Genomic DNA, 144,179 nt, shown 5'->3' with positions numbered 1-144,179 from the left:
CACCTAGTTAGACTTCTCCCCGTCGTTCGTACCCCTAGGTACTATTGTCAGGGTCATTCCCACGACACGGGGCGCTAGGGGCATAAGAGTTCATCCCCTAGGAGATCGACAAGAGGCGTGCACCATGCAAGGTGAGCATGTCCTGGAGCGCTTCATGAGCAGGATCATCACTCCCGAGAGGACCATTGAGATGCGCAAGTGCACTAACGCGGCGGGCCTCAATGGGATTGCCTTTCAAAGATCCTTCTGGTCCACGTGCATGGGACTAGGCCGAGGAGACGCCGACGACCATGTTCCCATGCCCTCCTTCCCGGAGAACACCGGTGCTACCTTGCAAAGGTTGGCATGGCTTGCACTGGCACCTCGCATGACACCGGGACCATGCGAGCCCTCAGGACTACCGGAGGCAGCTGACCCATGAGGGACCGGCCTTCGGGATGCGCTTCGTCAAGCCAGGTGGAGCTCATAGACAACACAATCACCAGGTGAAGTTTTGTTTCATTCGAGTTCGAGGGCACTCTTTAGGCAGCGTTATCCTCAAGAGTGAGGACCCGCGTAGAATTCTTGCTTTTTGGTTGTGTGGTAAACCCTGATATTTCCCTTCAAAACTTATATTGTTCATTTGAAATACATCATTGCTGGTTTGGCTCTTCATTGCCTCAGGCGCTATGCAGCGGGTGATTTTCGCTTGGTCATTCCATGAAGGAACCTGGCACGATGTCTGTGCTCGGGTTCGTCCCTACAATATCGCTAAATCTGAGTTATTGAGCTGTGTCTGAAGGGATTACCCCCTTATACATCACCTCCTGGGGTCCTTGGTGCTAAACATCTTTTTGTAGTGGCCTCGCGACGATCACCCGCCTTGTATCGGCCCCGTGTCATAGGTCCTCTAAGCGCATTGATGTGCAAAGGATGAGGCGCAACCTGCGTGAAGACTGAGACTAGGAGCTCCTAAGCGTTGTGCCTGGGTTATCCGACACCTTTGTAATCACTGCTCGTGACACTTTCACGTAATAATGAGTGGAAGCCAACGACGAGCCGCGTCGTGGTCTCGGTTGAGGGCTCCCGCCCATGCCCAAGTAGAAGTCCTCATGCTCCGTGCTGGTGGAATTAGTGTCAAATCGTGACTATACCCACGCCCAAGTGGAAGATCCATGCATCGCGCTTGGGACGATCGTCAGAGCTCCACGCTTGCCAGCTTGCCCTTGTACCTCGCATGGATGGGGGCTAGGACACGGTGCGTGTGCTCGGGTTAGTCCATGCAATGCTGACAAATCCAAGCGATCAAGCTTTGTACCACGGGCTTACCCCCATGCACGTCACCTCCTCGGGTCCTTGGAGACTACTTCCCCGCGTGACACCCAAGCATAAGAAGGAGGGCGCATGACGCTCTGACCAATTCGTCCGTATGAGAGCTGATTGCGCATCAATGGGGGATCCTAAGCATCGCCTCTCTTGAACCTTCACTCGTGTTGTAGCCTCACACCCCTAGCGTTCAAGTGGCGGTTGAGAAATGCGTAGGGCTGGGCTCTACCGGTGCAGAGTATAAAGGCTCTTGTCTCGGAATGCAAGCTGCTCGTGCGTCAAGGGGGAATCCTGAGCATCGCGTCTCAAGAACCTTCACTAGTCGTGTAGCCTCTTGCCCCGTGGGATTCTACTAGCGGTTCATATACGCGCAAGGTTGAGCCCTGCCGACTCAGAGCGCAAGGCTCCCAACTGTGAGTATTAAGGCCCTCGAGGGAGCTTCTTGCGCGTCATGGGGGGATCCTAAGAATCGCATCTCAGGAACCTTCACTGGTCATGTAGCCTCTCACCCCCTGGCATTCCAGTGGCGATTGAGATACGCACAGGGCTGGACCCTGCCAACGCATGGCGTGAAAGCTCCCGATAGTGAATGCAAAGGCTCTCAAGCGAGTCGCTTGCGCCATAATGGGGATCCTGAGGATCGCGTCTCAGGAACCTTCACTAGTCCTGTAGCCTCTCATCTCCTCGTGCTCTAGTGGGAGCTGAGATACGCACAGGGCTAGGCCCTGCCAACGTACATCACAAAGGCAACCAAGCGTGGGAAAAGAATTATGGATAACAAATAGTTATTACGTAATTCAAATTGTTTCATACAATAAAGTTGTCGTCTCACGCTTCCTCCAGGGTGGAGTAATATATTTCACGACAGGGACAAGGGGCTCCTCGTCGGGCTCCTCACCATAATTGTAGAAGAACTCCCCCAATAGCTTGTTCATGTGGCCCTCCACAACGGTTGCCAAGTCGCCACGGGATTACTCGAGCATGGGGCCAATCACCTCCTCAAACTCTAAGGGGGATCACGAAGGAGGAGATTTTTGAAGAGATGGGTTGCCGCCATGGAAAAAAAGGTCGTGGCGCTCCTCCTCCAGGATGTCGTCCACCTTCTTGGGCATGCCCTCGATCTTATTCACAAGCTCGGACAAAAACTCAGTGTAGCTGGCGTCCTGAGGGACGAAGCTAGACTCGAGCTCTAGCTTGCAAATGAATCTTCGGGCCTGGCGGGACCTGAATTCCAAAGAGGTGAGCACGACACGGTATGTTGCCGCGTTCGCTTCGGTAGCAGCCTGGATATCCTCCTTCCGGGCGGCCAGCTGATGTTGGCCTCGGAGACTTCACGTTGGCGTCTTGGGCTCGGCCTTGCGCTATAGCGCCTCTAGGCACCCGCGCTCCGCAGCCTGATTGGCCGCCACCTTCGCTAGCTCGGAGTCACGCTGTGCAAGCTTCACCTCGCAGGACTTGATGGCCTCGTGAAGCGCCTTCAAGCTAGCCTTTGCTTCTTCGTAGCACTGCTTCCCGAGCGCCTCCTTTTTGGCAAAAGCAATTGCATGCGCAGCCTTCGCCTCGACGTCCTCCCGCCGGCCCTCCACATAAACGGCCTCGGCCTTGCCTTGGGCCTGCTTGGTGGAGGCCTCAAGTTGGCGCCACCCCGCATTCAACCTCAGGTTCCCGGTAATCCACCTTGAGCTAGGCGAGCACGTCTAGGGCATTGGTCAAGGCCCCATGCGTGAGAAACGCGTCGTGACCCACTAGGGCAAGGGCCTTCCGAGGTGCCTGATGTCTACTACGCAACCTTCTCCTTGTAGACGTTGCTGGGCCTCCAAGTGCAGAGGTTTGTAGGACAGTAGCAATTTTCCCTCAAGTGGGTGACCTAAGGTTTATCAATCCGCGGGAGGCGTAGGATGAAGATGGTCTCTCTCAAGCAACCCTGCAACCAAATAACTAAGAGTCTCTTGTATCCCCAACACACCTAATACAATGGTAAGTTGTTTAGGTGCACTAGTTCGGCGAAGAGATGGTGATACAAGTGCAATATGGATGGTAGATATAGGTTTTTGTAATCTGAAATTACAAAAACAGCAAGGTAACAAATGGTAAAAGTGAGCACGAATGGTATTGTAATGCGTAGAAACAAGGCCTAGGGTTCATACTTTCACTAGTGAAGTTCTCTCAACAATGATAACATAATTGGATCATATAACTAGCCCTCAACATGCAACAAAGAGTCACTCCAAAGTCACTAATAGCGGGGAACAAACGAAGAGATTATTGTCGGGTACGAAACCACCACAAAGTTAGTCTTTCTGATCGATCTATCATAGAGTTCGTACTAGAATAACACCTTAAGATACATATCAACCAAGACACTAATGTCACCTAGATACTCCATTGTCACCTCAAGCATCCATGGGCATGATTATACGATATGCCTCACACAATCTCAGAATCATCTATTCAACCAACACATAGAACTTCAAAGAGTGCCCCAAAGTTTCTACCAGAGAGTCAAAACGTGTGCCAACACCTCTGAATAGGTTCACAATGTCACGAACCCGCAAGTTGATCACCAAAACATACATCAAGTACTCACATGAATCCACGTGTGCCAACCCATATGCATAGGTTCCCAATTGTCACAAACCCGCAAGTTGATCACAGCAGATAGACACGTGCAAGACATACATCTAGTGTTCTCAAAGACTCAATCCGATAAGATAACTCCAAAGGGGAAACTCAATTCATTACAAGACGGAGACGGGGAAGAACATCATAAGATCCAACTATAGTAGCAAAGCCCATGGTACATCGAGATCAAGACATCTCAAGAACACGAGAGAGAGAGATCAAACACATAGCTCCTGGTACATACCCTCAGGCCCGAGGGAGAACTACTCCCTCCTCGTCATGGAGATCGCCGGGATGATGAAGATGGCCACTGGAAATGGATTCCCCCTCCAGCAGGGTGCTGGAACGGGCTCCAGATTCGTTTTTGGTGGCTATAGAGGCTTGCGGCGGCCGAACTCCCGATCTAGGTTTCTTTCTGGGGTTTCTGAATTTATAGGAATTTATGGCGGTGGAATTGCGTCAGTTGGGCCCACGAGGAAGTCACAAGCCTGCGCGCCACCACGGGGGGCGGGGGGGGGGGGTGGTGGCGGCGTGAAGGCTTGTGAACCCCTCGTGGCCCATCTGGCCTTCTGCCAAAGCTTCGGGGGTCTCTTTTGGTCCAAAAAAATCATCGTAAAGTTTCATTCCATTTGGACTCCGTCTGAAAATGGGCCAAAAACACGAAAAAACAGAAACCGTCACTTGGCACTGAGTTAATAGGTTAGTCCCAAAAAAGATATAAAATAGCATATTTATGCATATAAAACATCCAAAGTTGACAAGATAATAGCATGGAACCATAAAAACTTATAGATACGTTGGAGACGTATCAGTGCCCCCGTCCCGGTGCTACCCGCTACGGTGACCAGAGCGGTCCCTATGCTCTCCTCTTGAGGCACAGGGGGGTTTGGGTTCTCCCCCACATCTGGCATCCATGGTGCACTCATGGATGCTGTCGCATCAACCTCCAGGGCCCCGGGGGTGGTCGCGGCCTCGACTGTTGGCATCGAGGGCTGGATCACCGCGGCCTTGGCTGGTCGCGCTGGCGGCTCGGCCATCGCGAATTCGACGTTCACGCCCCTCGCTGCATGAAGGGATGCTTGGAGTGGCGCTTGGCCGGCCCTAGCATCCTTCACGCCTGCTGAGACCCCAACCAAGGGACGACGGCGCCTTTGAGACTTGTGTCACCTTCGCCCCAATGACGACCTTCTTCTTCTTCTCCTCAGCGTCGATAGGGCACTTGCGTCGAAGAAGGGCATGCCTGAGTAAATCGATCGCGGGTGAACATCATGAGGATGGGATAAGGTACTTACTCGTCCCCTATGGCTCACTTCCTCTTCTTCTCGTAGGCGGGCGACGTTCCCTCGACACCTTCGCGACGCGGTCCCCGACATGCTCGCCCTAGCCTCCCTCCTCTCATCGGGCCTTAGGGCCCCCCGGAGAGGTACACCCGTCACTGAGAGAGGCACCAGACCATCATCACAGGCTCCCGTCCTTGGCACATCGACTGTAACAGGGCCTGACCCTACTCCTTCTCTTGAGGCCACGGGCTTGGGGGGAATCGCCTCGCACTGCTCATCCGCTGCAACGTCATCCCCGAGGTTGCGCAAGGACGGAAGGAGGTTGCGCGGTGGAATCCGGATGGCGTCCTCCTCCCCTTCCATTGCCTCCGAGTCCTGGTCACTGCCGTCATCGCCCGAGGACGACACCGCGGTGGGGAGCCCTTGTGCGACCCGATGAGCCCCCACTCGTCGAAGATGTGCATCATCACGACCGGTCCCTCCATGTCGTCACACGCATACAATGGTAGCATAGCCTACGGAAGGTCCTCGGGGTTGGGGCCTTGGAGAGCCCCCAAGTTTCTGTCCATCTCATCATCCGTCAAGCTGCTGACGTGTAGGCGCATTGGGTCCCTCCCATCGGTGAACACCCAAAAGGGGCGCGAGTGCACGTGAAGCGGCGCGATGCAATGCCCCAAGAACTCCTTGATGATCATCACCCCCATCAGGCGGGCCTCTGCAAGGGAGGCCATCCGCTCCAAAACAGGCCACGCCCTCGGGTCAGTCAGCTTCTTGTGGCTCCACCTGGAGGATAGCTCAGGTGGACCCAAGGGAGTCGCGAGGAGCGGGCTCTCTCGACGCGCGTCCATGAAGACCCGATGGTGCCGGTAGCCTTCCACCTTCTTCCCGTCTTTCAGGTGGCTGCCTGCACATGCGGCATCAACAAAGGAGATGCATGTGGAGCACTGGCCCTGGGTGGTGAACCACAAGCTGAAGAAGTGGCGGAAGAGTGCCATGGAGGGCCTGACACGCACGAAGGCATCACAGTAAAAGGCGAAGATGGCGAGGAGGAGGATGGAGTTGGGCTGAAGGTGTAGGGATTGGATCGGATAATGGGAAAAAATGGCATAGAAGAAATCGGAGAACGGCGGGACCAGCCCAGCTTAAATGTTGTGGAGGAAGAAGGGGAAGGCGGTCTTCACGAGGCTGCTCGGCGCTACCGAGCCCGGCTAGACGTTGGTCTCGCCCCCTCGTTCGTTTCTCGGGCCACCAGAGGGAGCACCAAGCCCAAGTCCTCGAAGAAGCGGGAGGTCATGAGAGCAGGACCAGTGGTAGCATGGTTCGCGGCGAAAGCCACGAAGTGGTCAAGTCCCTCATACTCAAATCTCACCACAACAACAAAAATTATGGAGAAATATGAGAGGAAGAACAAGGAGCTCACAAAGAACTCCAAGATCAAGATCTAAGGGGTTCCCCTCACATAGAGGAGAAAGTGATTGGTGGAGATGTGGATCTAGATCTCCTCTCTCGTTTCCCTCAAGAACTAGCAAGAATCATTGGAGAGATTGAGAGTTAGCAAGCTCTAAGAAGGTCAACAATGGGGGAAGAACACGAGCTCAATGGATAGATCCGGTCCAATGGGGAAGTAGACCTCCTTTTTATATGGGGAAGTAGAACACGAGCCAACCGTTACCCCCACTCACAACCCGGACGGAGCAGTACTACCGCTGCCAGAACGTCCAAGGGAGCAGTAGTAAAAAACTACTACCGCTCCATGAGCGGTACTACCGCTGGATACTGAAACTGCCATAACTTTTGCATACGAACTCCGAATCGAGATAACTCAAGCTTGTTGAATTCGTGAGGACAAGAGCTATCCAACAGAGAACATGCAGCTACGAGAATGCCAATTATATAGAGATGTGAGACCTCTATGAATGAAGAACCGACAAAAACTTTCGACATTGAAAACATCATCGAAGATGCATATGGCCTCCGTTTTTGATGAACTTGAGCTTGTCACAAAGATGACCATAAGCTCGAAAACTCACAAGGAGAAACACCACACAAGAACCAAGCTATGATGCAAGGATGCAAATGGTTTGAGATCTCAACGAATGATATGATCAAGCTACTCACTTGAGAGCCCCCTTGACAGTATGGCAAGCTACCCTACAATAGAAAAACCTATAAGGGCAACCTATACCTTGCACCTAGTCTTCTTGAGCTAGATGATGATGATCTTGGCTTCCTCGAGATGGACTACCTTTCTTGATTGTTTGGATCCCAAATAGGAAGGCGCTCTCATCAAATTCCTCCATGAGAATCGGGACATCTTTGCATGGAAACCTTCCGACATGCGGGGAGTACCGAGAGAATTCGCTAAGCACCACCTCAATGTAGATCCCAAGACGAAGCCGGTTCGACAGTACCTCCATCGTTTCAACACGGAGAGGCATAAAGCAATTGGGGAAGAAGTCGCCCGACTCTTTGCCGCTGGGTTCATCATAGAACGGCTGGCTAACCTGGTCTTACTTCTCAAGAAGAATGACACTTTTCGCATGTGCATTGATTATACAGACCTCAACAAAGCACGACCGAATGATCCCTTTGCCCTTTCCCGTATTGATCAAATCATTGACTCTAGGGCGGGTTGCAAGCATTTGTGCTTTCTGGATACATACTCTGGTTATCGCCATATTAAGATGGCTAAGGAGGATCAGGAGAAGATAGCCTTTATAACTCCTTTTGGTGCTTTCTGCTATGTTTCTATGCCCTTCAGGTTTAAGAGTGCGGGGGCGAGTTATCAAGGTTGTATTCAGAACTGTTTGCATAGTCAGATTGGGTGTAATGTTCATGCTTACATCGATGATATCATGATGAAATCACGGAAGAAGGATACGCTTTTAGGTGATCTCAAGGACACATTTGACATCCTTCGAGCATATCAGATGAAGCTTAACCCGACCAACTATGTTTTTGGGGTTCCTGTAGGCAAGTTGTTGGGTTTCCTGGTGTTAGAACATGGCATGGAAGCTATCCCGGACAAAATCAATGCGATAACCTTGCTTGCTAAGCCGGCTAACATTAACCAGGTCCAACGCATGGCGGGTCGAATTGCAGCACTGAGTCATTTCATAAGTCGCCTTGGTGAGAAGGCTATCCCCCTTTATCAGTTTCTCAAGAAAACAAATCATTTTGTTTGGACCGATGCAGCCAATGATGCTTTTTAAGCCCTTAAAAAGAAACTTGCTGAGCCGCCCATGTTAGCTGCCCCGACTGATAAGGAATCAATGCTCGTGTACATTGCTGCTAACTCTAAAGCAGTAAGTGTGGCGGTGGTTGTTGAACGCAAGGAAGAAGGCAACGAATATACAGTTCATCGGCGAGTATATTTTTTTAGTGAGGTATTGACCTTGTCCAAACAACAATACCAACATTGGCAGAAGCTGGTCTTTGGGATTTTTATGGCAAGCCGGAAATTGAAGTATTACTTCCAGGAGCATCCAATCACCATGGTAAGTTCGGTGCCAATTGGGGACATTATACAGAACCGTGAAGCCACTGGGCGGATTGCTAAATGGGATATTGAGCTTGGTCCACACCATGTGAAGTATATGCCTCTTACGGCCGTCAAGTCAGAAGCTCTGGTGGATTTCATCAACGGTTGGACTGAATTGTAGATTCTGGAAGATCGGCCTCATAACACATACTGGACTATTCACTTTGATGGTTCTAGGCAGTTGGAGGGATCAGGAGTTTGTCGGGACCCCGATCCTAAGCCATAGGAATCCAGCCTGTAACACATCGCATCGCTTTGTGGTCTCACGCACGGTTAACTCCACGGCTGCAGCCTTACCTTAGCCGGGACCGTTTGCGTCTTTTGACTCACGTATGCGATAGTGTGCTAGCAATCCAATGTCAAAGAACCCGGATCGACATGTCTAGTCATAAACCAAAGTGGCAGTACCGCACAAGGACAGGCATACATGACCCAACAAAGCAGGTGTCGGTCATCAGCGAATGTAGACGAGTCGTAGCAAGCTACAAGGACTCCATTACATCGCGTGACATTTCTCCAAAGGGGACAGACATAGCATCTAAGAAGGACACATGCCGGTCAACCAATGTGTCCGGAGCAGTAGCGAACTACCAAGGCTCGTTGGATCACAAAGGGGCATTTCCTTGTAAGGAGTGCTACTAAAGTTCACGACTAGGTAACCGAACCCCATACATATCAAGTACGACACACGTACGCATGGCATACCGATATATATAGATACATCGATGGCATCACAACATAACCATAAACATACAAACGTTATTTAAGAGGCTCGGAAGAGCCACACACATAATATTACACATCAAGGGTCTCACGACCCATGATAGCAGTCATTCGATTACAAGCCAGCGGAAGAGTTATAAACTGTCTCAGTAAAGACAGGGCAACTAGAAGGCACATGGCCTGACTATACTACAGAGCCGACGTAGGGCCAGATCGTAGCTGGGACACTAGCTACTCGTCGTCGTCGATGTCTACGAAGAACCCTACATTAGGGTCATTAGCAACCTCTACAACATTTATTAAGAAAACATGAGTACGAAGGTACTCAGCAAGACTTTAGGAGAACTAACAACTCATGCAAGGTATCAAAAGGTATTGTGGGGTTTCATGGGGAAAAGCCAGCATTTGACTCGTGGCTAGACAACTTGCATTTTGAAATTAGTTTTGACAACTAGATTTCTCGCACACGAGTCCACTGACACCACAACAATACACTGTCGTGGAATCATTCCGTCTCCATACGGAAATGCCGTCCACGACACTCACGCTTATCTTGACAATTTTATGAGTAGCCATTGAAGTTATCTATGAACAACATATGTCTCCAAGTAGTCCATATCCGCGGACGCGGCTATTCGAATAGATCATAACCCTGCAGGGGTGTACTTCGTCACACACGCTTTCACCACTTATCGCCATGTGCATGTCATGCACCTCGGCAACCTTCAAGCGGAAGCCCAGCGAGGGAGTCGGCCACGACCGTTAACCACACTAGTACCTAGTCCAGGTTTATCGCCTATCTGAGAGTAACCCGTACGGAAGTCCGGCCGAGGTTTCCGCCACGGCCTCAAACGATGTGTGCAGGGTTCCCAAGCCCACCATCCGGGTGCCACTTGGTACACCATGCCACTGCCTACCGCATCACGGTCCACCTCTCAGGTCAGCACCATGCACGGCCTCCAGCATTTCTATAAACACCAGAAACTACTTGCAACTCCTGGACCGAGTACTACGCGATTAATAGGCCGAGCGGGGTCATATTTCAGGGCCCAGCATGTGGTAGTATCTAGTCTTGGATTACATACACGGAACTCAGTTCCTATGGACGGTTCCAATGAAACAACCCGCCATGTACTCCTACACAGCCTTTCACCGGTACCTTTACCAAATCAAGTTCAACACACAACCTTTGCTCACCGAACACATTCCACATTTCTGTTCATCTCCCAGATGACAGACCATACACAACTCTAAGCATAGCATGCATAGCAGGATAAGGCACATCATAGCTCAGGCAACTACCAGGTATGCTAGGTTGCAAGGTTCGGCTATTTACTGTGACAAGGTTAAGTCATGCAAAGGAAGTGGGTTCAACTATCGTGGCAAAAGCAGTTGAAGCATTTGATCCTAATGCAATAAATAGGTGCAGGAGCAAGAACATAGGAGTTATCGGGATGATCAAAAGGGTTGCTTGCCTTGTTGCTCAGAGGAGGAACGATATCCGTCAGACGGATATTCGATGGAGTCCGGGGTTGCGAAGCCTACCGAAATGAATGGCAACATTCAATAACAATCATATGCGATCAAAATGATGCATGAGCATGGCATGAGAATGCAAGGTGATAAGTTATTATTTTCAACATGTATTAGGTTTAGAGTTGATTTGAATCACATTCGAATAGCAATTCAAACGGGGTATTCTCGGATACCGTTGTAATTGATTCGACCTGATGCTCAGATCAACTTGATGTTAGCATGCATGAAATGTCATGTTATGGTACTGATTTGTAACTAGGACAGTGTGTGATCATTGTAATCATAATGAAATTTGAATAATTTTCCAAATTCCACTTAAAGAGTAATTATAAGAATTGAATTATTCCTTATTCCACAATTTAGGGTTCTGTAACCTTTTCAAACATAGTTGAAAATAGCATAATCAGAATCCTTGAATTTTTCTGATACTTTTTCATATATAAATTATTTTCATTGGAGTTACAGATTAATTTCTATGATTTTTACAATTTTTAGCAATTTCCTGAATTAGTTTTATACTAGAAATTTTAATTATTGCATCAGACTGACGTCAGCAGGTCAGCCGACCTGTTCAGGTCAAACCTGACAGGGGGGCCCCACTGGTCAGCCTCTCTGGGACTAATCTCGCGCTGACCAGCCCTAACTGAGGTTTGACTTGGCCTTGGGCCCACTTGTCAGCGAGTGATTAGGTCACTAAGCTGCTGGGTTAGCTTGCCACGTCGACCCCCACCGGAGGGTGGTCGCCGGCGACCAGGCCCGCGGCGGAGGGCTCGCCGGAGGCGACCTAGACGGCCCTGCACAGCACCAAAACGCACGCGGTTTGCAGCTACAACATGCTCGCGAAGTGGCCGATCTGGCAGGACCATCTGGGAGGCTAGGGTCGCCGGAAGAGGCGTCGGCGACGAGCCGGAGCGGCGGCCGAAGCTCTGCCTTCTATGAGGGCCGGTTCTAGGGCACGGGGAGGGCAGCTGGAGGGCTCGACACGCTCCTGGAGGGCTCGACACGCTCCTGGAGGCTCCAGGAGCTCGAATCCTAGCTCGGGCGCGTGGATCGGTCATCATAGCGATGACAGCGACATGGCCGGCGGCGAGAAGCTCTCGGCCTTGGTGGGGAACTAGGATACGATCTACGGGAGAGCGTGGGGCGAGAGGGAAAACGACGACGAGCTCATGACGGTTCCTATGGCGCTGAAGAGGGGCTCGGGGATGCGCCGGAGGAAGCGAATCGACGGGAGAGGTCCGGCGGCCGGAGGTGGAAGACGACGGCGTTGCGGGCGTTGCAAGGCTCGAGGAAGCTTCGGCTTCTGCAGAGATGACCAGGGCGACGAGGCGGAGCTAATGGCGTGCTCTGGGAGGGAATCCTATGGCCAGGGGCACGGGCAGCTCGAGCTCGAGCTCGGCTCTAATGGCGGCAGGAAGGAGGAGGAGGAGATCCGGAAGGAGGAAGAGAACCGAGGCGGGGAATGGATAGGGGAGGCTCTGGGGAGCTTATCCCCGTCGTCGCCAGCGCGAGGCGGCGGTCAGGCAGGCACGCAGGTGCGTGGCCGTGCCGGAGGGGGCGGCGGCCACCTCCTGCTGCCTACTGGCGCGAGGGAGGGGACGAGCCAGGGATGGGCCGGGCCAGGCTTAGGCGATAGGTAAGGTTTTTTTCCATTTTTTTCTGTTTTTGTTTTTCTGTTTTGCTAATTATTGTTTTGCTAATTAATTCAGCTCCAAAACAAAAAGTAAAAACTATTTTAGACCTCCTGAAATATTTGTTATAATATCCCCAACCATTTCCAAGCTTTTCAACATTTTTGGAAATTTATAGTTTCTGATTTCAAATTTAAAATTTGAAACCAGTAGCCTTTTTCATTTATTCAAAAAGCTTAAGGTGTCAAGAAAATAGTTTTCTCCAATGCTCATCTACTTTCATGATTTATCAGAAAGTTTGAACATTTGTTGAGGCCATTTTGGGTTCATTGATTTTGAACTAGTTTGAGATTTCCTTTAATTGAAATGGTGACTAGGGTTTTGAGTTTTTCCTTTGCCACTTTGTTGCTTTTATTGAAACTTCTTAGATGCAAATGCAAAGAAGACATGAGCACAATGCTATCTTGCTTAAGGGTTAGGGATGTGACAGAGCTGGAGTGGTGTTATATTCCCCATGAGGCCACACATTCTGCTATGTTTTGCATCTCATGTTTCCTTGCACCAATAGTGTGGCTGAGTATGAGACGTTGCTCCATGGGCTTAGGATAGCTAAGGAAATGAACCTCAATCAGGTCAGATGCTTGGGCGATTCATATTTGGTAGCTCAACGAGTATCTCGAACTTGGGACTCCATAGACCCACTGATGATGGGTTATAGGTGTGCGGTAACCAAGGTGGCAGGTCATTTTAATGGCTACCAGCTTGATCATATTGATCGTCAACAGAATGAGGCGACTGATGCCTTATCACGACTTGGATCACAACGCAGGCATGTTCCCCCAATGTGTTCCTGGATGTCTTGCATAAACCTTCTGTGAAGTTGTTTTCGGAAGAAGACATAGTAGTTCCTGACCCGGAATCACAACTGGTGGCGGCTCTCCATGCGATTCCTGACTGAACAGTTGCTTACATGGCTTATCTGGCCCGAGGTAAGTTGCCAGTTGATGAAATTTTTGCTCGACAGATCGTACGACGGTTTAAGTCCATGGTTATCCATAAGGGCGAGTTAGACAAATGGAGCACATGTGGGGTTTTTCAACATTGTGTTTCCCCAGAGGAAGGACGAGATATTCTCAATGAGATACATGTTGGCGACTGTGGGCATCACGCCGGGTCATGGTCCTTAGTGTCAAAGGCTTTTCGCCATGGGTTCAACTGGTTGACGTCTCATGCCGATGCACAAGATATAGTGCGCCGGTGTGATGGGTGTCAGAATTTTGGCTACAAAGTGCACGTATGGGCTCAGTAATTGCGCATGATCCCAATCACATGGCCTTCTACGGTCTGGGGGCTTGATATCGTCAGCCCATTCAAGATGTCTTCCGAAAAAGACTCATTTGTTGGTGGCGGTTGACAAGTTTACCAACTGGGTTGAAACAGAGCCGGTCAGCAATTGTGAGGCAGAGACAACAATCAAGTTCCTCAAGAAGCTGATTTTTCATTTTGGTTATCCACACAACATCATTACTGATAATGGTACCAATTTTTCTAAAGGCGCAATGAAGGAGTTTTGTCACTGGGAGCACATCCGGCTTGACGTATCCGCGGTGGCTCATCTATAGTCCAATGGCCAAGCTAAGCGAGCTAACCAGGAGATCTTGCATGGGATCAAGCCCCGACTCATGTTTCCTTTGCAGCACACTCCGGGTTGTTGGGTCAAAGAACTCCCTCGGTACTTTGGAGCACCAGGACCACACAACTACTTCTCAAACAAGAGCGCTAGAAATTAACACGTTGACGGAGACTTGCTTGCGTTGGTTTTTCCCTTGAAGAGGAAAGGGTGATGCAACACAGGAGTAGTAAGTATTTTCCTCAGTTTGAGAACCAAGGTATCAATCCAGTAGGAGAATCTCATCAAGTCCAGTGTACCTGCGCAAACATAAAAGAGCTTGCACCCAACGCTTTAAAGGGGTTGTCAATCCCATCAAGATTGATTGCAAAGTGAGATCTGAAGGCAGAAAGTGCAATGAAGTAAAAAGAGTAAGGCTGAAAATATGGTGTGGTGTAGACCCGGGAGCCATAGTGTTCACTAGAGGCTTCTCTCAAAATAGAAAATATCACGGTTGGTGAACAAATTACTATCGAGCAATTGATAGAACCGCGCAAAGTCATGACGATATCTAAGGCAGTGACCATACATATAGGCATCACATCCGAGACAAGTAGACTAATACTTTCTGCATCTACTACTATTACTCCACACATTGACTTCTATCCAGCATGCATCTAGTGTATTGAGTTCATGACGAACAGAGTAACGCCTTAAGCAAGATGACATGATGTAGAGGGATAAACTCAAACCAATGATGAAAACCCCATCTTTTTACCCTTGATGGCAACAACACGATGCGTGCCTCGCTATCCCTTCTGTCACTGGGTGAGGTCACCGCACGGTATGAACCCAAAACCAAGCACTTCTCCCATCGCAAGAATCATAGATCTAGTTGGCCAGAAAAAACTCAAAGAGAATTACAAGGATATGAAATCATGCATAAGAGAGATCAGAAGAAACTGAAATAAGATTCATAGATAATCTGATCATAAATCCACAATTCATCGGATCTCGACAAACACACCGCAAAAGAAGATTACATCGGATAGATCTCCATGAAGATCATGGAGAATTTTGTATTGAAGATCCAAGAGAGAGAAGAAGCCATCTAGTTACTAGCTATGGACCCGTAGGTCTATGGTGAACTACTCACGCATCATCGGAGAGGTCATGGTGTTGATGAAGAAGCCCTACGTAGCCGAATACCCCCTCCGGCAGGGCACCAGAACGTGCCCCAGATGAGACCTTGCGGAGACAAAAGCTTGCGGCGCCGGAAAAGTACATTCGATGATCTCCTGATTTTTTGCTTGAGGTGCAAAACCTAGGGCAACGGAGCCTCAAGGATCCCACAAGCCAGGGGGCCGCGGCCCCCCTGGCCGCGCCATGAGGGCTAGTGGGGTCCCTAGTGCCCCCCTGCCCTGATTCTCCAGCTCCCCGATCTTTTTCTGTTCTGGAAAAAATCTTTTTGGCAGTTTCATTCCGTTTGGACTCCGTTCAAAATCCTCCACTGAAAGGGGTCAAAAACATGGAAAAAACAGGAACTGGCACTTGGCACTGAGTTAATAAGTTAGTCCCAGAAAATATAAAAAAGGCATGCAAAACATCCAAAGTTTGACAAGATAATAGCATGAAACCATCAAAAATTATAGATACGTTGGAGACGTATCACACACCAAATAGATCCACTGGTTACACTCCCTTTTTCTTCGTCTATGGGGTCGAGGCGGTTCTTCCAAGTGATATAAGGCACGATTCTCCAAGAGTCGCCGCATACGTTGAAGCAGATAATTATCAAGCGCGTCGGGATTCCTTGGATGCTCTAGAGGAAGAGCGTGATTTGGCTACAGCACGAGCGGCTACCTACCAACAAGACATGTGTCGCTATCACAGTCGACGGGTCAGGAGACGGATATTCTAGGAGGGTGATTTAGTGCTTCGACTGATTGAAGATCACACAGACATGCACAAGCTATCACCTCCATGGGAAGGACCTTTCATCGTTAGCAAAAGCATTCATAATGACTCCTACTACTTGATCGGTCTTCGCCCAGATAAGCCAACCTCGGAGGAAGAGACGTCCCTCCCATGGAACATTGCTCACCATCGGCCTTACTACACATAGAGCCATAGGATCTTTATTCATGTACATAGTTTAGTCTTTTTGTACTATCTATATCACAACAATAAAGCCAGTGCCCATGAAATTCGAGGTCTTTGCCGTTTCAGCCTATATATTGAGCATGAGTCCTTATTGTTTACATAAGCCGCCGCAAAGGATGAGTCACCGCCAAGGAAGTCATTCAAATATGGACGAGCTACCCTGTTGCGATCGTTCAAATCTAGATACTAATAAGCCAAAGAGGACCAATGGCCATGATGCATCGTTCAAACATAGGCGCCAATTTATGATCATGAAAGATAAAACCCGGCTTACTTGGGGGCTACTAGTCCCCAGGTTGTTTAGTAGTAATAGCATTGTCTTCTACAATCCTATGCTCATTTTTCTTTTGATCATAGGTTACTTGGGGGCTTCTAACTCATAGAGTTCCGCCTTAATACGGCGAGAATTGCGCGGCACTAGAGAGGCTAACAATGGTGAAAGGTGAAAGTGCATCTATACCATGGACTCACATTAGTCATGAAGAACTCACATACTTGTTGCGAAAATTTTTATTAGTAATCGAAACAAAGTGCTAAACGCATACTCCTAGGGGAAGGGGTGGTAGGTGTTAACCATCGCGTGATCTTGACCTCAACACAAAGGATGACAATCAATAGATCAATTATGCTCCGACTTCCTAACATAGCGGTTCACCATACGTGCATGCTACGAGAATCACTAACTTCAACAAAAGTATTTCTAGATTCCAAACACCCTACTAACATAGCTCTTAATATTACCGAATCGACGTCTCAAAACTAATTGAGAGGAATCAAGACTTCTATTTCTACTCAATGCACATGAAGATGGAGGTTTTTGTATCCTCTTTGGGTACCTATCACCTTTGGGACTACTTTCATAGCATAATCCAACTACCAAGTCACGCACCGCCGTGCTCTAAAAGATATAAGTGAAGCACATAGAGCAAAAGTATCTAGCTCAAAAGATATAAGTGAAGCACTATGAGAATTCTAGCAAAATCACGATAAGTGCATGTCTCTCTCTCTCAAAAAGGTGTACAACCAGGATGACTGTGACACAACAAAAATAAAAGAATCCTATGATACAAGACACTCCAAGAAAAACACATATCATGTGGTGAATAAAATTATAGCTCCAAGTAATGTTACCGATGGATTGAAGACGAAAGAGGGAATACCTCCCCGGGGCATCCCCAAGCTTAGGCTTTTTGGTGTCCTTGAATTTGGCTTGGGATGCCTTGGGCATCCCGAAGCTTGAGCTCTTTCCACTCTTTATCTCATCCTCCATGAGAACATCACCGAAAACTTGAAAACTTCACAACACAAAACTTAAATAGAAACTCGTGATATCATTAGCACGAGAAAACGAACTACCACCTCTTTTGGTACTGTAGCAAACTTGAATTCTATCTATATTGGTGTTGGGCTACTGTATTCTCACTTTTCCATGGCTAGTACCCCCCGATACTAACCATAGTTTCATCAAAACAAGCAACCAACTCAACAAAAACAGAATCTGTCAAAAACAGACCATTCTGTAGCAATCTGTATACTTTGTATACTTCTGGTACCTCACAAATTCTGAAAAATTACAACTGCTTGGACCAAAGGCATATCAACCAGCAGGAAAAAGAATTAACTCAAAAGCTCTTTCTGAATAAAAATGAAAAATCATCTCGTGAGCAAAAAGTTTCTGTCTTTTTCCAGCAGGATCAAACAACCATCACCGAGACTAGTCATAAAGGTTTTGCTTGGCTCAAACACAAAAACACAATCACAACAGAATTATGATGGTGCGGACGCAACAAAACAAAAAGAAAAAGACAAATTCATTGGGTTGCCTCCCAACAAGCGCTATTGTTTAACGCCCTTAGCTAGGCATAAAAGCGATAGAATCACGTATCGTCGTCCTTTGTGCTCAAACCATAAGTGGCCCTCATCATGGATTCATAAGGCAATCTTATTTTCTTTCTAGGGAAGTGTTCCATGCCCTTCCTTAAAGGAAATTGAAATCTAATATTCCCTTCCTTCATATCGATGATAGCACCGATAGTCCTTAGGAAAGGTCTACCAAGAATAATAGGGCATGTAGGATTGCAATCAATGTCAAGCACAATGAAATCCACGGGTACATAGTTCCTATTTGCAATAATAAGAACATCATTGATCCTTCCCATGGGTTTCTTGACAGTAGAATCAGCAAGATGCAAATTAACAGAACACTCTTCAATCTCATTAAAACCCAGAACATCACATAAAGACTTTGGAGTCGCGGAAACACTAGCACCCAAATCACACAAAGCATTGCATTCATAGTTTTTGATTTTTATTTTGATGGTAGGTTCCCACTCATCATGAACATTTCTAGGGATAGAGACTTCCAATTCATGTTTCTCTTCAAGAGATTTTATCATAGCTTCGATGATATGATCGGTAATGGCCTTGTTTTGGCTATAAGCGTGTGGAGAGTTTAAGATGGATTGCATCAAGGAAATGTATTCAATCAAGGAGAAACTATCATAATTGAATTCCTTGAAATCCATAGTAGTAATTTCATTACTACTCAAAGTTTTAATATCTTACACTCTACTTTTAATGCTTTTAGCATCAAGATAGATGGACTCCGAATCATTTGGGCACTTTTCAACCAAAGTGGATTCATATCCAGCCCCATAATCATTAGGTTTGAAACAAGAAAACAAAGATTCAATGGGAGTCACACCAAGCACTTTAAGATCTTCGTGATTCTTATCACGAGAACACGCCTTTTTAAGCCATTCATGTCTAGCACGAATTTGGGCTGTTCTTTCTTTGCTCTCAATCTTGGAAACACGCATAGCTTTCAAAGTTTCATCCATATTGATCTTGGGAGGAGCACATATAACTTTCAAAGCATCAACATCACTAGACATTCTATCAACGCTTTTAGCCAAATCGTCAATTTTGAGTAGCTTTTCCTCTATGGATGCATTGAAAATCTTTTGAGAGTTGATGAACTCTTTGATATTACTCTCTAGATGAGAGGGTAATCTATTGTAATTTCCATGAGTATTATTGTAGGAGTTGCCAAAGTTATTAGAGGAGTTACTAGGAAAAGGCCTAGGAACATAGTTTCCTCTAAAAGCATTGTTCTTGCCAAAGTTATTCCTACCAACAAAATTAACGTTCAAGCTAGCGTTGCTACTCTCAATCAAAGAAGACAAGGGCATATCAATAGGATCTAAAGGAGCACTTCTAGTAGCAACCAAGTTCATTAACTCATCCATCTTAGCACTCAACGAGTTAATTTCTTCTATAGCATGTACCTTCTTACTAGTAGGTGACCTTTCAGTGTGCCACTGAGACTAGTTCGTCATGATGTTGTCTAGCAGCTTTGTGTCTTCCCCTAACACGATTTCCATGAACGTTCCACCTGAGGCGGAGTCCAAGATATTTCTAGAAGCGAAATTCAAGCCAGCGTAAAAGATTTGTATAATCATCCAAAGACTCAAGCCATGAGCGGGACAATTTTTAATCATCAATTTCATTCTCTCCCAAGATTGTGCAACACGTTCATGATCAAGTTGCTTGAAATTCATGATATCATTACGGAGAGAGAAGATCTTAGCCGGCAGAAAATACTTGGATATATAAGCATCTTTGGACTTATCCTAAGAATCGATACTATTTTTGGGCAAAGAATAAAACCAAGTTTTTGCGCGATCTCGCAACGAGAAAGGAAAAAAGCTTCAATTTAATCACATCATTATCCACATCTCTCTTCTTTTGCATATTGCAAAGCTCAATGAAGGTATTGAGATGGGATGCGGCATCTTGAAAGTGCGTTATATCGACTAGAGGGGGGGTGAATATGATATTTTTAGAATTTCATCACCGAGGATTAACTAATGTGAAGAATTTGGGGTTGAGGAAATTTAGAGAAAAAGTCTTCAGCAAATTCTTCAAACAGTCACAGTGAAAGTCATCAACACATAATACAGGGAAAGTAAAGAGTTGAGGAATTAGAACCCGTTTCTTAGTGAAGACAGTCGTTGATGACCCAGTTCCAACTACTGTGACAGTCGAACATCTCGTTCGAAACCAAAGGACACCCAGTCCCGGGACACACAGTCCCTACCGTATTCTCCTTGAGCTAAGGACACACAGTCCTCGCCCAACACTCGTGGTAAGTCTTCAGGGCAGACTTCCAAACCCTCACAAACTTGGTCACCCGCCGATCCACAATTGACTGCTGGATTGCTCTAGACCATGACGCCTAACCGTCTGGAGGATGCATAGTCCTCAAAGATAAAAGGCTTCAGTCCCACACAGGAACAACTTCTTGAGTGATGCTCAATCACTAGGTTTGGTTTGTGGTTTCGGTGGGTGGTGTATTTCCTCACTAATGAATTACTCTCGAAGACTCTGAGGAATTTGGGTTGCTCTTATGACAAGTGTTAGTTTCTAACGGAGCAGCCAACCAGCTAGTGGTTGTGGGGAGTGGCTATTTGTAGCCTGGGAGCATCCCGACATGATTTGACACTAATGCCCTTAAGTAATATGACCGTTGGAGTGGATAAGACCAGTGACTTGGCGTGGTTATCGAAACGGTCAGAACCCTCAACTGTGAGAGTCCTCATGTCACCTATATTCCTCACTTGAGGCTTTTGGTAGGATTAGGCTTGGGTTGAGCATCATGAGGAAATTCATTCCATAGTGTAACCTCGACCCCCTTTAACAGTACGGTGTTCCTATTACTCAAATGCGAAGAAAGTAAAACAGAAAGTGTAAATCTTCATGCTTCAAATTCTTCAGAATGAATTTCTTCAGGAACCACCGAACTTCTCAATATCAGTATCTTCATGAGGAATATCAATTTCATCGCAGATTCCTCGCGATTCATATCTTCAGCTTCAGATAAATTTCTTCAACTGAAGACATATATTTTTAGGGGTCGATATTCTTCAAATATCTCAAACTCCTCAATGACTTATAGATCCTGTGTACACTTACAAACACATTAGATACTTAACCTATAAGTCTTCAAACCACCAAAATCACTAAGGGGCACTAGATGCACTTACAATATCCCCCTTTTTGGTGGTTGATGACAATTAGGTTAAGTCTTCAACAGGGATCAAAAATTTGAAGTGTAAATACTCATTTGAGGAATTTTAAAACAAGATTCAGAGAGATTCCCCCTGAAGATGTGCATACTTTGAGGATTTTGCTTTTCACAGCAAATGCACATTGATGATTTATATCATGGAGATCTCCCCCTGAGTCTTGTAAATCATGCATACATATAACATATCATATGAAGAAAATGAAGATGCATGATGGCAAATGGTATATGACGAATTCCAGCATGCGTGTATTAAAACTTGAGGAATAAGCATGCGAAGAAAAACGTTCAAAGGCGTCAGAGTACCATCGGGCTTAAGATACAACTCATTACATAAAAACTTCAGAAGAGCGAAGAGTTTGTAACTTAAATATAGTTTACAGGCCCCAAAAATATCCCGTTTGAAGACTAACTCTCGAGTTTCTCCCCCTTTGTCATCAAGTGACAAAAAGGGACAAACTGAAGACTAACGGCCGTGAAGACTTCATTTCTTGGCGGTCGAGGAAGAGCCGTGATGCTTCTTGGGAGTAGTCTTCTTCCTTGGGCCGGTTGAAGTGTCGAGCTGTTCTTCATCAGATTCAGCAGTGCGGAATGAAGAAAAGGAGCTACCTTCAAGGTCTGGCACTGGAATGAGCCTGAACTTCTTCTAGGGAGGCCACGAACAGTCAAAGTCTCGCTCAAAGTCCATTTCTTCAAGCTCAGTCTGAGTCTTCAGATGTGCAAGGTAGCCCAGGTGCGATCGAAAACTTCATGCAGATAGTGATGGTTAATCTTCACAGAGTTTTGTGTTTCAGTGAGGGTTTTCACAATGGCACCAAACTGTTTGACCCATTTGTGGTTGCGATCCACCATCTGGTGAAGACTCAGGAGGAGCTCTCTAGTATTCAGCACGCGAGGAGGAACGGGGCTTGCTGGACGAGTCTCAGTATCATCCCATGAAGAATATGCTTCTGGCTCTTTGAACTGGCCATCAAGGGGCCTGCTGCCTTCTTCAATCACAGATTTTCCTTTTCCTTCAATGGGCTCGAAAGTCTTCTTGTTGACCCGGATAGGAGGCATATAACCCATGTGGTTTTGGAAATCAGCGTGGCAGTTGATGGCTGTCCATGTCCTGATGAATCTCATAATCCACGGGGCATATATCTTGTGATCAAAGGGGCACATGGCATTGTCGGACAAAGTCCTCAAGAAGAAATCATGGATATTGATAGGAATACCGTGAATGATGTTGAAGAGGATATTCTTCATGAGGCCTACAACATCTTCTTCATCGTCATGGACTTTGATCGGCGCGAGCACACTGCGGAGGATTCTTTAGACAGACCGGTGTGTGTACTTGAGCTCGTGGACGAGGAAGGTTGTTCTTGAGGATTTGCCTGCAGCCAAAGGCTTCATGAGGACTTCCATCATTCCATTTGGCAGCTCACGCTCACCATAAAGCTTCACAGCCCCATCTGAGGGAATTGGTACGGGCAGTCTCTGAGGAGTTCAGAAGCAGGAGCCTTGTAGTGAGTGTTTTGTGACATCCAGTCAAACACCCAAGTGTTGATGTCTTCAGCGTTGCCAGAAATGTGAAGAGTGGCATGGAACTGAAGAATAAGCTCGTTGTTCCAGTCTGATATGTGTGAGCACATTGGGAGCAAACCTGCATCGTGGAGTACAATGAGGACTGGCTCCAGGCAAGGTATTGCTTCAAGCTCAACATGAGGAATATGCCTGTGCTGGAATATCTTGTTGCGTCCACAGAGCACAGAGGCATAGTAGTTCATCTGAGTCCTTGTCCAAAACATCAGATGCCTCATTTGAGGCTTGTCATAAGGGTTCTCTCCGATGAAGTACATGCGTTCTTCAAAGAAATTTTCTTTCTGAAACTTTGGACACTTGGAGAATGGTTGACGCTGAACTGGCTGAAGATTTTGCTGAGGAATAGGGGAGAAGAAAACAATAGCAGTCTCTTGGTTGAGCACAATGAATGCATTGTCTTGGGCGGGTACATTTTCTTCAGCATTTTCCTCAGGGTGAGGAATTTCAGCAGTTGGTACTTCATGCTGAGGAGATGATGCTTGCTCTGGCAGAGCATCAGGCTGAGGAATTTCTGCTTCTTTCTCAGTTGGAGGAGTTGGGTCAGCCTGTTCCTCATCTTGAGGAGTCTTCTCAGAGTGTTGAATTTCGTTAGTATGAGGATTTTCAGCTTGTTTTTCCTCAGCTGGCTTTGTGGCAGAAGCAGTTTCAGTAGCTGGTGCAGCTGATGCTTGGGCAGTTTCTATCTGAGGAATAAGAGGTTGAGGACTGTCGTCAATCTGAATTTCCTCATCAGTGTGTTCCTCAGGGGCGACATCCTTCATTTCCTCATCTTCCTTCGTAGTTGGGTCATCAATGACGACCATCTCATAGGAATGGGCGACATTGAGAGGCACCGGGTCCAGAGGAGCAGTTTCTTCAATTTCTTTGAGGCGCTTTGCCTCTGTTTCTTCTACTGCTGAGGAGGCTTTTCTCTTCTTGGCTTCCTTTTCAGCAGCCCTTGTTTTCGTCACGTCTGATGCAGACGGAATTATCTTCTTCACCTTTGAAGCTTTTGGTGAAGGTGTTCTCTCTTCAGTTTCTTCAGCTGGTATTGAGGAACCAGCTGGAACAGAGTCATCAGCCTGCTGTGATGAAGCAGCTGGATCAGGAGCAGTCTCATCAGCAGCAGCAATTTCATCAGTTGGAGTTTTCGTGATGATTTCTTCAATGGCCGGTTCATCAACACGGCTCTCTTGGTGTACTTCCTCAGCCTGAGGAGTTTCCTCCTCCTGAGGAGATTCATCTGCTGGCTCCTCAACCAAGGGATGAGGAGTTGGTGCTCGGGGTGTGGTTCTCTTATTGTAGTCATCAACAACACTAGTGGCCAGCTTGATGAAATTCCTCTTGAGGCTTTTGCGATCTGACAGCTTGGCGTACTTGTCAGTCAATTTCTGCAGCTCTGCTTGTGTTGTCACCAGTGCATCAGGAGTCAGTTTGAGGAGATTCTGCCTGAGGAATTTCTCCTTTTTGATCTTTGCAACCTTTGCCTGCCTGGCCTGCTGTTCTTTCCACTTGGCTTCATTTATGAAGGTGGCCACCATGTGGCCGATGCCAGGGGGAAGCTTAAAATCATCAATAGGAGTGTTTGGGTCCTCATACCAGATATTGATGTAGTCAAGGAGGACCTTGGGGTCCATGGACAGAGGAATAGCACTGCCTGATGCTTGAGCTACTCTTTCTTGCTTGTTTCTGATGATGGCTTGCAGGGTTTCATCATCATATTCATCACTTCCCTCTGATGCAGACGGGACTGTGATGATTTTGCTGGGGCGGGGCAGAGGTGCACGTTCAGCAGTTGCCAAATTCTTCACAGGAGGTGTTGAAGACTTTGTCTCTGAGCTGGTTGGAGCTCGGAGTGAGGAGCTTGAGCTGGCGGTCGTAGGCTTCATGACATGCTTCTGTACTGGTCTCTCTTCAGGCTTTGGAGGTGGGGCTGAGGATTTTGATGCTGAGGAGATTGGTACTAAGGGTTTTGGTGCTGAGGGTTTTGTGACAGAAGCCTGAGCAGACTTCTCTTGAGGCTTGGGAGCCGTTGGCTTTGACGGCACAGACTGCATTTGAGGTTTTTCTGAGCCTGAGGTTTCTGCAGCTGAGGAATTAGCAACACCGGAGGCAGCAGCCGAGGATTCATTAAATTTTCTCTCTGGAGCTTCTGCCTGCTTCTTGAGCTTGGCCAGATGCTTTTCTTTCTCATCTGGATAGTCATCAATTGTCATGAGGCTTGAGGGTTGTGCTACTTGATGATCCTCAAGTGGGGCCCTTCTGCCAGGAGGCTTCAAAGCGAATTTTTCGCATATTTGGGAGTCACAAACCTGTACTCCTTCCTTTCCTTCGCCCATCGGTGTTCAATCTTTTGCAGCTGTATCTTTCTCTTGGCCATTGTCTCATTTTCATCAGGCGTACAACAGTCCAACTAAATGTCCTCACGGATATCAGCAGCTGTGTTTTGCTCAAGTTTCTTTCCTCCCTTCTGTTTTCTGTCTTCCTCCATTTTCCTCAGTTGAGGATTTTGCTGATGATTTTGAACTCTTGAGGATTCTGATGAGCCTTGAAGAGTTTCTTCCAGAAACGCTGCAAATGAGTTAATGTGATGAGAACATAGAGATTCATCAGCCGACATGTGTGTACCTGTGAACAGATTATAGTTGCGAGGAATTTGGAGAGGTCATATGGGTTCTCAGATTTGAAGAAAATGAAAAAGTTTGATAGTTTGAGGAATATAACTAGTGGTTGAGGAATTTGCCTAAGCATACTGTTCTTGGGTTCCAGAGTTGTACAGATCCGAAAATTCGCACAATTGAGGAATCTCGTGAAAATCTTAGATGCTTTGCATAGTTCATCAATGATTGTGGTGATAGGTAGTGTTTGAGGAATCAAGTGTGCATCGTATCTTGAGGAATAACAGATTTCACATAGAAGATGTAAAATTTTAGATCTAATCTTGTTGTAAAAATGGGATATATTTACCCTGGAAGGTGCGCACGAAGAACACAGAAAGTTGTGTGTTGGAGAGGCTCTTCGTTCGAGTGTCCAATGCACCCTAACTCGGCGACAGAGGACGTCTACGGCGGCGGCAGACGAAGATGGTCCGACTCTAGCATGGTTCCGGCGACGGAGAAGTCGAGGCAGTGAAGCTCTTCCTCACCGGCGACGAGACTACCAGCAGTGACGCTAGGGTTCGGTGGAGTGTGCTATGGCAGGAGAGCGATGAGACGAAGAAGAGGATGCCGAGGGGGATAAGGACATATTTATAGCCAAAAGTTACTGTTGGCGCGAGAATGTCGGACCAAATAGCCCCTGCCTCTACGTCTCCGCAGGACACGTGTAGCTCCCGTACGATGCGGTGGAGATAGCGGAGGTCGTGGTTATCCGATCGTGGGAAGTGGGGGTTCAGTTACTATGTCTTTAAAGAAACAATTTTTGAAGATTTGAGGATTTTTGTTACAAAATCATCAGCTGACAAGGATGCAGTGAGGATTTTGAACAACGTTTCAAGTAGAACGCATATGAAGAATTGAATAGACTCGATGAGTATAGCATAGAGGGAAAGTAGGGTCCGATCACATTCACTTAGCAGAAACATCAACTTGAAGGAATAGCAATAAGTGAATGTTGTTGAGGACTAGAAATCACAGTCTATCTAGTCAAATGAAAGTCATCAAGTCTTTTTGAGGATTTTTGTAATAAATCATCACAATGAAGAACATCTGTTTTGAAGAAAAACGCATTGTGAGGAAATTGACCATTTGAAGAAAATCAACTTGAGGAATTTCACATTGGGCGGTGGCGTGACCCACCATATAAGAATGTTGATTACAGACGCCGCGCACAATTGTCGTAGGGCCCTGAGAATCAATTTCTTCGTTAATTTCTTCACATTCAGAGTGACATTCTTCATCAGTTGAAGAAAATCGTTTCATCAGGTGTTGCAGATCTAAGTCATCAACTTTGCATAAGTGTTAGGATGTGTGCATGTTTTTACAAAACATTTGAAGACTCTAAGATATTTAGCTCACACCGCAACTTGCAAAACCTTTTCTCATCCAAGGGCTTAGTGAAGATATCTGCCAGTTGATCATCAGTCTTCACATGGTCGATGAGGATATTGCCCTTGAGGACATGGTCCCGAAGAAAATGATGACGAATCTGGATGTGCTTGGTCTTCGAGTGTTGTACTGGGTTGTATCCAATCTTGATGGCACTCTCATTGTCACAGTAGAGAGGTACATTCTTCATGTTGATGTCGTAGTCCTTGAGGGTTTGTTTCATCCATAGCAATTGAGCACAACAAGAACCAGCAGCAATGTACTCAGCTTCGGCAGTGGAGAGTGATACGCAGTTCTGCTTCTTTGAGGACCAACAAACTAGTGATCTTCCGAGGAAATGGCATGTGCCAGAAGTTGACTTGCGATCCACACGGTCACCAGCATAGTCTGAATCAGAATACCCTACCAGATGAAGATTAGAGCCCTTGGGATACCATAATCCTAGTGTTGGTGTGTGAGCTAAGTATCGAAGAATATGTTTCACAGCCTTATGGTGTGATTCCTTCGGTTTTGCTTGAAAACGTGCACACATGCAAACACTAAGCATTATATCTGGCCTAGATGCACACAGATACAATAAGGAGCCAATCATAGAATGGTATACCTGCTGATCGAAATCTTTACCATTTTCATCAGTGTCGAGGTGGCCGTTGGTAGGCATCGGAGTCTTGGCACCTTTGCATTCGTGCATGTCGAATTTCCTCAGAACATCCTTGAGATATTTCTCCTCTGATATGAAGATTCCATTGCTTTGTTGACGAATTTGAAGACCTAAGAAGAATTTCAGCTCCCCCATCATGGACATCTGATATTCTTCACTCATCAGGTAGGCAAATTCATCACTGTATCTTTTGTCAGTACAGCCAAATATGATATCATCAACATATATTTCACATACAAACAGCTCATTATCATAGGATTTTTTGAAAAGAGTTGGATCGAGTGAACCACGTTTGAAGCCTTTCTTCATGAGGAATTCCTTCAATGTATCATACCATGCCTGAGGGGCTTGCTTGAGGCCATACAGAGCCTTTTTGAGTCTGAAGACTTTGTCTGGATTCATTGGATCCTCAAAACCTGGAGGCTGAGCAACATATACTTCTTCCTCAAGCTTACCATTGAGGAATGCACTTTTCACATCCATTTGATATAAGGTGATGTTATGATGATTATCATAAGCAAGTAATATACGAATAGCTTCAAGTCGAGCAACAGGTGCAAAAGTTTCATCGAAATCTATTCCTTCAACCTGGGTGTAGCCTTAGGCTACAACTCGTGCCTTGTTCCTCACCACTTGACCGTCCTCATCTTGCTTGTTTCGAAAAATCCACTTAGTTCCAATGATGTTGTGCTTGCGAGGATCTGGTCGTTTGACGAGCTCCCATACGTCATTCAGTTTAAATTGAAGAAGTTCGTCTTGCATAGCTTGGATCCACTCCGGTTCCAGAAAAGCCTCAGCAACTTTTGAGGGTTCTGTGATGGATACAAAGGAAAAGTGTCCACAAAACTTAACTAAGTGTGAAGCTTTTGAGCGAGTGAGAGGACCTGGCGCGTTGATGTCGTTGAGGATTTTGTCAAGTTCTACTTCCTTTGCAATCCTCGGATGAGCTGGTTGAGGATTTTGTCTGGGCTGAGGAAGTGGTGCTGCTGCAATTTCCTCAGGAGCATCTTCTTGGTTTTTATCAGTGATGGGGATCGTTTCTTCACCAATTTCCTCAGTGGGGACAATGTCTTCAGTAGGCTTACGCTTTATTGCTTCCTTAGGGGACAACTTATCTGGATCAGAAGGCAATTGCTCTCTTTGCGAGCCATTAGTTTCATCGAACTGCACATCTACAGTCTCAACAACTTTGTTGTGATAGTTGTTGAAGAGATACCCTGTTGATGATATGGCATGCAGTGTTGATTGCTTCAGGCCAAAAGCGACGAGGAGTCTGATATTCTTCAAGCATAGTTCTTTCCATTTCAACCAGAGTCATGTTCTTCCTTTCGACGACACCATTCTGCTGAGGAGTATAAGGAGCAGACAATTCGTGAGTAATACCAAGTTCATCAAGATAATCATCAAGACCAGTGTTTTTAACTCGGTTCCATTATCACTCCTGATGTGTTTGATCTTGATGCGATAGTTCGTCGAGGCCCTTGAAAAAAATCGTTTGAAGATTTCCTGCACTTCAGTTTTATACACTAGGATATGCACCCAAGTGTATCTAGAATAATCATCAACTATGACGAAGCCATATAAAGATGCTGCATTGGTTAGTGTGGCATAGTGAGTAGGTCCAAATAAATCCATATGAAGCAATTCGAATGGACGTGCAGTGGTCATGATGGTTTTAGAGGGATGCTTGGATCTGGTCATTTTCCCAGATTCACAAGCACCGCAGAGATGATCCTTGAGGAATTTGACTGATTCGATGCCGATGACATGCAAATTCCTCATGCCTGCATGACCTAGTCTTCGGTGCCACAGTCATCCTTCTGAGGTTTTTGCTAGTAAGCAAGTGGCTGGTTGAGGACCTGTAGAGAAATCAACAATGTACAAATCCCCTCTTCTTACACCTTCGAAGACTTTGGATCTGTCAGATTCCATGATGACTACACATCTATATCTACCAAAGATAACAATCATATCAAGATCACAAAGCATCGAGACTGACATAAGGTTAAAACCAAGGGATTCAACAAGAATTACTTTGTCCATATGCCTATCCTTGGAAATAGCTACTTTGTCAAGTCCCAATACCTTGCATTTACCTTTGTCAGCATATGTGATTTGCTTCAGAGGTGATGGAGTTAGTGCCATATTCATCAGTAAGCTTTTATCACCAGTCATGTGATGTGTGCAGCCACTATCAAGAACCCACTCAGTATTCTTGGGTTTGTCATCCTACAGATGAATTAGTACGACTTACCATCTCATATGCTTCATATTTGAAGAATATGATACTAATTTCATCAGATCAGTAATTTCATCATAACAGAAATGTAAGGACGTGTGAAATATTTCTATTTCATCAATCATTAGCTTGCATCCTATCAAGCATTTCCTCAGGTCTCCAGCAAATTCTTCAGATGATGATTTTCATCTGGAGACCTGACCTGCAGAAGTGATTACTTCGATTTCTTCACCACCGACATCTGAAGGGGTGGCAAAGCGTTCATCACCCTGCGAGCACCATATGAGAAAGGTGGCATTGAATTCAATGCACTTCTCTTAACACTAGGGGGATTAAAGTACTCATATGAATATGCAGAGAACTGGTTTGAGGATTTATGAACATAATGATTTGAGGAGTAACGCTCATATTCATATTCCTTGTAGTTTCCCTGCATGTTAGAAGCATAAGCACGGGTACGAGCATAGTTTTGACAAGTTGAGGATTTTGATCCTCTTGAAGACTTTGGTCCTCCTGAGGAATTTGATGTGGGGTTCAGATTCTTCGGTGGTGGTGTCATGAGGACATTCACCTAAAGATTTTCAAGACAGCTTTTGGGAACCCAGATTTTCCTCAGAGGAGGGCCATTCCTGCAGTCAGTTCCAACATATCGAGCAAATACTTCACCAGATTGATTTTTGAACAGTTAATAGTTGGGAACAAATGACTCATCCGAGGAATAGGATAATTCACATGAAAAACCAGTTAGATTAGATGGATCAAAAGGAGGCCCAGTAGCAGCAACCCATGAGGTTTTGGTATACTGCTCAGGTTTCCAATAAGATCCATCAGCATTTAATTTCCTCTCAAAGGCAATTCCTTCTTTCCTCGGGTTCCTGTTCAAGATCTGCTTTTTAAGCACATCACAAAGGGTTTGATGTCCTTTGAGGCTTTTGTACATTCCTGTCACGTACAATCCTTCAACCCTGCATTTTCATCAGTAACATTTGTGTTTTCCTCAAGTGAGGAAATAGACACAACAGGTGCAGTTGAAGAATTTGTAGCAAAGGTAGCATTTGATGATTCTAGTGAGGAATTAGCAGTTTCACGTTCAATGCATTTAAGACATGGAGGAATAAATTCAACTTGACTAGCGTTGATCTGTTGAGCTAGTAATGAATCATTTTCCATACGAAGATCATCATGAGACATCCTCAGCTTCTCAAGATCAAGCTTCCTTCGAAGAAATTCATAGGAAAGCTTCTCATGATCAGTGAGGAGTGTATCATAATGATCCTTAAGATTATCAAATCTAGACTGAAGACTTTTCATGTCATCAGTGAGGATTTGGGTAAGGTTCATTTCATCATTCAACAGATCATCACTTTTGTCTAGCAGTTTCTGAAGCTTTTCCACAGCAGTTTGTTGTTTAGTGGCAATGATAGCAAGTTTACTGTAACTGGGTTTCTTATAATCATTAGGTTCACAGTCACTTGAATCAGAGGAGGAGGCATTATTTGATACCTTTGAACCTTTTGCCATGAAGCAATAGGTTGGAGCGAAGTCATCAGCATAGTCATCAGTATGGATGGTGCAATCATTTTCTTCAAGATTGAAGATTGACTTGCTGACGAAAGTGGTTGCTAGTGCAAGACTAGCCTGTCCAGATTCTGAGTCTTCTCCTGAACCCTCTTCTTCATCACATTGCTCTGATTCTGCATTGGAGTCCATTTCCTTGCCAATAAGTACCCGAGCCTTTCTGAAACTAGTCTTCTTGTGTGATGAGGGCTTTGAAGATGAGGATTTTGAAGATTTCTTCTTCTTCTTCGAGTCATCAGAACTGTCATCCTTCTATTTCTTCTTCTTTGATTCCTTTCCCCAACGGGGACAATCAGCAATGTAATGACCTGATTTCTTGCACTTGTGACAGGTTCGTTTCTTGTAGTCCTCAGATGAAGATTCTGATTTCCTCATGTCTCTTCTTGAAGATTTACCGAACTGACCACGTCGTGTAAATCTCTGGAATTTCCTCACGAGCATTGCAAGCTCCTGTCCAAATTCTTCATGGTCACAAATGTTGTCATCTGTGTCTTCTTCTTCAGATGAGGAAATTGCTCTAGCCTTCAGTGCACGTGGTCTGGAATAGCTTTGTCCATATAGATGTCTCTTTTCTTCTAGCTGGAATTCATGAGTATTTAGCCTTTCAAGTATATCAGCTGGATCCAACATCTTGTAGTCTGGTCTTTCTTGAATCATCAGAACTAAAGTATCAAATGAAGAATCCAAAGATCTCAGCAGTTTCTTCACAACTTCGTGATCAGTGATGTCTCGAGCTCCCAGTGCTTGGAGTTCATTTGATATGTCAGTGAGGCGATCAAAGGTGTCTTGGCAGCTTTCATTGTCATGTCTCTTGAAGCGATTGAAGAGATTGCGAAGAATATCAACACGAGAGTCACTCTGGGTTGATACTCCTTCATTTACCTTGCACAGTCTCTCCCAGATCAGTGTTGCAGAGCCCAAAGCACTTACTCTTCCAAACTTGCCAGGGCTCAGATGACCACAGATGATGTTCTTCGCTTGAGAATCGAGTTGCTTGAATTTGTTCACATCAGCCGCAGTGACACTGGAAGAGATGATGGGGACGCCATTTTCCACAATATACCAGAGATCATTATCAATAGCTTGTAGATGCATTTGCATTTTGTTCTTCCAGAAGGGAAAGTTCTTTCCTTCGTAGGTAGGACATGCTGCAGTCACCTTAAACATGCCTGCAGTCGACATAACTAAAACTCCAGGTGGTTAAACCAAAATCACACAGAACAAGGGAGTACCTTGCTCTGATACCAATTGAAAGTGCGTTATATCGACTAGAGGGGGGTGAGTAGGAGATTTTTAGAATTTCATCACTGAGGAAATTCCTTTTGAGGAAATTCCTCACTGATGACTAACTTACAGCGGAGACAGTAAAGGATCAGACGTGCAAACGTTCACAACCGCAGTATTTCAGAGTGAAGAATGTGCAAACAGATTGCACAGTAAGCAGGCACGCAGAATACAGATGAGGATTAACTAATGTGAAGAATTCGGGGTTGAGGAAATTTAGAGAAAAAGTCTTCAGCAAATTCTTCAAACAGTCACAGTGAAAGTCATCAACACATAATACAGGGAAAGTAAAGAGTTGAGGAATTAGGACCCGTTTCTTAGTGAAGACAGTCGTTGATGACCCAGTTCCAACTACTGTGACAGTCGTACATCTGGTTCGGAGCGGCTTGGTATTGAAACCAAAGGACACCCAGTCCCAGGACACACAGTCCCTACCGTATTCTCCTTGAGCTAAGGACACACAGTCCTCGCCCAACACTCGTGGTAAGTCTTCAGGGCAGACTTCCAAACCCTCACAAACTTGGTCACCCGGCGATCCACAATTGACTGCTGGATTGCTCTAGACCATGACGCTGAACCGTCTGGAGGATGCACAGTCCTCAAAGGTAAAAGGCTTCAGTCCCACACAGGAACAACTTCTTCAGTGATGCTCAATCACTAGGTTTGGTTTGTGATTTCGGTGGGTGGTGTATTTCCTCACTTATGAATTACTCTTGAAGACTTTGAGGAATTTGGGTTGCTCTTATGACAAGTGTCAGTTTCTAACAGAGCAGCCAACCAGCTAGTGGTTGTGGGGAGTGGATATTTATAGCCTGGGAGCATCCCGACATGATTTGACACTAATGCCCTTAAATAATATGACCGTTGGAGTGGATAAGACCAGTGACTTGGCGTGGTTATCGAAACGGTCAGAACCCTCAACTATGAGAGTCCTCATGTCACTCATATTCCTCACTTGAGGCTTTTGGTAGGATTAGGCTTGGGTTGAGCATCATGAGGAAATTCATTCCATAGTGTAACCTCGACCCCCTTTAATAGTACGGTGTTCCTATTACTCAAATGCGAAGAAAGTAAAACAGAAAGTGTAAATCTTCATGCTTCAAATTCTTCAGAATGGTTTTCTTCAGGAACCACCAGACTTCTCAATATCAGTATCTTCATGAGGAATATCAATTTCATCGCAGATTCCTTGCGATTCCTTTCTTCAGCTTCAGATCAATTTCTTCAACTGAAGACATATATTTTCAGGGGTCGATATTCTTCAAATATCTCAAACTCCTCAATGACTTATAGATCCTGTGTACACTTACAAACACATTAGATTCTTAACATATAAGTCTTCAAACCACCAAAATCACTAAGGGGCACTACATGCACTTACACATCTTCAATAGGAAGGCCGGAGAATTGCACTTTCATAACAAGATTCAGCAAAGCGGCATTGATTTCGTATGACTCCGCACTAGTGGCGAGAGCAATCGGAGTACTAATAAAATCATTATTATTAGTAATTGAGAAGTCACAAAGTTTGGTGTTTTCATTCATGGTGACTTCATCAAGCAAGCAAGCACACGAGCGAACAAAGAGCAAGCGAGAAAAAGGGCGAACAAAAAGGCAAACGGAAAAAGGCAAACGAAAAAGGCAAATTGTGAAGTGGGGGAGAGGAAAAGAGAGGCAACTGACAAACAAAGTAAATGCAAGAGATGAGTTTGCGGCACCTACTTGGTTGAGTTCTTGACTTGATCCTCCCCGGCAACAGCGACAGAAATCCTTCTGCTACTTCTCAAACAACAGCGCCAGAAATTGAAACGTTGACGGAGACTTGCTTGCGCTGGTTTTTCCCTTGAAGAGGAAAGGGTGATGCAACACAGGAGGAGTAAGTATTTCCCTCAGTTTGAGAACCAAGGTATCAATCCAGTAGGAGAATCTCGTCAAGTCCAGAGTACCTGCGCAAACACAAAAGAGCTTGCACCCAACGCTTTAAAGGGGTTGTCAATCCCTTCAAAATTGAATGCAAAGTGAGATCTGAAGGCGGAAAGTGCAACAAAGTAAAAAGAGTAAGGCTGAAAATATGGTGTGGAGTAGACCCGGGGGCCATAGTGTTCACTAGAGGCTTCTCTCAAAATAGCAAATATCACGGTGGGTGAACAAATTACTGTCGAACAATTGATAGAACCACGCAAAATTCATGACGATATCTAAGGCAATGATCATACATATAGGCATCACGTCCGAGACAAGTAGACCAATACTTTCTGTATCTACTACTATTACTCGACACATCGACCGCTATCCAGCATGCATCTAGTGTATTGAGTTCATGACGAACAGAGTAACGCCTTAAGCAAGATGACATGATGTAGAGGGATAAACTCGAACCAATGATGAAAACCCCATCTTTTTACCCTTCATGGCAACAACACGATGCGTGCCTCGCTACCCTTTCTGTCACTTGGTGAGGTCACCGCACAGTATGAACCCAAAACCAAGCACTTCTCCCATTGTAAGAATTATAGATCTAGTTGGCCAAACAAAACCCACAACTCGAAGAGAATTACCAGGATATGAAATCATGCATAAGAGAGATCAGAAGAAACTCAAATAAGATTCATAGATAATCTGATCATAAATCCAGAGTTCATCGGATCTGGAAAAATACAACAAAAAAGTAGATTACTTCGGATAGATCTCCATGAAGATCATGGAGAACTTTGTATTGAAGATCCAAGAGAGAGAAGAAGTCATCTAGTTACCAGCTATGAACCCGTAGGTCTATGGTGAACTACTCACGCATCCTCGGAGAGGTCATGGTGTTGATGAAGAAGCCCTCCGTATCCGAATCCCCCTCCGGCAGGGCACCAGAACGTGCCCCGGATGGGATCTTGCGGAGACAGAAGCTTGCGGCGGCGGAAAAGTACCTTCGATGATCTCCTGATTTGTTTTTGGATTTTTAGGGAATATATAGGCGCAAAACCTAGGGCAATGGAGCCTCAGGGAGCCTACAAGACACGGTGCCACGGGCCCCCCTGGCCGCGCCATGAGGGCTTGTGGGGTCCCTGGTGGCCCCCTGCCCTGATTCTCCGACTCCCCGATCTTTTTCTATTCCGGAAAAAATCTTTTTGGAAGTTTCATTCCGTTTGGACTCCATTCAAAATCCTCCTCTGAAAGGGGTCAAAAACATGAAAAAAAACAGGAACTAGCACTTGGCACTGAGTTAATAAGTTAGTCCAAGAAAATGTATTAAAGGCATCGAAAACATCCAAAGTTTGACAAGATAATAGCATGAAACCATAAAAAATTATAGATACGTTGGAGACGTATCACACACCAAACAGATCCACTAGTTACACTCCATTTTTCTTCGTCTATGGGGTCGAGGCGGTTCTTCCAAGTGATATAAGGCACGATTCTCCAAGAGTCGCAAGGGATTCCTTGGATGCTCTAGGGGAAGAGCGTGATTTGGCTACAGCACGAGCGGCTACCTACCAACAAGACATGTGTCGCTATCACAGTCGACGGGTCAGGAGACAGATCTTCCAGGAGCGCGATTTAGTGCTTCGACTGATTCAAGATCACACAAACATGCACAAGCTACCACCTCCATGGGAAGGACCTTTCATCGTTTGCAAAAGCCGTCATAATGACTCCTACTACTTGATCGGTCTTCGCCCAGATAAGCCAACCTCGGAGGAAGAGACGTCCCGCCAATGGAACATTGCTCACCTTCGGCCTTACTACACTTAGAGCCATAGGCTCCTTATTCACGTACGTAGTTTAGTCTTTTTGTACTATCTATATCACAACAATAAAGCCGGCGCCCACAAAATTTGAGTTCTTTGTCGTTTCATCCTATATCTTGAGCATGAGTCTTTATTGTTTACATAAGCCGCCGCAAAGGATGAGTCACCGCCAAGGAAGTCATTCAAACATGGACGAGCCGCCCTGTTTCGATCGTTCAAATCTAGATACTAATAAGCCAAAGAGGACCAATGGCCATGATGCATCGTTCAAACATAGGCGCCAATTTATGATCATGAAAGATAAAAACCGGCTTACTTGGGGGCTACTAGTCCCCAGGTTGTTTAGCAGTAATAGCATTGTCTTCTGCAATCCTATGCTCATTTTTTCCTTGATCATAGGTTACTTGGGGGCTTCTAACTCATAGAGTTCCGCCTTAATATCCTCTTGGCCAGTGCAAAATTAACACATTACAATGGTTATACTAGATTGTATGTTCGAAGCGACTCCCCTTATTGGCCCCGTGTAGTCTTGGCGAGTCAATCCATTCTGGACCCTGAACTTACCAAGGTTAAAACATTGAGGTGTCACGGAGAGCCAACATATGGAATAGAGACAAACCATGGGTTCATTGAACCTCCTTCACTAAAGCTTGACTTGAGCCTGATCCACGAGTCTAAAAACATAAAGGTTTTTGCAAAAACCTCTTAGGGTACGACTAGAGCCTTGCAAGCCCGTCTACCCTCCATCACTCACTGAGCCGACTTATTTGTAAACCTATACAATGTTATCTTTTTCAGGAGGAGATTCAATAGTCTTACTGACTCATGCAAAGCTTGGTGGCTCTAAAGTCCTTTTTGCAAAGAGGGGAAAAAAAAATTTGCAACACAATGACAGCTCAAAAAGGCGACTTGTATTAAAAGGTAATGCGAGAAAGTTTGGGCATCCATATAGTGCAATTATAGTAGTTTTTTACACCTAAAAATATAACATTGATAAAAAAGGACAAAGTTTTCTTTCCACAGTAACCTGGTGGCAAGTTTCCTCCGGGTTCAGCTTTTTTCTCCAGGTTAAAGTTTTGGAAGTCGCCCTCGCGTTGGTTAAGCCGCCTCCGGGTTACTCTATGCCGAGCTTTCTTGGTCTTGGATCTGGAAGTTTTCCATATCCCAGGTGCAATTGATTAAGGCATAGAATTCAGCTTCCTTTGTCAAGATGGTCGACGAATCAGCATCACAGGCAAAAAGGTGCTTATGACGCTGAGGAGTAAGATGCATTGGTGCAAAAGTGGGAGGTGGCACACACTTATGGTTATCATTATAAGCCGCCTAATACTTTGTTAGGTCAAGACCATCGACAAGCCAGCTCGCCGCAGGACGGACCTCCCTAACGCACAGGGCGTAGTCTTCCTGATTGAATTCTGAGCCATCATCATTATACTCAGGAAATCCGCCTGCTCTTTCTTCCGGCTTGAGTTCAAGAGCATAAGCCAAAGACCGACTCATAGCAGTGATTAGCCCTTTCCGTGCATCTGATTTCTTCATTTCTTCTATATGCTTGGGTATGTTTGAGAGCCGTTTCCTTATATCACAGATGAACTTTACTGGGTCTCTATCACCCCGCAGAGCCTTGATGGTGAATAAACCGCCAGCATAGAGTTGCTCCGTCAGGGTATATAGCGCTTTCAGCTTTAGCACACAGTCATCTTGAAGATTGGCGGATCGAGGGTCTCCAAGGAAAAATATGAGATATAAGTCGCTTGGCGGTTTGTGTTCTTTACAATGGTTGCAATGGACAATGTACAAAATGCTCACCAAAGACATCACTGGTCATCTTGGAGATATGTCGTCGTAGACCAGTCAATTGTTCCGTAACCAGTTTCAGCTGGCCCTCGGTGTTTTCAGCATGTTTCAACAAGGAGGCTTTGTCAGCTTTGGCCGACTCTGTGTATAATATTTATTCAGCCTTGATCTTTTCAAGTTCTGCCAAAGAGACTCCAAGTTTTTCCTCAATCGCAGCCCTCGCGTCTTCTTGTTGTGCTAAATTTTTCTTCATTCCACAAAAGTACGAGTCAGCCTAGCCTACATATTCATATAAAATCAAGCAAGATGGAGAAATTAACTCGAAACTAAGCCACGTGTATGGACTAATCGTTTGGTCGCAAGTCTCAAGCAAATTGCAAGCAATATACTTGACACTTGGGGGGTAATGCATGTTAGTTTTCAAGTTATTTACAAGACCCGACTCATCTTCAAGAAGATGACCCGGCCCTTGGGGGCAACAAGTTGAAGTTTTCAAGTTATTTACAAGACCCGACACATCTTCAAGAAGATGTCCCGGCCCTTGGGGCTACAGGTTGAAGTTTTCAAGTTATTCACAAGACCCTCCTCATATTCAAGAAGATGACCCGGCCCTTGGGGGCTACAAGTTGAAGTTTTCAAGTTATTTACAAGACCTTGCGCATCTTTAAGAAGATGACCGGCCCTCGGGGGCTACAGGTTGAAGTTTTCAAGTTACATACAAGACCCGGCTCATCTTCAAGAAGATGACCCGACCCTTGGGGGCTACAGGTGGAAGTTTTCAAATTATTTACAAGACCCGACTCATCTTCAAGAAGATGACCCGACCCTTGGGGGCTACAACTTGAAGTTTTCAAGTTATTTACAAGACCCAACTCATCTTCAAGAAGATGACCCGACCCTTGAGGGCTATATGTTGAAGTTTTCAAGTTATTTACAAGACCCGACTCATCTTCAAGAAGATGACCCGGCCCTTGGGGCTACAAGGGGATATATGGGATAATTTATTACACAACGGCGTACCTCGTATCTCTTTTTCATCATACTTAACAGGCTGGCTTTCATGTCCCGACTTATGGAGAGACGGTTCAAATATCCTGCATGCAGTTCTTCAAAGTTTAGTTTCTAATCATTGGGAAGCTCAAGTTTATCTTTCCCTTTTTCAATTTCGGTTGGGACACCCTTGGCATTATGCTTAGCCATCACATTGAACACAGGCGTAGTGTGACATGTCCCAATAATGAAAACAGTATCTTCTTCGAGCATAACATCTTTGGTTGTCTTCAAAGGGCTTGGCGGGTTGATATTTTTTCCCTGACTCGCCTCCATGGCTGTATTGTCAACTTGTGCCGGGTCAACTTGAACGTCAGGAAAATTCTCCATAACATTCCCTCTAGGAGGCTCGGTATGAGTGTCGGCTGGTTCAACTGGAGCTTCAGGAATAGAAACATCTAGTTCCCCCACTTCAGTTGCTTCACTATTTGGTACTGACCCACCGGTTTTCCTTTTCTTTGCTTGAGCCCTAAAAGACAAAAGGTTGGGGTATATATAATGAACTATATAAGTACTGAAGCAAGTGTTGGATAGACAAATAAGGATGTACCATGGGAGACGCACAAGTGGTGGAAATTTTGAAGATGACGAGTCGCCTCATGAAGGAGGGGACACCTATTAAGGTGAAAATTTTGTGAGTTTGAGCAATCAGCAAACAAAATTCATTTGATGAGGAAAGAAGAGGCACCTCAGTGTGGCGTTTACGACCGGAGGCTTTCTCGGGCAGACCCGCCATTAGATTACCTAAGGAGCTACGGGTGTGGCGTTTTGGAGTATATAGAGCCATCTTCAAAAAGAAGTTAGGATCCAAATAAGCATCCGGATGAGTCATAGGAACCTTCCTACAATCCCGCCTTGGATGTCTTCCCAAGGAAATACTTGAGTCAGAAGAGATTGAAATTACCTCAGCATCCTCAGCATCACTCTCAAAGTCATCTTCCTGAGATTGAAATGAATGGTCAGAACGGCATGCGTCAAAATAAGGGGATAGACCGAACATTTACCTCAGATAGCTCTTCAATGTTCTAAATATCGCCCACAACAGTTGACTCACCCATATATGTTTTGTTCTTCATTTTCTTCTTTGGGGCGGTTTTGACCTTTTTGACGGGCGGCTTCGCTGGTCTTCGCTTCTAGAAGGGCGAGTTTTTCTACGACCCTATATAAAAAGTAGGTTCTTTAAGGAATAAAGGAAATAACAAGTAAGATGAGTTATTACTAAAGGTATCTACCTCAGGAGCCGGATTCTAGATACAGAATGGCTTCAAACCAGTCTTTGAACATACATCTTTAGGCTCGCCACATAGTTTCTTCACAATGTTATTGACTTCCTCAGGGTCAAGCATTATAGTTTTGAAGTGTTGTGCATTGCTTAAGTCGCCATCATACTTGCGCATCAATCCATCCTAGCGTCTTAAGGGCATAATGCGCCACTCCACCCAGCATCGGATCAATTCAATTCTCGTCAAGCCCTTGGCATTCAATGCTCTAAGTTTCTACCAGACAAAAGTATGGGCGCCTTGTTCTTTTGAGTTCAGTGAGCCGAGAAGTTGGAAATCCATTGGAAGGTGTTCTTCTCTAAACCCTAGAAGAGGATTTTCATCTACGGGTGCAGTATTATTACAGTAGAACAAAGTTTTTCCCCAGCCCTTGGGGTGACTGGGTAGGGTGACGGCAGGAAAACCACTGTCACACCGCCTCTGGATTGTAATTCCGCCAAGTTCTAAGCTGGGACCATCATCCCATTCTGTTTGGTGGTTTAAATATAAGAATTCCATAAATAAGGGAACATTCGGTTCTATATCCAAGTATGCTTCGCTGAAAACTTGAAACTGACATAAGTTGCTAACTGGTTGGGGCCCAGATCTTGAGGGTGAAGGTTGTAGAAATGCAGGGCGTCTCGAAAGAATTTTGAGCCTGGCGGAGAAAAGCCTCGTTCAAGATGATTAGTGAAGACCACAACCTCTCCTTTGGCGGGTTGAGGTCATACTTCTCCAGCGGAGCCTCTCCATACGATCACTTCCTTAGAAAACAAGACTCCAACTAATACGCATCACTGTAGAGCGGTATTACCAATTTCTTATGTCCGCCAATCACATTTCTATGGTTTCGACATACTGATAGATTCCGGAAGGAAATGGGCTGCATGAATATGTTGGCGGTTATCTCGATGAATGAACTTGTTTAAAGAAGTAAGGGGTTAAAGGAAAAATAATAAGGTAGTTTGCAATGTTTGAGTCGCCTTAATGCAAAACCGGTTCACCGAGATGGCGAGTTACAAATATATCAAAGAAGCCGGTACGAAGGAGAAAATGACTTACGGAGGAACCATGATTTCAGATTCCACTGAGTGTTGGACAAACAGTTTTCTACCAAAGTGTGTGGAAATACGAATCTACCAATGGTTCACTAAAAAGAAACTTAAGTAGTTGTAGATGACAGTAAAATATGGAGCAGAAATAGCTAGTTATCATATGGGTCTCACAATGCATCTATGAAAGGATTATACGAGAATCAGATCCCTATATCTACCGCAATCTATCACTGGAGGAAGTTTCACCGAAGAACTAAGCATATCTACAATGGCGACGAACACAGGATGAACTCCGACAAACCTTTCTGAGCTACAGTGGATTAACAGGAAGATCTTGGAATAGGAAAGGACTAACTTGACGGAGCTAATGGTGGTGGGGAAGTTCCACAAGGCGGAAGCAAAGACGCGTGGCGTGGTGTCCCTGCATTAGATCGCTCGAGGATGGAAGTCGCACGGCGGCAGCCTAATGAAGGTGCGAGCTAGAGGAAAACGAAGAAGAAGTAGAGAAGAGATGTAAAAAATGAAGAGGGACACCCTCACGAGTATTTAAAGACTCGTGATTGGAATGGAAACGACACACGCGAGAAACTAGGAAGTGCAATAAATTTCGGATTTGATGGCGCCTCGATTGTCGGGCTAAACGGATAAGTTAAATTAGCCGTCGGAATGACATCATTAAGATCCCTAAGATCTCACGGTGGTTGATGTCATTAAAAACATAATATAATCTCAAGAGGACATTTGAAGCCGGCATTCTTGTTTTGGAAAACAAAGATTGGGGTTGCATATGAGACGCCAAAGATTGCAAGTAAGGTTTATTGATTTGAATAGATTCAAGTCAATCTCGGGCCTAATGTTTGGGATATTATCCCGCCATATGACCCGCCCTAAAAGGCCGGGTTAAGATGGTGGCGGCTCTTGCTTAAGTTCAGGATGGGCCCTCAACTGTTAATCAGAAGACACAAGGCGGTTACCAACAAGAGCCGGTGGTGGCCCAAGACATGAAGATGGTTGGCATTCTCCCATGGAGGAGAAGGATCATCACGAGTTTCCTTGCTTAAGGAGCAAGGCGGGTTAGAGACATACTGGATCACGGATCATAACATGACCCCGACTCTTGTAAACCTAGGACCTCGACTTGTATATAAAGGCGAGTCTCAAGTGCTGGTAGACTTAAGTTACAATCAATCGAGAGCTCGGTCAGGCGAATCCACACCCTTGTAATTGATTTCCATATCAATATACACAAAGAAGGACGTATACTTTTACCACTATTAGAGGGGCCGAACCTGGGTACATCTGTCTTTCATTCCCGGTCAACACCTTTGAGTCTCCACATTGTTGCGATGGCCTCATCATTAAGTCCTTTAATGAGGACATCTGTCGTGATGAAACCACGACATGCGGGGCGGACTTACAAAGGGCGGTATGTCGGGGTGATGTGAGTGACGTGAGCCACGCTGTACGGCGCCAGGATCCGTGCCAGCACGCCTGGACAGAGAAGCGTTCTCGTTTGGTGTTCAGGGAGCCGAGCCAGCCCGCAGGTTCTCAAAGCAACCCCGAAAGGTTTCCCAATTGGTGTAAGGGGTCCAAGGCTGGGAGCTCGGCAGTACGGAGGTCACCCCCGAACCCACCTGTGCGTCATAGCGAAGGGCTTTAGCATAGGAGAACACCTTTCTTAGGGCGGGTTGCAGTCTTGTCCCCTTTCAAAATGGCCGTTGTGGCGACCCTTCCCGCCAAGTGTGTTTTCAGGGGGAAGAGGACCAAGGCTAGTATAAAAGGTTGGCCTAGCCTCTCTAGCAGGGATAGATCGTCTCCGCTAGGGCAAGAACCCCCCTTTGTACTCGTCTTCCACATCAAGCAATCCACACAAGCAGGAGTAGGGTTGTACACCGCAAGGTGGTGGCCTGAACCTGGGTAAACTACTCGTATGTTCTTGTTCGCCTTCCTAAGCTTGAGTCATCTGAGAGTTGCAGTGAAGTTGAGATGTAGAACAGGGTAGGAGAGCGAGCACATCCCCAGAGTTTGAATCTTTCTGGGTTTGTGGAGCCCCGATTCCGACGTGGAGGGGCATTGGATGCTTCAGACACTTGCGAGGGGGAGAGAGAGAAGTGAAAAAGAGGGGAAAATGATGCTGTCCAGAGGGGGAAATGGGGGTTTTCACCCCAGCAACCATGCACCTAGACGGTGGTGTGGCTCTTGGGGGTGCTTGGGGACTTTGGGCAATTGTGGTAGAAACTTTGAGTGCAGGAGAATAGTGGAAGGGGTAAAAGTATAGCTTTTATCAAACTACCAGAAGGTGTTTGATTCTGTTTTGAGCAAGGAAACTTTACCCGATTACTGTGAAACATAACAGGAGTGGATGGTAGTTAAAAACAAGAGGGGCCACCAAATTTGAGCTCCTTTGAGCAAATTTGGCAATGCAAACTTCAAAAACCTTAAAAATGGACAGGATACGATTTCTGAAGGCTAAGGTAGGCTAATCTATTCCCACAAATGCACAACTTGGTGTAGCATCCTTATTTGGGGTCTAGATCACTCCTACAAAGTTTGACACTAAATGGATAAACTTGGCAATGTAAAGTTGCTCAAGTTTGGTTGTGGACAGAGAGGGTTTTGGAATATTTTGGTGGGGAAAATCAACTTGTATTGGTATGAAACTTGGCAAGCACAACACATATAGCATGTGTGACTCACTAAAACATTCCTGGAATTTATTGAGAATATTTCCTACGGAAATGTTTCAAAAGCATGACATAGGCAGAAAGGATTTTGAGGGGTTTTTCCAATATTTTGAACATCACCATGTGTTGAAACTCTTATATGTGGAAAATATATGTTCACTGAGTTCCCCTAAATTTTATCAAATATTTTTAAAGTACTAAAATATTTTTTCTGTAAAATACCATTTTTGGCCTAAAAATAAGTATTTAAATAAAATACAAAAATAAATTTAGAAAAAATACTTTATGGTTTGGGGAATATTTTTGATAATAGGATCCAATTAAAATATTTGGGGTAAGCATCTCTCGTAAATTGACGACTTGTAGTGCAAATCACAACTCATGGGTTTTTGAAAGCTTAAAATAAATAAATGCCTTTTATTTGAAATAATAATTACAAAAAAATAATTCTTTGTCCTATACACATGGCATGATCATTGGGCAAAGGTTTGGGGTCTAGGAGATGAGTTCTTGAGAAGAAAATAATGTTGGCGGTTCAAATCACAATCAAACACACAAGCAAGTAGCAACCAGATCAACCATCACAAGCATGCAAAAAAGTTTTAATTGGCTTTATTTTTTATAAAAAAACAATGTGTCAAAGTAGTACAAATACAACGTGTGATAGACCTACCCCCTTACAAGAATCTCGTCCCCGATATTCCTAGGCTAGGTAGTAAAAAGATATGAGAACTCTGATCTAAGGTATTCTTCATGCTCCCATGTTGCTTATGCTTTAGTGTGGTTGCTCCACTGGACCTTGAAGTACATGATGGTGCGGCTTCTAGTGCAACGCTCGACTTCATCCAGGATGCAGACTCGCCTCTCATGAAAAGTGAAGTCAGGGTGAAGGTCGATGGCTTGTTGATCAATGTGCTTGTAGAGATCAGGGCGGTTGGGGACTTGGAGGCACTTCCGGAGTTGTGACACGTGGAAAATATTGTGCACATCCGAGGGCTCGAAAGGTTGTTTTAGCTGGTAAGCAACTTCTCCTCGCCTATCGGTGATCTTGAATGGGTTGATGTACCTCGGCGCTAGTTTTCCCTTGTCGTGGAAGCGCTTGTTTCCCTTGAGAGGCGTGACTCGAAGATAGTCATAGTCCCCAACATGGAAACCCATGCCTCGGCGATGTGAGTCAATATAGCTCTTCTATCTTGACTTGGCGGTATCTAGAAGTTCTTTGACGAGTTTAACTTGTTCCTATGATTCATGAAGAACATCCGGCCCAAAGACCAGCCCTTCTTTGATTTCTAACCAGTTGAGGGGAGTGCGGCACTTGTGCCCATACAACACCTCAAATGGTGACATCTGAAGGCTGGACTGATAGTTGTTGTTGTAGGAGAACTCAGGAAAGGGCAAACAATCTTCCTACTTTGCTCCATATGCCAAAACACATGCACGGAGCATGTCCTCGAGTATTTTATTTACTCGTTCCATTTGTCCACCTATCTGAGGGTGAAAAGCGCACTGAAGGATAGTCGGTTCCCAAAGCTTCTTGAATTTTTTCCAAAATGTCGAGGTAAACTGGGTAACTCGATCTAACATGATTTCTTTAGGGACTCCATGGATGCTTACAATCCGGTTGATGTAGCGGTTGGCCAGCTAGTTCCCAGTGTAGGTTGTCTTCTTGGGGATGAAGTGGGCCACCTTGGTCAGGTGATCGACAATGACCCAAATGGAATCATGTCCCTTGCTTGATCTGGGCAGACCGGTGATGAAATCCATCCCGACCTTGTCCCACTTCAACTCAGGCACTTTGAGAGGTTGTAGCAGTCCAGTGGGTCACTGGTGCTAAGATTTTACCCTCTATCATATGCCACACTTAGCGACATAAGAAGCTATCTCTCTCTTAATGCCATTCCACCAGAATCTTACCTTAAGGTCTTGGTACATCTTGGTTCCAACACGATGGATGGAATATGGAGTGTCATGTGCTTCTTGCAAGATCACGTTCTTGAGATCAACTTCGTTGGGTATGCAAATGCCAATCCCAAGCCATACAACTCCTTGTTCATCCATTGACAATCCTGGGGCCTTGCCATTCTTGATCTTCTTCTGGATGCCTTCGATGTTCTTGTATCCTTTCTTGGGTTCCTTGATATCATCCATCAATGTAAGCTTCCCCCCGTGGTTGGCTAGAAATCCTGGTGCGACTAGCTCCAACCCGAAGCTTTCAAGTTCCTCATACAAGGCAGGTAGCCTTTCCTTCATCATAGCATTCAAGGAACAAGCCAATATACTCAAGGCATCAGCTACCACATTGGCCTCCCCAGGGTGGTATTGAACACTAAGGTTATAATCCTTGATCAAGTCCAACCATTTTCACTGCCTCACTTCAACTCCTTTTGAGTGAAAATATACTTCAAACTCTTGTTGTCTGTCTATATCTCACATCGCTTTCCCAGAAGGTAATGTCTCCATGTCTCCAAGGCATGAACCACTGCTGCCAACTCAAGATCATGAGTGGCGTAGCTCTCTTCATGAGGGTGTAGCTATGTGGAGACATGTGCTACGACTCTACCTTCCTGCATCAGAACACCACCAAGCACGGTCCTCGATGCATCATAATATATCACAAACTCCTTGTGAATATAGGGAGTGGCCAAAACTCAGGCCGTTGTCAATCTCTTCTTGAGCTCCTGGAAACTTTCCTCGTACTTCAGCATCCATTAGAACTTCTTGTCCTTATTCAAGAGTTGAGTCATTGGTCGGGCGATGTTTGATAAACCTTCCACGAACTTGCGGTAGTATCCCAAGAGTCCGAGGAAGCTTGTGACTACCTTCACATTGGTCGGAGATTGCCACTCTGTCATGGCTTGAATCTTGGTAGGATCCACTGACAATCCATCTTCTGTCAACTTGTGACCAAAGAATCCAACTTCATGCAGCCAGAATTCACATTTGCTGAATTTTCCATAAAGCTAGTGCTGTCGAAGCTTATCTAGGACCATCCTCAAGTGTTGCTCATGTTCTTCTTTGGACTTGGAGAAGATGAGTATGTTGTCGATGAAGACAATGAAAAACTTGTCCATATACTCCATGAAGACTTTGTTCATGAGGTACATGAAGTAGGCTAGGGAATTGGTTAATCCAAACGACATAAATGTATATTCATAGAGGCCATACCTGGTGACAAATGTCGTCATCGGAATATCCTGTGATCTGATCTTCAACTAGTGATACCCACACCTAAGATCAATCTTGGAGAACACCTTGGGACCATTTAGTTGGTCGAACATGTCTTCAATCTTGGGGAGTGAGTACTTGTTCTTTATTGTGTATGCATTGAGAAAACGGTAATCGACAAAAAGTCATATAGTTCCGTCCCACTTTCACACAAATAAAACAGGTGATTCACAAGCAGGGGAACTAGGGCGACTAAATCCTTTCTCAGCTGCTGAGTCATTTCTTCTTTAGTTAACCAACTCTTAGGATCCAATTCCATAAGGCTTCTTATAGATGGGTCCTGCTCCAAAAATTAGCTCAATAATGAACTCAATGTCATGATCTGGAGGCATTCCGGGTAGCTCATCAGGAAAGACATATGTGTATTCACATACCACTAGGTATTCAAATACAATTAACTTGAGGAGCTTGAGTGGAGGTAGGGTTGGGAACATACTTGACTTTGATTCCTTGGCTATTGGTCATGGTAACGGTCCTCTTGGCATATTCCAAATAGGCCTTGGTGCTTGGTTAACCAATCCATGCCAAGGATCACATCCAAGCCTTGTGACTTCATAATGATGAGATTTGCTAAGAAGTCTACCCCCTTTCATGTTAATCCAAACTCCTTTACACCCGGGGTTTATACCATCATATGACTACCCAAAGGTGTAGGCTTCATATCAATCTCTAGTGCAAACTTTTGGGTAACCAAAGAATGTGAAGCACCACAATCAAATAGAACAGTTGCTGGGGTTTAGTTGACAAGGAACATACCTAGTATGACAACCGGTTCTTCCTGGGTTTCTTCAACGGTGACGTGATTCGCACGACCTTTGCCATTGTTGGGTAGGTTGTGGGGAGCTTGGTTCCTGGTGGCGCTCCATGCCCTTGTCCTGGGTTTGGCGCATTGGGGCGTTGTGCATCAGGCTTCATGTTGGGCACTCCTTCGAGATGTGTCCAGAATCAGCACACCCAAAGCATGTGACCTCCCTGAAGTTGTTGGTCCTGCCACCAGTGTTCTTATTAGGGTTGTTGTACACTGGCCTAGGGTTGGCATACTACTGAGGCTTGTAGCTCGAACGAGGTGCACGAGTCCTCGCCTGCTAAGGTGATAGCTTGGCTTTGCTCGGGCTAGTTGCCAGGGGCAAGTCTTCTGGTTGTTGGAACTACCATTGTTGATCATGTTGCGTTTACGCGTGTCTTCCATGGCACGACACTTGCCTTCAAGCGTGAGGGCCTTGTTCACCAGCTTGAAGAAAGTCTCGCAGTCACAGCCAACAAGTTGATACTGTAGTGATTACTGAATTTCTTCCATAATCCGTTCTATCTTGGATGCCTTAGTGCTCATATCATCACGCGCATATCTTGAAAAGACGTTGAACTTCTGGAGGTACTCCTTGACAGAGCCACTTCCTAGAAGGGATGTAGCGAGTGTGAAATCCTTGCTTGAAATCAGCCGAGGTGATCCCATGCTCGCCTTGCATGACCTTGAATTCATCGAACCAAGCTCAGGTGGTACCTCCGAGGCAATGAAGGCATACAGAACCTTCTCATGATCCTCATTGCAGTTGACCAGTGCAAGCAGGTCCTGGATGGTGTTGATCGAGTGATCAGCATCCAAAGGTTCAATTGTCTCAGTGAAGGTTGAGGGAAAACTCTTCATGAACTCCGACAGAGTGGAACGGCAATTGCGGTTCCCGCCTTGTTGTCGGGACCCCGATCCTAAGTCATAGGAATCCAGCCTGTAACACATCGCATCCCTTTGCGGTCTCACGCACGGTTAACTCCACGGCTGCAGCCTTACCTTAGCCGAGACCGTTTGCTTCTTTTGACTCACGTATGCAATAGTGTCGCTAGCATTCCAATGTCAAAGAACCCGGATCGACAATTCTAGTCACAAACCAAAGTGGCAGTACCGCACAAGGACATGCATACATGACCCAACAAAGCAGGTGTCGGTCACCAGCGAGTGTAGACGAGTCGTATCAAGCTACAAGGACTCCATTACATCGCGTGACATTTCCCCAAAGGGGACAGACACAACAGCTCAGAAGGACACATGCCGGTCAACCAATGTGTCCGGAGCAGTAGCGAACTACCATGGCTCCTTGGATCACAAAGGGGCAGTTCCTTGTAAGGAGTGCTACTAAAGTTCACGACTAGGTAATCGAACCCCATACATATCAAGTACGACACACGTACGATGGCATACCGATATGTATAGATACATCGATGGCATCACAACATAACCATAAACATACAAACTTTATTTAAGAGGCTCGGAAGAGCCACACACATAATATTACACATTAAGGGTCTCACGACCCATAATAGCATTCATTCAGTTACAAGCCAGCGGAATAGTTTAAAACTGTATGAGTACAGACAGGTGCAACTAGAAGGCACACGGCCTGACTATACTACAGACCCAACGTAGGGTCGGATCGTAGCTGGGACACCAGCTACTCGTCGTCGTCGATGTCTACGAAGAACCCTCCATTAGGGTCGTTAGCAACCTCTGCAACAATTATTAAGCAAACATGAGTACGAAGGTACTCAGCAAGACTTTAGGATAACTAACTACTCCTGCAATGTATCAACAAGGTATGGTGGGGTTTCATGCGGAAAGCCAGCATTTGACTCGTGGCTAGACAACTTGCATTTTTAAATAATTTTGGCAACTTGATTTCTCGCACACGAGTCCACTAACACCACAACAATACACCATCGTGGAATCATCCCGTCTCCATACGGAAATGCCGTCCACGACACTCACGCTTATCTTGACAACTTTATGAGTAGCCATTTAAGTTATCTATGAACAACATATGTCTCCAAGTAGTCCATATCCGCGGACGCGGCTATTCGAATAGATCATAACCCTGCAGGGGTGTACTTCGTCACACACGCTCTCGCCACTTATCGCCATGTGCACGTCATTCACCTCGGCAACCTTCAAGCAGAAGCCTAGCGAGGGAGTCGGCCACGACCGTTAACCACACTAGTACCTAGTCCAGGTTTATCGCCTATGTGAGAGTAACCCGTACGGATGTCCGGCCGAGGTTTCCGCCACGGCCTCAAACGATGTGCGCAGGGTTCCCAAGCCCACCATCCGGGTGCCACTTGGTACACCGTGCCACTACCTACCGCATCATAGCTCACCTCTCAGGTCAGCACTATGCACGGCCTCCAGCACGACTATAAACACCAGAAACTACTTGCAACTCCTGGACCGAGTACTAAGCGATTAATAGGTCGAGCGGGGTCATATTTCAGGGCCCAGCATGTGGTAGTATCTAGTCTTGGATTACATACACGGAACTCAGTTCTTAAGGACGGTTCCAATGAAACAACCCGCCATGTACTCCTACACAGCCTTTCACCGGTACCTTTACAAAATCAGGTTCAACACACAACCTTTGCTTACCGAACACATTCTCACAATTCTGTTCATCTTCCATATGACAGACCATACACAACTCTAAGCATAGCATGCATAGCAGGATAAGACACATCATGGCTCAAGCAACTACCAGGTATGCTAGGTTGCAAGTTTCGGCTATTTACCGTGACAATGTTAGGTCATGCAAGGGAAGTGGGTTCAACTAACGTGGCAAAAGCATTTGAAGCATTTGATCCTAATGCAATAAGTAAGTGCAGGAGCAAGAACATGGGATTTATCGGGATGATCAAAAGGGTTGCTTGCCTTATTGCTTAGAGGAGGGACAATATCCGTCAGATGGATATTCGGTGGAATCCGGGGGAGCGGAGCCTACCGAAGGAAATTACAACAATCACTATCAAGCATATGCAATCAAGATGATGCATGAGCATGGCATGAGAATGCAAGGTGATAAACTAATATAATCAACATGTATTAGGTTTGAAGTTGATTTGAATTAAATTCAAATATCACCTCAAATGAGGTATTCTCGGATACCGATTTAATTGATTCGACCTGATGCTCAGATCAACTTGATGTTAACATGCATGGGATGTCATGTTAAGTTTCTGGTTTTTTATTAGAATAATGTTTGATCATGTAAAACAAAAAGAAATTTAAATACTTTCCATATTCCTTTTATAAAGTATTTATAAGAATTGACTTATTCATTAATCTACATGTTTGGGTTCTGTAACTTTTCCAAACATGATTGAAAATAGTATATTCGGATTCCTTGAATTTTTCTGATGCTTTTCCATATATAAATTATTTTCATTGGAGTTAGAGATTAAACTTCTATGAATTTCTGAAGTTTTAAACATTTCTGGAATTATTCTTATACTGGAAAATACTTTTACTGCATCAGCATGACATCAGCAGGTCCATCTGGCCGTTGAAAGTCAAACCTGACCAGTGGGACCCACTGGTCAGTGTCTCTGGTCAATTTTAGATTAGGATTAATCTTATTTAGTTAATTAAACTCACTCGACCCACATGTCAGTGTCTTATTAATTTATCTGATTTATTTTTATTATCTCTAAACTATCCAGAGGCTGGCCCCACCCGTCAGTGGCTCAGGCCAGCTGAGATCCACCGGCGACGAGGTCGTCCTCGCCGGCGGGGAGCCTCCGGCGAGCACCAGAATGTCGGGGGGGCTCGGAAACGGCACACAGAGGGCCAAACGCTGCACGAAGAGCACTAGAAGAATGACACTTCTCCCGCGGTTCCATTTCTGCACTTAGCCGGGGCTGATCTGGCCGGAGATGACGTCGGCGACGAGCTTGGCGGCGGCCAAGGTTCGGGCGTCATCGAGGTCATCGATACAGAGGGAGTTGCGCACGGGACTTAGCTCCTATGACATCTACGCGACGGCCTGAAGCTGCTGGTGCCCTCAGAAGGACGAGCTGATCACCGGAGGGTTACCGGCGACGAGCTGCAGCGGCGGATCTGGTCGGGCTCCGGTGGAACTAGGCCTAGGGAAGGGGATCGATGGGGAGATCTTAGGGGAAAGACGCACAAGCTCACAAGGAGTGCAGTGGTGGCGCTAGTTTGCTCGGGGACGGCCTGGAGAGGGAGAACGCCGGCGACGATCTTCGGTGACCCGAGGAAGAAGACGACTGCTTCTCGTCGTTTCACTGCATCTGGGCGTCGGGCTCGTGGCTAGGGAGCTTCAGGGGGTTGCGGCGGAGCTAATGCGCGGCTCAGAAGGAAAGAGGGGAGGCTAGAACGACGGCGAGCTCGAGCTCTGCTCGGGCTCCAATGGCGACAGAAGGAGGGAGGAGAGATCCGGGAGGAGGGGTAACTGGCGCTAGGAATGCCTAGCCACGGGCTCGGGGAGCTTATCCCCGAGCTTGCCAGCGCGAGGCGGCGGCCAGGCAGGCGCACAGGTGCGTGGCCGCGCCGGAGTACGCGGCGGCCACCTCCTGCTGCCCACTGGCGGGGGAGGAAGACGACAGGAAGGAGATGGGCCGGGCCAGGTGAGCGTCAGGTAAGTTTTTCCCATTTTCTTTTCTGTTTTGTTTCTGTTTTTGCTATTTCATTGTTTTACCATTTATTCTAACTCCCAAATAGTTTGTAAAAACTATTTTAAACACAGCAGAATATTTGTTGGAATATTTCCAACCATTCTCAAAGTTTTCAATATTTTTGAAAGTTTAAAGTTTCTGATTTCGAATTTAAAACTTGAAACCTGTAGCTTTTTGCATTTATTTAAAATGCTTAAAGTGTCAAGAAAATGGTTTTCTTCATTGCTCATTTACTTTCATGATTTATCAGAAAGTTTGAACTTTTCTTGATGCCATTTTGGGTTCACTGATTTTAACTAGTTTGAGATTTCCTTTATTTAAAGAAGTGGCTAGGGTTTGAGTTTTTCCTCCACCTCTTTCTTTGTTCTTGTTGAAAATTTCTTAGATGCAATGCAAAGAAGACATGAGCACAAGACTAACTTGCTTAAGGTGTCAGGGATGTGACACTTGTAGCCGGTTGTTCACAAGAACTTGATACATCTGCTGGATAGCGGCAGTGTTGGCTTGGCGTTCCTCCCGGAGAATTGGAGAAACTGAACTATGGCCATGTTCTTTGGTGGAGGTGGTGGCTGGGGAAGGTTGCCTTGTGGCTGCTAATGGTGACCTCCACCTTGAGTAGAGCCACCGGCCTCCGGCTGCTGGCTAGAGTTGCCAACGCTGTGGTTGCCAAAAGTATTGGTGCGTGTAGCTGTCACCATCCTATTTGGAGAAGCCAAGTCAAACAACTGGAATAGACGAAGAAAATAACAACAAGAGGAAAACGCGCCTAAGGGGGTTGGCATAGTGCAAGTGTGACAATCAAAGGTCGAAAGACCCAACACATAACATTAAGATAAGATAGGCAGTGTCGTCGCTTACATGTTGCCTAAGGCAAAAGTGCGACTTGAATTGAAACACAAATAATAAAACAAACAACAAGCACACATGGTTTCATGTGAACCATTACACATAATCGACTTTGCAAGAGGGATACATGACTTATACTACCCCAAGGGTTCGCGGACTCAAGTAGTGGAGTGCTCGGTCTTGTACTCACACTCCTCTTGGTCTTCCTCCAGGTCATCCTCCGTATGGGAATTTTCTCCTGTCGAGGGGAGCAGAGGACGAGGAGGTAAATCCCGACACGCTTCATCGGTGGATCGCTGAAAAGCACATGATACACCTTCGCACTCATATGATGATGACGTGGGGGTGCATCTCTAGTTGGGGGTACTCCTCCTCTGTAAGCCATAGCTGGTCGTCCTTCGGGGGCTCCATCCTTCTTGATCTTGTCTGGCTTCGTGTTGGCTTGTCGGATTAGCTCACGGGTGTGGTAAAGTTCCTTACGGAGCTTCACAAACTACTTAATCAGGTTGTGCGCCAGACTGTCGGCGAAGAAGCTGAAATAGGTTTGGAATCTGGGTGGTGTTCCATCCTCCGGGGACGGAATCAACGTCCAACTCTTGACAAAATCATCTTCTCCGAAAGGAAATTCGTGAGTAGCCGGCTCGTCAGCCATCTTTGGGATGATGTCTCAAAGGTGGATGAGTGCATTCCGCGCAAGTGTCTCAACTACTAACACTTGAGTCTCCATATGTGGACCTTCAAAGAACCAACTCGCGAGGTAGTCGTTTGCCTTCACGACCACATCAACGTGGTACTGCTTCGTGGTGGCATCGACCTAGTGCTTGTGGTAGAGGAAAACAGGTGTTCGATGGAACTGGCACTTCTCGAGGCTATCCTCGACAAGTAGGGTAAAGTCCGATGTTAGGAGGTCTTCGGGTACGACAGCAATCAACAAGGATTAAGGGGAGGGGCTGAGTAATTACATTGAAGTAGAGTGGAAGAGGTAAGAATTGTCGGAATCGGAGCTCCGCAGACCCAGAAATGTTCCAACTATAGGGTGAGCTCCCTCTCCTACCTTGTTCTACCTCTCAACTTCACTTCGACTCTTCGACGGCTCGAGCTAAGGAAAGCGCGCAAGAACACACGAGTAGTTTACCTAGGTTCAGGCCACCTTGCGATGTAAAACCCACTCCAGATTATTTGTATTTCTTGAGGTGGAAGACGAGTACAAAGGTGTGTTCTTGCCCTAGTGGAGACGATGATGGATCTCCTCTGCTGCGGAGGCACGGCCTCTTTTTTATATTGGGCTTGGTCCTCTTCGCCGGAAAACACACTTGGCGGGAAGGATCGCCACAATGGCTATTTTGAAAAGGGGGCATGACTGCGGCCTGCCTTGACAAAGGTGGTCTTCGCATGTAAAATCCCTTCGCCATGACACGTTGGTGGGCTCGGGGGTGACCTCCGTCCTGCTGATCCCGCAACCTTGGACGTCTTCACCAATCAGGAAACTTTGGGGTTTCGCTGGGAATCCATGGGCTAGCTCGGCTCCCTTAACAACAAAGGGTAAAGCTTCTCTGTTTGTGCCTGTTGGAACCGACCCTGGCACCATGCAGCTTCGCTCACGTCACGCACGTGAGGAGATTGGGCCATGCGACCCAGGCAGGCCACCCTGGGTAAGTCCACCCCGTGGGGAGGATCATCATGAGGCGGCTTCTTGATGCGGGCCTCGGGGGAACGACCTCGACGGGGACTCCGTAGGTCCCCTGTTGAAGGACGTGGATGTCGCCTAGAGGGGGTGAATAGGCTCTTTAAAATAATTACGGTTTAGGCTTGAACAAATGCGGAATAAAACTAACATTTAATTAGTCGAGCACAAATCCTAAAACAACTAGGCTCACCTATGTGCACCAATAACATATGCTAAGCAAGATAACCAACTAAGTGATAGCAAGATATATAACAAGAAACAATATGGCTATCACAAAGTAAAGTGCATAAGTAAAAGGCTCGGGTAAGAGATAATCAAGGAACGGTGAGACGACAATGTATCCCAAAGTTCACACCCTTGCGGATGCTAATATCCGTTTGGAGCAGTGTGGAGGCACAATGCTCGCAAAGATGCCACTATGTAATGACTAAGATGCGATCCTTTCCGATTTAGGGAACGAGGCCCCGAATTGGAAAGAAGCGCATCTAAGCGTTTCGCAAGCACGGTAACATAGCACCTACATAACAATAGAATGGCAATTAGGGATTCAACTGCCATCTCATACATAATATCAGAGTTTACATCACGCATTTATTCAAACAAGGTAGTTCCGCTATGGACTACATGACATGAGAAATGGCTATGCTACCCTGCCTTCTTGCCCACGATCACGACCACGCCTGAGTCTTCTGGATAGTTCATGTACAAGCGGTCGATCTCCTCATCGTACTGCCATGCCAGCTGCGTGTCATCGGGATCACCTGTGTCCGGCGTACCTGTACCTTTTGGGGTGTTGAAGTAATCTGTGAGCCACGGGGACTCAGCAATCTATGACCTCGGTGCCAGAACTAGTCAAGTTATTAGGTAAGGAAGGTTCAGTGTTTAGGTTTGCAGCATCCTAAGCTTTATAGTGGCTAACTTACGTAGAACAAGTATTGGAGGTGGTCTATACTAACGGTCGATGTTTAGTTGATCACTAAGTGATTCTGAACACCTACTTACGTCAATCATAACCCCACCATGTTCTCGATCGAAGAGAGGTCTTCGAAGGGGACAGTCACGGTTACGCACACAGTTGGCAATTTTATTATGTTAGGTTCAAGTTATCGAGAACCCGATGTTAACAAATATTCCAAGTTGCCACATAACTGCGGGCATGGCTTTCCGAAAGATTATACCCTGCAGGGGTGCTCCAACTAGTCCATCACAAACGGTCATGGGCCGCAAAGTAATCCTCTATCACGAAACTCGTGATCTCGTCGGATTCCTTAGAGGAAAACCTCAACTCTGGGGAGAACCAAAGCTTCACCGGGGTTCCTATACGCAAGATATATCGCTAAGGTAAGACAAGACTAGCAGGACCTCCTGTTGTGTCGACGACCCCGATAAGAGCCGCGTATCTCAGTCTCAAGACACGACGGATGAGCGATGGTTACCACGCGAAAACACCGAGTTGCCCCGGGGACCGTAATAAGCTGCTCTGGGTTGGACCAACACTCATGAGGTGCACTGGCCCGGGTTGTTGATTAATTCCTCGGAGTAGCTATTCCCTATGCAGATTATTATTAAGTGATTAGCAGATTAAACCAGTGTTGGGTCCTACCGGCAAGTCATAACAATACACGATTCAGCAAGGGGGTCCCCATAACAACCCCGAACCTGTTAGGAGCGATCAGTTATGGAATCAAACACCGGTAGCCGGAAACTATGGCGGCAATAATGGAACAAAACACCTGGAAAAAGGCTAGGCTTCCGTTATTTACCAAGTATATGTGCATCAATTAAATAACAGATTTATGATAATGATATCAAACTCATGTTATCACATGAGACAAGGCACCTGCAACTACCAACGCTAACATTAGTAGCTGAGCAAGCCTACTTAGCCATTCAATATTTGCTAGGAAGGGATAAGTGTTTGGGTGTCATGTTCATATCATGAGGTAGTTATTTCACTGGTAGGCAGCGAGCATAAGACGAAGGAAACGTGAATCTAGCATAACAAGTCTAGAGATGGAATCAAGGTCATATCATCTTGCCTGTGATGTCCTCAGCTTGGAACTGCTCTTGTTCGTCCTGCACGTACTCTCCCGGATCCACATACTCGTTCTCCGATCCCGGTGCTACCCAACGTAAAAATAGCATCCAATGAACAACAGCACAACAAGATGCAACAAGCACATGATGCATGAGATGAAAATGAACATGCATCTCTATTCTAGTCACTAGCACAAGCATGAGAAGAAAATACAAGTTCCTGAACAGAACTGCACTCTAATACATCTTTACATGCATTAGGATGACATGAACATATGCGTCACGTGAAAACGATGCAAAAACATATAAAGAACGTTACAAACGGAGCTACGGATCAACTACGTGTCAAATCCATCACAACTCACTCCAATGGCATACTTCTAGTATTCCCAGGTTGCCAGATCACAAAACAACCAAGTACGGATGGGGTGGTGCAAGGAATATCATCACCACCATGAACTATGCACTCACAAGCATCAAAACATCAAAACTATACAATTTGCCATAAACAACATCATAGCAGTTTGAGGGCTACATGCAAGGCACCTACAGCCATTCAAAATCTCTACAAGCATGAGGAAAAAGATAATACGAAGGAGTTTCACATAGAAAGTTCTACAGCTGCTAACTTGGCCAAAAATATCATTTTTCAGGGACTAAGTGAAAATTCCAGATTCTCACTAGATGTTTATCCTCGGAAGCATTTTGACAGCACCCAAAACAATATCTACAGGATTCCAAATGGAATGAAAATTGACAGAGAGCTAGACAAACACAAAAGCTACAAATTTCCAGTCGATAGCCAGGGCTGATTCCCAACACATAGACTTCTACAAGCGCAACAACAGGAGAAGAAAATATAAGCGGATTCTCACACTTTGTGAAAAATCACAGATTTTCGCTAAACTGGAATTTTCAGCCACATGCCTACTTTGAATAAGCACCACTTGCACATATGTATTCCTAAGCATGAAACAAAACCAACATGCTATAGAGGGGTTCACCCTCTACTGCCACAACAAGGAATCAACCTCTTGTGCTCACCACATCTCATGGAACCAAGCTCCAAACATTGATCAAAACAGAAATATGACATTCCGAGAAAGTGTTCCAAACTGGAATCTGAACCAACCATTGGATTCCTGGGATGATTCTAACCCCAAAAACATATATAATACATAGCCACTTGCATAGAACAATTGAGCACAAAGCTAAGAAGGGAATATACATGGAATCACATGAGGTGAATAGTGCATCATCACATGTGCTTCTCACTAGAACATTACCTACACATCCATATGCACACTATCAACACTCCAATGGTGACATGAGGGTTTTGACCTCATGTATCTGTGCCATAGCACATCACCATTCACACACACATCCTCAAGCATACATCACTCACATACATACACTTCATAACATGCATTCCTACACATCCATACATTCTAGCTAGCTCATGTGCTCATCAAGGCCCATCATGCCTTGGGCATGTGTGTGGCACACACACACAAGCACACACAATATCACACTCACATACATGTGCACCTACACACACACACACAAAGTATGTGGGGGAAAACCCCCACACACACATACATCACACTTGCACTCACTAGTGCATGAGCTCAACACCAAGCACACGAGAAACACACTCACATGCATATCACTAGCCTAGTGCAACACACACAACTAAACACACCCACACATACATGGCATCTAGCTCACAATATACTTGCACTGAAACCTACATATGCATTTCTACACATGATGTATCTACTCATGCTCTCTAACATCAAGAACAAGGTCAACCTGCTGCTTGGGAGGCAACAAAATACCTCACATGGAGATCTAGCACACCACAACAGCTATGCAAGAAAACAATGCAAAAACAGAAAAGAAATGCAACAAAAAAATAGAAGGAATGGGGACGGATCGAACCCTAGACCCCCTGGTCTACAACACACAGGCAAGCCACTCTGCTACTGTCCACTAGCTCGACACAACAGGGATGACAAGCAGGTTAAAGTGTTACTAAAGCTATTGTGCCAAATAAATCACAAAACCAAAAGGGTGTGCCGAGGGGATTCGAACCCCCGACCTGCCACTTCAGCAAAACGCCCCTACCACTCTACTACTGCTTCGTATCTTAAGAGAGAAGGGGAGTAAACTCTTTTGAGTAACCCCCTCATGCCTATCCTCTACCCGACGGTGGCCAGAATATGGGAAGGACCTCGCCAGCGTTACACGCTAAATTGGGCTATGGCTAGTCGATGGAAGGAAGCATAGGCTCCCACGGTTCCATTTCCCTAACTACTCCTACTCGGGAGGGCCTACAGCAACGGCGCGATGATGCACGACGGTGCCGACGACAGGGAGAAGAGCACGGCACGCTACGGGCTCCTAGGCGCAAGATCTGTCTCCGAGGAAGGGAAAGAGGTTCGGGCTGACCCACTAGACGAGGTGGTCGTGTCGGCCGGAGAGGATGTAGAGGAAGAAGGGGAAGAAGCTGCTCGGGGAAGAACGTCGGGGAGGAAGGCCGCCGTCGTCGAAGTAGTGGTAGCACGGCCGATCTCGTCGTCCTAGCTGCGGGAATGGGTCTCTTGGAGATCCCGTGTGCTCGTCGAGGTGTCGGAGAGGACACAGGTGTACGGGCGCGACGGCGAGGACCTCCTTAGCTTGCGGCCATGGCGGATGAGCTCGATCCCCCTACCTGAAGCCGTTGACAAAGAGGGAGGAGGAGATGGGAAAGAGGTGGCGGCGCAAGGGGAGGAACCCTAGGCTGGACGGACGCCAAGGGGGGTTATATGGAGGAGGAGGAGGCGAGGAACGCGCGCCTCGACGTCCGTGACGACGTCTGGTGCTGCCGCGCTCTCTCTGTCTCTCTCAAGAAGCCTGGAGAAGGAGGAGGAAAGGGAAACGACGTCTACAGGAGAAAGGAGGTGGGCTGCCAGCGCGAGAGGGAGGAAGCTGGGCCTGCTAGTGGGAGGAGGCCCACTAGTTGGCGCCAGGTAGAAGGAAATAAAACCTCTCGGGGTTTTTCTAATTTAAAACAAACAGGGGAAAGAATTAAAACAAAGGCAAATCTGTTGGAGTTAAAAATAAATCAAAATACCCCTAGTCATAAGGGAATTATGACCCATTTAAATAAAATAGAAAAGAAATATTTGGAGCAATTAAATATTTACAAAACAGCATTTATTAGATCTGTTTTGGGAATATTTGCACCTTTAGACTATAGTTTCAAACCAGCAAATTCACATCCTCAGAACCACCACAATACATACTAAAACATGGGCATTTTTGAGATAGAGAAGGAGCAAAAGAATCTTGGCTTGAAATAAGTAGAGAGGGAGTTGTTTTGAAACCTATTGCAAACCACATAGTTCTTCCTACTATCAAACTACATCCACATCATCACATGTCATCATCACATCACAACACACCCCATACATATGATCACAAGGCAACAAGCACAAAGGCATGGAAAGAAATAGATGCATGCATGCAAAAAGGAAACATGACAAGGTGACACATGAAATAACACCTGCAATATGCTCTCATTGCAATGACAAGGTGGACCCACATACAGAAGGTTCCAAGTAAGGCAAGTTACACTCTTGGGGCATTACACACTAAGGCCACCGTAATCTCATCACTCGCTCGCACAATGCCAGATGTCATTATTCCACTAAGGGACCCTTGAGGGTGGTCACCGAACCCGTACAAATGGCAACCCTTGGGGGCGGTAACCGGTACCCGTACAAATTTCTCGGGGCGATCTTCACAACCTAATCGGAGACCCCAACGCTTGCCCGGAGCTTTAAACCATAATGATTGAGCTCCAAGGCACCACAAGGCTTCTAGGACACCAAAGCACCCAAGAAGAACAAGCTCTAAGGTATCAATCACCCAAGAGTAATAACCTTCTCAAACTTCACTTCCATGTATCACCGTGGAGAACTCAAATCTATGCACCAAATGCAATGCCAAGGGCATACAGAGTGCCGAAGTCCTTCTCTCGCAAATCCCTCCACAATAACAAATGTTATGGAAGAAAAATGAGAGGAAGAACAAAGAAGAACACGAAACACTCCACGATCTTGATACAAGGGGTTCCCCTCATAATGAGGACAGACTAATTGGTGGAAATGTGGATCTATGTATCCTCTCTCTTTTCCCTCAAGAACTAGAAACAATATTGGAGGGATTGAGAGTTAGCAAGTTCAAAGAAGGTCAATAATGGGGGCAAATACAAGCTCAAGAGTTAGGGAGCAATGGGGAAGAAGACCTCCTTTTCTAGTGCTCCCCAAATCCAACCGTTATGTGCACTAGTCATGCACAAGCGGTACTACCGTTGGGGTGAGCGGTACTACCGCTGAAGCGGTGGTTTCATGGAAAATGAGCAAAACGGCAGAAACCTCGAAGCGGTAGTGATGCCAGAGGGTACTACCAGCAAGAACTGCTGCTCAAAAATCCACTCGAAACAGAATGCAACAAATGAAAAACGTAAGCGGAAGTGGGGCTGGAAGTAGAGAGCGGCAGTACCGCCCAAGCGGTACTACCGCTCTATCCCGAGCAGTACTTCCGCTTGTTTAAAGAGAAATAGCTCTCGCACTAAAACTGCCATAACTTTCGCGTAGGAGCTCCAAATTGAGCAAACTCAAGCTTGTTGGATAGCACATGACAAGTATTATCCAAAAAGCGATGTGAAACCTCTATGAATGTGAAACCTCTACCATTAGCAAACTCCAACATCTAAAACATCATAGAACATGCATATGGAATCTGTTTTCGATGAACTTGAGCTTGTCATGAAGATGACCATAAGGTGTACGACTCACAAAGAGAACTACCAAACAAGAACCAAGAAAGATGATGCAAGGATGCAAATGGTTTGAGATATCAACGAACGATACAATCAAGTTACTCACTTGAGAGCCCCCTTGATAGTGCGACAACCTTTCCTATAACCTAGTCTCCCAACTACCATCGTGAGACTGGTACAATAGAAAACCTATCGAGGGCAACCCTATACCTTCAACATAGTCCACTTGAGCTAGATGATGATGATCTTGACTCCCTCAAGATGGACAACCTTTCTTGATTGCGTTGTCTTGATGAAGACTGGTTGATTGGTCCCCCATACTCACTATGGGTGAGCCACTCTTCAGCACATCTTCACAAGTCCATTGTCTTCAAAATGGACGGCAAGCTTCAAATATGATTTCATCATGATGATCCACTTGAACTTGCACAATGCAATCCTCCATGGGTTGAATGAGATCTTCCTCTTGACACAAGCCCATGGAAACACACCTAAGCACACATAGAACTCTCACAAGTACACAAAGTGTAATGGCCAATTTTACCATACCATGGGATCACTTAATCCCTCTCGGTACATTTTGTACGCTTTGTGTGTTGATCAACTTGATTCACTTTTTGACTTAGTCTTGATCAACCTTGTGTCTTTATGACTAATATTTGGATAAAACCTTGAATGCCTCCTTGGTCATCATATAAACTCCTTGAAACTAACAGATGGACTTCAAGAAGTTCATATGGACAAATCCTTTGAATATAACTTAATGCAACCATTAAACCATAGGGATTATCATCAAGTACAAAAACCACATATGAATAAATATGCTCTAACACCAGGCCACCTTCAATGATCAACAGTTCGCGAGGAGGAGTCCTCGCAAGTGTTGGACTCCTGGGCCTTGGCGGGGCGCATCCCCGGGCCCACATCATGCACCGGGCCGTGGGCTGCAGGCAGGCGGGCCTGGGTACCCCCGTTCCCTGAGCCCCGACAAGATGTGAAGAAACTACTAAGTATAGATGTAGGTATAGCTTTGGGAAAGGGGTTTTTACATGATCACCCTAAATAAGGCTTCCTACAGTCAGGATGACTCTGATACTAGCTCTGTGCGGACCTCGACTCATAAGTTGTGATCACCGAATGCACGTGTACAGTGATCCTAGAGACCAATGGTCACTGAACACATAGAAGCTGAAATACAAGAGTCTTACATCCATACATACCGTGTGATACAAATAGAGACCATTATGGTCAAGTCTTACATAGATAGGGCCTCGAAGGACGACACACCAAACATAACTAGAAGCGGAAATCTTGAACAAAAACGTGAACCCATGCCATCTGCCTTAACCTACAAACATTTTGACTGGGAAGCATCCTAGTACGCATGTTCGTCACCAACAAACTCTTCTCCATATTCCTAAGCTTCCATGCCTGGCCAATTAAATAACCACTGGCAAGCCAATGAGTACTTTGAATATACTCGCAAGCAACCCATGTTGTGGAACGAGGAAATAACAATGTAGGACATAGCACTAAGTAGGTAATTTGCGAAAAGCTTATTTTGAGTGCAATGTCATGATAAATTAGCTTATAAAATCATGCATCAACAGGTAACTTTCTCACACATGCACACTATTTGGTAAAACATGGAAATAGCTCAAGAGCGGTCATCCAATTTTCCATAACCTTGGGCAGGGCTATTCAAATAGTTTTACACTCTAAAGGTTTGTGTGTTGTACCCATGAGACTTGGGGAACTTCCGTGTCATCCACGACTCGCGGTATATTACATACTCGTGGTAAGCACCAGAAGAATGCCTTTTCCTTGGCGACACTAAACAAAGAGTCCACTCATTGGTCACATCCCTCATGATGTACATCATATGAGGCTCTCTCAAGATTGTAACATCCATGAGGGCATGCAACGGTGTGCCCAGTGTCTATGAAAACAACCCATGGCCGCCCTTCTTGGCACGACCCCGTTTAGAGAGTGACCACACCACTCCCACCACTAGTAATGCAGGCTCTTTGCTAGCATCGACCAAAGTAATCAACAAACCCCCATCCATAAACGGGTATCGTGGTTGCACATGTAAGGCTAGAGTAACGGTCGCAACTTAGACCAATCTGTTTCCAAAAACCACACACTCACTTGTGTGGCACACCACTTCTTTCACAAGTGGCTACCTAGCTCACACCATCTCCCTCGGACATTGGTGGCACCTAACGGGTTTTTTGGAAACACTTTGAAATCACTTCTCTTCCTGACTCCATGCATACTCCCATCCCATTTGCGTGGCAACTACTTTTCTTCGTAACTACTTCCCACCTACACAACCCTCACAAGAAGGTAGGGTCATGCCCAAGTGCAAGTATCAACAAGGAGTTTTTCGGAGACAACCCACCAAGGTGGTGAACGATTAAACATGAATCAAATGCAACAAGATAGAGTGCTACATGGCATGCAAACAAATGGTTCTTGAACATGGTCAAAGGGTTGCTTGCCTTTCTCAACAAAGTCTGCGGGGTCTTCAAAGTCTTCTCGTCCAACCCCTTCGTCGGCAATGAAATCTATCATTGCAAATATAACGGAAATAATAAGACCAGTGCAAAAAAAGGAAAAATAAAACACTAAAAAAAATCAACCTATTTTTGTAAAATACTAGGGTGAGTATAGCTAAAGTGAAAATTACTATATTTTATTTTTGAAGTGTTAAAAGTTGTTAAAAATATTTTAAGCGAAGGTAAAAATTCTTTAAACTAGGTTCTAAAATAAAACAATTCCTAAAATCTATTACTAAAAGTATACAAGTTGCATATTCAAATAGGTTGTAATATTACAAATCTTTAGAAATTTGGAACACTGAATTTGGATTAATATTTTAGACACGAGAATTTTTGGAAATAAGGTCAAAAAGAAAAGGAAAAAGCCATTGTGCAAGTGGGCCAGAACGAAGCAGCCGAGCGAGGCACAGTCGGCTAGGCACGCCCAGATGAGCTGGCCAAGCACGCACCGTCAGGTTTAAACTTCACAGAGGGACCAACGGCCAGTGATAGAGGAGGGAGGCGCGGGGCGAGGTGGAGGCTGACGGGTTGGGTCCCCTTGTTGGAGGTTGTCATCAACCTCTAGCAGAGAGGGGGTGGTGCTCACCGACGGAGGAGGGAGGCACGGCGAAGGAAGCTGATGGAGAGAATTGAACAAGGAGGGAGTTACCATTCAGGTAGTGGTCGAGGGAGCCGCTGGAGTGAGGCGAGTTGTCGGCGATGAGGTCCCGCGATCGAGGAGCTTCGGGAGGTCGTTGGAGTCATCATTCCTGATTCCAAAACGTACGAGGGAGAGAAAGGAAATCATTATAATGGCACGAGATAGACAAAGGAACAATAAATGGGTGGGGAGTGGCTGTACCCTGGGATGGATGATGGCCCGATGAGGCAGAGCGTTAGTCGACCCCGAGCACAGGAGGCTCAAGGGGAGGAGGGTGTGGATTTATGGCTCGATTGGGAGAGAGGGTCCAAAGGGGCGAGAGGGACTCGAGGAGACCTCTTTGTAGCCGCGCGATGGGGATAGGGTGACGGTTATGCGGGGGAGCTCAGGATCGAGCACTAAGAGTGTGGTGGCTTGAATGTGAGGTGGGGGCGAGATGAGTGGGTCTGCAGGGAGGCGTCATGTGGGAGAGGACAAAGGGGAAGGCCCTGTGGCGCCACACGTGTAAGCTCACCGATTGGGGAGCTCGGCCGGCAACGCGCTCACGCGGGGGAGGGCAGTAGGAGGGGCAAAAAGGAGGGGGCCGTTGCTCTGGCGTCTTGCGGATGTCGGGGCGCTGCTCCTCGCGAGCGGGAGGGGCTTGAGGAGGGCAGGCGCGCGAGGTCAAACCTCTGGAGTGTCGCGGTTTTCTTGTAGCGTGCTCCAGTGCATGCGTATGGTCAGCATGATGATGCCACTAATGCACTCGGGCGCGACCACTAGTGCCCTTTTGCAATAGGGGGATTAAAGAAAGGTGCATGGGGGGTTGGATGCTTCAGACACTAGCTAGGGGGGAGAGAGAACTGAGAGAGAGGGGAAAAAGATGTTGCCTAGACAGGGAAATATGTGTTTTCACCCCTGCAACCATGCACCTAGATGTCGTGGTGGCTCCTCGGGGTGCTTGGGGTCGCTGAGCAGTTGTGGTAGAAACTTGGAGTGGAGGAGAATAGTGGAAGGGGTAAAAGTGCAGCTTTTACCGATGTACTGGAAGGTGTTTGATGTTTTTTTGAGCAAGGAAACTTTACCAATTACTTTGATACTTAACAGGACTGGATTGTAGGTAAAAACAAGAGGGATCGCCAAATTTGAGCTCACTTGAGCAAAGTTGGTAATGCAAACTTGAAAACCTTAGAAATGGGCAGGATTAGATTCCATGAGGCTAAGCTAGGCTAATCTATTCATATAAATGCAAAACTTGGTATAGCATCCTTATTTGGGGTCAAGATCACTCATGCAAAGTTTGAGACTAACTGGATAAACATGGCAATGTAAAGTTGCTCAAGTTTGGTTGTGGACAAAGGGGGTTTTGGAATATTTTGGTGGACCAAATTTAGTTCGATCGAGATGAAACTTGGCAAGATCACCACATACCACATGCGTGACTTGCTGGAATGTTCCTGGAATTTATTGAGAATATTCCCTATGGAAATATTTCGAACGCTTGAAATTGGTATAAAGGGTTTTGAGGGGATTTGTCTAATATTTTGAACATGACCATGTGTTGAAACTCTTATATATGAAACTATATGTCCACTGAGTTTCTATAAATTTTGTCAAATATTTTAGATGCAATCAAAAAAAATTCCTATGAAATACCATCTGTGGCCTCAAAAAGAAGTATTTATATAAAATGGGAAAATAACTTTTAAAATAACTATTTTATAGTTTTGGGAAATCTATTTGATAGTAGGATCCAATTAAAATCTTTCGGGTAAAGCATCTCTCTAAATTGAGGAATTGTAGTGCAAATCTCAACTCAAGAGTTTTTGAAGGCTTAAAATAAATAAATGCCTTCTAGTTGAAATAATAATTTACAAAAATAGGTTCTTGTCCTATACACATGGCATGATCATTGGGGAAAGCTTTGGGATCAAGGAGATGAGTTCTTGAGAGGAAAATATTTTTTGGTGGTTCATATCACAATCGAACACATAAGCGAGTAGCAACCAGATCAACCATCACAAGCATGCAAAAAGTTTTAATTGGCTCTAACTTTTATAAAACATGATGTGGAAAAGTGGTACAAACATAGTGTCGTGGTTTTATCACGGCACATGTCCTCGTGAAAGGACTTAGTGTTGAGGCCATCATTGTTTTGTGGCGACTCAAAGAGTTGGATCGGGAATGAGAGACGGATTTACCCAAGTTGGGGCCCTCCGGTGGAGGTAAAAGCCTACATCCTTCTTTGGTGTCTATATTGGTGGAGTTCTTGATTACAAGGATGCGAAATACCTAACCTACCTCTTGAGAGTTTCTTGCTTGACCCCTTTGGCTCGTGGACTCTCCTTTATATATAGGTAGAGTCCCGAAGTTTACTACAGAGTCCGGGAAAAATAAATGCATGTGACCTATTCTACTTCATCTTGTTTTACAAGTTAGGAAAGCTTGTGGCATCTTTAACCTTGTAGGTCTCGAGTCGCCATCTTCACATATTGGGCCGCCAATCAGCTCACTCGGTAAGTCTTCTTTCTGTCCTTCTATCCTTTTTACAGTCCATTGAACATATACGCCAAGAGTCACCCATAGTCTAACCTATCACAAACGGCGGGTTATATCGTGGGGTCATATCGCTGACATTAGTCCCCGGGTTGATTTGAACTTGTTCATGTCAAGCTTCCTTGGTCAAATTATGACCCGACAATCTTTCGCCCTTTATCCATGAAGTAAAAAACTCGAATCCAGGTCGAGACTATGATGGGTCATTTCTCCTTCCTTTAGGCTTAGTGTATTTTTAGTATATATACGTATGATTTGCTCGTGCTGACCACTTTCGTCTAGGTCATAATAGCAAATCTTTTCAAAAAGCAGCACTAAATCCGTACTGGTGCAAAAATCTAGGCGTAAAGTTAGCCACTGATTTCCTGCAAACATTTCGTTTCAAACTCCCCTTACCTTAAAAATAGGCGGGGCAAACCTCTACAGTGTATTATCCTTTCTTCTTCTTGTCCATGTTCTTCCCCATTACTTCGCACACCACAACTCCAAACAATATGTCCGGACCTTCCTAACTGCGTTGCATGTGTTACTCGATCTTCCTCGTATTCGTCATGGTGCACACAGTCAACACCTTTATCCTTCAACAAATTGGGTACACATTCCTCCTCACTAAGATTTGTAAATTCATTACGAGGATCTACCATTGTTCATAATGTGTTCATCAAGTTCTCTGAAGAAACTCTCTACAAATTCATAAGCTTCTCATCCCTTGTGCATTCATAGGTTTCCTACGGCCTACACTCGACATCTTCTCCACATAGATTTGACATGAACCTCCTTTTAGAAAACCATGTGCAAACGTCTTGAACTTCGGTCATACCTCCGGTGTTAAACACGTATCTCTACTTTTTCACTTTATTTAGATCCATCGCAAGAGATGTTTCTTATTACAACCTGTTTGTGAAGAATTTCTGCTAAGTCTTCCATGGAGTTTACTTGTCAAAATCCTTTACTTGTTGTTGCCAGCTTAAACACCTTGCTATACCATTAGTCGGCTTTGAACATTGTTCTGTAGTAGTTTTGGCGACTTAAACACACCTTAAAATAATGATGAGTCAGCTGCTAGTATCATGCATCACCTTATTTTCTTTTATCATCCTTGTAGTTGTTTCATACCTCCTAATGGCCCCCAAGGACTCCAAGGATAGTAACTAGGCCAGGTCCCAAGAGTCCAAACTTACTTTGGAAAACCTTGTGTGTCAAGGACTCTTGCCTGCTCGAAAGGAGATAAACTGGTGAGCTCCTAAAGAAGTGCCTGATACGTCCATTTTGCATCATGCTTTCATGTTGATATTTATCGCTTTTTGGACTGTTATATTACATTGTGGTACCATACTTATGCCTTTTCTCTCTTATTTTGCAAGGTTTATTTGAAGAGGGAGAATACCGGCAGCTGGAATTCTGGACTGAAAAAGGAGCAAGTCTGAGTCCTCTATTCTGCGCAACTCCAAATGCCCTGAAAATCAACGTGGAATTTTTTCGGAATATATACAAAATACTGGGCGAAAGAAGTGCCAGAGGGGAGCTACCAGGGGTGGACGAGCCTGGTAGCCACAACCTACCCCCTGGCGGCGGGAACAGGGCTTGTGGGCACCCTGGCGGCCCACTGCCCCCCTGTTCTGCTATATGAAGGGTTTCGTCCAGGAAAAAAATCAGGGTGAAGCTTTTTCGTGGATTCTCCGCCGCCACGAGGCGGAACTTGAGCAGAACCAATCTAGAGCTCCGGCAGGACGATCCTGCCGGGGAAACTTCCCTCCTGGAGGGGGAAATCGTCGCCATCGTCATGACCAACACTTCTCTCGTCGAAGGGGAGTCATCTCCATCAACATCTTCATCAGCACCATCTCCTCTCCAAACCCTAGTTCATCTCTTGTAACCAATCTCAGTCTCACGACTCCGATTGGTACTTGTAAGGTTGCTAGTAGTGTTGATTACTCTTTGTAGTTGATGCTAGTTGGATTACTTGGTGGAAGAGTTTATGTTCAGATCCTTGATGGTACTCATTACACCTTTGATCATGATTATGATTATGCTTTGTGAGTAGTTAGTTTTGTTCCTGAGGACATGGGATAAGTCATGCTGATAATAGTCATGTGAATTTGGTATTCGTTCGGTATTTTGATATGTTCTATGTTCTCTTTTCCTCTAGTGGTGTTATGTGAACGTCGACTACATAACACTTCACCATCTTTGGGCCTAGAGGAAGGCATTGAGGAGTAGTAAGTGGATGATGGGTTGCTAGAGTGACAGAAGCTTAAACCCCAGTCTATGTGTTGCTTCATAAGGGGCTGATTTGGATCCACTAGTTTAATTCTATGGTTAGACATTGTCTTAACTATTCTTTCGTAGTTGCGGATGCTTGCGAGAGGGGTTAATCATAAGTGGGATGCTTGTCCAAGTAAGGGCAGTACCCAAGCGCCGGTCCACCCACATATCAAACTATCAAAGTAACGAACGTGAATCACATGAACATGATGAAACTAGCATGACAGAAATTCCCGCGTGTCCTCGGGAGCGTTTTTCCTCCTATAAGACTTTGTTCAGGCTTGTCCCTTGCTACAAAAGGGATTGGGCCACTTTGCTGCACCGTTGGTACTACTTGTTACTTGTTACTTTTCACTTGCTACGTTTCACGTCACTACACCATCACTTATTACCGCTACTTTTAGTGCTTGCAGTTATTACCTTACTGAAAACTGTTTATCAGAGCCTTCTGCTCCTCCTTGGGTTGGACACTCTTACTTATTGAAAGGACTACGATTGATCCCCTATACTTGTGGGTCATCAAGACTCTTTTCTGGCGCCGTTGCCGGGGAGCGAAGCGCCTTTGGTAAGTGGAATTTGGTAAGGAAACATTTATATACTGTGCTGAAATTTATTGTCACTTGTCACTATGGAAACTGTTCCTTTGAGGAATTTTTTCGGGGTATCTTCACCATGAACGGGGGGACGAGGAGTTGCTCCTCAACCTGAGGTACCTACTGAAAATATCTTCTATGAAATTCCTTCGGGTATGCTTGAGAAACTACTGGCTAATCCTTTTACAGGAGATGGATCTTCACATCCAGACTTGCATCTAATCTATGTAGATGAAGTTTGTGGTTTATTTAACTTGCAGGTTTGCCCGAGCATGAGGTAACTAAGAAAGTCTTTCCTTTATCTTTGAAGGATAAGGCATTGACATGGTATAGGCTATGTGATGATACTGGATCATGGGACTGCAATCGGTTGAATTTGGAATTTCATCAAAAGTTTTATCCTATGCATTTAGTACATCGTGATCGGAATTATATTTATAACTTTTGGCCTCGTGAAAGGGAAATCATAGCTCAAGCTTGGGGAGGCTTAAATCAATGCTATATTCATGCCCCAATCATGAGCTCTCGAGAGAAATTATCACTCAAAACTTTTATGCTCGGCTTTCTCAAGAAGATCATACCATGCTTGACACTTCTTGTACCGGTTCTTTTATGAAGAAGGATATTGACCACAAGTGGAATTTATAGGAAAGATTCAAACCTAACTCTGAAGATTGGGAGCTTGAAGAAGGTAAGGAGTCAGGTATGAATTTCTAGTTTGATTGCGTTAAATCTTTTGTTGAAACAAAAACTTCTAGAGATTTGAGCGCTAAGTATGGACTTGACTCTGAGATAGTAGCTTCTCTATGTGAATCTTTTGCTGCTCATGTTGATCTTCCCAAAGAGAAGTGGTTTAAGTATCATCCTCCTGTAGAAGTCAACATACTTAAACCCAATCTAGTTGAAGAGAAAGTCATTGCCTTTAGTGATCCTATTGTTCCTTGTGCCTACATTGAGAAACCACCTTACCCTGCTAGGAAAAAGGATTATTCTAAAGCACCAACTGTGATACGTAGGGGTTACATTAGACCACACGCACCACCTGAGGAAATTAGAGTTGAACCTAGTGTTGCTATTATCAAGGATCTCTTAGCCGAAGACATAGACGGGCATGTTATCAAATTCTGTGAGGACTCCGCTAGAATTGCTAAACCTCACGCGAAAGACAAATACGGACTTGTAGTTGGCCTTCCCGTTGTTTCTGTCAAGATAGGAGATCATTTTTATCATGGTTTATGTGATATGGGTGCTAGTCTTAGTGCAATACCCCGGTCCCTTTATGATGAAATCAAAGATGAGATCGCACCTACTGAGTTAGAACCCATTGATGTCACTATCAAGCTAGCTAATAGAGACACTATCTGCCCTGTGGGAATTGTGCGAGATGTAGAAGTCTTGTGTGGTAAGACGAAGTAACCTACCGATTTCCTCGTCCTTGCTACTGCACAAGATAGCTTTTGTCCCATCATATTTGGTAGACCCTTTCTCAACACTGTCAATGCTCATATTGATTGCATTAAACAGACTGTCACTGTTAGTTTCAAGGGTGTGTCTCATGAATTTAACTTCTCCAAGTTTGGAAGACAACCCAATGCAAAAGAGTCGTCTGGTAGGGATGAAATCATTGATATTGCCTCTATTGTCGTAGCTCCTATGGATCCTTTAGAGAAATATCTGCTTGAGCATGAAAATGATATGCATATGGATGAAAGAAATGAGATAGATCAAATTGTCTTAGAACAATATCCTATTCTCAAGAATAATCTGCCTGTTGAACTGCTTGGGGATCCTCCCCCACCAAAGGGTGATCCTGTGTTCGAGCTAAAACAGTTACCAGATACTCTTAAGTAGTCCTACCTTGATGAGAAGGAGATATATCCTGTTATTATTAGTGCTCACCTCTGGGATCACGAAGAGAAGAAGTTATTGAAAACTTTGAGGAAGCACCGTGAGGCTATTGGATATACTCTTGATGATCTTAAGGGTATTAGTCCCACTCTATGTCAGCACAAGATTAAAACTGATCCGGATTCTAAACCAGTTGTTGATCATCAAAGGAGATTAAATCCTAAGATGAAAGAGGTCGTGAGAAAAGAACTATTAAAGCTTCTCGAAGCAGGAATCATTTATCCTGTTGCTCATAGTGATTGGGTAAGTCCAGTACATTGCGTACCTAAGAAGGGAGGTATCACCGTCGTTCATAATGATAAGAATGAACTAATCCCACAAAGTATTATTACTGGCTATAGGATGGTGATAGACTTCCGGAAACTGAAAAAGGCAACCAGGAAAGACCATTATCCTTTGTCGTTTATCGACCAAATTCTAGAAAGGCTATCTAAACACACACACTTCTGCTTTCTAGACGATTATTCAGGTTTCTCGCAAATACCTGTTGCACACTCTGATCAGGAGAAAACCATTTTCACCTGCCCCTTCGGTACCTTTGCTTATAGACGTATGCCTTTTGGGTTGTGCAATGCACCTGCCACCTTTCAAAGATGTATGATGGCTATATTCTCTCACTTTTGGAATAGATTGTTGAGGTTTTCATGGATGATTTCTCCGTTTACGGTTCTTCCTTTGAGATTGCCTCAGCAACCTTCATCGAGTCTTACAGAGATGCAAAGATACCAACCTTGTCTTGAACTGGGAGAAGTGCCACTTCATGGTTAATGAAGGCATCGTGTTAGGACACAAAATCTCTGAGAAAGGCATTGAAGTTGATAAGGCTAAGGTTGATGCAATTGAGAAAATGCCTTGCCGCACAGATATCAGAGGTATACGAAGTTTCCTAGGTCATGTTGGTTTCTATAGAAGGTTCATTAAAGACTTCTCTAAGATTTCTAGGCCTCTTACCAACCTCTTGCAGAAGAATGTTCCTTTTGTTTTTGATGAGGATTGTGAGGAAGCTTTCGAAATACTTAAGAAGGCCCTGATAACCGCACCTATTGTTCAACCACCTGATTGGAACTTGCCCTTTGAAATCATGTGCGATGGTAGTGATTATGTTGTTGGTGCTGTTCTAGGACAAAGAGTTGACAAGAAGTTGAATGTTATTCACTAAACTAGTAAAACTCTAGACAGTGCCCAAATAAACTATGCCACTACGGAAAAGGAGTTTTTAGCAGTCGTGTTTGCATGTGAAAAGTTCAGATCTTATATAGTTGACTCCAAAGTCACTATTCACTCTGATCATGCTACTATTAAGTACCTTATGGAGAAGAAGAACGCTAAGCCTAGGCTAATCAGATGGGTTCTCCTGCTATAGGAATGTGATTTGCACGTTGTTGACCGAAAGGGTGCTGATAACCCTGTAGCAGATAACTTGTCCAGGCTAGAGAATGTCCTTGATGACCCACGACCTATTTGATGACAGCTTTCCTGATGAGCAATTAATGTCATCCGCACTTCACATAGTGCACCGTGGTATGCTGATTACGCAAACTATATCGTAGCCAAATACATACCACCCGGTTTCACCTACCAGCAAAAGAAGAAATTCTTCTTTGACTTGAGACACTACTTTTGGGATGATCCTCACCTTTATAAGGAAGGAGTAGATGGTGTTATTAGACGTTGTGTGCCTGAACATGAACATGGACATATTTTGCAGAAGTGTCATTCCGAAGGCTACGGAGGACACCATGTTGGATATAGAACTGCTTATAAGGTATTGCAATCAGGTTTCTATTGGCCCACTCTCTTCAAGGATGCCCGTAAGTTTGTCTTGTCTTGTGACGAATGCCAAAGAATAGGGAACATCAGTAAGCGTCAGGAAATGCCTATGAACTATTCACTTGTCATTGAACCGTTTGATGTCTTGGACTTTGATTATATGGGACCCTTCCTGAGTTACAATGGGTATAGTCACATCTTAGTCGCTGTTGATTATGTCACTAAGTGGGTAGAAGCTATCCCCACTAGAAATGTTGATCATCACACCTCTATTAAGATTCTTAAAGAAGTCATTTTCCCAAGATTTGGAGTCCCTAGATATTTGATGACTGATGGCGGTTCACACTTCATTCATGGTGTTTTCCTCAAGATGCTTGCTAAGTATGATGTCAACCATAGAGTTGCATCTCCTTATCATCCTTAGTCTAGTGGTCAAGTGGAGTTGAGTTATAGGGAGATCAAATTGATCTTACAAAAGACTGTCAATAGATCTTGAAAGAATTGGTCTAGCAAACTTGACGATGCACTATGGGCTTATAGGACTGCTTATAAGAATCCCATGGGCATGTCGCCCTATAAAATGGTTTACGGTAAGGCCTGTCATTTACCTCTTAAGCTGGAACACAAAGCTTATTGGGCAATCAAAGAGCTCAACTTCGATTTCAAACTTGCCGGTGAGAAGCGGTTGTGTGATATCAGCTCATTAGATGAATGGAGGTCCCAGGCATATGAGAATGCCAAGTTGTTCAAGGAAAAGGTTAAGAGTTGGCATGATAAAAGAATACAAAAACGAGAGTTCAATGTAGGTGATTATGTCCTGCTATACAATTCTCGCTTAAGATTCTTCGCAGGCAAGCTTCTCTCTAAATGGGAAGGTCCTTACGTTGTTGAGGAAGTATATCATTCCAGTGCCATCAAAATCAATAACAAGGAAGGTAATTTTCCTAAAGTGGTAAATGGGCAAAGAATCAAGCATTATATCTCTGGTACTCCCATAAATGTCGAGACCAATATCATCAATATCATAACTCCAGAGGAGTAAATAAGGGATGTTTATCAGCCTGTTTCAGACCCTGAAAACTAAGAGGTATGTGTTCCGGTAAGTAATTGGACTCAGAAACTTTTCAATAGGAATTTTTCTCCGTTTTGGAATTTATGGAAAATTAGAAAAATAAAAAGCAGTCCGGAGAGCGCACGAGGCGGCCATAAGCTTGGTAGCCGCCACTTGCCCCCCCTGGCGGCGGCTAGAGGGCTTGTGGGCACCTCGTGTGCCTCCCGGACTCCGTTTTCTTGCGGAGCACTCCTTTTGGTCCCGAAAAAATCATTATATATACGCCCGAGGGTTTTGATATCCGTATCGTGCAGTTTTCCTCTGTTTTTGTTTCGAGCCTGTTTCTGTCGCAGATCTAGATCGTCATGACTTCCCCAAAAGCTCCTAAGGACAATATCTTCGAGAAGGTCATCAATCCCTACCTCACGGAAGTGCTGAAACACCCTCAATCTATCAAGATGAGTGAGGGGATGTTGCACATACGTGATGTTGAGGGGCCTAAGAAGACCGGAAGCGTGGAAACGAGGCTCGAAGCAATGGAGCAACAAGTCTTCAAGTGCCAAGGGATGGTGGAGCGTGGACTCAACGCCAACCACATGATGATCACGGAGTTCACCAACAATCACAAGATGGATGCCATTAACATTGGGAAGCACCTCTCCAGGCTCTATGACAGGGTTGATCAACTTCAGGGCCAGATCTATGACCGGCAGAACCAAAACTGTGAGTATGAGTATAGATTTAAATCAGTACGGTTGGCTGTAGATTTGAGGATTCCGGCGACTCGTTCATCCTCCCATGATGGAGCACCTATGCCTTGGAAGACGGAGGATCACACTACTTCAACAACACCACCACCATCACCACCAATGGAAGACAACTAAGCATTGTATGGGCAATCCCCTTGGCTTTTGCCAAGCTTGGGGGAGTTGCCTTGGTATCGTATCACCTTTATATCTTCTGCTTTTACCTTTGTTTTAGTTCTTTCCTTTTCAGTTTTTATTTCTTCTCTTAGTGGAATAAGTATTTAGTGTTTAGTTTGAGTCTTTTGCTTTGCGTCTCCCCCCGATGTATTCGAGCTTGCGAGCTATATATAATAAAGAGTATCTTAGTCAAGGGTTTTGTTTTGTGCCGTGATCAAAAGTATTAAAAGAGCAATAGCATGAAAGATCATGAGATGATCTTATGGAAAGTGATAGCTTCACATATAACAAGTATGATGATTGAAACTTGTTGAGAATAGACCAACGTAGACCCCAGTCATTGTTGCAATTAATAAGAAGTAATAAAGAAAGAGAGGTTCACATATAAATATATCATCTTAGACACTTTCTATAATTGTGAGCACTCACCAAACTATTACATGCTTAGAAGTAGATGTTGGACAAGGAAGAAAACATAATGAATTGTGTTTGCTTGGTTCCAAACAATGTTATATGTCTAGAGATCCCTTAGCATGTGACGATTGCTCCCACCTCATTTTAGTCCAATCTCTCGCACCAAGTAGAGATACTACTTGTGCATCCATAAACCTTCAACCCAGTTTTGCCATGAGAGTCCACAATACCTACCTATGGATTGAATAAGATCTCTCAAGTAAGTTGTCATCGGTGCAAGCAATAAAAATTGCTCTCTAATATGTATGATCTATTAGTGTGTGGAAAATAAGCTTTGTACGAACCTGTGATGAGGAAGACATAAAAGCGACAAACTGCATAATAAAGTTCTTTATCACAGGAGGCAATATAAAGTGACGTTCCTCCACACTAAGAGGACACGCATCCAAACCTCTAAAGCGCATGACAACCTCTGCTTCCCTCTGCGAAGGGCCTATCTTGTACCTTTACTTTTTGCCCTTGAAAGAGTCATGGTGATCTTCACCAATTCCTTATTTTGCCTTTGTCTTGGCTACCGTCACAATCTAGGGAAAGATCTATATTCATATATCAACTTCGAGATGAGTACTTATGATTTATTATTGTTTACTTTCCCCTTGAGGTAAATGGTTGGGAGGCAAACCTATAAGCCCCTATCTTTATCTGTGTCCAGCTAAAACTTTGATACCATGAGTACCACGTGAGTTGTAACAATTGTGGAAAACAAAAGAGATGATTGAGTATGTGGGTTTGTTGTACAAGCTCTTAGTTGACTCTTTCTGATGTTATGATAAATTGCAACTGCTTCAATGACTATGGACTGTTGTTGGCTACTTCTCGGTAAGGTTTTTACTTCATACTTTGCTTTGTGAAGGAATTGTTACTTTCCCATAAAAATCTTTATGATGTATTGTTGTTCTATGTGTGATCATGATGCCCTCATGTCCGTATTATGTTTTATCGACACCTTCATCCTTAAACATGTGGACATGTCTATGTATCTTGGTTTTCGTTTGAGGACAAGCAAGGTCTAAGCTTGGGGGAGTTGATACGTCCATTTTGCATCATGCTTTCATGTTGATATTTATCGCTTTTTGGACTGTTATATTACTTTGTGGTACCATCTTATGCCTTTTCTCTCTTATTTTGCAAGGTTTATTTGAATAGGGAGAATACCGGCAGCTGGAATTCTGGACTGAAAAAGGAGTAAGTCTAATTCCTCTATTCTACGCAACTCCAAATGCCCTAAAAATCAACGTGGATTTTTTTGGGAATATATAAAAAATACTGGGCAAAAGAAGTGCCATAGGGGAGCTACCAGGGGCCCACAAGCCTGGTAGCTGCCACCTACCCCCCTGGCGGCGGCTACAGGGCTTGTGGGCACCCTGGCGGCCCAGTGGCCCCCCTCTTTTGCTATATGAAGGGTTTCGTCCAGGAAAAAATCAGGCTGGAGCTTTTTCGTGGAGTCTCCGCCACCACGAGGCGGAACTTGAGAAGAACCAATCCAGAGCTCCGACAGGACGATCCTGCCGGGGAAACTTCCCTCCTGGAGGGGGAAATCGTCGCCACCGTCCTCACCAACACTCCTCTCATCGGAGGGGAGTCATCTCCATCAACATCTTCATCAGCACCATCTCCTCTCCAAACCCTAGTTCATCTCTTGTAACCAATCTCCGTCTCGCGACTCCGATTGGTACTTGTAAGGTTGCTAGTAGTGTTGATTACTCTTTGCAGTTGATTCTAGTTGGATTACTTGGTGGAAGAGTTTATGTTCAGATCCTTGATGCTACTCATTACACCTCTGATCATGATTATGATTATGCTTTGTGAGTAGTTACTTTTGTTCCTCAGGACATGGGATAAGTCATGCTAATAATACTCATGTGAATTTGGTATTCGTTCGGTATTTTGATATGATGTATGTTGTCTTTTCCTCTAGTGGTGTTATGTGAACGTCGACTACATAACACTTCACCATCTTTGGGCGTAGAGGAAGGCATTGGGGAGTAGTAAGTACATGATGGGTTGCTAGAGTGACACAAGCTTAAACCCCAGTCTATGCGTTGCTTCGTAAGGGGCTGATTTGGATCCACTATTTTAATGCTATGGTTAGACGTTGTCTTAATTCTTCTTTCATAGTTGCGGATGCTTGCGAGAGGGGTTAATCATAAGTGGGATGCTTGTCCAAGTAAGGGCAGTACCCAAGCGCCGTTCCACCCACATATCAAACTATCAAAGTAACGAACGCGAATCACATGAACATGATGAAACTAGCATGACAGAAATTCCCGTGTGTCCTCGGGAGCATTTTTCCTCCTATAAGACTTTGTTCAGGCTTGTCCCTTGCTACAAAAGGGATTGGGCCACTTTGCTGCACCGTTGCTACTACTTGTTACTTGTTACTTTTCACTTGCTACGTTTCACCTCACTACACCATCACTTGTTACCGCTACTTTGTCCCCTCATTCTATATTGGCGAGTCATCCGAAGGGATGGAACAAGACCTGGTTCTATTGCAGAAATATTGCCCCTGCAGAAGAAAATATGTTGTCGGGTTACAAATTGGAGAGGATCGACAACAACGTAGAACTCCCGGGTTGGCCAAAAGATGAAGAGAGGGATATGGTGGCTCCTATTCATACAAAATTGAGAACCTTGGTTCCTGATGGTCGAACAGGGATGGACCTCACCCATTGGTGGCTAAATGGCGCATCCAACCTGTCAATGCGAGGACTGTCTTGATGTGCAACTAGTCTGGCGATTCATCTGATGCTCAACACTTCTCCACACAAGATTTATCCGATGATGCTCTTAATAAAGAGACAAACAAGTTTTTCTCTGACTCAAAGGAAAGGTGCAGCGTTACTAGTTTACGTCCATTTTATCTGCTAAATCCCGTGCCATCGGTACTAATACTTTCCCATCAAGTGTATCATGTTCATTTGTTTATTTTTCCATGCCATCCTTACCATGGTCTTTTATTTGCGAGTGGATTCTAACTTTTGCAAAGTCACACCTCAGATCCTTGTTCTTTCCACGGGTCAGGGAAATGATCCGGCCCATGATGACCTGACTCCCGACTCAAATTCAGGAGAACCATCTGAGCTAGAACTCGAATCACTTGGTCATTTGTTTACCGAACTCACTTCCACACCTTCTTCTCAGACCGACTTTGAAGCCAGCCAAGCCGACAACATTGAGGTAATTCCAATTTCTTCTAGTTCGTCAGAAACATTTGTTGCAAGAAGGACAAGGCAAGCCGTCCGGATGGTTAAAATGTCAAATCCAATTTCTCATTTAGTTCCCAATTTTCCTTATCTTAAGGATGATTTCTTTAAACAATCTCTTAGTCCTTCCAACTCATTTATGAGGAATCTCCTCCATCTTCGGGCGCCTCATATACGACGCTAGTTCCCAACTTTAATATCAATCGCAGGTACGTTTCTGACCATGACCTGAATGCATATGTTTGCCTTCCTTAGCATAATATTTGATTTCTGATTTGTGTAGGGTGAAAGATGCTTTGTATAGTCACGTTACAGGGACATGTACTAAAAACCAAGATATTTTGAACTCCCAATTGGAAAGAGTAGCCATCGAGACTGACCTTCCTGAAAGTAAAAAATCTAGATAGTGCAACCTAGCCGGAAACCATTGTTGAAATGCCTAAATCGGATGAGCTGGTTTCAATAAATACTCTGATAGACATCATAGACATTTCAATTGTTCCTCCTGCTCATCCACCAAGTTTGGCTCATCACTTGAGTCCGGCGACTCATGTGAATGATCCTATTCCACCGGCTGACCATAGTGCTCCGGATGTTGTTTTTGTCAAAGAAAAGTTTCAAGCTCCTGTTGTTTCCACCTCTCTCGTTAAGATTGTAGCCAAGGAAGAAACAGTGATATTGAAAAAAGGGAAAACCCAATTGGAGCTCCCGAATATGTCTCTGCTTATTGTAGAAGAAATCTACTAGAAATACTGGACCTCGCTGTCTGAAAGCCGGGAAACTGAAGCCAATAAGATTTATGCTCTCAAGGAGAAATATGAGGTAACAACTGCTGCTTACCTATTCTATCTTTATATATTGTCCCCAGTCCCAAGGGCCGAGTTATTATAATTATGATAAGATGGTGCTTTTCAAACTAGCAAAATGTGAACTTGCGTCTGTAGCCCCCAAGGACGGAGTCGTTATGATGATAACGAGTCAGTACTTTTTTGGGATGGAATTTTCTAATGGTACATTTTTTATGATGATTCAGACTGTAGCCCCCAAGGGCCGGCTTATTCTGTGCAATGATGCGGGCTTCCTCTTTTTCTTCATATCCTTTTGAGAAGAACTAACATGCATTAGCCCCCAAGTGCCGAGTATATTGCATGCAATATGCGGGGGACTTTCAAAAAAGTATTTCATGATCGTGACCTTCTTATTGCTTATAATAAGCCGCTCTTAAGGCGGTGTGGGATCAATAGAAGGTGTGTCTAGAGGGGGGTAAACTGACTACTTGACAAGATTGAAATCCTAGCCTTTTCCCAATTTTATGGTTGGCAGATTTTAGCAATTCTAACAAGTCTAGTACACCCTACACATGCTAGTCACTATATATGGCAGAGGAAAAGTAAAGACTTTGCACATGTACTAACGAGTAGAGTTTAGGAGCTCAAACGCAAAGAGGTTGAAACGGCGATTTTTGGCATGGCTCCGATAGGTGGCGCTGTCATACGTCCATGTTAGTGGAGACTTTAACCCACGAAGGGTAACGGATGCGAGAGTCCACGGAGGGCTCCACACACAAGGGGTCCACGAAGAAGCGGACTTGTCTATTCCACCACGACTTCCTCCCACGAAGGACTATCCTCACTCATGGTATATCTTCACAAAGTAGGCAATCTCCTTGCCCTTACAAACATCTTGGTTCAACTCCACAACACGAAGTAGGAGGCTCGCAAGCGACACCTAACCAATCTAGGAGGCACCACCCTCCAAAAGGTAATATATGTGGTAGAACAATGAACTACTTGCTCTTGTGCTTCTAAAGGTAGTCTCCTCAACACACAATCACTCTCTCGCGGAACATGCATGGATAGGAGAGATTGATATGGTGGAAAGCCGCTTGGGGAGGCTAGAGATCAAGTTTCAAATGACTGGATTGGAATATCTTGATCTCAACACATGAGTAGGTGGCTCTCTCTCGGAAAAATGGATCTGGCAATGAAGTGTGTGTTCTGAGTGCTTCTCTCTCGAATGAGAAATGGTGGAGGGGAATATATAGGCAGTCTCCAAAATCCAATGGTTACACCTAAAGTGACCAACTCGGTGACACCGAAGTCATGAACTCGGGTGGTACTGACTTGCACTAAAAGCAGCAAGTTTTGAATCTCGTTGGAACTGATATACACAACTTGGTGGCACCAACAGGTGGCTAACAGTCAGATGACACAACTCGGTGAAACCGATACCCAAACTCAGAAATTTCGATTTGTGTACCAAGATAACAGAAAGTTGGTCACCTCAACTAGGCAGCACCGACATGGTTTCTGTTGCACCGGTTTCGTGGCATTGGCTAGGGTTCTGTCTGGGATGAAAATTGGTAGGGCCGAATTGAGAAAGTTGGTGGCACCAATTTTGTGTATGAGGCTTTGGACCGAATGGTTATGTGGGAAAATGACTGAGTTATTTTGGTGGCTATCTCTGAGCACTTGAACAACCACCTCACCCCCTTTTAATAGTATTGGCTTTCCTATGGACTCAAAAGTGATATCTCACAAATATAAAATGAAGAGTCTTCTAGATTGATCCTTGGGCCAATCTTATTTCTTTCTTGCATCAAAGGGCATCTCCACATAATCCTTTAGCCAATGCTCTCTATGGACTATTCCTAAAATATACTAGGTAAAAGTGTTAGTCCAAGAGACAATGTATGTTGTCATGAATTATCAAAACCACCAAGGGAGCACGTGTGCTTTCAGTCTCCCCTTTTTGGTAATTGATGACAACATACAACCAAAGATTCAAATAAAGATAGGCATTATAATGCGACAGCCTCGGAACATACATGACTAGTACAAGCTCCCCCTAAGTGTGTGCAGTCCCATTTAAAAAGGATAGTTGCTTTGGAATGCATGGGCACACGCATGGTAGAAAGCACAAGACAAGTCATGAACATCCTGGCTATATGCATCAAACATATGTGAATGAAGAGCTTCCATGTTCAAGACTCCCTCTTGAAAAAATATGTGCAATAAACAAGAGATCATCACGAACAAGGATATGGTGCATATACTTACCTTGAGGATCTTGAGTATCTTATAAGTAGGAGTACACTTGAGAAAACTTTTGTTAGATAACACAAGAGTATACTATTGTAAAGATGCAAAGAGCTTCAAGAATACCAAGATATGGACAACAGATGAGCAAATATGATTTGATAATAGATATGTCTCCAAGAATATTTGGAACTTACTCCCCTTAGGAATGAATATATGATTTTTTTCTCCCCCAAATCAAAACATCCAAATATATTGGGAGTAGATAGGGTGAGGCAAGTTCAATCCGGAAAATATCAATAGTAAGTAGCAAGACCAATTGTATCAATTGTAACTCTCTCTCCTCTTAACGGTGTTGTTCCCCCTGAGTATGTAGGGTTCGATATTTTTCCCTTATGTAAAAATTTCTCCCCTTTTGTGTAAGCTTATTGGAAGCTTTGGTATTTCTCCCCCTTTGGCATTAATTTCCTAAAGGGTCAGAGGGTAAGGGATCATTGAGGGAAAGGGATCATGGATTCATCTCTTTCTTATAAGGGTTCCTTGAAATATTTATCTCCCTTAGATGTGGATATGATTTCATTCATTCATCTCCCCCTTATGTATAGGTAAGGGTTCATTGAATGTTCTCCCCCTTTAATGGATAAGAGTTCCTAGAAAGATCTCCCCCTATTTGTTAGGGATCCTAGATGTTTCTCCCTCTTGTGAATTTTTTTCTTTTGAAAGGTTTTGGAAACAGATTATCTCCTCCTTTGAAAATATGAAGAGTTCAATTAATTTCAGGAGCTTATAAGCATGGGATCACGGAAAATATTTCTCTCCCTTAGGCAAAAATTCAGAGAATTTCGAGAAAGAAAGATAGGTATAGATAATTTTCAGAGTCACCGAGGCATTGTGATTCGGTAGAACCGAGTATGTGAAATAAGGCGTCTCGAAGAAATCAGTGGGAATGATTGTTCCAATCCGGTGAATCCAATTTGCATTGTGGATCAACTCCTGAATAGATGCCAATTGAGATAATTCCAATTGAAGTGTTACTAATTGTAACAAATTCCAATTGAGACAGAACAGGATAACACATTAAGAATATTTAAAAAAATTAAACATATATAGATAAATGTTAATGGTTCCAGGAAATCAAACATTAAAAACATGAACCATACAGGAATATCCATCTAGATGTTGGGCGGTGACTAGGTCGCCTATATTGGAGTCTTTGACTCGAGGAGTCAAGCAAGAATTTTTGATCATAGGTCATACTCATCGTTAAGCACAAAATGGGGTTACCATTTTTCGACTAAGCATTTAAATGACTTCATATCACTTGAGTTGCTTTACCTCATGAACTGGTGTAAAGCTTTATCTAGGATACAAGTACATACCTTCAAATGATGTTGATGACGTGGCACGTAGGTGAACTTGTTGTGGATGCTCAAAGTTGATGAAGATCATTTTGAGTTAGGAGCAATCCTTGTTGTTTTGGTTTACTTTTCACCTACAATGGTTAGTCATGCAAGGAAAACCATAATATATCCAAATGACAAGAGTGAAATAATTCATCAAATGATAGTCAAGGATATGATTTTGGTTGTCTTCTTCCTTCATATCCAAAGAAGGGGTTATTGATACTTGGCCATGTCAAGATTTCTTTAGATGAGAGTTGATTGAAATCTTGTGGTATTTAGTTCTTCCAAGTACCTACAAAAGATTAGATGAAATACAAGGGATCATAGTTTTCCAAGATATGAGATAGCATATCAATAGCATCATGGAATAGAAAATCAAGCTCATGCCCTTGCATGCCCGAGTGAGCCTAGCTCATGTTTTAAGCATCTATGATGTTCAACTCACTGCTCAAATGACAAAACACTTCCTCATCAAGTGGTTTGCTAAATATATCAATTCATTGTTTGTCAGTACGAACATGCTTGAGATCTATATATATTTTTATCAACATGATCACGAAAGAAATGGTGTTCCACTTGGATATGTTTAGTTCGACAATGTTGCACAAGATTATAGGCAATTTTAATTGCACTTTCATTGTCACATAACAATGGAACTTTTCTAAAATGAATGCCATATTCCTTAAGAGTTTGAGTCATCCATAGTAATTCTGCACAGCATGATCCGGCGGCAATGTATCCAGCTTCGACAGTAGATAAACATACTGAGTTTTGTTTCTTGGATGACCAAGACACAAGAGATCTCCTAAGAAATTGACATGTACCAGAGGTGGATTTTCTATCAACCTTGTCTCTGGCATAGTACGAGTTAGAATAGCCAAAATAAGGTCCCTTGGGATACCATATGTCCAAGTTTGGTGTATGTGTGAGGTATCTCACTATTCTTTTCAAAGCCAATAGATGACACTATTTAGATGCCTCTTGATATCGGGAACACATGAAAACACTCAACATGATGTCAGGACGAGAGGCCAATAAATATAGCAATGATCCAATCATTGATCGATAAAACTTTTGATCAACTTGTTTGTCCTCCTTAGTGAGGTCAACATGTCCTCTAGTAGGCATGGGGGTTCTCATATCTTTGCATTCTTGCATGTTGAACTTCCTGATTAAGTCCTTGGTGTACTTAGTTTGAGAGATAAACGTACCTTCTCTCGATTGTTTGATTTGCAATCCAAGGAAGAATTTCAGCTCACACATCATAGACATATCAAACATCTCTGGCATCAACCTTCCATACTTCACACTAAAATGTGGGTTAGTAGAACCAAATACAGTATCGTCCACATGAATTTGGCATTCAAATAGTTCTCCATTAACTCTTTTAGTGAATAATGTTACATCAATTTTACAATATTAAAACCCTTTTCAATGAGAAACTTCGTTAGGAATTTGTACCAAGCTCTAGGGGCTTGTTTAAGACCATATAAAGCTTTACGAAGTTTGTAAACATGATTAGGTTTCTTAGGGTTCACAAAGCCGGGAGGTTGTTTAACATAAACTTCGTCCTCAATTTCACCATTTATAAAAGAAATTTTGAGATCCATTTGGTAAGGAGTAATATCATGGGGATTGGCATAAGCAAGAAGAATGTGAATGGCTTCAAGTCTAGCAACGGGTGCATAAGTCTCACCGTAGTCCATACCTTCGACTTGCATGTATCCTTGGGCTACGAGATGCGCCTTGTTGCATACAACTTGTCCATCTTCATCTTGCTTGTTCCAAAACACCAATCTTGTACTAATGATGTTTTGCTCTCCTTCGGGCTTTTCAACAAGTGTCCACACTTGGTTCCTCTCAAAGTTGTGTAGCTCTTCGTGCATGGCATTCACCCAATCCGGTTCTTGCAGGGCTTCTTCAACCTTCAAAGTGTCAATGCTAGAGATGAAAGAATAATGTTCACAAAATTTAGCTAAATGAGATTTAGAGCGAGTGATTCTCCGAGTTTTTATGTCAATGTATATTTGATTCAGTGGACGATCTCTGTCCACTCTTGCTCGAAATCGTGATAGCTTCTTCTTGTTGGATGGTGAAGCTTATTCATCATCATATTCTTGCTCGTTGTCGTTGATGTCATCATCTCCTTGAGGTGGTGGTGAGGAAGGTTGAGGTGGATCATCATGATGTACTTCTTCCTCTTCTTCATCATGTCGTGTACTGCTTGTGGATGTGCTACTTCTTGAGCTTGTGTTGGTTTTCCCTTGAAGAGGAAAGGGTGATGCAGCAAAGCAGATAAGTATTGCCCTCAGTTTATTGAGAACCAAGGTATCAATCCAGTAGGAGAAACAAGCAAGGCCCCATTCTTAGCACCTACACAAACAATCAAAGACTTGCACCCAACGCTAAAAAGGGGTTGTCAATCCCTTCACGGTTATTTGCAAGGATGAGATCTGATAGAGATAGATATAAAATATTGCTAGAATGAAAAGTAAAACAAAATTAAATAAATGGGAATAATGTATTTTTGGTATTTTTGGTTTATATATCTCAAAGTTGTAGCACCCTGTTTTTAAATCTCCTGACTGATTTGACTTTTCTCAAAAATTAGGACCAATTAAATTGTTTGTGAATGCTTGTGATGCTTGAAGTGACTATTGCTTGCTTGTTTTGCTTGAATGCTTCTGTTTGATTCACAATAATTCCTGTTACTCTCTAGACTCACCTCCTTAGCCAAAACTCCTCCCTAATGATCATGCCATGTGGTTAGGGCCAAAATCTATTTTTATGAAATATTATTTTCACCAAAACGCATTTATTTGAATTAGGCTTTCAAAACCCCTAAGATGGGATTTGTACTACAAGTCCTCAAATTAGGGAATTTATTTTGCACAAATTAATTTATTTAAAACCCATTATCAAAATGGCTTCCCAAAACCAAATATCATTATTTTAAAATTTATTTTACTATTTTAATTAAATACCCTTCTATAAGGCTAGAAATGGTCTCTTATGAAGGAAAGTTATTTTTATTGCTTTCAAAATATTTGATAAAATTTAGGGAAACTCAATGGACATATATATTTCATATATATGATGTTCAACACATGGTCATGTTCAAAATATTGGGTAAACCCCTTCAAAATCCTCCCTGTCTATTTCAAGCTTTTCGAATATTTCCATAAAAAATATTCTCCATTATTTCCTTAAAACTTCTAGCATGTCACATATGATATATGTGATGATCTTGCCAAGTTTCATCTCAATCCAAGTGATTTTACTCCCCTAATTATGCTAAAACCCTATCTATCCAGATCCAAATTTGAGAAACTCTGCATTGTCAAGTGTCTCCAACTGTGCTCAAATTTGGTGTACATGTTCTAATACTCCAATAATGAATCCACACCAAGTGGTGCATCATGGAGAATAGAAGAACTTGTCCCAATCCTCTCAAAACCCTCTGTCTATTGATTTCTGACTTTGGGAAACTTTACATTATAAAATTTCTCCAATTGACCCCAAACCTTTTGAGCATACCTTAATGCTCAAATAATGCCCCCACGCCAAATAATGGATTTGTGGGAATTGATTTGAAAAGCTTTGTAAGAAGAAGGCCATTTCAGCCCATTTCATGGGTTTTCCAAGTCTACATTGGAAACCTTCTCCTCCAAATCCCAAATTTGGTGTCCAAGCTTATTTTCATCTATTATTTGCTACTGTTAAGTTTCATATCAATTGAAGTCCATCTGGTAGCTCTGAAACTCATCAAACACCTTGTGTGCACTCACCAAATTGGCTCCTGGACCCCTTCCACATTTAACCTTGATCTCAAATTTCTACAACAGCTTGATATAGTTACATTTTATCTCCATTAGCTTTTCCATGGCCTCTGGACAATTATTGGAGAGATACTCCATGTAACTACTTTTCATTTTTACCCTTGGATCACCATTTTTATACCTCTTGCCCCACTTCTGCTTAATCCAAGCCCCCACCTCTTTCCAGAGGGTCCCTAGCATCCCATGGAATCATTTCAGACCAATATATGGCATGCTCATGTGGAGAAAATGAGCAACACATCTAGAACTAGATTTCTGGCTGAAATGTAGCTTTGTACAACAGGTACTAGCTACCCTCCTCTTCTTGAGCTCATACTTGGCAGTGTTGTAGTCCTTGCATAGCTAGCACTGCCATACTTTTTTTCCCCAGGACTCTCCATTTGAGACCCACTTTTATTAGCTGTATGTTTGTTGTTACAAACTTAACCTCAGTAAAAGACCATTCAAACTAACTCCACTAGAGACCAAACTCCTCACTCACCCATCCACATAACATGCCCCACATCCCAAACACCTTTGAATGCTCAAGTTCCTGGTGTAGGCACAGGTGGCCATGGTGACCACCACCCTGACATGCAAAACTGGTGCTCTGCACATTAACCTTGCCTCACAGCTCGAATCAGGCAACCACTCCATATCTCAGAATGTCTTAGCATCTTCTTTTGACCGTTCCAAGCACTCCCCATCATCAGCTAGCCTCCAAGCTCCGTCTGGGGTGTGTAGCATACATGCACAGGAAGCTCCAGAGAGCTCACGAGCTCTCTCTTCCTCTCCCCCTCTTATCTCCTCTCCCCCGAGCCTCTCTGGCTCCCACTCAGCTTCTCCTCCCTCCCAGCAACCTCCTAAGCACCCCTCTTATCTACCAAACTCCCCTCCTCCTCCTACTCAGCCACCGTCGTCGGCTCCCCTTGTAGCCCTCCCTGCGGGCGTCGTGCTTGGGAATGGGGGCGGCGCGGCCCCCCGAGCAAGCCGGTGTGCTCTCCTCAGCTGTGGATGGCCGGAGGCACCGGGGCCAGCGCAACTACCCCCTCCCTCCGCTGCTCCTCCCTGCCAGCGCAAGGAAGGAGATGAACCTGCTAGTGGGGCCGGCTACCCCACCGGTCAGCCTCTGGACCGGCCTGTTGGGCCTGCCGGTCGGGTTAAGTGGATGCGGCATCGGCTGTGGGCGCCTTCGAGTGCGGAAGGCACACTCCAACAAAGGCACCTTCGACGTTGCCCTTCTGCGTGCCAGGCCAAGCCACTGGGCCAGCCCAGTCCCTCTCTAGCGCCATTGGTGCAATATGGCCTCTGGTTTACCCTCTTTTCATTATTTCCTTTTATTGAAAACTTCAAAATTCCATTGGAAATTCATTTGAAATCCAAATCTAATGATTCAAATTTCTGTAGATCCCTAAAATCAAGACCTATCCAAAGATGTGCTTTGCATAGTTTTCCAAGGAACTTCTCTCTTATGTCATTATTCAAAAGCAGATTCAAATACTTCTAGCTCCCGTTTCAAAATTCCTATAGCACTCAAATCAAATCCAAATGGAGTGATTTCAAATTCCAGTCTTCTAATATACTATCCTATTTTTGAAGCCTTGCTCAACATTTTTGTATGGCATATTTCTGCTACAATAAATAAATAGCTTCATTTTTGCTATTTATCCAGTGTTGGAAAATCCCTAGAATATTCATCCCAACTCCAAATCTATTAAACAACTTCCTAAATATTTCGAAAATTATGCTGTGTTAAATGAGTAACTCCACTCATTTTTATCATAATATTTTCTATGGAATTTTTTAAGGACCACCTATTCCTCCTTTCACCCATTCAAAAATCCTTGTTGGTCCATACCTCATATAGCAAGCTTCAAGTATTTTTCTTATGAATAGAGTGGTCCAAGAAAAATAAAACTTCTATTTTATATAGCATTTTTGTTCTGCTTGCTGTGTGGCTGACTTTGATTGTTTTCGACAATAGTTGACGAGTAGACGGAGTTCTCGGAGTCGGATCGGAAGACCTCGAAGACCCCGTGAACTATGAGAGCAAAGGCAAGCAGCCCTTTGACCATGTCTGAGCATATGTTATATTGCATGCTAGTAAAGCAAATACTCCCGCTGCATATGAACATAAATATTCGGTAAATCATTGAGGTGATGTTACTAGTGGATCCTCCGGAGCACTTGAATTTTGAGCATGATCCTACCACCTATGAGGGTCACGCTAATATCGTGTTGACAAGTAGAGCTAAGCATAGTAGAAACATGGGCATGATGGTGGTAAATATCAAAGGTTTATGAAAACCCCGTCGGGTGCCACTAATGCCCGAGGGTGATAATGAGTTAGGTGGCCACTTTTGCAGAAGTGGTGCACCAGGTGTGCTTTGGTGGAGTGGTTTCGGAAATGGGATTAGATTTATGATGTGTCGACCATCCCAACCTTACATGTGCAACCATGTTACCCCTTTATGGGACGGGGCTTTGTTGATTACTCTGGTCGGTGCTAGCAGAGAGCCATATTACTAGTGGGGGGAGTGATGTCTGGTCACTCTCGTGACGGGGTCGTTCCAGGTAGGACGACTATGTCGTTTTTACTTGTTCCGGGCACACCGTTGGTCCCCGCATGGATGATACTGTCCAGAGTCGGTGCTCGTAAAACGTACATCATTTGGGCTGGGTACCAATCGAGTGGATCTCTTTGTCTAGTATTATCAGGGGAAAGGCATTGATCTAGTACTTACCTCGGGTATGTTATATACCCGAGTCTCTGATGACACGGAAGTTTCCCGGATCTCGGGGGTACAACGTACAATCTCTGCAGAGTGTAAAACTATTCGAATAGCCGTGTCCATGATCAATGACAATTGGGTAATCCTGCATAAACTACGTCCAGTCTTTTCCGCATAAACCAAGTATGTGTGTGTGTTCAAGAAGTTGTATGAAAGAGTTGATATGATCAAGTTTTGTGACATGGCATATCGGGTGAACCCGGGGTGTTCAGCCCAAGTAGCTATATTGATATATGTAACCAGTTCTTTTAAATACCATCTAGCTTATGATGCATATCCATATCCGTCTACGATCATGTTTATTTTTTAGTTAAGTTGCTATCTACCAATACTGCATAATACTTGTTATCATACCAACTGCATTATCCATATCATGGGACGTTTGCGAGTACATTCAAAGTACTCATTGGCTTGCCACTTGTTATTTCATTGACCAGGTATGAGAGAACATGACATGGTGAATAGCACCTTGGTGACGTTCCTGCGAGCTAGGACGCTTCCTAGTCAGAATGGCTGTAGGCTAGAGCTGATGGCCTGGGTTCACGCTTTCGACCAATATTTCCACTATTGATCCAGTTTGGTGTGTTGGCCCTCAAGGCCCTATATATGTAAGACTTAGCCGATAATGTCACTTATTGTATGAAACAGAATTATGGATGTAAGACTCTTGTATTCAGTATCTGTGTGTTCAGTGAGCATTGATCTCTGGGATCACTAAGCACGTTCATTCGGTGATCTCGACTCGTAAGTCGGGGTGCCCATAGAGCTGGTACCAGAGCCATCCTGACTGTAGGAAGCCCTTAGTTAGCACAGACGTTAGTTAGGAGAAAACTGCTTTCTAGACCTTTCAAAGGTGCTTAAAAACTTGTATATTTCTCACCTCTCCTAAATTTTCATAGGAAGCAAGGTTTTTGCTTCTCCTCGTCAACTTTTTCAAAACTTGCAAATGGTCGCTAGCACCCTTATGCCCTCCGAGCACGGGATTGCTTGAGATCCTCGCGGGAAACTTGGAAGGAAGCAACCTTTCCAAACAATCACCCATGTACTGAAGGACAAGGATGACAAGCTACGACCAGACGACACAAACAGAAGTACCTCCATGAGGAACAAGGACATCGGGACCCAGAAGATGGCGACACCCTCGACACTGATCCGGGGTAATGCCACCTTCACCTACGATTAGTAGGACGTAATATATGCAAGGCCATGACCTGCATCGCTAATAGAGCGACCCTGTCAACATTAAGGTTGTGTCGACCACCACCGGTGGATGAGAACCTTGCCATTTGGTCCGCCTCACCCTAGTGAGCTGGAAAATGGTTATCTTCGTCCCCCGCTCTAGGTGTCGTTATCGCGATCAACATGAGTGACGGGTCGGAACTCTATCATGCCTTGCTGACATCATTGCATGAAGGTCGTCCACTTAGAACTCCCGACGCCTTGAAAGGCAAGAAGACAATGGCAAGATAATGAAGACAACAGAAGATCCTGTCAACGACAACCATGAAGAACCACCTTCGTGAGCAACTGACTACACGAGAAGCCATCAAGAATTCTTTGAACTCAACTGAAGTCGTTTCGGTGAGCAACAACAAGGGATGTAGCAACACCCTCAGAAGCCCAAAAGACTTAACAAGCTCCTCTTCGGGACACGAAGCAAGCACAACTGTCGAGTTCGAGAACTGTAGGGTAGGATGAGTCATAAATCCCTTATGCGAAGTCGAGTCCGTGAATTTGTTCGGATGGAACCATGTTGTGTGTTTCTTGTTTTTGTTGTTTGTGCTTTGATATAAGTCGCACTTTTTCTCTAGGCAACAAGCATGCGGATAAATCACCTGCCTCTCCTTGATGTTTGAGTTGACTTTTCCAACACTTGTTTAATTGCACTTGCACTATAGAACCCTTAGGCACTCTCCTCTGTGATGCTCTCACTTTCTCTCACCCCTCTCGAAAATTGTAGACCAGCAAGACAAGATGCACCAGGGATCTACTTCGACGGGCAGCTGAAACTGAAGACATTGACTATGCCATGCTTAAACACAAGCAACCCGTAGGAGTTATGCTTTTCTCTCAAGATCGGAAACCCTCTCTAGACCACACTAACCACCACAAGCCTTTCCGACTCAAATTTTCTGGCCACGTTCCTAATACACGGACTTGCCTGAACACCCGTCGATTCCCGATAAACCCCGGTTACCACCGGGTTCTTTATGTAACAAGTGATCACGGTGAACGAGTATCCTTCATTCTTAAGTTTATCACCATCACACCGATGCCATAAAAAGGACCTTTCTCGGATATGAGAGTATTAGACTAAGGTTGTTGTGATGATGATAGTTTTCTGGAGGATATAACTAGACTATCTTGGTGGATCGTAAGACCCTTATAAAGGTAGGTGAATTTCGTGGAACAACATGATATAGTAGCATAACCTAAATGTTCTTGGAGTAAGTTCGGATTCACTGGGACGATTATGATCGCGAGAAATAATTCTTGGTGGTATAATTGACTTTATCAAGTTGTTGACGTGATTTGATGATTTTACCATAATGACTTGGAGTAACGAGTAAGAGTTCTTATTGGACTTGAGTTTTGGATTTAAATAGATAATCTCAATAGAGTATAGATGATGACAGAGACCACATGGTTCGGAGTAAATTGGATTTAGCCTGATGATCTCGATCATGATAGCATGTTTCTCGGTGGATAATGAATAGAAGTAATTGGAATTGTAGGAATAACTTACGAACCTGTGTAAGCATAGCCTTGGAGATTAGGTGGCTATGATATTGGAAGTTTGTGGATATACTATGACATAATCCTTGCAGTAACATGTGAATTATGAGGACTCTAAGTGATCCTGTAGAACCCCATAAATAATGGAATTGTGGGAATTAAGGGCCGAGTGATGATCGACCGGATTGATGGACCACTTGATCGGATTCTTAGGAAGGAAACGAGATCTTGGATTGGAATACTATGTGTTTCCTTAATATAAAAATGCAGTACCCTGTCCATTGGATAATCTAGCTGGACATTTGGATTTGTAGCATCCTAGTTCAAGCTTGGCAGCTTGTATGCTTCCCCGAGGTTCCCGCATAGGTACACATGTGGAATGTATGTTGTATGATACTTGTGGTGTTTGGGTTTAGTCCTTCCCTCAACCTCGGAGTTGACTAGCATAAGCGGTGTGGAGTTGACTTATGGGAGATGGTATTTTTGATGAAATAGGGTGATTTTGTCCAGAGTAAGAGGTCAGACTATTGGCATCTAAGGAATGTGCTTAGAGATAAGATGATAAATGTTCACTCACATCCTAAGTTCCTTGAGGCCCTAAAGCTTCACCAAGCCATAAGGTGGTCGGATTACGACCATAAGAAACGACTCTAAGTCGTTGGAATATGGCCAATACTCCGCCCGACCGCCACCCATCGTGTCTATGACGAACATGGGCTAGGTCATGTTCGACCACAAACCCCTCGGCCAGCGACCACCCATAGCAAGTCCGCGTTCTCCTCACTTGTCTCATGAGCACTTTGCTTATGTCATGCTTGGGGAAAATATGTTGTTACCCTCACGGATGACATACTTATTAGCCCGATAAGAGGATGAACACCTTAGTCCTGTTAGACGGACCCCAGGAACGCCGATCGCTATGCCCCTCGAGAGTAAGGTATTATCTCGAGAAGGTGGGCTTCTCGAAGCAACCTCAAGACAGCGGAAGTCTATCCTACCCAAGACAAGACGAAGAACCGCCATGGTTGGGAAACCACGACAATGAAGAAGAAGCAATACAAGTCGATCACCGATACCACACCAACTACATCAACAATGCCAAGAAGCCTCGACGATTCAAGTCGATGAAGCCTTGGGCAGCGAGAGAAATCAGACGGCCCCTTCTTGGTCCAAATCAAGGACGAGAGTCTTAATTGGGTCATGGTGACAACCTGCTAAAGGTGATTCACCCGCTAGCCAAGCCACAACCTTGGGAATGGATGACTGACCTATACTCTTGGGTAGCTAGCTCATCCAGAACCCCCTCGCGAACCCTTCGAGATGGTAGGAACTGTTCGGGACTCTGAGTCTCCGAGCTTAGACTCATTGGAAAGACCCAACCCAGACCCTTTCACTATTATCCTTCGAATACCACTTCAACACCCTCGAGGATGAAGACCACGTGCGACCATACCTAGCGTGCCTTAAGGGAGTCAAGAACTTCCCTGTCAGCAGGGAGATACGTGAAGACCTTGACCGTGAGTTATAACACGATACATCTAGATGTCACTAACCAACTTGAGCAGCCCCAGGACCAGAACCCAGACACGTTATCTTCCCACATATTCCGACTTTGGGATGCACTTGCAAGCCAGAACCTTGCACGGACATGGTGCACCAAGCCCTCGACCCTCGGTTAAGCCTAACTTATTGCCAGAACCCTCTCGCGATAGGCAATGACGTGCAGAGCATTCGAAGTTGTATGATCAAGCAGCTCAAGACCCTCAACAGCAACATGGGGACATGAAGACTACCTCTGACTCAATATTTTGTATCTCTCCGCCCCCTAGCCTAGAAATCTCGGGGACGAGATTTTATTAAGGGATTAAGGTGTGTAATAACATGTTTTTAACTCTCTTGACTAATTTGACTTTTCTCAAAAATTAGGACCAATTAAAAATTTGTGAATGCTTGTGATGCTTGAAGTGACTATTTCTTGCTTGCTTGCTTGAATGCTTGTGTTTGATTCTCAATAATTCCTGTTACTCTCCACACTCACCTCCTTAGCGAAAACTCCTTCCTAATGATCATGCCATGTGTTTAGGCCAAAAACTATTTTTACCAAATATTATTTTCACCAAAAAGCATTTCTTTGAATTAAGATTTCAAAACCCCTCAGATGGGTTTTGTACTACAAGTCCTCAAATTAGGGAATTTATTTTGCACCAACTATTTTATTTAAAACCAATTATCAAAATGGATTCCCAAAACCACAGTATTATTATTTTAAAAGTTATTTTACTATTTTATTTAAATGCCCTTCTGTAAGGCCAGAAATAGTCTCTTATGAAGGAAACTTATTTTTATTGCTTTCATATATTTGAGAAATTATAGGGAAACTCAGTGGACATATATATTTCATATATATGAGTTTCAACACATGGCCGTGTTCAAAATATTGGGCAATCCCTTCAAAACCCTTCGTGCCTATTTCAAGCTTTTGGAATATTTCCATAAGAAATATTCTCCATTATTTCCTGAAAAATTCTAGCATGTCACGTATGATATATGTGATGATCTTGCCAAGTTTCATATCAATCCAAGTTGATTTGACTCCCCTAATTATTCTAAAGCCCTATCTGTCCAGATCCAAATTTGAGCAACTCTACATTGTCAAGTGTCTCCAATTGTGCTCAAATTTGGTGTACATGTTCTAATACTCCAATAATGAATCCACACCAAGTGGTGCATAATGGAGAATAGAAGAACTTGTCCCAAGCCTGTCACAACCCTCTTTGTTGATTTTTCACTTTGGGAAACTTTACATTATAAAGTTTCTCCAATTGACCCCAAACGTTTTGGGAATCCCTTAATGCTCAAATAATGCCCCACACAAAATATTGGATTTGTGGGAATTGATTTGAATAGCTTTGTAAGCAGAAGGCCATTTCTGCCCATTTCATGGTTTTCCAAGTGTACATTGGAAACCTTCTCCTACAAATCCCAAATTTGGTGTCCAAGCTTATTTTCATCTATTATTTGCTACTGTTAAGTTTCATATCAATTGAAGTCCATCTGGTAGCTCTGACGCTCATCAAACACCTTGTGTGCACTCACCAAATTGGCTCCTTGACCCCTTCCACATTTACCCTTGATCTCAAATTTCTACCACAACTTTATATGGTTAAATTTTACCTCCAGTAGCTTTGACATGGCCTCTGGTCAATTATTGGAGAGAGACTCCATGAAACTACTTCTCATTTTTACCCCTGAATCACCATTTTTACCCCTCTTGCCCCACTTTTGCTTAATCCAAGCCCCCACCTCTTTCTAGAGGGTCCCTATCATCCCAAGGAATCATTTCAATACAACATATGGCATGCTCAGGTGGAGAAAATGAGCAACACATCTACAACTAGATTTCTGGCTGAAATGTAGCTTTGTAGCTACCCTCCTCTTCTTGAGCTCAAACTTGGCAGTGTTGTAGTCCTTGTAGAGCTAACTCTCCCAGACATTGTTTTTCCCTAGGACTCTCCATCTGAGACCCACTTTTATTAGCTCTAAGTTTGTTGTTACAAACTTAACCTCAGTCAAAGACCATTCAAACTAACTCGACTAGAGGCCAAACGCCTCACTCACCCTCCAGATAACATGCCCCACATCCCAGACACCTTTAACTGGTCAAGATGTTGGTGTAGGCAAGGTGGCTATGGTGACCAACATGCTGGCATGCAAAATTGGTGCTCTGCACCATAACCTTGCCCCACATCTCGAATCAGGCAGCCATTCCATGTCTCAGCATCTTCTTTTGACCGTTCCAAGCACTCCCCATCATCGGCTAGCCTCCAAGCTCCGTCTGGGGTGCGTGGCATCCATGCATAGGAAGCTCTAGAGAGCTCCTGAGCTCTCTCTCTCTCCCTCCCTCTTATCTCCTCTTGCTCGAGCCTCTTTTGGTCCCGCTTAGCTTCTCCTCCCTCCCAGCAACCTCTTGAGCACCTCCCCTTCTCTCCCAAACTTCCCTCCTCCTCCTGCTCAGCCATGGCTAAAGCTCCCTCGACGGCCTCCGCCTGAGCCTGAGCTAGCCAGCTCCCCCCTCGCCTCTAGCCTCCCAGGGAGTCCTTCCTAGCCGACGCAAAGCCTCCTCATCACCTCCAGCTCCTTCCCTTCGTTCCTAGTGCCGAATACCCGCACCCACCTTCGTCGGCTCCCCTTAAAGCCCTCCGTGCGGGCGTCGTGCTTGGGAATGGCGGCGGCGCGACCCCCCGAGCCCGCCGGTGCGCTTGCCTCGGCTGGGGATGGTCGGAGGCACCGGGGCTAGCACGGATACCCCCTCCCTTTGCTCCTCCTCCCTGCAGCGCGAGGAAGGAGATGAACCTGCCAGTGGGGCCGGCTACCCCACTGCTCAGCGTCTGGACCGTCCTGCTGGGCCCGCCAATTGGGTTAAGTGGATGCGGCATCGGCCGTGGATGCCTTCGAGTGTGGAAGACGCACTCCACAAAAGGCACCTTCGACGTGGCCCTTTCGCGTGCTAGGCTGAGCCACTAGGCCAGCCCAGTCCCTCTCAAGCGCCATTGGCTTAATATAGCCTCTGGTTTACCCTCTTTCCATTATTTCCTTTTATCAAAAACTTGTAAATTCCATTGGAGATTCATTTGAAATCCAAATCTAATGATTCAAATTTCTGCAGATCCCTAAAATCAAGACCTATCCAAAGATGTATTTTGCACATTTTTCCAAAAAATTATGTGTTATGTCATTACTCAAAAGAAGACTCAAATACTTCTAGCTCCCCTTTCAAAATTCCTATAGCACTCAAATCAACTCCAAATGGAGTGATTCCAAATTCCAGAGTCTTCTAATATCCTATCCTATTTTTGAAGCTTTGGTCAACATTTTTGCAGGGCATATTTCTGCTGCAATAAATAAATAGCTTCCTTTTTGCTATTTATCAATTATTGGAAAATCCCTAGAATATTCATGCCAACTCCAAATCCAGTAAAACAACTTATTAAATATTTCTAAAATTATGCTCTATTAAATGAGTGCCTCCACTCATTTTTATCATGATATTTTCTGTAGCCTTCTTCAAGGACCACCTATTCCTCCTTTCACCCATTCAGAAATCCATGTTGGTCCAAACCTCCTATAGCAGGCTTCAGGTATTTTTCTTATGACCAGAGTGGTCCAAGAAAAATAAAACTTCTATTTTATACAACACTTTTGTTCTGCTTGCTGTGTGCGTGACTATGATTGTTTCTGATAATAGCTGACGAGTAGACGGAGTTCTCGGAGTTGGATCGGAAGACCTCGAAGACCACGAGAACTATGAGATGAAAGGCAAGCAGCCCTTTGACCATCTCTGAGGATATGTTATATTGCATGCTAGTAAAGCAAATACTCCCTTTGCATATGATCATGAATATTCGGTAAATCATTGAAGTGATGTTGCCGATGGCCTCTCCAGAGCACTTGCATTTTGAGCATGATCCTACCACCTATGAGGGTCATGCTAATATCATGTTGACAAGTAGAGATAAGCTAGTAGAAACATGAGCATGATCGTGGTAAATATCAAAGGTTTATGGAAACCCCGTCGGGTACCACTAATGCCCAAGGGTGATGATGAGTTAGGTGGCCACTTTTGGAGAAGTGGTGCACCAGGTGTGCTTTGGTGTGAGTGGTTTCGGAAATGGGATTAGATTTATAATGTGCCACCATCCCAACCTTACCTGTGCGACCATGTTACCCCTTTATGGGACATGACTTTGTCGATTACTCTGGTCACTGCTAGCAAAGAGCCACATTACTAGTGGTCGGAGTGATGTGTGGTCACTCTCGTGACGGGGTCGTGCCAGGTAGGATGACTACGCCATTTTTACGTGTTCCGGGCACACCTTGGTCCCCGCATGGATGATACAGTCCAGAGTCGTAGCTTGTAAGACGTCCATCATCTGGGTTGGGTACCAATCAAGTGGATCTCTTTGTCTAGTATCATCAGGGGAAAGGCATTGATTGGGTACTTACCTCGTTATGTTATATACCGCAAGTCGTGGATGAGACGAAAGTTTCCCGGATCTCGTGGGTACAGCGTACAACCTCTGCAGAGTGTAAAACTATTCGAATAGCCATGTCCACGGTCGAGGACAGTTGGGTAATCCTGCTTAAACTATGTACAGTCATTTCCACATAAACCAAGTGTGTGTGTGTTCAAGAAGTTGTATGAAAGAGTTGATATGACCAAATTTGGTGACTTGGCATATCGGGTGAACCCGTGGTGTTCAACCCACAACAGATATGTTGATATCTGTAACCTGTTTTTTTAAATACCGCCTTGCTTATGATGCATATCCATATCCGCCCACGATCATGTTTATTTTCAGTTAAGCTGCTATCTACCAATACTGCATATTACTTGTTATCATACCAACTGCATTATCCATATCATGGGCTGTTTGCGAGTACATTCAAAGTACACATTGGCTTGCCACTGGTTATTTCATTGACCAGGTATGAGAGAACATTACATGGTGAAGAGCACCTTGGTGACGTTCATGTGAGCTAGGACGCTTCCCAGTCAGAATGGATGTAGGTTAAGACTGATGGCATGGGTTCACGCTTTCGACCAATATTTCCGCTATTGGTCCTGTTTGGTGTGTTGGCCCTCAAGGCCCTATATATGTAAGACTTGGCCGATCAGGTAGCTAATTGTATCAAACGGAATGTATGGATGTAAGACTCTTGTATTCAATATCTGTGTGTTCGGTGAGCATTGATCTCTGGCATCACTAAGCACGTTCATTCGGCGATCTCGACTCATAAGTCGGGGTGCCCACAAAGTATAATATGGAAAATAGACCCGGGGCCATAGGTTTGACCAGAGGCTTCTCTCATGAAGGAAAATAATACGATGGGTGAATAAATTACTCTCAAGCAATTGATTGAAACGAGAATAATTATGAAGACATCCAAGTCAATGATTATGCATATAGGCATCACGTCCGTGTCAAGTAGACCGAAACGATAACGCATTTACTACTATTACTCCACACATCGACCGACTCCTGCCTACATCTAGAGTATTAAGTTCATGAATAACAGAGTAACGCATTATGTAAGATGACATGATGTAGATGGATATACTCGGGCAATATGATGAAAACCGCATCTTTTTATCCTCGATGGCAACAATGGAATACGTGCCTCGCTACCCCTACTTTGTCACTGGGTGACGACACCGCAAGATTGAACCCAAAACTAAGCACTTCTACCATTGCGAGAATTACCAATCTAGTTGGCCAAACCAAAGCAATAACTCGAAGAGACTTGCTAAGGTATGAAATCATGCATATAAGAATTCAGAGAAGATTCAAATAATATTCATAGATAATCTGAATATAAACCCAAAATTCATCGAATCTCGACAAACACACCACAAAGGAGTATTACATCAGATAGATCTCCATGAAGATCATGAAGAACATGGTATTGAAGAACAAACAGAGAGAAGAAGCCATCTAGCTACTAGTTATGGACTCGTAGGTCTGTGGTGAACTACTCACGCATCATTGGAGGGGCAATGGAGTTGATGTAGATGCCCTCTATAATCGATTCCCCCTCTGGCAGATTACCGGAAAAGGCTCCCATATTGGATCTCACGGGAACAGAAGCTCCCAGCGGCGGAAAAGTATTTTTTGGTGTCGTTCTGGTATTGGTGGAATATTTGGGAATTCATAGGACGAAGATTAGGGTTAGGAGGCCTGCAGGGCGTCCACAAGCCAGGGGTGAGCCCTGCAGGCTTGTCGTCTCCTGGCAGGTCCCCTGCCCCCTTCTCTGAAGATTTCTTCTAGTCCAAGAAAAATCATTCCGGAGATTTTATTCCATTTGGACTTCGTTTAATATTCCTTATCTGCAATACTCAAAAACATGGAAAAAATAGAAACTAGCACTAGGATCTATGTTAATAGGTTAGTCCCAAAAATAATATAAAATAGCATATTAATGCATATAAAACATCCAAAACAGGTAATATAATAGCATTGAACAATCAAAAATTATAGATACGTTGGAGACGTATCAAGCAACCCCAATCTTAATTCCTGCTCGTCCTCGAGTAGGTAAATGATAAAAATAGAATTTTTAATGTGGAATGCTACCTAACGTATTTATCCACGTAATATTATTTATTGTGGCATGAATATTCAGATCCATAAGGTTCAAAACAAAAGTCTAATATTGACATAAAAACAATAATACTTCAAGCATACTAACAAGACAATTGCGTCCTCTCGAAATAACATGGCCTTAGAAAGTTACTCCTAAAAAATCATATGGCCTGGCTATGCTCCATCTTCCCCACACAAAGTATATAAATCATGCACAACCCCGATGAAAGTCAAATAAATTGTTTCACACTTTTTATGTTCTCAGACCTTTTCAACTCTCACGCAATACATGAGCGTGAGCCATGGATATAACAATATAGGTGAAATAGGATATGGTGGAGGTTGCGAGAGAAAAAAGGACAAGATAGTTGATGGAGATGCCCATCAATAGACATCAACTAGGCATATCAACGGTCTATGGAGATGCCCATCAATAGACATCAATGTGAGTGACTAGGGATTGCCACGCAACAAATGCGCTAGAGCTATAAGTGTACAAAAGCTCAAAAAGAAAACTAAGTGGTTGTGCAAAAGATGAAATTCCACTAGTTATATGAAAGTGACAAAATGGGAGAGCCTCTATGAAGAACATGGTGCTACTTTGAAGCACAAGTGTGGAAAAATATAGTAGCATTGTCCCTTCTCTCTTTCTCTAATTTTTTTTCTTTTTTCCCTTTTTTGGTGGGCATCTTTGGCCTCTTTTATTTTTTATGGGCTTCGATGGCCTCTTTTATTTTTTGTAAAGTTCGGAGACTCATCCCAACTTGTGAGGGAATCATAGATTCCATCATCCTTTTCTCACACGGGACAATGCTCAAATAATGCAAATCATCACACTTTTATTTACTTACAACTCAAAGATTACGACTCGATGTCTAGAACAAAATATGACTCTATAAGCAATATGGAAGTGATGGTGCGTGTTATGAAAAACGGGACGGTGGTGTTACATGGCAATATATCTCAGAATATCTATGAAAATGCCATAATAGGTAGATATGGTGGCTATTTTGAGGAAAGGATATGGTGGTTGTTTTAACGAAGTTGGGTTTAATGTACTGGTGAAAGTTGTGCGGTACTAGAGAGGCTAGCAAAGTTGGAAGGGTGAGAGTGCGTATAATCCATGAACTCAACATTACTCATAAAGAACTCACATACTTATTGCAAAAGATTATTAGCTGTCGAAGCAAAGTATTAGACGGATGCTCCTAGGGGAAGGGTTGGTATTAGTTAACCATCGCGCGATCCCGACCTCCAAACAAACGTTGACAATCATTAAACAAACCATGATCTGACTTCATCACATAATGGTTCACCATACGTGCATGCTAAGAGAATCACAAACTTTAACACAAGTATTTCATCCAATTCACAATTACTTACTAGCATGACTCTCATCTTACCATCTTCATATCTCAAAACTATATGCAAGGAATCAAACTTCTCATCATAATCAATGCACTTAATATGAGAGTTTTTATTATATCCCTCTTGGATGCCCATTATATTAGGACTAAATTCATAACCAAAACTAATTAACATGCTGTCTAAATACTCTCAAAATAATATAAGTGAGATACAAGAGTTTCATATTTTTTGTAAAATAAAACACCACCGTGCTCTAAAAGATATAAGTGAAGCATTAGAGCAACATTGCCTAGCTCAAAAGATATAAGTGAAGCACACAGATTATTCTAATAAATTTACGATTCAGTATGTCTCTTTAAAAAGATGTGTGCAGCAAGGATGATTGTGGCAAACTAAAAAGTAAACACTCATATCATACAAGACGTTCCAAGCAAAACACATATCATGTCGTGAATAAAAATACAGCCTCAAGTAAATTTATCAATGGATTGAAGATGAAAGAGGGGATGTGTAAGTGCATCTAGTGCCCCTTAGTGATTTTGGTGGTTTGAAGACTTATAAGTTAAGAGACTGATATGTTTGTGAGTGTACACACGCTCTATAACTTGCTGAGGAGTTCGATGAAAATCGACCCCTAAAAATGTATGTCTTCGGGCGAAGACTTTGGTCATAACTTGAAGATTTTGATCGCGAAGAAATTGCGAAGAAATTGCTATTCCTCATGAAGATATTGAAGATGAGGAATTCGGTGCATCCTGAAGAAAACAATCTGAAGACTTTGAAGATTGAAGATTTACTCTTTCTGTTTTATTATTTTTACACTTGAGTCATAGGAACACCATATTGTTAAAGGGGGCCGAGGTACAACTATGGAATGAATTTCCTCATGATGCTCAACCCAAAAATACATCTATCAAAACCTCAGAGTTAGGAATATGAGAGACATGGGGAATGTCACAGTTGAAAGTTTCGACCGTTGTCGTGCCATGCGCCACCTGTCACAGATCTTATCAACCCAACGGTCATATTATTAAAGGGCATTTATGTCAAATCATGTCAGGATGATCTAAGGCTATAAATAGCCACCCCCACAACCACTAGCTGGTTGGATGCTCTGAGAGAAACTGACACTAGTCATTTAGAGCAACCCAAATTCCTCAGAGTCTTCAAGAGAAAATCATCAAGTGAGGAAATACCCCAAACACCAAACCCAAACAAAAACCCAAGTGATTGAGCATCACTGTAGAAGTTATTCCTGTGTGGAACCAACACTTGTTACCTTTGAGGATTGTGCATCCTCCAGACGGCTAGGCGTCATGGTCTAGAGCATCCAGCAGTCAATTGTGTATCGCCGGGTGACCGAGTGTGTGAGGGTTTGGAAATGTGCCCAGAAGTCTTACCACGAGTGTTGGGGGAGGACCGTGTTTCATTAGCTCAAGGAGATTACGGTAGGGACTGTGTGTCCTTTGGTTTCAATACCAAGCCGCTCCAAACTAGAAGTACAACTGTCACATAAGTTGGAACTGGGTCATCAACAACTGTCTTCATCAAGCTACTGGTTCTATTTCATCAACTCTCTCATTTCCTGAATTGTATGTTGAAGACTCTCATCTGTACTATTTGAAGAATTTGTCTAAAGACTTTCTCTAAATTTCCTCAACCTCAGATTCTTCACCTGAGTTAATCTTCACCTGATTATCCTCTACTTGTGAACTATGCAAACCTAATCTCTGAAATCACGTTGAGTACTTTGCCATAGACGTTTTTGCACATCTCATCATGTACTATTTTCCGCTGCACTCAGTTCATGACTGAGGACTTTCCTCACTTGGAATTTCCCCAGTGATTAAATTGTAAAAATCACCTATTTACCCCACTCTAGTCGATATAACGCACTTTTAGTTGGTATCAAAGCAAGGTACTCCCTTGTTCGGTGTGATTTTAGTTTAACTCCCTGGAGTTTTAGTTATGTCGACCGCAGGTATGATCAAGGTTACTGCAGGATGTCCTACCTTCGAAAGAAAGGACTTCCCCTACTGGAAGACCAAGATGGAAGTGCATCTTTAAGCAATTGACAATGATCTCTAGTATATTCTGGAAAATTGTATTCCCTCCATCATTGCTACTATCTCTGCCGCTGATGTGAAGATGTTCAATCAACTTGACTCGCAAGCGAAGAATATCATCTGTGGCCACGTGAGCAAAGGTCAGTATGGCAAAGTTAGTGCATTGGGCACATCGAAGCTTATCTGTGATAGGGAGTCTCAACATAGCGTGACTCTCGTGTCGATGTTCTTCGCAATCTCTTCAACCGCTTCAAGAGGCTTGACAATGAAAGCTGCCAAGATACCCTTGATCGCCTCACTGACATCTCAAATGAATTGCAAGCACTGGGAGCTAGAGACATCACTAACCATGAAGTTGTCAAGAAACTGCTACGATCTCTTGATCCATCATTTGAGACACTCGTTCTGATGATACAAGAATGAAGGGACTACAAGATGCTTGATCATGCTGATATACTTGAGAGACACAATGCTCATGAATTCCAACAAGAAGAAGAGAGAGATTTGTATGGACCAAGATACTCAAGACCTTGTGCGCTGAAGGCTAAGGATGTATCCTCATCTGAAGAAAAAGACTCGGATTGCAGTCTTGGTGATCCTGAAGAACTTGGACAGGAACTTGCAATGCTCGTGAGGAAATTCTAGAAGTTCACAAAACATGGCCAGTTCGGAAAATGTGCAAGAAAAGATATGAGGAAATCGGTATCTTCATCTCAGGACTACAAGAAAAGAACGTGCGACAGATGCAAGAAATGTAGTCACTACATTGCTGATTATCCTCGCTTAGTGAAAGAATCAAGGAAGAAGAAATACAAGGATGAAAGTTCTGATGACTCAAAGAAAAAGAAGAAATCTTAAAAATCCTCATCTTCAAAGTCCTCATCACACAAGAAGACCAGTTTCAGAAAGGCTCGGGCACTCATTGGGAAGGAAATAGCTTCTGAGGAAGAATCTGAGGAATGTGATGATGAGGAAGGTTCTGAAGTGGAGTTAGAGTCTGATGTGGCAAGTCTTGAACTTGGAACCACATTCGTCAGCAAGTCAATCCTCAACCTTGAAGAAAATGACCACACCATCTACACTGATAAATATGCTGATGACTTCGCTCAACCTATCGCTTCATGGAAAAAGGTTCAAAGGTACCAAACCACACTTCCTCCTTTGATTCTAGTGACTATGAACCGGATGATTATCAAAAACCCAGTTACTATAAACTTGCGAACATTGCCACTAAGCAACAAAGTGCCATTGAAAAGCTTTAGAAACTGCTAGACAAAAGCGATGACCTGTTGAATGATGAAATGAATCGTACTCAAGTCCTCACCGAAGATGTTAAAAGTCTTCAGTCTAGATTAATAGTCTTCAAGATCGTTATGGCACACTCTTGGCTGATCATGAGAAACTTTCCTATGATTTTCTGCAAAGGAAGCTTGATCTTGAGAAGTTAAGAATGTCCCATGATGATCTTCAAATGGAAAATGACTCATTGCTTGCTCAACAGATCAGTACCACTCAGGTTGAATTCATTCCACCATGTATGAAATGCATCAAGCGTGAAAATACTAATTCTTCACCAGAATCATCAAATGCTTCTATCGCTACAAATTCTTTAACTGTTCCTGTGGTATCAAATTCTTCACTTCAAGAAACCACAAATGCTACTGACGAAAATGCAGGATTTAAGGAATTGTATGTGACAGGCATATACAAACTTCTCAAAGGGCATAAAATCCTTTGCGACGTGCTCAAAAAGAAGATTCTGAATAGGAACCCTAGGAAAGAGGGCATTTCCTTTGAGAGGAAATTGAATGTTGATGGATCATACTGGAAACCTGAGCAGTACCCCAAAACCTAATGGGTTGCTACTAAAGGCCCTCCAGTTGATCCATCCACTCTAAGAGGCTTTGCATGTGAAATGTCCTATTCCTCTAATGAGTCATTTGACTCCAACTATAAAATGTTCAAAAATCAATATGGTGAAGTATTTACTCTATATGTTGGAACAAACTGCAGGAATGGACCACCCCTGAGGGAAATCTGGGTCCCCAAAAGTTGCTTGGAAAATCTTCAGGTGAATGTCCCCATGACACCACAAGTGAAGAACTAGAACCTCAGATCAAATTCCTCAGGTGGTCCAAAGTCTTCATGAGGATTGAATTCCTCAAATGGTCAAAATTATGCACGTACCTGCACTAATGCTTCTAATATGCAGGGAAACTACAAGGGACATGAATATGAGCATTATTCCTCAAATCATTATGTTCATAAGTCCTCAAACAATTTCTCTGTCTATTCATTTGAGTACTCTAACCCCCTTTCTGTGAAAAGAAGTGCATTAGCTTCAATGCCTCCATTCTCATATGGTGCTCACAGGATGTTGAAATCTTTGCCACCCCTTCAGATATGGGTCATGAAGAAAAAAAACTAATCACTTCTGCAGGTCGGGTCTCGAGATGAAAGTCATCATCTAATAAAGTTGCTGGAGACCTGAGGAAATTGCTTGATTGGATGCAAGCTAAAACATGATGAAATGAACTAACATTTCACACGTCCTCAAATTTATTATTTGTGATCAATTTCTTATCTAATGGAAGTAATATCATATTCTTCAAGTTTGAAGCATATGAGATGGTAAGCTATACTAATTCATCTACAGGATGACATACCCAAGAACAGAGAGTGGTTTCTTAACAGTGGTTTCACAAATCACATGACTGGCGATAAACGCGTATTGATGAATATACCACTGACTCCATCACCACTAAAGCAAATCACTTATGCTGATAAAGGTAAAAGCAAGGTATTGGGACTTGGTAAAGTGGCTATCTCTAAGGATCGGCACATGGACAAAGTCATGCTTGTCTAATCCCTTGGATTTAACCTCATGTCAGTCTTAATGCTTTGTCATCTTGATATGATTGCCATCTTTCAAAAATATAGATGCGTTGTCATCAAGGAACCTGACAAATCCAAAGTCTTCGAAGGCTTTAGGAGAGGAGGTTTGTATATTGTTGATTTTTTCCACAGGTCCTCAACCAGCCACATGTTTACTAGCAAAAACCTCAGAAGGCTGGCTATGGCATCGACGACTTGGTCATGTTGGCATGAGGAATTTGCCTACTCTGGCGAAGAAGAAGCACGTCATTGGTATCAAATTGGTAAAATTCCTCAAGGACCATCTCTGCGGTGCTTGTGAGTCTGGAAAAATGACCAGATCCAAACACCCCTCGAAGACTATCATGACCACTACTCGTCCGTTTGAATTACTTCACATGGATCTGTTTGGATCTACTCATTATGCTACTCTAACCAATGCAACATCTTTATATGGCTTTTTCATCGTTGATGACTATTCTTGGTATACTTGGGTACACATCATTTTGAATAAAACTAAAGTGTAGGAGGTCTTCAAACGATTTTCCTCAAGGGTCTTGACGATCTTCGGCGTCAAGATCAAACACATCAGGAGTGATAATGGGACAGAGTTCAAAAATACTGGTCTTGATGATTAACTTGATGAACTTGGTATTACTCTGTAACATCCCAAATTTTTAATTTGGAATGCTTTACAATTGTAGCTATGCATCTATGCATTTTATTTGAATGATGGTGGCATTTGAATTTTCTTTCGGTATTCGATTTGCATTTATTTTTGCACAAGATTTTTTACTCACAAAAAATGCACGACAATTATCTTGCCAAGGAAGAAAGAGAAGAGGTAATATGACACCCCAAAAAGTTAGAAGAAAAATTGTGCCAAAATTTTTAGAAGAAATTTTTTGGTTTATATTGATTTTAAAAAAATATTTTTTTATAAATTTTTTCCTTTGGGCAAAAGAAAATGTCCATGTAGTGGGATTTTTTTCTGATCATTTTTATATATTATATCAATATTTTCATAGTAGGATTTATTTCCTAATGTAGGTTTTCTTTCCTAATTTTGAATAAAAGGTAATAGTACGTTTTAATAGGAAAACTAGCTCATGGGCCCATAGGAAATCTGGTCAGTATCTCTTCTTCTTCCTCCTCACGTATAGCTCTTTCCTTCCCTCCACGTACACGAAGTTTTGTCACCGGAGGAACGGGATCCGACCCGATCTCCTAGCTCATGCCATCCCAGCCCCTCCCTACCCCTATATAAGAAGCCCTCGTCCTCCTCTCTTTGTTCCCCACAAAACCCCGATGAAACCCTCGCCATAGCGCCGCCGCCGCCTCGCCGGACTTCCTGTCCAAGAGCCGAAGCTCCCTAGGCTATTGCCTCTCCTCCCGTCGCCCCAAGCCCCGTCAGCTGCCACCAAGGGAAGCCCCCGGAGCTCCTCTACCGTTTGAGCCCCTCCGCAGCCTCATCCAATCACCGGAGCACCCCCGCCGCCCCCACCACCTTAGGCCGACTCCTCGAGCCTTGCCGGAGTGCCACAGCCATGGTGAGCTTATCCTCTTTATTATCATCCGTCAGATCCTATTACAACTGTATAGATTAGAACCTCATACGCCTTCGGTTTAGTTAGAAGAAAAATGTGGTTTTCTATTAAGTTAATTTTAGCCGATTGGTTTTTCTTTATATTGCGGCCATTCGCTAGTTAGGCTAAATCGCACACACCTATCAGCAACTCACAACACGCCACGTAGAACCCATGTTCACTAGCTAGCAATCTTATTTCTGCTGCTATTATTAAAAAAACCAGCAACTTTTCGTCTTGTTTTAGCTTTAATTTTTATTCAATAAATCCAAATTAGGTGATTTGTTTTGCATTAGATAACAAATTTTATGTAGTTTTTGTAGATATAATATTTCACCATGTTTGAATTTTTAAATTTTGAGTTTAAACAGATTTGATTTATACCTTGTTTTGTGCATGCCGGGAGTTTAAAATAGTTTTTGAGTTGATTCTTTTCGCTACTGATCACTAGTGATCTTGTATATCAGTAGGTTTAATTTCAGAATGGTTAGGATATTTTATCTTGGCATTTTCAACAAAACAGATTCTGTTTTAGTTCTTGTAGGACAATTTTGCTCTCTTATATTCTAGCTACCTTTTGTTTGTTGCTTTATTTTGTTTACTTGCTGTTGTGATGCTTATTGTGTGAAATTATTGTTTCGTTAGATCATTTGGAGTGCGAAGCTTGTTATCTAGAAGCGCTCGAGTTCAATAATCGTCAGCAAGGCAAGTCATGTTGATCATATTTTACCTATGGTTTTATATAAATTGTAGTTCAACTTTATCCACCCATTCCATGCAAAGTAGGTACTTGGAAATTTGGATCTTGATGTAGTATAATGTGGTACGCACCCATCACCCTTGTTACTTGGCCCGAGATGATAATTTTATTTTTCCTATGCTTTTAGTAGACGGGGTTTTGGATGAGTGTTTATCACGAGTGTTGTGAGAATTTACTAATCAAGACCGGAAGATTTCAAGACTTTTCAAGGCCTCTTCATGCAACACACATCTGGGTGAAGGACGGTTCCCATGGGCTCCCTGGGAAAACTAGTGGACGACCCAGGATGCATGGGGAAGTGCCATGACATCTTGCGGAAAGATTCACCCAGGCTCAAAGAGATGGATGGATGCTTCAAGACCCAAGGCTTACCTGCACAGCCACAAATCATTATAGGCTCTCGCTTGGTTAGACAACGTGGTGACTCTGGACGGGCGGTGCTACGAGATGTAGAAGAACGTTAGGATTGGATGGGCACAGACAGTGGCTCAGAGGAACCCGTTGGAAGAACATGTTTTGATCATCCAGTTCTCAAACACCCGGAAGTGTGAGGACTCCAATGGAGGCGATCAAATCTTGTGGGGAACATGTGCAAAACTCTGCAGAGTACTCAAACCTAATCGATTAGCTGTTTCCACGGCCATGGACAACTTGAGCCAAAGGTACCGAAATTATCTGGAATTCTCAACACAAATAATATTAATGATGTGGATATTATTGATAACTTTGGTATGAGATATGGATGGTGGAACCATCTCATTAACAACCAACAATGTAGTAAAAAAATTCTTTTAGCCCCTCTCTTGTTGTAGGAGATTTTTTTTACTTTCCGTTAAAAACTTACAGCCCCACCTACCATATATGCATATAGCATAGATGACATTTTTTTCACCTCTCTCTTTTGTGACTTGCCGGCATATTCAATATGCTGACCTACACGGATGCAACGTGTCATGTTGGAGAGTACTTCTCCGACCATGAGTGAGGTCACGATCTACGCTCGGTCATATGCCGTGGAGTCAAATGGACTCAACTACTATTGAAGCTTCCGCTAGTCTTCATTTAGTTATCTCATGAGTTGGCCTTCAGCCTCTTTATTGTAATCTTTATTGTAATAAAGTAATCGATATGAGATCCGATTAATAAAGTTGTGTGATTGAACTCTCGATATATACATTGATGTACTGTGTGTGTACCAGCATGATCTCGGGATTGTATGGAAACACCACAGACTTGGCCATTTTCAGGTCGGGTCGCTACTGATATGGTATGAGAGCACACGCTGACCGTAGGACGTAACCTCTAGGATTGGAAAAGCCTTATAAATAAAACTATTTTCTTATATCTATAAATCTTCTATATTTCTCTTCTGCTCATTTATGACTTCTCTCCGATCTTCCAATATTTCTTAGATGGCCACCTTCATCCTAGTTAAGGTCACGGAGTTTTGCCAGCCTGACGCAACAATTCCTTTCGGGAAGGAGCGGATACAGATCACCAAGAACTTAAGGATTGCTCTGCCAACCATCACCGGAAAACCTACCATGTCTTACCCGGGAAATGCACGCTACAGGATTGAGGTGCACGTCCCCGAAAGAAATTTCGAGCCGCGCACAAAACCTATGGACTTCAAGTTCATCGCACCCAGCTGGATCCTTGGAAGGGGCCTGGCGGTTCACTGTGCAGTCGAACGTATCAAGGAGGTGTACAGAGGCTGTCCCATTTCACCCGACTTATTCACGGTCTCCCGGAGAGGAGCATATGGAGAAATCATCAAGACCAAGACTAAAGACGCTCTACTGTCCTATGCCCAGACCCTGGAGACACACATCGGGACTCTGGAGCTTCGTGTAAGCAATATCACAAAGAAGATCAAGAAACTGATACTCCGCAAACTCGACCTCAAAGAAGAAGTCCGAGAGTCCCACTACGAGCACGAACTAGAGGTGAAGGACTTCCTGGAGAGGATCTTCACGTTGAAGGCTCGCGTCACATATCTGGTGGAAGAATTGGACATGGGAGAAAATCTTCACCCTGAAGGAGACGTAGCCCCCTTGATCAGCAACGAGGAGGACTACGAAGCAAGCCCTACCGACGGACCCACCACCATGCATTTTTGAGGAGGACACATAGACAAGTCCACCAATTTATCTTATCGTTAAACGTTTAGGCCGATGTTTAGGTTATCGCAAACTTGTATCCACGTCTTTGAACCTTTTGAGATGATTAATGAATAAATGTGTGGTGTGATAATTGTTTGTTGCATTTCATATGGGTAGTGTATTTTCTCTTTAGACCATTGTTCTATGCTAATCCCATCCCTCTAAAAACACCACATGCCTCCGAGACATGACCCTGCCTCAAACTTCCTGTCGGAACTCACTCAGTTGATCCAACAGCAGAATACCTTGATGCAGTTGATCGTTCAGAACGAGAACAATAACAACAACCATCATCCACCCTAGGCCGACAATCGCACCCGTTTTCTGAGGTTGAGTCCTCCGACTTTCTCCAACAGTGTTGAGCCCATTGTTGCAGATGATTGGCTATGCAAGATGGAGAGGGAACTAATCACTACTGGATGTACTGAAGCTGAGAATGTGCGCTTTGCCGCACATCAACTTGAAGGCCCCGTAGCTGCATGATGGGAGAACTACACCACAACGTACCCCATTGCTGGTGTGACTTGGGAGCAGTTCAAGCAAGCCTTCCGCATCGCTCATGTCTCAGCTGGAGCCATGAGTCTGAAAAATCATGAGTTTCGCAACTTACACTAGGGAAATCGCTCTGTGGCTCAGTATGTTGATGAATTCAGCATGCTCGCCTGATATGCACCTGGAGATGTGGCCGATGATGCGGCCAAGCAGGAGAAGTTCATGGAAGGACTCAACGATGAGTTGAGCACTCAGCTGACCGTGGCCAACTTCAACGACTACCAGGAGTCGGTAAGATAAGGCCCTCATCTTGGAGGGGAAACAACAACAAATTGAGAACCGCAAAAGGAAGTATGGAAATGGGAAGTTCAACTCCGAATCTCAGTAGAAGCCCCGTTACACCCCCCTATTCAGGGAATACCGGAACAGGATCCGATAAGTTTGGCGGACACACCCACCATAACCATCCAGTGCATAACCATGGAGGCCACAACCATGGAGGAAATGGGAACAATCGAACGGCGGCAACTTCAAGAATGGCAATGGAGGTAATGGCACTCAGCACCATCCCGCTCCAACTCAGAAGTATCTGAACTATATCACCTGCTTCAAGTGCCAGAAGACAGAACACTATGCCAATGAATGTCCCCAGAACAAGCTGGGAAATGGAAACAAAAATGGCAACTCAGCAGCAAAGAAGCCCAATCCTTTCCCCGAGCTAAGTTGAACCACATCGATGCTGAAGAGGTCTATGATCACCCCGATATGGTGGTTGGTAAGTTTTTGCTAAATTCACGTCCAGTACTAGTACTTTTTGATTCTGGTGCAACACATCCATTCAGTTCAAGGGTAGTTGTGGAAAATTATAGTTTACCGACTAGAACTCTTAGTCAACCCATTAAGGTCAGTTCCCCAAAGGGCATGATGACAGCCGGGATAGGATGCCATGCACTGAGCCTCAACATCGGAAACCATAAATTTCCCACTGACCTCATCGTATTAGAGTCACAGGGATTGGATGTAATCCTAGGCATGGATTGGTTGACCAAGTATGAAGGAAACATTGATTGTGCCCTTAAGTCTATTTAGCTCACCACCCCAGAGCGAAAGCGGATTAAGTACGTTTCCCAACACCCACCACAGAGTAAACGGGTAAATTCTCTCACGGGAGTTGTTTAGGAGGAAGTGCCAATCGTAGAAGACTTTCCAGATGAATTCCTGGAGGAACTGCCAGGCATGCCACCGGATAGAGAGATTGAATTTCTGATCGAGTTATTTCCAGGGACAGCCCCAATATCCAAGAGACCATATCGGATGCCAGCAAATGATTTAGAACAAATGAACAAGCAGATCAAGGAGTTACTAGACAAAGGGTATATTCGCCCAAGTTCATCACCTTGGGGAGCTCCAGTTCTCTTGGTTGAGAAGAAGGATAAATCCTTGAGAATGGTAGTCGATTATCGTGCATTGAACAAGGCGACCATAAAGAACAAGTATCCCTTGCCGACGATCAACGATTTGTTTGACCAGTTAGTTGGAGCCCGAGTGTTCTCCAAGATCGATCTTCGATCAGGGTATCATCAGTTGAAAATTCGTGAACAGGATATACCCAAGATAGCCTTCACCACAAGGTATGGTCCATATGAGTACACAGTCATGTCATTTGGTTTGACTAATGCTCATGCATATTTTATGACTATGATGAACAAGGTATTTATGGAATATCTAGACAAGTTTGTCGTGGTGTTCATCGATGACATACTGATATTCTCCAAGAACGAGGAAGAACACAAGGAACACTTGCGTTTAGTTTTGGAGAAGCTGCGAGAGCATCAGTTATATGCGAAGTTCAGCAAATGTGAATTTTGGTTGAAGGAAGTCGGATTCCTCGGACACATTATTTCAGGAGACGGAATAGGAGTGGATCCCGCCAAGGTTGCAGCAGTCACCGAATGGATAGCACCCACCTCAGTTAAGGAGATCCGCAGTTTTCTCGGACTTGCCGGATATTGCCGGAGGTTGATCGAGAACTTCTCGAAGACTGCCAAGCCCATGACAGTGTTGTTGAAGAAGGATTCCAAGTATATTTGGACCAAAGAATGTGAAGCCAGTTTCCAAGAGTTGAAGAAACGATTGGTTACAGCCCTGGTGCTGAAATTTTCGAACATTCGGAAGGACTTCCACGTGTATTGTAACGCATCACGTCAAGGACTTGGAGGAGTACTCATGAAAGAAGGAAAAGTTGTAGCCTATGCATCCAGACAGCTCCGAACTCATGAGATGAACTATGCCACACATGATTTGGAGTTAGCAACCATAGTGCACGCAGTCAAGACCTGGAGACATTTCCTTATCGGAAATAGTTGTGATATTTACACTTATCACAAGAGCCTGAAATATATTTTCACGCATTAAGAGTTGAACCTTAGATAGAGGAGATAAGTAGAGTTGATCAAGGACTATGACATGAGATTGCATTATCACCCAGGGAAGGCAAATGTTGTAGCAGATGCCTTGAGCCGTAAGAGTTATGTGAAGACACTCATAGCGGGAGGATTACCCAGGAGTTGGCCGACGACCTTAGAGAGCTCAAGTTGGAGATAGTTCCAAGAGGATATGTAGCCACGATGGAGACTCAGTCCACCTTGATCGAAAAAATCCGTGAAGCACAGAAGTCAGACAAGGAGATAGCTGAGATAAAGCAAAGAATGAATGACGGGAAGGCTAAAGGTTTTCGTGAGGATGAACACGGGACTATATCGTTTGAGGACCATATCTATGTGCCGAATGATCCTGAACTCAGGAAGTTGATACTTGAGGAAGCCCGCGATTCGCCGTACTCGATACACTCGGGCAACACAAAGATGTATCTGGACTTAAAGGAAAGTTTCTGGTGTACAAGAATGAAGAAGGATATTGCCGAGTATGTAGCAATATGCCATGTTTGTCAGTGAGTAAAGGCCGAACATCAGAAGACAGCAGGATTACTTCAACCTTTGCCGATACCCGAGTGGAAAAGGGAGAAGCTTGGTATGGACTTCATCACACGATTACCCAGGACCCGTTGAGGTTATGATTCTATCTGGGTAGTGGTCGATCGTTTGACCAAGGTAGCTCACTTCATTCCCGTGAAGACTACCTACATGAGTGCTAAGCTGGCCAAGATATATATGACCATGATCGTATGTCTTCATGGAGTTCCGAAGAGTATCGTGTCCGATAGAGGAACCCAATTCACGTCAAAGTTTTGGCATCAATTACACGAAACCTTGGGAACGAGATTGGAGTTCAGTACAGCTTTTCACCCCCAGACCGCTGGACATACCGAGAGAGTCAATTAGATTCTGGAGGACATGTTGAGAGCCTGTGCACTAGACTATGGGTCTAGCTGGGGCGACAATTTGCCTTACGCCAAGTTCTCATACATCAATAGCTATCAGACAAGTCTGAAGATGCCCCCCTTTCAAAGCATTATATGGAAGGAGCTGCAGAACGCCTTTGATGTGGGATGGTGTTGGAGACTAGAAACTTTTCGGTCCCGACCTTATCCGAGATTCTGAAGAGAAGGTCAAGCTGATTCGTGACCGACTCAAGATAGCTCAATCCAGACAAAAAAGTTATGCTGATAGCAAACGCAAGGAAGTAACATACGAAGTGGGAGACCGAACATACCTTCATGTGTCCCCACTTCGACGAATCAAGAGATTTGGTGTAAAAGGAAAGTTGGCACCCCGATTCATTGGCTCCTAAAAATTCTTGAGCGTAGGGGGGAAGTTGCATACAAGTTGGAATTGCCGGAAGGATTGTCCGAAGTTTATGATGTTTTCCACGTTTTGCAGTTGAAGAAATGCCACGCTGAAATGGCTGATATTCCCTTGAGAGAGACAGTGCCCCTAGAGGCCATACAGCTTGAGAGTGATCTGACTTATGAGGAGAAGCCCGTCAGGATTCTTGAGACTGCCAACAGAGTTACTCGCAGCAAGATCATCAAGTTTTGCAAGATTTTGTGGTGTCATCACACCGAGGAAGAACCAACGTGGGAACGGGAAGAAGATCTTCGTCGAGACCACCCGCACATATTTTCTAGCCAACACGAATCTCGAGGGTGAGATTCATCTTAAGGTGGGTAGGTTTGTAACATCCCAATTTTTTAATTTGGAATGTTTTACAATTGTATCTAAGCATCTATGCATTTTATTTGAATGATGGTGGCATTTGAATTTTCTTTCGGTATTTGATTTGCATTTATTTTTGGCACAAGATTTTTCACTCACAAGAGAAGAGGTAACATGACACCCCAAAAACTCAGAAGAAAAATTGTGCCAAAAAATTTAGAAGAAAAAAATTGGTTTTTATTGTTTTTGAAAAATATATTTTTTAAAGTTTTTCTTTTGGGCAAAAGCAAATGTGCATGTTGTGGGAATTTTTTTCTGATCATTTTGATATATTATATCAATATTTTCGGAGTGGGATATATTCCCTAGCGTAGGTTTTCTTTCCTAATTTTGAACAAAAGGTAATAGTACGTTTTAATAGGAAAACTAGCTCATGGCCCCATAGGAAATCTGGACCGTATCTCTTCTACTTCTTCTGCCTCAAGTATAGCTCTTTCCTTCCCTGCACGTACAAGAAGTTTCCGCACCGGAGGAACGGGATCCAACCCGATCTCCTTGCTCATGCCATCCCAGCCCCTCCCGAGCCCCTATATAAGAAGCCCTCATCCTCCTCTCTCCGTTCCCCACGAAACCCTGACGAAACCCTCGCCACAGCGAACCCGCCGCCTCGCCAGACTTCCTGTCCAGGAGCTGAAGATCCCCAGGCTACTGCCTATCCTCCCGTCGCCCCAAGCCCCGTCCGCCGCCACCAAGGGAAGCCCCCGGAGTTCCTCCGCCGTTTGAGCCCCTCCGCCGCCTCGTCCAATCGCCGAAGCACCCCCGCCACCCCCACCACCTTTGGCCGCCGCCTCGAGTCTCACTGGAGTGCCACGGCCACAGTGAGCCCATCCTCTTTATTATCATCCGTCGGATCCTATTAGAACTGTAGAGATTAGAACCTCATAACCCTTCGGTTTAGTTAGAAGAAAACCGCGGTTTCCTGTTCAGTTAATTTTAGCCGAATGGTTTTTCTTCATTTTGCGGCCGTCCACTAGTTAGGCTAAATCGCACACACCTCTCAGCCACTCACAGCACACAACGTAGCACCCATGTTCACTAGCTAGCAATGTTATTCTGCTGCTATTATTAAAAAACCCAGAAACTTTCCGTCTTGTTTTAGCTTTAACTTTTATTCAATAACTTAAAATTAGGTGATTCATTTTGCATTGGATCACAAATTTTATATAGTTTCTGTAGATATAAAATTTCACCATGTTTGAATTTGTAAATTTTGAGTTTAAACAGATTTGATTTATACCTTGTTTTGTGAATACCGGGAGTTTAAAATAGTTTTTGAGTTGATTCTTTTCACTACTGATCACTAGTGATCTTATATGTCAGTAGGTTTAATTTCAGAATTGTTAGGATATTTTATCTTGGGGTTTTCAACAAAATAGATTATGTTTTAGTTCTTGTAGGACAATTTTGTTCTCTAATGTTCTAGCTACTTTTTGTTGGTTCCTTTATTTTGTTTACCTGCTGTTGTGATGCTTATTGTGTGAAATTTTGTTTCGTTAGATCATCCAGAGTATGAAGCTTGTTATCTAGAAGCGCTCGAGTTCGACAATTGTCAGCAAGTCACATTGAACATATTTTACCTATGGTTTTATATGCATTGTAGTTCAACTTTCTCCACCCATTGCATGCAAAGTAGGTACCTGGAAATTTGGATCTTGATGTAGTATCATGTGGTAGGGACCCATCACCCTTCAATCTTGGCCCGGGACGATAATTTTATTTTCGCTATGCCTTTAGTAGACGGGGTTTTGGATGAGTGTTTATCATGAGTGATGTGAGAATTTAATAATCAAGACCGGAAGATTTCAAGACTTTTCAAGGCCTCGTCATGCAACACACATCTGGGTTAAGGACGGTTTTGATAGGCTCGCTGGGGAAAGGAGTGGACGACCCAGGATGCATGGGGAAGTGCCATGATATCTTGCGAAAAGATTCACCTAGGCTCAAAGAGCTGGATGGATGCTTCAAGACCCAAGGCTTACCTGCACAGCCACAAGTCATTATGGGCTCTAGCTTGGTTAGACAACATGGTGACTCTGGACGGGCGGTGCTACGAGATGTAGAAGAATGGTAGGATTGGATGGGCACCGACAGTGGCTCAGAGGAACCCGTTGGAAGTCCATGTTTTGATCATCCGGTTCTCAAACACCCTCAAGTGCGAGGACCCCAACGGAGGCGATCAAATCTTGTGAGGAATGTGTGCAAAACTCTGCAGAGTACTCAAACCTAATCGATTATCCGTGTCCACGGTCAAGGGCAAATTGAGCCGAAGGTACTGAAATTATCTGGAATTATCAACATAAATAATATTAATGATGTCGTTATTATTGATAACTTGGGTATGAGATATGGTTGTTGGAGTAAAGTTTTGCTTTTAGCCCCTCTCTTCTTGTAGGAGATATTTTTTTCACCTCTCTCTTTTGTGACTTGCCGGCATATTCAATATGCTGACCTACACGACTGCAAAGTGTCATGTTGTAGAGTACTTTTCTGACCAGGAGTCATGTCACGATCTACGCTCGGTGATATGCCCTGGAGTCGTATGGATTCAACTACTTTTGAAGCTTCCGCTAGTCTTCATTTAGTTATCTCATGAGTTGGCCTTCAGCCACTTTATTGTAATATTTATTGTAATAAAGTACTCGATATGAGATCCGATTAATAAAGTTGTGTGATTGAACTGTCGATATATACATTGATGTATTGTGTGTGTACCAACATGATCTTGGGATTGTACAGAAACACTAGAGACTTGGCCGTTTTCAGGTCGGGTCGCTACATATATGGTATCACAGCACACGCTGACCGTAGGACGTAACCTGTAGGATTGGAAAAACTTATGAAGAAAACTACTTTCTTATATCTATTAATCTTCTATATTTATCTTCTGCTCATTTATGACTTCTCTCCGATCTTCCAATATTTTTTTAGATGGCCACCTTCATCCCAGTTAAGGTCACGGAGTTTTACCAGCCCGACGCAACAATGCATTTCGGAAAGGAGCTGATGCATATCACCAAGGACTTAAGGATTGCTCTGCCAACCATCACCGAAAAACCTACCATGTCTTACACGGCAGATGCACGCTACAGTATTGAGGTGCACGTCCCCGGGAGAACTTTCGAGCCGCAAAGAGAACCTGTGGACTTCAGGTTCATCGCACCCAGCTGGATTCTCGGAAGGGGCATGGCGGTTCACTGTGGACTCGAACTTATCAAGGAGTTGTATAGAGGCTGTCCCATTTCACCCGACTTATTCACGGTCTCCCAAAGAGGAGCAAATGGAGAAAACATCAAGACCAAGAGTAAAGACGTTCTCCTGTCCTATGCCCAGACCTTGGAGATACACATCGAGATTGTGGAGCTTCGTATAAGCGAGGACACAAAGAAGATCAAGCAACTGATGCTCCGCGAACTCGACCTCGAAGAAGAAGCCCGAGAAGACCACTATGATCACGAACTGGAGGTGAAGGACTTCCTGGAGAGGATCGAGAAGTTGACGGCTCGTGTCGCATATCTGGAGGAAGAATTGGACATGGGCGAAAATGTTCACCCTGAAGGAGACGTAACCCCCTTGACCAGCAACAAGGAGGACTACGAAGCAAGCTCTACTGATAGACCCACCACCATGCATTTCTAAGGAGGACATATAGATAAGTCCACCAATTTATCTTACCGTTAGACGTTTAGGCTGATGTTTAGGTTATTAAAAACTTGTATCCACGTGTTTGAACCTTTTGAGATGATTAACGAATAAATGTGTGGTGTGATAATTGTTTGTTGCATTTCATATGGGTAGTGTATTTTCTCTTTAGACCCTTGTTCTATGCTAATCCCATCACTATAAAAACACGAGATGCCTCCGAGACGTTACCCTGCCTCCAACTTCCTGCCGGAACTCACTCACTTGATCGAACAGCAGAATACCCTAATGTAGTTGATCATTCAGAACCAGAACAATAACAACAAACATCATCCACCCCAGGCCGACAATCTCACCCGTTTTCTCAGGTTGAATCCTCCGACTTTCTCATGGACTATGCTTGAACAATATCAGATTCCTTGACATTTTTGGCCTGAAGCAATCAACACTGCTTGCTAGAACATCAACAGGGTATATCTTCACAAATTCCTCAAGAAAACCTCATATGAACTCCTCACTGACAAGAAACCCAATGTAAATTATTTCAGAGTCTTCGGTGCAAGAAGTTGGATTCGAGATCCTCACCATAGCTCAAAGTTTGCACCTAAAGCACATGAGGGTTTTATGCTTGGTTACGGAAAGGACTCGCACACCTAAAGAGTCTTCAACACCTATCACAACAAGGTTGTTGAAACTATAGATGTGTGGTTCGATGAAACTAATGGCTTGCAAAGAGAGAAACTGCCTCCTGTGCCAGATAAATTGACTCATGAGGAAGTTAATAAGCACAAGGCTACTGAAGATATCATTCCTACTGAGGAACAACCCCTTGTTGAAGAAGTCGTCCCCAACACTGATGAAATTCATGTTGGTGCACATGAGGAAAATGTGACAAATCAAATTCTTAAGCCCAACCGAAGTCTTCAACCAGCTCGATTGCAAATGAAGTAGAACTCGACAAAATCCTCGATGACATCAATGCACCAGGTCCTCTCACTCGCTCAAAAGCATCACATTTAGTTAACTTTTGTGGGCATTCCTCTTTAGTGTCTATCACAGAACCCTCAAAAGTTGTTGAAGCTTTCATGGAACCTGAGTGGATTCAAGCCATGCAAGATGAACTTCTTCAGTTAAAGCTAAATGATGTGTGGGAACTCGTCAAAAGACCAGGTCCTCGCAAGCACAATATCATTGGCACCAAGTGGATCTACCGAAACTTTTGCATATATTGCTAGACTTGAAGAAATTGTTGCCCAAGGCTGGTCAGGTTGTGAGGAACAAGGCACGGCTTGTAGCCCAAGGCTACACACAGGTTGAAGGAATTGACTTTGATGAAAAATCTTGCATCTGTTGCTAGACTTGAAGCTATTCACATATTACTTGCTTATGCTAACCATCACAATATTACTCTATATCAAATGGATGTGAAAATTGCATTCCTCAATGGTAAGCTTGAGGAAGAAGTATATGTTGCTCAGCCCTGAGGTTTTGATGACCCGAAGCACCCTGACAAAGGCTTCAGACTCAAAAATGGACTCTATGGCCTCAAGCAAGCCCCTCGGGCGTGGTATGATACATTGAGGGAATTCCTCATGAAGAAAGGCTTCAAACCCGGTTAACTTTATCCTACTCAATTCACTAAATATTATGACAATGAACTATTCTTGTGCCAAATATATGTCGACGACATTATTTTTGGTTGTACTGACAAACGTTACAGTGATGAATTTGCATACATGATGGGTGAAGAATATCGAATGTCCATGATGGGGGAGCTGAATTTCTTCTTAGGTCGGCAAATTCGCCAAAAACGCAATGGCATATTCATATCTCAAGAGAAATACCTCAAGGATATTCACAGGAAATTCGGCATGTATGAATGCAAAGGTGTCAAGATTCCTATGCCTACCAACGGCCACCTCTGAAGTGACGAAAATGGTATGGATTTCGATCAGCAGGTATATCATTCTATGATTGTCTCTTTTGTACCTATGTGCATCTAGGCCAGATATTATCCTTAGTGTTTGCATGTGTGCATGTTTCCAACCAAAACCGAAGGAATCAGACCATAAGGCTGTGAAACATATTCTTCGATATCTAGCTCACACACCAACACTAGGATTATGGTACCCCGAGGGCTCAAATATTCACCTCGTTGGATATTCTGATTCTGATTATGCTGGTGACCGTGTGGATCGCAAGTCAACATCTGGCACATGTCATTCCCTCGGAAGATTCTTAGTCTGCTGGTCCTCAGAAAACCAGAACTGTGTATAACTCTCCACTGCTGAAGCTGAATACATTGTTGCTGGATCTTGCTGTGCTCCACTTCTATGGATGAAGAAAACCCTCGGAGACTACGACATCAACATGAAGAGTGTGCCCCTCTAATCGACAATGACAGTGCAATCAAGATCGCCTACAACCTAGTACAACAGTCAAAGACCAAGCACATCCAGATTCCTCATCATTTTCTTCGTGATCATGTATTTAATGGCAATATCATCATCGACCATGTGAAGACTGACGACCAGCTAGCAGATATCTTCACAAAGCCCTTGGATGAGAGAGGGTTTTGCATGTTGCGGGGTGAGCTAAATATCCTAGAATCTTCAAATGTTTCGTAAACATGCACACATCCTAAAACATGCACACATCGTAAACATGCAAAATTGATGACTTAGATGTGCAACACACAAAGTAACGATTTTCTTCAATCAATAAAGAATATCACTCTAAGTGCGAAGAAATTAGTGAAGAATTTGGTTCTTAGGGCCCCACGGCAATTGTACGCGGCGCCTGAAATCATCATTCTTATACGGTGGGCCATGCCACCACCAAACTTTGAAATTCTTCAAGTTGGAAATTCTTCAATGTGGAAATTCTTAAATATGAGACTTGACACAAATTCCTCAAAATTTTCAAAGTCTTCAAATTTTCAAATTCTTAAAAAAATTCGGTGATGATCTTCATTGACTATATATATATTATTATGAGCTTTCAATGTCCTCAACAGCATTCACTTATTGCTAAGTCTTCAATTTGGTATTTCTTCTAAGTGAATGTGATCGGACCTGACTCCCCTCTATGCTAAGATCAACCCAGTCTATTCTCAATTCTTCATATGCGTTCTATTTGACACTCGTTCAAAATCCTCACCGAGTCCTTGTCAGCTGAGGACTTTCCAAAAAAATCCTCAGAAATTCAAAAAAATTATATATGTTACCACAGTAACCGCACCCACTACTCACATTAGGATAACCATGATCTCCACCGCTTCAATCGCGGGTAGCACGTGTCGTGCGGAGACGAAGGGGCAAGGGCAGTTCCGTCCGAAGTTTTTGCTTCAGACTGTTTTCACCCGAGATATAAATAGTCCCTTACCCCCCCCCCCCGCCTTAGTCAAAAACTCTTCCTCCCTCTCGACTCCTCTGCTCGAGTTCAAAACCTAGCACCGCCGCTAGCATCCTCGTCGCCGGTGAGGAACAACTTCAATGCCTCGACCTCGCCGTTGTCGGACTCACGCCGACTATGGAACATCTTCCTCCGCCGCCGCCGTAGCTGTCTTCAGTCGCCGAGTTAGGGCACTAAAGATCTCAGCCGAAGAACTTCCATTCTTACCTCCCCAGTTCATCGTGTTGTTCATGCAGGGTAATTAAAACTCTATTTTACCATCCTGATTGATCCATTTATTATCTTTGAATTCGTGAAATAAGTTTTTCCTCAAAGAATCTCTCAGATGTGCACACCCATGTCTAGAACACTTGATGAATTTCACTAAGTCCTTCAATTCTTCACGAGATTCCTCAATAGTCTAAATTTTCAAATCTGCACAACTCTGGAACCCAAGACCAGAATGCTTAGTCAAATTCCTCAACACACTGCTCAAATTCCTCAACTTACGAAAATTTTCAATTTCCTCAAATCTGAGAACGCATATGACCTCTGCAATTTTTTCGCACCTATACTCTATTCACATGTACAAAATCTCAGCTGACGAATAACTAGGTTCTCATCAACTTAATTCATTTGCAGCATTTCTTGAAGAAACATTACCTATATTATCAGAGTCCTCAAGAATACAAATTCCTCAGCAAAAACCTCAACTGAAGAAAATGCAGCAAGATAGAAAACAGAAGCGTGGCAAGAAGCTGGAACAGAACATTGTCTTTGAGATCCGTGAGGAGATATATGCTGAGTACTGCATGCGAGATGAAGAAATACATGGAAAAGAAACCATCGCTAAATTCAAGATAAGGCTTGAAAGGATTGAACGTAGATGGGCAAAGGAGTGGAAGGAATACAGATATGTCACTCCAAAATATGCCAAGAAGTTTGCCCTCAAACCTCCTTTAAAAGGATTGCCACAGGGAGACCAACAAGAAGCACATCCTTCAAGCGTAGCTACCATTGAGGACTATCCTCATGAAAAAGACAAGTACTTGTATAAGCTTCAAAAAAGGAAAAAGTTGTTGTCTCAAAGTTTAATGAGGATTCTGCTGCTGCAGCAACTGGTGTCACTTCTTCTGCTGCTGAGGCTTCTCCTACATAAAAACCTGAGAAGAAAGTTTTGTTGAAGAAACCAGGTCTCAAGCGAAAACCCTCAACAAAGCAAATTCCTCAAAAAGTAGCAACAACTACCAAATCCTCAACTGCAGCAAAGTCTTCACGTGCTCCGTAGTCACAACTCAGTAACCATCAAACAGAACATCCAAGTTCCTCTGTACCATCTGTCTCAGGCTCAGCTCCAAAGTATTCACCTGCTCTATTGAAGACAAAGACGACTACTAGTAGAGGTACAAGGCCAAGCCCAGGAAAGATTGTCAACATTCCTTTTGCATCACAAGGATGTGAAGAAAATGATGATGATACTCTTCAAGCCATCATGAGAAACAAGCAAGAAATGGTTGCACAAGCTACTCGCAACACCATTCCTCTCGTACTGGATCCGAAAGTTCTGTTGAATTTCACCGACCTTTGGTATAAGGATCCAAACATAACAATTGATGACTTGAAACTTCCACCTGGACTCAGTCACATGGTCACTTCATTCATCAATGAAGCGAAATGGAAGGATCAGTAAGCCAAACATGCTCGGGTTGCGAAGGTTAAAAAGGAGAAGTACTTGACACAAAACATCCTTAACCTATCGCGTGAGAAACTTGTTTCAACTCAGGAAGAGTTGAAAACCCTCACTGACAAATACACTAGTCTTCATGCAGACCGCAAAGGTGTCAAAGTGAGGTTTGTCCAAGCTGCGACTCATGCAATTGAGGAATGCAACAGCAGGGTTGCTGCTCGAAAGCAACCAACAAATCCTTAGCCAAGCTATAATGTGCAACTAGCTGATGAAGATGAAGAACCAGCTGTTGATGAAATTACTCAGAATATTACAGCTGAATAATTTGCCACGCCTAACACTGCTAAAGTAGTGCCTGATGAAAATGCTCCTTCACCAAAGTCTTCAAAAGTGAAGAAAGTGACTCTTCCATCTACATCAGACGTGAAGAAAAAAAAGCTGCTGAGAAGGAGGCCAAGAAGAGAAAGGCTTCAAAACCTACAAAGTCTTCAGAGGCAAAACACGTAAAGACTCTGCCTGCTACATCATCAGCTCCAGTGGATGCAACTCCCCTCAATGTTGCACCATCATATATGATTATTCCATTTGGTGAAGAGCACAACATTCCAGAACAGGATGAGGAAATGGATGATAATCGCTCTGTTGCATCTACACAAATAGATGAGGAAATTCAAGGAGATCAAATTCCTCAAGTATCAGCACCTCCTCCACAAAACCGAGAAATGGCTGCTGAACAAAAGGAGGGTGGGGAAGACATTGGCAGCAGCACACCCAAACTCGCCAATATCAGCTCAAATTCCTCAAACTCCTAAAGCCACTAAAATTTCTCGAACTGGCTCTCAAGAAAAGAGCTCACATGTGAAATCAGCACCAGATCAAGATTTAGCTGCATCAGCTGAAGAAACTGCATCTGCTCACTCAAAACAGCAAATTCCTCAAGCCAAATAACAAGCTCCTGATGAAAATACCTCATCTCAGGATAGAAATACTGCTGATGAAACTGCAATTGTAGTGGTAAATCCTGAAACTGCAATTGTGGTGGCCAGAAATCTTCAAGATGATCAACAACATAATCTTCAACCAAATCCTCATCAGCCCTTCTCAAAGAGGCCAAAGTTTCTGAAGGAAGACTTCTATGATGAACATCATTTCTTCACTGGAGAAAACCCTTACGATAGGCTTCATATCAGGCACAAAAAGTTCTGGACCAGAAATCAACTTAACTACTATGCTTATGTGCTCTGTGGAAGAAGGAAGATATTTCTTCACGCCCACATTCCTCATTTTGACATGGAGGAAATTCCTTGCTTAACCCTAGTACTGAATGTTCTTTACGAAGCAGGGCTACTGCCGTTTTGCACAGATATCGGTAACTGGAATACTGCATTATTCTTCTGTTCTATGCCACACTGCATATCTCAGGTGACCCCAAAGATATCAACACTTGGGTCTTGGATTGGGTGACACAGCACACTCACTACAAAGCTCCAACCATAGAATTGCTTCGAGCTCTTCCAATCTCAATTCCTTGAGAGGATGAAAATAGAATGTATGATGAAAGGGAACTGGCAAATAAGCTTATGAAAGTCCTCATGAAACCTTAGGCTCCGGGCCAACCTCCAAGAACTAGATTCCTGGTGAAAATTTTGAAGTATGAGCCCAGAACTGTTTACAGAATATTGTCATATTCCACTGCACCTATCAAAGGGCATGACAAGGAAGAAGATGTTTTAGGCATCATGAAGAAGATGTTACACTTACTACCACAACACAGTTCCATAGGGAACATCTCTGTGTGGATCGTTTTGGTGGAAAGATATCTGCAAGAGGATGGACAATTTCAGAGTTGTCACCTACATACAACCAAACAGAGGAGATACTTTTCTCTTTTGGTCTAATTCCTGGGCACCAGGGGACTCAACCTTGCCCCTAGCACATCGGTTCCAAAGACTGTTCTCTTTTGCTATTGATACGTTCTGCAGTGCTGAGGAGGTATTCCAAGCTTTTGAGACAAACTGCATGACTAGCCTGTTTCACTTGCCACTTTCTGACAGAGCCTTCCAGGAGTTGCAAACAGTTACCTGCATTCTACAAAAACTTCACACGGAACATTCATGCAAAGATGTCTGGCTTTCGAGTAGAGAAAGTAAGGTTTACTTTGCTAAGAAATACTACTTACATGTCCATCAACCCATTATCCCCAATCCCCTCCTCGGTTGTGTTTGGAAAAGTTGTTGTACCACGAAAATCAAAATGTTTGCCTGGATTCTCATTATGGACAGACTGAACACTCAAGATATGCTTGAGAGACACCATTGGAATGTTTCTGATTCAAACTTATGTGTTCTATGTCTTGCAAGAGTCAAGGAGGATAGAGATCATCTCTTCTTCAACTGCATGTTCAAGACCAGGGTTTGGAACTATCTTCAGATTACATGGCAAGGCAACTCCATGTGGGACACTTGTTTGATAGCCAGGAAATATTTTCAACGTCCTTTTTTCTCTAAAGTTATTTTTACTGCGTGTTGGAATATTTGGACCATCAGAAATGCAAGGATTTTCAACAATGAGCGTCCCAGATTCAACAGATGGAAGTCTAACTTCATTCATGATATTTCCCTTTTAACTTATAGAATTAAGCTTAGATTTAAGGAAGATCTCCTTAAGTGGATTTCCTTCTTACCTCCATGAGGTTTGTACATCTACATCCCGCTCCCATTTGTATATTCTAATCCTTCCATGTACATAAACCCCTTATAGTTTGGAATGAAAGAAAATGTTGTGGGGTGATTACCCTACAGTAGTTGGTCAAAAAAAATATTCCGTTCAATGTCATTCATGGTATCCCAGTGAACCTTCACGATTTTTTCTTGAGGACTTTGGCCGATAATGCTTTGTCACCATTTGAGTTGAAGATTTATGCGCCTTCGATCATGAGATTCATCAGTAACAGATCCACCATCAACTACCAAGCTGACTTTCAGAATCACCTCGGCTATCTGCCGCCTATCAAAGTCATCAAGAAATCTTCTAAGCCCGTTGAAGGAAAAGGTACGTCAATGATTGACGAAGGAAATCGGCCCCTGGATGGTCGATTTCGCAAGGCTGACTCTTATTCCTCATATGATGACACTGCCACTCAAGAACCTTCAAGCCCAACTGCCCCAAGGGTGATGACTAACAAAGAGCTTCTCCTCACCCTTCACCAAAAAGTCGGTTACAATCACAAGTGAGTAAAATGCCAGTTTGGCTCCATTGTGAAAACCCTCAACGAGACTCAAAATGTTGTGAAGAAAAATCACTATTATATTCATGAGGTATTTGATTGCACTTGGGCCAGACTGTCTCACCTGAAGACCATTGAGGAACTTCAAGAATTGAAATTCTCTCACGACTTTAACTGGTCATGGCCACCTAAGAATAAATTCAAGTCTATTCTAGTTCCTGACTTGCTGGACAGCTCAATTTCTTCATTCCGCACTGCCAGTTTAGACGAAGAACCCGGGGATACTGTAACAGGCCCAACTAGGAAGTCTGACTCGAAGACTGCTCGCGCCTCTTCCTCGACACAGAAGTGAAATTCTTCATAGGCGTTAGTCATCAGTCTCGTCCCTTTTCGTCACTTGATGACAAAGGGGGAGAAATCTGAGAATTAGTCTTCAAGCGGGATTTATTTATGGGCTTATAAACTTTATTAAGTTACAAACCCTTGGTTCTTTTGAAGTTTTCGATGTAATGATTTGTAACTTAAGCCCGATGGTGTTCTGACACCTTTGAACGTTTTTTCTTGCATGCTTATTCCTCAATTAATGCAGGCATGCTGAAATTCGTCAAACACCCTTTTCCATCACGCATCTCTAATTCCTCATACTATATGTCAAATGCATGAATTAATTGCAAGATACATGGGGATTTCTCCATGATATAGATCATCATTGTGCATCTGTTGTTCAAAGCAAATTCCTCAAAACATGCACATCTTCAGGGGGAGTCTCTGTGTATCTTGATTTCAAATTCCTCAAACTCGGTACTTGCATTTCATATTATTATCCCTATTGAGAACTTAACCTACTTGTCATCAACCACCAAATAGGGGGAGATTGGAAGTGCATCTAGTGCCCCTTAGTGATTCCGGTGGTTTGAAGACTTATAGGTTAAAAGACAGATATCTTTATGAGTGTACACAAGCTCTATAAGTCGCTGAGGAGTTTGATTTATTAAATGAAAATAGACCCCTAAACATGTATGTCTTCAGGTGAAAACTTTGGTCATTCCTAGAAGATTTTGATCGCAAAGAAATTGTGAAGAAATTTATATTCCTCATGAAGATATTAAAGATGAGGAACTCAATGTGTCCTCAAGAAAACATTTTGAAGACTTTGAAGCTTGAAGAATTACTCTTTATGTTTCATTTTCTTTACAGTTGAGTCATTGGAACACCGTACTGTTAAAGGGGGTCGGCGTAAAACTATGGAACAAATGCCTCATGATGCTCAACCTAGACCTACATCTACCAAAGCCTCGGAGTGAGGAATATGAGAGACATGAGGACTTTCACCGTTCAAAGTTCTGAACGTTGCCGCACCACACGCCACCTCACACAGATCTTATCCACCCAACAATCATATTATTAAGGGATAATTAGATTTATGCCCCTAGTTGTGTCCCACTCGGCTGTTTTACTCCTAATTTCCAAATGTCACCGGTTCTGTCCAAGTCACTTCTCTCCTCTTATGCTTTTTCCCTTTGACCATTTGACCGTCAGTTTGAAAACTTCATAACTAATTCATACTAAATCATAAAAATGCAAATATTATACCAAAATTTTGGAAAAAACATCACCTATGTGTCGGTGTCATTTACACTCATGACAAAGGTGTTGGAAAGCGCCCATCCGAGTTTTAGCTCTTATGATACCACCACGAATAGTAAAATCTAAAAAAATCTAAAAATCTAAAAAAATTGGTGGCAAAGAATGAAAAATGTTTTAAGTCCTTGCCAAGTTTCATTAGTGAACGACATTCGTGGAAGTCGTGGCAACAGAAACAATCAACACTCCAAAATAGATTGTTTTTGCCATGACTTCCATGAATGTCGTTCCCTGATGAAACTTGGCAAGCACTTAAAACAATTGTCAATCTTTTCAGTGCTTCGCCTCTCCTTCCATTCATCCCAGGCACGGCTTGCCGCGGGCATGGCAACTACTATTCGTGCACAAGTCATGGGCGCTAAAGGACCATTCTTTAGTGCACCGACATGTTGTGAACCCATTCTTTATTTACATTGGTAAAATATTTACTATATTCCAACTTCTCCATGGTTCATACCCCCCGATACAACCCATAGATTCATCAAAATAAGCAAACAACACAAAGAAAACAGAATCTCTCAAAAACAGATTAGTCTGTAGCAATCTATAGACTTCGAATACTTCCGTAACTCCAAAAGTTCGGACGAATAGGAAAATCAGGGAAATTTGTATATCAATATTGTTTAAAAATTGCATATCAAAAGCACGTCCAGTGAATTTACAAAATTCCTGGACTGAGAGCGAAAGTTTGTGTTTTTTAGCAAAATCAACTTGCAAACACCGTAGACCATCCCAAAGGTCTTACTTGGCTCAAACACTAATTTAAACAAGAAACACAATTATTACACAGGTAATAATATGTGTTGCACTCAAAAATAGAAGAAAAAACAAAAGCATGGAAATAAACTTGGGTTTCCTCCGAACAAGCGCTATTGTTTAACGCTCGTAGCTAGGCATAATGCAATAGATCTAGGTATTGTCGTCTTTGGTACTGACAATTTTTCTGAGGGTCTTGTCAAATCCCGGGGGCTCTTTCCTGATCCCCGTGTTTGTAGGGGAAGGAACCAATTTATTGTCCGAAATATCCAAATGCTTATTGCAAAGGGTAATCAATTATTCAAACGGTTGAGGTTTCCACTAATATGTTTAAGGGGTTCGTGATATTGTTGTAACTCGACTAAGTGCTTATGTAAGTGAGTCAATTTGTCGAGAATTTGAAATCCCTCTTCTGAGAAATTAAACCCCTTTTTTGTGGAGGAACTCCCAAAATCCCCTCCAAAACTTTGTAAGCAGAGTTCGTATTTAATTCTATAAAATTACCTTTTGAGGCGAAATCTATTTGTTCTCTATGATGTAAAGCCAATCCAATGTAAAAAAATCTAAACAAAACCTTTGCATCTCCTTTTAGGTTGGAGATACGATAAGATTCCATTAGCCTATACGAGGCATCTTTCAAATTCCCTTTGTTTTTATTTGAAGTATAGAACTTCAAAATCTAGTGACAAAATGGAAGTGGTAATGCTAGTCATAGAAACAAGTAAGAGATCCGGAAGGAGACAGGCAAACGAAAAAAAGGGAGAATAAAAAGGCAAATATTTTTGCTATTTTCTGAAAATCATTTTAGAAGTGGGAGAGAGGAAAATGAGAGGCAAAAGGCAAATAAAGTAAATGCAAGAGATGAGTTTGTGATGGGTACTTGGTAGGCTTGATCTTGCTATGTATCCTCCCCGGCAACGGTGCCCGAAATCCTTCTTCCTACTTCTTGAGCTTGCGTTGGTTTTCCCTTGAAGAGGAAAGGGTGATGCAACAAAGTATATATGTATTTCCCGCATTTTGTTGAGAACCAAGGTATCAATCGAGTAGGAGGAACAATCAAGGCCACAATCTTAGCACCTACACAAACAATCAAACACTTGCACCCAACGCTAAAAAGGGGTTGTCAATCCCTTCACGGTTATTTGCAAGGATGAGATCTGATAGAGATAGATATAAAATATTTCCAGAACGAAAAGTAAAACAAAAGTAAATAAATGGAAGCAATATATTTTTGGTATTTTTGTTTTTTAGATCTGAAAGTATAATATGGAAAATATACCCTGGGGACATAGATTTCACTAGAGGCTTCTCTCATGAAGGAAAATTATATGGTGGGTGAACAAATTACTGTCAAGCAACTGATAGAAAAGCGAATAATTATGAAGATATCCAAGGCAATGATTATGCATATAGGCATCACGTCGTGTCAAGTAGACCAAAACGATTCTACATCTACTACTATTACTCCACACATCGACTGACTCCTGCCTCCATCTAGAGTATTAAGTTCATGAAGAACAGAGTAACACATTAGGTAAGATGACATGATGTAGAGGGATAAAATCAAGCAATATGATGAAAACCCCATATTTTTATCCTCGATGGCAACAATGCAATACGTGTCTCGCTACCCCTACTTTGTCACTGAGTGAGGACACCGCAAGATTGAACCCAAAACTAAGAACTTCTCCCATTGCAAGAATTACCAATCTAGTTGGCCAAACCAAACCAATAACTCGAAGAGACTTGCTAAGATATGAAATCATGCATATAAGAATTCAAGGAATATTCAAATAATATTCATAGATAATCTGAACATAATCCAACAATTCATCGGATCTCGACAAGCACACCGCAAAATAGTATTACGTCGGATAGATCTCCATGAAGATCTTGAAGAACATGGTATTAAAGAACAAAGAGAGAGCATAAGCCATCTAGCTACTAGCTATGGATCTGTAGGTCTGTGGTGAAGTACTCACGCATCATCAGAGGGGTAATGGATTTGATGTAGATGCCCTCCGTGATTGATTCCCCCTCCGGCATATTGGATCTCATGGGAACAGAGGCTCCCGGCGGCGGAAAAGTATTTTTTGGTGTCGTTCTGGTATTGGCGGGATATTTGGGAATTTATAGAACGAAGATTAGGGTTAGGAGGCCTACAGGGGGCCCACAAGCCAGGGGCGCCCCCCTAGGCTTGTTGTCTCCCGGCAGGTCTCCTGTCCCCTTCTCCAAGTCTGGCAGGTTTCTTATGGTCCAAGAGAAATCATTCCGGAGATTTTATTCCGTTTGGACTCCATTTAATATTCCTTATCTACAATACTCAAAAACATGGAAAATTAGAATCTGACACTAGGCTCTAGGTTAATAGGTTAGTCCCAAAAATGATATAAAATAGCATATTAATGCATATAAAACATCCAAAACAGACAATATAATAGCATGGAACAATCAAAATTTATAGATACGTTCGAGACGTATCAGGATGCTTCCATGTCGATTTGTGGTTCGCCTTGACGCGAAGTCGGAGCTTCCACTTGAGTTGATGAAGTACTCTCCTTCACCATTTGGCAATTGTTTGACTTGCAGACCATTAGTCTCATCAAACTTCACATCTACTGTCTCTTCAACTTTTTGAGTGAAGTTGTTGTAGACACGGTAAGTGTGAGAGTTCGATCCATAACAGAGTAGAAAACCTTCATAAGATTTAGGAGAAAATTGAGAGCGATGATGCTTATCAAGAATATAGCACTTGCAGCCGAATATTCGAAAGTATCCAACTTGGGGTTTGTTACCGGTGAGTAGCTCGTATGGTCTTTTACCAAGAAGCTTGTGTAGGTAGAGTCAGTTTATGGCATGTGAAGCTGTTTCCACGGCTTCTGCCAAAAAGTGTCTTGGAGTGTTGTATTTGTCAAGCATCATTCTGGCCATCTCTACGAGAGTTCGGTTCTTCCTCTCAACAACTCCATTTTGTTGAGGCGTGTACATCGTCGAGAACTCATGTGAGATACCCTCGTCGTCAAGAAAGGTATCCACATTCGTGTTATTGAACTCCATTCCGTTGTCGCTCCAAACCTTCTTGATCTTCACCTCAAACTGTTTTTGGGCTCTCTGAGCGAAGTTCTTTAATATCTTTTGTACCTGCGATTTATCATCAAGAAAGAATACCCATGTAAATCTGGAAAAATCATAAACAATGACTAGACCATAAGAACTTCCACCGAGGCTCTTGTAGGCATTGGGACCAAAAATATCCATGTGAAGCATCTCGAGTGGTCTTCTTGGAGTCATGATGTTCTTCATGGGATGACTTCCACTAGTTGCTTTCCTGCTTGACAGGCACTACAAAAGTCTATCTTTGTCAAATATAACATCTTTAACGCCAAGAATATGATCACCTTTGATAAATTTGTCAAGATTACGCATGCCAACTTGTCCTAACCTTCTATGACATAACCAACCTTTAGAAGATTTAGGAATAAGACATGTACGGGGTTTGGTTTTCTTAGAGAAATCGAAAATGTATAGATCACCTCTATGAAAACCAGTGAAGACAATGTTATGGTTGTCGCTATGAAATACTCGACAGTTAACTTTCTTAAATAGCACATCGAATCCAAAGTCTGCAAGTCTAGATACGGAAAGAATATTGTAGCCAAGGGATTCAACAAGCATGACATTTTGAATGGAACTAACATGAGATACGGCCACCTTACCAAGACCAAGTACCTTACCCTTGGAGTTATCTTCAAAGGTCACACACCTTCGAGATCCATAGTTTGGTGTAATCTCAGGGAACATGTCTTTATCTCTGGTCATGTGATATGTGCATCCACTATCGAGAACCCACTTCTTTCCACCGTCCATGTAGTCTCTAAGGTTCGCCATAATACTGAGGTTCCTCATGGTCTTCTCATACTCAATGTCAAATTCCTCATTTTCATCGTAGTAGCCATGCTCCACATAATCATCAACGGATGAAGTTCCCTCATTAAAAGAAACAAGAGTTCCATCAGAATTTTGACTATGACAATGGTCATATTTATGCATGTGAATGGCTTCAACAACGATATTGTTAATAGTAATGACATCTCCTTTAGCATGCATGAGGTCATGAAGATCAAATAGACATTTATCAAAATTAGCATCACTTGGCTTTATTTTGTGAAAGGCAATGCATTTGTGGACAATGATATCAAGATTTTTTAAAGAATAATTTGGATATATTTCCTCAATGTTTTTCACAAAGTATGAGCACACTCAAAGTTTTGCATGTGATCAAGCACATTTCTTGGTAGTCTTCTAACCATTAGATTAACAGTGTTAAGATTACTAAGCATATCAATTTCATCACCATGAGAAGGATGTATGGGATCAATGGGAGGCGCATAAGGATATTCAATATACTTGTGCAAATGGAACTCATCAAATATCAAGCATTCCATCTTTCCATTGTCTAAAATACTCCCCATCGAGAATAGGCACTCTACAACTAAAAATCTCGGAACTAGTCACATTCATATTCCTCCAGTGGTGATTAAACCAAGGTTTTGGAGACCTTGCACTGATACCAATTGTGGGATCGATAGAAGGTGTGTCTAGACGGGGGGTGAATAGACTACTTGACAAGATTAACATCCTAGCCTTTTCCCAATTTTATGGTTGGCACATTTTAGCAATTCTAACAATTCTAGTACACCCTACACATGTTAGTCAACATATATAGAAGCAGAAAAGTAAAGACTTTGCACATGTAATAAGGAATAGAGTTTAGGATATCAAACGCAAAGAGGTTCACACGACGATTTTTGGCATGGTTCTGATAGGTGGAGCTATCGTACATCCATGTTAGTGGAGACTTCAACCCATGGAGGGTAATGGTTGCGAGAGTCCATAAAGGGCTCCACCCACAAGGGGTCCACAAAGAAGCGGTCGTCTCTGTTCCACCATGCTTCCGCCCACGAAGGAGTAGCGTCACTCACAGTATATCTTCACGAAGTAGGTGATCTCCTTGCCCTTACAAACATCTTGGTTCAACTCCACAACATGAAGTAGCAGGCTCCCAAGTGACACCTAACTAATCTAGGAGGCACCACCCTCCAAAAGGTAATAGATGTGGTAGAACGATTAACTCCTTGCTCTTGTGCTTCTAAAGATAGTCTCCTCAACACACAATCACTCTCTCACAGAATACGCATGGGTAGGAAAGATTGATATGGTTGAAAGCAGCTTGGGGAGGCTAGATATCAAGTTTCAAATGATTGGATTGGAATATCTTGATCTCAACACGCGAGTAGGTGGCTCTCTCTCAGAAAAAATGGATCTGGCAATGAAGTGTGTGTTCTAAGTGCTTCTTTCTCGAATGAGGGATGGTGGAGGAGTATATATAGACAGTCCCCAAAATCCAACCGTTAAACCTAAAGTGACCAAATCTGTGACACCGATGTCATGAACTCAGTGGTACTGACTTGCACTAAAGGCACCAACTTTTGAATCTCGGTGGCACCGATATACACAACTCGGTGGCACCGAAATGGTGCAAACGGTTAGATGACACAACACGATGACACCGATACCCAAACTCGGAAATTCTGGTTTTGTGTACCGAGGCAACAGAAAGTTGGTCACCTCAACTCGCCAGCACCGACAGGTTTCGGTTGCACCGATTTGGTGGCTTTGTATATGGTTTTGTCTAGGATGAAAATTGGTAGGGCCGAATTGAGAAAGTTGGTGGCACCGATTTTGTGTATGAGGCTTTGGACAGAATGGTTATGTGAAAAAATGACTGATTATTTTTGGTGGCTATCTCTAAGCACTTGAGCAACCAGTTCATTTTAATACCTCACGCCCTTTTAATAGTATTGGCTTTCCTATGGACTCAAAAGTGATTTCTCACAAATATAAAATGAAGAGTATTCTAGCTTCAAGCTTGGGCCAATCTTATTCCTTTCTTGCATCAAGGGGCATCTCCACATAATCCTTTAGCCAATGCTCTCTATGGACAATTCCTGAAATATATTAGGTAAAAGTGTTAGTCCAGGAGACAATGTATGTTGTGATAAATTATCAAAACCACCAAGGGAGCATATTTGCTTTTAGTTGGGTCATAAGCACAATTTTTCACAACTTTGTGCATCCGTCACAAGTAAGTAGGAGATGCTGAATCTGTGGTCACACACCTTTAGAAACGTTTGAAGGAAGATATGATGCTGAGGGCTCAGGCCGAATCGACGGTGACTTATTTTCAAAATTCGGCTTGTCAGGCGCAGGACCACTTTGAGCAAGCCGTGAAATTTTTTGAAGGAGAAAAAATTGCCCTTCAAAGAAAATAATGCCATTGTGTTGAAGCAACTAATGAGATGCTCACTGCCATCTTTGGTAAGACTTTTGTGACACTTATTCCTTTGAGCTTCTCAGATTGATATGAAAAAGGGCGACTCAAAGTTGTGTTTGTCTTTCATGTGTAGGCCGAAACACATCAGTCACTGGTGCAGTTGCCCATTATGAAACTGAAAGCAATATTCACATATGTGGAACAACTACACCTGGTCTGTTTACTCCATTATGGCTATCAAAAACTTGAAATATTCGCCCCGGACAATCAAGGATATGCTAAAGCAACTCTCCACTATGCTTCAATGGATCTCTGAAACCCGGAACTGGGCAGCTCGCGGCGGGGCAAATTTAGGTCTCGCTCATGCTAAAGCATATTTACCTGAACTCGATGTGGCGGCTGTGAAAAATGGATTTCCAGAATACAAGTTGGACGGCTCAAAATTTACTCGTGAAGATTTTGCTGGTGTAATGAAAGAGACCCGACCATCGACCATTCTTTTAGCAAAGCAAGTTGACACGTCCTAGTATTATGTTGTGTATTCCATTGACAATGAACACATCCCAATGCCTAAATATGAACCCTTTGAGCTAGTCCCTCCTCGTTACAAGAGAAAAACTGCTCCTAAAGTAGATGCATCTGCTTCGGTTGAAGGAACTTCAAATTTTGAGTTGTTGAGGTCAATCCGGTGGCTTCAAAAGGGTTAGCAGGACATTGATGATGATGAGCCGGAGGAATCAGTTGCTGAATCAGGCGGCGACGAAGATTGAAGGCTGATCCAAAATAACTCGCCCAACAAAGAACTAGCCCCCAAGCAGACCAAAAATCTTGAATATTTAACAACTCCTAGTGTGAGTTTGTAATAGGGGTAGTAGAAACTCTGAGATGTTCGGTCGTGCCATTGTGCTTGTTGGTTTGCACTTTAGCTTGTTGTGGTAAAACTTGTCATGATATTCTATCATTTTGATCCTTTTACCGAAATGATTGTCTTTTCATGGCTCCGGATATTTGATTGAATTTGGAAATAGGCAAAAGCAAGTTTGTGGGGACCCTGACTTACGAGTCGAGATCACTGAATGAACGTGTAGAGTGATCCCAGAGATCAATGCTCACTGAACACATAGATACTGGATAACAAGAGTCTTACATCCATGATTAACGTTTGATACAAATAATGACCATTACATCAACTCAACTACTAGCGGAAATATTTGTAGTAAACGTGAACCCGTGCCATAGCCGTAACGAGCAGGCATTCTGACTAGGAAGCGTCCTAGTTCGCGTGTCTGTCTCCGACGATGAATTCTTCTCCATATTCTGCTTCCTCCATGCCTGGTGAATAAAATAACCAGGGGCAAGCCAATAAGTACTTTGAATGTACTCGCAAACAGTCCATGATGCGGATTATGCAATTGAGTGTAATATGAAGTATAATGGAGCCTTTGCGGAAAGCACGTTTTGTAAATGCATAAAAATGGTCAAGTATTTAGATGGTCATGCATCATTATGTAAATAGTAATGATAAGAACAGGTTACAGATACATGTCCAGTCACCAGACTTGACCCAAGTAATCACTTTCTCATGTAACACCTTCATACAATTGGTTTATGCGAAAATTATTGTACGTAGTTCAAGCAGCAGCACCCAACTATCCCTGACCGTGCACACGGCTATTCGAATAGTTTTACACTCTACAAAGGTTGCGCGTTGTACCCACGAGATCCGGGAAACTTCCGTGTGATCCACGATTCACGGTATATAAGATACCCGAGGTAAGTACCAGATCAATGCCTTTCCCCCAACAACACTAAACAAAGAGTCCACTCTATTGGTACCCAGCCCACATGATGTACATATTACGAGCGCCAACTCTAGACTGTATCATCCATGCGGGGACCAACGGTGTGCCCGGAACACGTAAAAACAGCATAGTCACCCTACATGGAACGTCCCCGTCATGAGAGTGACCATATCACTCCCGCCACTAGTAATGCGGGCTCTTTGCTAGCATGACCAGGGTAATCAACGTAACCCCGTCCCATAAAGGGGTATCACGGTCGCACATGTAAGGTTGGGATAGTCGACAAATCTTAAATATAATCCCATTTCCGAAATCACCCACGCCAAACCTTTCTGGTACACCACTTCTTTCTCATGTGGTCATCCAGCTCATCACCATCGCCCTCGGGCGTTACTGGCACCCAACGGGATTTTCGAAAAACCTTTGATACCACGTTCGTGTTACCATCACCATGCATATGCTCATCCTATGTGTAGTAGTACAATCTACTTGTCAACATTTCATCGACGTGACCCTTATAGATGGTAAGGTCATGCTCATATGCAAGTGCTCTAGAGGAGCTATCATTAACATCATATCGAAGGTTTTCCTATTAATCATGATCATATGCATCAGAGTAAAGTAATAATCATGGCATGCATGAAATATTTTCTCGGACATGGTCAAAGGGCTACTTGCCTTGATCAGCTAGGTATCCGGTGTCTTCGAGGTCTTCGGGTCCAAGTCGTTCGTCAAACCTGTGATCTATCGTCGTAATAGCAATAATAATAATAAGGACCACAATCAAAAACATAGTACAAACTCACATAAAAAATGTTACCCCATTCTGTAAAATCCTATTATTATTTATCAAAATATTTGTTTCTGGTTTCGGAATGAAAAGGTATTTTTAAAGTCTTTGTAACACGAGTTAAAAATACTTGAACTAGGTTTTAAAATAAACCTGTGCATAAAAGTTTTCATAAGAATTAAACTAACAATACTGTTAAATACTTCATAATTTTACAAGAACTATGGTGGAAACATATTAAATTTTAGATAAGAAATTAATGTTGTGGCTTTTGAAAACCATAAAAGCCAGCCGAGGCGCGCGCGCCGTCAGGTTCAAACTTGACGCGCGGGCCCCTGCGGCCAGCGATAGAGACGAGAGAGAGAGGGGGAGAGAGAGGCCGGGGACAGGTGGGGTCCTCCTTTCAGAGTCGTCTTCTACCTCAAGAGAGAGGAGAAGGGCGGCTCTCCGGCGGCAGCTTCGGGGTTCTCGAGGCCAGGTGAGCACGGGAATGAACTCGTGGCACTTCCCCCTCCGAGATGGGGGTCGAGTGGTCGACGGAGATAGCCTGAGTCGCCGGCGACGACGAAGCCGCGGTGGAGACCTTTCGGGAAGGAGCTGGGAACGATGCTCCGAGCGAGGAGAAGGACGATGGAGTTGTCGAGAAGTCTCGGGAGGCCATCACGGGGTGAAAGGAGCTCGGGAGCGTCCGTGTAGCCCGAGATCGACGAAGCCCGGACACGGCAGCGCCTCGGTCGATCTCGTGTATTGGGGCTCTCTTAGCTCAGGGGGTGCTCAGGGTGGTCGATTGAAGAGGAGAGGGAGGTTATGGTGGTGCAGGGGAGTGTGGGGGAACCTTTGAATAGGTGGGCGACGAGTCACCAAACGGTGGTGCGCCGGTGGTTTTGCTGCGGCGGCACGAGAGGGAGAGAGAGCACGGGAGCGAAACCGTGGTATTGTGGACACGGTTTAAGACCACGCAGCTTCTTCAGGAGGAGCGGGGGCAGTCTCTTGGCGCATTGAGGTGGTGGGGGTTCTTCTGGCCACTTCGGCCATGTGCGAGCACGCATCGCCGGGGACAGGGGAAAGGGGAAGAAGAGGGGCCCGACGCTGCCCTAGACACGGTCGTCGGTGTGGTCAAAGAGGGGCAACGGGTGGAGGCGAGAACTGGCCAGCACTGGTCCCCTTGGGCTCGGGTGCGCCCTGTAGCGCATCTAGAACGCAGCTTTGGCATGCCACGACATGCTGGCGCGCTCTGGTGCGTCTTGGACGTTCCTGGGGTGTCTGGGAGATGGGGTAGATGCTCCTTGGATGCTAGGAACCGAGAAGAATCAAGCTGACCAAGGGGAGAGACGTAAAATATTGCTGTCAATCTTGATACAAGAGATAAAATGGACATTTTGGCACCCTCTCATTGAACCAATGTTGGTCCTCCCATCTGCAGTTGTGGATGGGCACACGCAATCTGTGACATGAGTTTGGAGCAAAGGGAGTAAGTGTGGTGGGTGCTAGATGATGTTTTTCAAATTTGGCAGAAGGTGTTTGATGCATGTTTGTGGAAGTTAACGTCCTCCAAATGCATTGAGAGTTAACAAGATTTGGTTTTGGACATAATTAGGAGGCTCTACTAAATTTGAGCTCCATTGGACAAGTTTGACAATGTAAACTTGAAAATACCCACAGATGGGCAGATCTGCATTCTCGTGAGAAGATGTGAGTAAATCAATTCCCACCAATCCAAATCTTGGCATGATATCCTTATTTGGCATATTTAGCAGTCCTGCAACGTTTGAGACCAAATGGACAAACTTGGCAATGTAGAGTTGCTCCAACTTGATTCTGGACAAAAAGGGTTTCTCAATTTTTTGGTGAATCAAATCACCTTGGATGGAGTTGAAACTTGGCATGATCACCAAATATAGCATGTGGGACATGCTAGAGTTTTCTGGGAATTTATTGAACATATTTCCTTTGGAAATATTTCAAAAGGTCAAACCAGTCAGAATTGGTTTTCAAAGGTTTGCTCAAATGTTTTGAACGGGACTTGGGTTGAAACTCTTATGTGTGGAAAATATATGTCGAGCAAGTATTCCCAAATTTTCTCAGATTTTTCTGAGGTAGAAAAATAATTTTTCACCCAGAAATGTCATTTGTGGCCTTAGAAAAGGACATATAAATAAAATAGGAAAATGAGTTTAAAAATAATCATTTTATGGTTTTGAAGAGCTACATTAATATTAGAATCAAAATACAATCTTTGGGTGAAGGCAATCCCTTGAATTCAGAGACTTGTAGTGCAAACCCCAAAGCAAGGTTTTGGTTTACCAAAATAACTAAAAGGATTTTCATGGAAATAATATTTTATAAAAACAGTTTTTAGAGATCTACTCACAAGCACACCTACAAAAATGACAATCAAGGCACTCATAGCATTCACTTAAAAGTTTTAATTTAAACCAAATTTTGAAAGAAAGACAAAGTGAGGTGAAAACACGGTGTGACACACCTATCCCCCTTACAAGAATCTCGTCCCCGAGATTTCTAAGCTAGGTGCTAAAAAGGTACGAAAACTCGGATCTAAGGTTGTCTTCACGCTCCCATGTTGCTTCTGCCTTGGTGTGGTTGCTCCACTGGACCTTGAAGTTCTTGATTGTACGGCTTTGGGTACAACACTAGGCTTCATCGAGAATGCGGATTGGCCTCTCGCGATAAGTGAGCTCGGGCTGAAGGTCAATCACTTGATGATCGATGTCCTTATAAAGATCAGGATGGCTTGACGATTGAGGGAACTTCCGGAGTTTGACACGTCGAAGATCTTGTGCACACCGGAAAGTTCTATAGGTAGCTCCAACTGGTAAGCAACTTCTTCATGCCTCGCGGTGATCTTAAAAGGTCCAATGTACCTTGGAGCAGGCTTTTCTTTGACATGGAAATGCTTGGTTCCCTTGAGAGGCATGGTACGGAGGTACACTTGATCTCTAGAGTGGATCTCCACTTCTCGGTAATGTGAATACGCATAGCTCTTTTGTCGCGACTTGCCAACCTTTAGGTGCTCCCTGACGA

Source organism: Hordeum vulgare, chromosome 3H (assembly GCF_904849725.1).
Source record: "Hordeum vulgare subsp. vulgare chromosome 3H, MorexV3_pseudomolecules_assembly, whole genome shotgun sequence".
Lineage (NCBI taxonomy): Eukaryota > Viridiplantae > Streptophyta > Magnoliopsida > Poales > Poaceae > Hordeum > Hordeum vulgare.
The sequence above is the reverse complement of the archived record's forward strand: the minus strand, read 5'-3'. Positions refer to the sequence as shown.